We start from the raw sequence: 105,615 nt of genomic DNA, 5'->3' as shown, positions 1-105,615 counted from the left end.
CTATAGCCCTCTATGTCTACTGCCCAGTCAAAAGTTTCAGCCCACCATGTCTCCACTAGGCCAACCAGGTCGATTTTACTACTTGCAAGCAGGAGAACAAGCTTCTCCTGCTTGTTCCCCATGCTTCTTGCATTAGTGAAGAGACACCTTAATCCCCCTGAGAGAGCCCTGGGCACCCCCCACTTCCTGAGAGACAACTGTTCCCTTAGTATATACCTGAGCTCTTACCTGGGCAGGTCCTACACCTGGTTGAGTTTTCTCTTGCTCCTGTGGATCCTCATCCCCCAACAAACTTAGTTTAAAGCCAGCCAGAGGAGGTCAACTAGCCTGTAAGAAAACAAACTCTTACCTTTAGGGGACAGATGGAGACCATCACGCCCCAGGACACCCTGTGCTCTGACGTGTGGGTCGTGGTCCAGGAAGCCAAATCCAGTGTCACAACACCAACTCCGGAGGTGCCAGTTCACCTCACGGATGCAGGCGCTCTGCCACGGATGGTCTCCACTAACCAGGAGGAGGGATGAAAAGACCACTGGGGCCCCCAACTCTCTAAGCTTGGCCCCCAGAACCACGTAGTCATCCATGGTTTGGATGGCTGGTCCGGACTACTTAAAAGTCGAATTATCACCTTCTACTTTGAATTCATCCCTTTTGTACAGTGTAATAGCTCTTCCCCATCTTCCAGAAATGATCCAGTATCCTCCACTGAGATGCTGTATAGACCCACCAAACCAACTGCTTGTCTCAGTAAGTTAGGTATTGGTGCTTTCTACTAGGGGTGTGCGAAATGGACCATATTTGATTCAGATTTGTCCCAATCAGCGATAGTGATTCAATTTGTTGATTTGGATCATTGTCCTGATTTGATTCGGCCAAATCCGAATCTGAAGACGCCCCCCCCCCACACCGCACTCCCATGGGACGTTCCATCCGCCCCACCAGCTCAGCATTCATGAGCTGCCTGGTACCTCAGGGTATATAGAAAAAACACAAAGCTGTGTCTACGTCCAAATCATCAAATCTTTCCAAATCTGTCTGAATCGATCTGGAGGGTTCTGATACGATTCAGAGAGAAATCTGATTTGATTCAGATTTGGAGATTTGGCCGCCGAATTGGGTCATATCTCCACTGAATCGAATCAGTGACCGAAGCTTCGCACAGCCCTCCTTGCTGCTACCCTGTTGGGAAACGCTACCAGTCCGCTGTTCTTTTGCCAGTGCTGAGATCTGAGCTCAACATAGAGAAAAGAGTGAGAGATATTTCAAATGAAAATCTACCTAGTTCAGGGGCCAGCCTAATAACTATGCACCAGTTATAATCCTAAAATAAACTCTGTGTGTGTTAAGAAATATTCTTGGGACTAAAATAGTAGTTCCTTATGTAGGCTCTACAGTTTCTGATTTCTCACAGGCGTTCCTGTAAGACAGACTTCCCATGCTAATGGCTCAATATTTTTTATGTAAATACATGCATGCGTTGGTTTTTTTAGTTGCAACACATTCAAGAGTATAATTAAGTGGTAATTTATTAATTCTTGTTCAGGCATTTAGATAGCATATTTTATGCCACATAGGAAGCATTCAGAGAAATGTTAAAGTAAAGGATGTGAAAGCAAATAGTGTAGATTTAATAAACTGGGCTAGCTTACATCGATGTTTTACAGATGAGCACTTGTGGAATGTGTTCCTTTTTTGTTAAATACTCCATAAAACCAAGGGAAGCAACAGCAAAGGAAATTAAATGCCAGTCTACCCATTTACCTCTAGAGGCAAATATTTAAGAGAACTTTACCAAACTGTCAGTTTGGTGTGCAGTGTCATTTAGACTAAAACAATCTGGGATGAGATATCAGCATAAGCCTAGAAAGTGAATATAAATGCTGGCATTTATCCTGGGACACTTTTCCAGCAAACTTTCTGGTTCATGAACCTTCCTATCTGTACACTTCAGATCTTTTCCCTTCAGAAACCAATTTTTTTTACCTGTTCAGGAGAATGCTTTTTTCTTTCCTTCGAGACTGCTGTAAAATGTCATGGTTCCCTGATCATGAACAAATTACATTTTCCACTAACGTGCTTAGGGCCATGAAAATTGAATAAAAACAAGGATATCTGACAATGATAGAAACATTTTGCAATCCTATTGTTGAATGAAAACAGCACAAAGGTATTTTAAATAGCAATAACCTTCATGCTTTAGTACCTTGCAGTACCTTCCCCAAGTAGCCTGAAGCTGGGCACCCAACAAATGGAACTGTACATGTCCCTAGCTTATGCTGGGCCAGATAGCTGTTTAAGGGACTGATCCTTCCCACAATGGAGTTAACAGGAACCTCTTTTTTTCCACCCTTCCCACCACCTGCTGTCACCTTTGTCAGTGAAAGTGGAACTGGGACATAAGTAAAATTTTCACTGGTGGAAAGAAGGTTGGAGTGGGGAGGGAATGGAGGATGTTTGAGCTTAGGCATCTTAGAGAAGGTGAGAAGAGCTTCTGAAGGAGTCAGTACTGAAACTGCATTTCTGAATGTTGCCAACTGGAATATGATGCTGTTGAAAAAGTGGTATTTAGGAGTGTCAGCACTGGCTAACTGCTTGCTGACATCAGGGAACAAAAGGAATCCAGCTTCAGAGGAGCTACTGGAGAAAATCAGGAGCATAAGCAAGAAGTCTGTTTCTGAGAGCTTATTCTATGTGAACTGAACTGTCTTACCTAGAAGTGACTGCTCTATTTGCCTCATTGTTGCTCGGCTACTTTCCACCCTTTCATCACCCCAAACTGTGGATGGACAATTAAGATATGAGGGGGAGGGGAGGCTGTAAAATATAAAGTTATATGCAGGACCATGGTCCTTACCTTGTTTTTCTGTGTCTGTTACTCATTTTGCAAAGCCCACATCACAAGTGTACGTCTGTAGCCTAGTCTACCTCTGGGATTGCTTAAGCACTTCGCATTCAGGAGTTGGTGGGAAAAAACACACTTGAACAACATCAGAGAAAAGGACAGAACTCTTACCTCCCTGTTCCCAAGGAGGTCTGTCCTCACAGGGCCACAGAGAGCCACTCCTTTTTGCTTCTTGTTTTTCTGGTCCCATGAATCTTATATTCCTTTCTGGACAATACACCAGGTTCAGCAAGGAAGATAAGAGGGCTTGGGTAAGTGTGTTAAGTCCCAGGCAACCAGACAAAATGTATTTTCTGCTCTGTTCTCAAATTCCGCCTAATGTGCAATTTAGGGACCCCAGTCCCTTCTTGGACCAGGACTTCTTAATGACCTGGGAAGACTATTTCCTCCTTCCCAACCTCTGTTTTGCTTTTTAGACAGTAAGTTTATTGGGGTAGGCCTTCTACTCTGTTCAGTGCCTAGAGCAACAGGGAAGCATTGCTTGGTATGTAGCTGCTTCTGCAATAAAAATGATGCCAACAATTTATCTTAACTAGGAAAAGCCAAGCCCCTACACAACTAGACAGAGTTGTAGTACTTTCATGTTAAATACAATACTTGACAACAACAGTTTGCAAAGTAATCAGGGATGCCTTTTATTAACAGGATTCAGCAGCATTCAATCCACAACTTTCCAAGAAATGAATTAGAATATTCAGATTATTTGTGAAGAATAGTACCTCCCAAGGGCCACTGGAACTAATTATTGGTTAAGCATACAGATACTAATCTTTAATAATAGAACTTTCACTTAAAAAAGTATTTATGATACAATTAAAATGACAAAGGAATTGACACGTGAGAGGTGCTAAGAGTATTAGCAACTTGCGAAGCACAGGTTTTAGTCCAAGGGGTGTCACCTCTGCTTTAACAAAGACTGTTCTCCAGAAGAAAAGCATGTGACACACTTCTCTTGTCAGCACAGGATGAAATATCAGTTGTGCACTGCCTTTAGTAATACTGCTGAGCCCTCCCAGCTTGCTGTAGGGTGACAAAATGGTTCACTAGAGCAGTCTTGCTCAATGGTTTCCAACAGGCTGCTGATTTTGCAAAGGCCCTTATTATCTATTGAAGAAAGTTTCATCCACAAAATAGTGTCCATATGGACCTAGAGCCATCCTAGGTTGCAGTGCAGGGCAGTTGAAGTTACACAATGCCTTCGCTCTTTTTGCTTCTCCACACCACTAGTACTGTCATGAGCAGGGTAACAAGAATGGGTATCACAATGAATGGATACAGGATGTTATTTGGTGGGTCTTTCAGAGACCTCCCAGAGAGGGAGCAGTTTTTGAAATAATGCTTGTGAATGGCTATGAAGAACTCGTCCACCAGCTTGTTCGGCCAATAGCAGTCTAGTTTCCCAGCTATTAGTAACGTACAGTTGGTGAGCTCACCGTAGGTGCTAGAAAAGAAAAGTACATTGGTTAGCAAGCTAGACAAATTCCAGAGCAATTGCTCATGAAATAGAAAGTAACACCTTGGGTTTGATCTTCAGAGATACTCTGCATTGAAAACTCCATTTGATGGCAAAGGAACCCATGGGTGTTTGAACATCTTTGAATATCAAGGCCATACGTTTTAGTTATGCTAGACACTTTTGGCCAAGTATCTGAGGGTTTGATAAATCTTGGGAGGTGGCAAGGACCCTATGATACCCTTGGTCTCATGAGCACCTAACAAGCCCAAGATCTGAAACTGCTGAGCTTGTGAGATCAGAAGCATTCATAATTTGGAGCAACTGAGCTATTTTTTGTTTAGAGATCATGGATTTTTCAGGAAATAAAATAGTGCTTAGAGAAGTACTGGACAGAGAAAACATCACAATTGGTGACTGAGAAGAACTCAGGAGAAAACCATCTGGGATAGCTGAACTGCCTTCACTGTACACTTACAGCGTTCTGATATATATATGAGAGAAATTGCAATCACAACCCCTGACCTACTGCTGGCTAATGAACAGCTGAAACTACAATTCTTTATATTGGAAGCAGACAGGATTTCACATTCACAGGAGATCCAGACTGTGAACACAAAGCTTTTGGTCCTTTTCAGGTTTCACCACTATCAGTCTAGCAAATCAATTTATTCATTCAGTTTGTTATATGAAATTTGGATGGATCGGTGTGGAGGCAGCTGCCTAGCTTCGTTATTTTAGTCTTCCAAATTTGTTGCCAAATCAGATCACCATCTCTGCTATTAGTTCTTTCTTATTAAGGTATGCCACAGGTTTGACATAATGGGACATGCCTAAAAATTAAGCTGTTATTTATATTTCATGACAGTGTACTTTAGTAGCTCTTTGATATACTTGCAAATGAAATGTATGTACATTATCTAAATAGCAACTGATAACTCAGTACTATGCTGTACAGTACAATAGAACTGTTTCTCTACACAAATTGCTTGTTCCCTCACCGACAAGCCAACAGAAATCCATGGTCTATATTTTCATTTTCTGCAGAGCCTAGGAATAATACTATGTTAAATGAATGTTAGATATTTGTAATATTTTGACAAATTAAACAGTTGCCAGAAACCGTGGCAATGCAGTAACCAGCATGTAATTTTATTACCTAAATTTAATCAGCATAGCAAATATGATAAGGCTTTCTGGACTGAGTCTTCTGAGTGTCAGTAATTGCTTTCCCCTAGAGCCACTCCCACACATACTCATCTTGCTTAGAAACTGAGACTCCAATCACTCGCCCTACTGACACAAGCACCAACAGATTCTAGAAAAAAATCTTCAGAAGTCCCCTAAAAGTCAATGGGAGCTGGGTGCTTCTGTGAACTTTACCATCTACTGAAGCCCAGAAAACAGCAGATGTAGAGCATCCACAATATGGTACCACCAGGGCAAAAGAGAAGGGTCATCACTTCTGCGTCATATAAAGTATGATATATGAGAAACTATTTCATTCTCTCTACCACATGGATTTGGGTGGAGCACTCTCCACTTTGCTAGATATTCAGCATCGCCACTGTGCACACCCTGGGGGGAAGCATGGAGGACACGTTCCCCCAAGATTTGTGCACGGGGCAGGGTTGGGCTGCTCAGGGCCAGGGGCTGCACTGGCCTCTTCCCAGCAGGGAGGCTGAGCTGGGGCTGTGCTGGGGGTGGGTGGTGGCAGCACTGTCAGGGGGAGCACAGTGGGGCTATGGTGAATTTTGGTATGGCCGCAGCCCACCCCATAGTCCCCCCTCCCAGGACCATTGCTGCCCACTGCACCCTTGCCCACCCTGAGCACGGCCCTAGTCCAGTGGGAAGAGACCTATGCAGCCCCTGGCCCCGAGCAGCCCGCCTTCCCCCCATGCACAAATCTGGGGGGCACAAGCCCCTCATGCCTCCTTTGGGGGTGTGCACAGCAGTGGGAGCCACCTCCCCCACCCCCTGGATGAGCCACCCATGGCTCTGTCCTGTGCCCTGCCTGGGCAGCACCTGCCCCTCTCCAGGCTGATTTCCCAGGGACTTCACGAGTCCTATACTAATTCCCTACCTGTTGATGGCGTATGGGTAAAAGGGGTGTGCTCAATATGTGTGGTTGTCATTTTGGCTTGCTTGAGTTCACTAGCAGCCACTGAGCTGCTTTAACTCGGTACAGAACCAGCCTTGGACAGGGTCAGGGAAGGTTAAATCCTTAAGCTGTCTTTACGCTGCCCACAAGTGAATAGTCAGCCTTAGACAAGGATACGGGCTGGGAGTAACACACATCCAAGACACTGTGATGGGAAAAGCATCTGGGTAAAACACCATTTATTTCTTCCCATTATGTGTAGAAGTCAGATACGGCTACATTTTTAAAACACCCAGAAGGAAGAATCTCAACAGCAACAGAGCTGTCATGATAATTACAGTCATGACAGCTGAAAAAAAAGCTCACATTACAGGGTTTAAGGATGGCTATTCAGATGAAATTGTTCAGGGTAAAACAGAAAGTTACCTGGAACTTACTCAACTAGCAAACCAAGGCTGACTTAGTCTTTTCTTTGTGAGCATAAAAAAAAGTTAGAAAACTGTTTGTCTCTCTGTTTTCTCCAGTCTGCACTTTCCAGTCACTGGAAGCAGAAAAACTCCTAGAAGATACAGGCTCTCCAGCCAAAATTCAGCAGGAGGCATTGGGAATTCAAAGCCACCTGCTCCAGTAACGCTGCAGTTCTACATTGCAAGGAGACCCAGGAGAGCCTCCAAACTCCTGTCTGTTTTTACCTCACCCCTTTTTGAGGTTTACTCATCACCAGTTATGGCATAATCCCTCAAACCATGACATGGGATTGTTGCACACTCACCAAACACATCAATCAGGAAGATCTGCAAAATGACCAGAGGCTAGAAGAGATTTGAAATGTGAAAATTGAGTCCTGGCCTGTGTTTGTGAGGGACTTGAACCAATTCCAACTGTATAACTTCAGAGTAAAGTACACATTTCTCAAATCCTGATCAACCTCACCTTGGACAACAGTTGTGGCAATGCTTGCTTGTTTTACCCACTCATGATCTAGTGCTTATACCTTGAGGTCCCGTGGGCCTTTGCTGGAGTTGTACTTATCCCCTACTGCTGTGAAGTCAATCGTCAATGTGCCTTTTGTAGTGAAACTAGCCTGTAGGTGTTCTGTTCTTTGATGGAGCATGTGGAGAACTGCCATCCTGGAGAATGGATGAATGAAACGATATCTGAGTCAGAGGGCAACAATCAATCCTGAGAATTGTTGTGCGGTTCCTGTTGCTTGGAAACCATTTCCTTTCCTTTGTTGGCCCATGTTCTTAACAGCTGACACATTTAGAGTCTAGCTGTGAGGCAGTTCAAAAAGGAAGAAACGCTGGAAAAACCTCCAAAAAGAGGAAAATGCAATGATTGCTTAGAAACTAACAGACTGATTTGATTTCTTCTGTACTCTTATGTATTTAAGTATTTAGGGATTTTCTGTACGTAGGTTGGTACAGGTTGCCATTTGTAAGGGATCTCTTTTGGTGCACTTACCCCTAAGACCGGACACATCTCTATCAGAAAGTCTTTCAGTTGAAAACAAGTGGAACACAGGTCTACTGGGGGCAAGAATTACCATATATGGATACATTTACCAATCAGGCTTTTGGTATATTAGTAATTTGCTAAGCCTGCTAATATATCTATTTGCCAATATGCTGCATTAATACCTGGTTTACCTTTTTATATGTCCCTGGAAATAGCTATTTTTCTGCTATTCTCCTCAGCTTTTCCATTTACCATTCTTTCTTATCTATGGTATGTACAGTTATTTGTTTTCCCAGTCTGGGAAGCTCTGTGGGTTTGCTCAGCCCACCTCCATGCTACTCCTTTGCAAAGAAAGTGTGGGAGACTGCAAGAGAGAGCTCTCTTACAATGCACACTTCACAGCATGAAGGCTGACCCAAATGCTTCACCAGACCTGCAGTAACAATGACTGAAACACTGCTTTGGGGGTACTGTTCTTCCAGCTCTTCCATTCAGAGCTTGAAGACTGAGTAAGAACAGAACATCTCTTCCATCAGGATGTAGCAGATACCCTTAGCAGCTACCTTCTCCTGTTCCTAAGCCAAGCGGTGTCTCCCAAACATGTGTGTGCATCATCTTCAAGGCAGAGATGTGCTATTATCCCTTCTTGACAAAATGGGGATGGAGGCACAGAGTCTAAGGGCCACTTTTTAAAGCTGATGCCTATGCAAGTTGGATGCCTAAATATCTTTAGAAGTCTGGCTCTATGTGTATGTTTACACAGGGACAGCAGCATGTCCCAGCTGGGATGCTGCACCCACCCATTTCTAGTTACATGCTCTAAACCTGGAAATAGTCCAACGAGGTCACTCCAGGCATCTCTCTGTGACCACTACTAAGACCTCAGTCACCAGTGTGGATTTGCAGTGTGTGAGCAGGGCATGCTCAGGAATGTCCCAGCAGAGATATGCTGTTGCTGCTACAGTGTAGTCATGTCCTAAGTGACTTGTCGAAGGTCACAAACTAAGCCTGTAGAAGAGGTTGGAACTGATCCCAGATTTAGAGCCTTAAAATGCAAGACTATCCAACTATAAGTTAATAGGGGTAGGCAACGTTTTTTGGCCAGAATGCCAAAAAAACCCACAATGTCTATCTACCTTGGAAGGTGTCGGAGTGCCCGGAGCAACTGTTTGCAGCCCCCCGGCTGCAGCTGGCCCAAGGAGCCCAGTCTGCTTGCAGCAGGGCTTGCAGCCTCCCAGCCACCTGCTGGGAGCAGCCTGGGCTCTGTCACTGCCAGCAGCTACTTAGAGCTTGAGCTGGCAGTGGTGCACCGAGTAAAATAGCTTTACATGCCTTGCCTTGCACATGTGCCGGGAGTTGCTGATGCCTGAGTTATAACAACACTTCTTCCCTGGAAAGGCTGCCATGTTTTGGGAAGGTCTTTGGTCTTCATTTTGTGGTTGGCTGGACCTCACTGCTCTGTGTGAGTCCCCAAGTTTTGTTTGGTTGTGATCAGGGGCAGATCCAGTCAGGAAGGGTGCAATTGTGCAATTCGTGTTCCACCCAAAGTTTAAACCAACTGCCTGGCAGCAGAATTTCTATTCAGACAGCAGTGAGGGAGTCCCTTGACTTCATGGCTTACTGTAATCTATCTGATTCCTTCTACGTCGGGGCGGGCAAAACATGGGCCATGGGCCAAATTTGGCCTTCCAGGTCATTGTATCTGGCCCGCAGGGCCCCTAAAAAAGTTAGAAAATTAATATATCTGCCCCTGGCTACCTGTTGAAGTTGACGGGAGCTAGAGGCAGTAGGACCTGGAGAAGCCGCTGTCAGATTCAAGTGGTTGCAGAAGCAAGGCCTGGCAGCTTTGCCTTGCTCCCTGCCATCCAGAAGCCCTGTGGAGAGCAGAGGCTTCTGGCCTGAGCCCCTGGGGCTGTTCCTGCCTCCCTGCGCCAGAAGGAAATTCATATAAGAAGGGGGATCGGGAAGGCAGGGGAGGACTGTGGGTGATCACCCCAGTCCTCAGGGTTAAGCTGAGCTGGCTGCTGCAGTCCCAGTGCTGAAGCCAGGAGCCACGTGGTGCCAGAGCAGCCAGGGGTGGGGAGTGGAGAGGAGCAGTGGCAGCTACAGGCAGGGAAGCTGTGAAAGTGGCAGCAGGTTGGGGGAAGGGGCAGCAAGTGGGCACATGGAGCTCTACGACACCTGGGTGGGAGTGCAGGGTGCTCGCTGGTGCACCAGGGCCAGGACCAGCAGGGGTCCAGAGAAGGCCAGCAGGAGCATGGGGCTGGGCTGGCAGGGGCCCTGGAGCCAGGCTGGCTCCCTCCTCTCCCTGGTGTCACCAGCTGGCCAGGGTCCATAGAGCCCTACCAGTCCCCATCCCATGCTCCTGGCACCCCACTTTGGGTGCCGCAAGTGCTGGCCCCAGCGCACCGTGTGGGCCCCATGCTCCCGCCCAGATGTTGCTCGCTCTGCACATCCGCTTGCTGCCACTTTCCCCCACTTGCTGCAGCCATTTACTCACTGCAGGCACTACTCCCCTCCACCCTCTGCTGGTTGCTCTGGCACCACATGGTTTCCAGGTGCAGTGCCAGGCCGCAGGATGCAGCAGGAGTCAGCCCAGCCCCTGCAGTTTTCAGCTGGCTTCGTGTAGTCCCGGCTGGACCTGTCCAGTTCCTGGTGCAACCTGCAGTCTTGGCTGTGCAGCTGGGATGTGGTGCTGAAGAAGTGAGCTGGGAGGGGGTGGGGGAAGAAACAGGGAAGTGGCAGAAGGACAGTGGCGGTAGATGAGGAAAAGTGGCTGCAAGGGGGAGTGCAGGACTGCTTTAGTGTAGAAGCGCAGAGCCTTGGCTTGGAGGAGCACTGAGGGGAGCTCTGTCTGCTGGGGGGGGGAGGGGGCTGTGGGCAAATCCTCCCCATCTGCACATGCCACAACCTTTCCTAGCCACCCTCCCCCCACACACTCACAGCCTTTTACAAACCCCGTACCTACCCACATCCTACATAGCCACACACAGACGCAGATGCTCCTCCCCACACTCCCCCCCCACACCACCACACCCACACCCACACCCACACCCCCCAGAAGATAAAAGATTAAGAGTTCATTTTAAGCTATTGTGAAATCACCTCTATGTACACTACACAAACACATGTAAATCAAGACATGGGTGTGCAAAACAGGTCATATTCAATTTGAATTTTGCCTGAATCAGGGACAGTGATTCGATCTGTTGACTCCATGTGGCTGAATCTGACGATTCAATGCTGATTTGGCAAATCAGCGATTCAGACACAGGCACAGCTTTAAAATACCTTGAGGTAGCAGGCCTGGCTCATGATTGCTGCGATGCTGGGGCGGATGGAGTGTCCCACAGCAGTGCACGGGGCTCTCCAGCGATTTGGCAGTGAACCTAGAAGTGGACCGGAAACTACTTCCAGTCCACTTCTGGGTCTGCCAGGGAGTGCACTGAGGGCCCCCCCCATACCCCTCTGGCTTGGCAATCAGCCACAGGGGGACCCCAGGTGCTCCCCCAGACCCAGGATGTACCAGTCGCTGAGCCGGGGAGTGTGTGGGGGCCCCTCAGCATGCTCCTCGGTGGACCCGGAAGTGCTTCTGGTCCACTTCTGGGTCTGCTGCCAAGCACGGGGGGGACCCCATGCTTCTGTGCTGCATCTGCCCCAGCACCACAGTGTTCAGAGCCCCTGCTACCTAAGGGTATGTAGAAAAATAATTTAAAGCTGTATCTACGTCTGAATCACTGAATTTGTCCGAATCTCTCCGAATCAATTCGGAGAGATTAAAGGGTCCTCTGATTCAATTTGGATTCGGCGATTCGGCCACTGAATCAGGCTGAATCTCCGCCAAATCAAATCATGTACTGAAGCTTCGCACAGCCCTATTAATTGCCACAACTCTGGGATCCATGACAATTAACACTGCTACTGCTCCAAACCTGTGGGGAGCCCCTTTTCCAAATGATGTGCCCCCATGCACCAGTTCAAGCTAGGGCACAGGGGCAGGGCTACATGGTGATGCCTTGTGAGAGAAGGTACGTTTTACTTTGAGGAAAAACATCTCGCCCTGGAAGCAGAAAAATGGCAAAAATGGAAGGAAAGGAAACAAAACTAAGGAATCTGCGGTTTGACCCTCCCCTTAACCACCACCTGTGGCATCTGCCAGAGAGTCTGCGGCTCTAGGATGGCCCTCCTGAGCCATCAATGGACTCATCTACAAACCTTTACTTGACCTGTGGGACTAATCATCCTTGACCGCTGACAATGACAATATGCTATGCTATGCTATGACAATAACCTAACAAGGCCAAAGTAACGTTCTATGCACGGCTTGAAAGACTGAGCCAACCTGCCTTTTTCAGCAGATTTTTAACACTTGCTTCTTTTATTTAGTTTTAAATTGGCTTTGTTTCATTTTTCAGTGGGAATGAAGAATCCAGAAAGTTAAGGCCATTTATCTTTAGCTAGAAGCCAGAAGATGACTAACATGTGCTGGGTATGAGTCTCTGAAATGGATGCTGCTGATTGTGGGTAAAATGCTTTGAGTTTCTGTGCAATTCTGACATCAGCACGTGCGCGTGCGCGCACACACACACACTATCTCACTCACTGAATTTGCTTTGCTTTGCTACCCACTGCACTGAAGTTCAGTCAGGCTGCAAGGGCTGAACATAAATCCCGAGGCTGAACATAAATTAAGGTGGTTGTTCTTATTGGTTGTTCTAGTGACATGTTTAGACTACTTGAACTTTGCTCTTGTGGTTTTATAATGTCACTAGAGTCTAAAAATAAAACCTCATAGGCTGGGGCTGGCTTTACACATCATTCCATATCTCATCTTGTATTTATACTGCTGCAGCAGCTGAAAATCTCAGTATATCTTGTAAAATGCAGCTCACAGGAAATAATATGGTAATGCAGGTTTTCCAAATCTCAGAATCCCCTGTGTTTTTCAGTGCTCTCTTTGTTACTGTGCACACATATACATAAATGCATACTTGTGCCTCTGAAAACAATGATAAAAAGCTTCAAGAGGACAAAATCAGGCTCTCTATGCTACAATTGCAAGAAACAGTTTTTCAAATATGTGCCATCCTGCAGTTTGTGGGAATGATTTTCATTTTTGGCTTGATTGAAAACCTAGTGACTTCAAGGGAAAGAGTCCCACAGACTTCAGTGGGCACTGGGTCAGGCTTCTGGACTCATGTACAAATCCATTAAAAATACCTCTCTTCACATTGTTCAGAACTGTTTTTCTTCTGCAGCTAAAAAACTCAAAACCTCAGAATCCTTTTTACTTTTTATCGGTTTCCATTGTAGTGCACTAGAGTCTTGACTTTTTGACAAAACTTGCCAGCAGACTGCTGGCCTACAGTAATTTTCACAGCAGTTCCTTTCATTTTACAAATCCAGCAATTTACACCATCAAATTTAACCACGTGGTCCTGTGTCTCACATACAAGAGTTTCCCTCTCAGGCCCTGGCTCACAATATGATGAGAGCTGATCAAACTCCATTCCTCAGGCTTTTTGATAAACACTGTACAGCAGGGGTGGATCCAGGATTTCTGAAAGGGGTGTGTGGAAGCAGCAACCTGCATGGCAGGGGTGGTTGCTCCCCCCGCTCCTGGACTCCTCCACCCCCACCAGTATGGGGCTGCAGGAATCTCTAAGGACATTTTAAAGTCCCTAAGGCAATTGAAAATCCTCCCTCCTTTCCCCTTCCTACTCAGATACAGCCCCTCCACTCCTCATCCCCCTCCCCCTGCCCCAATCTCCCTGCCTGCCACTGCTGCTTTGTCTGCTGTTCAGGAGCTGGACTCAGCTGGAGAGGGGTCAGAAGTAGCAATGTGGTGGGAAAATAGTTCCCTCCACCCTGCCTGGGCCTCAGGGAGCAGGCATAGCAAAGGGGAACCATTCCCTTTCCTGCTGCCACTGTCCCCTTCTCAGCTGAGCCCAGCCCCCTGCTTCCAAACCCCCTCAGCAGGAATAGCTCCCCTGCCTCCAGGACAGTGGGAAAAGCAGCAGGGGAGGGGGGAGAATAGGGGAGGGATGTGCCTCTGAGCAAGAAGGGGAAGGGAGACGGGGATTTTTACCTGCTTTAGGGACTTTGGCTCCTGTGGTGCAGTGCAATGCAGAAACAGGGGTGCAGATGTGCCACTGCACTGCTTCTGGGTCCGCCCCTGCTGTACAACCAGAGAAACATATACATAGAGAAACAATACATTTTGTACCAAATGTATTTTTACAAGTTTTAAGCAATTTTTTAAAGCAACCAGGGATTTATTCCAAAAACTGGGTGAATTCAAGTGATAGCCCCAACTGCACAGGTATTCCTGTAACTTGGAAAACGAAAACAAATAGTGGAGACCCTCCTCAAAGAGATGAATCCATAATAGTTACAACAAGTGCTTTGGCAGAGAGTTAACATCTCTTGGAATACACGGTCCTTAACAACTTAATGTGAATTCACTTAATGTGTATTGCAAAGCCTGTTGAAAGGAAGATACCATGCAGAGCTGGACAGTCTGGTTTTGTGAAACACTGCAGGGCACCAAAGTAGCTGTATACAAATGCTGAAACGTCCTGTACTTCACATCTTGTAGAAAACAAAAAGTTTGTCTGCCTTCCTCACATACCCAAGTAGTAAAACAAAATCCTGCATCTGATCCTGCTGATGAGTTTAACTGTACATAGTAGGATGCAGAGGCTCCCAAATGATTTAGTGCCTGTTATATTAAACTGGTTTTCAAATAAATGCCATCCTACATCTTGTAGAAAAGATGCACAGTGCTGCAAACATGAAGCATGGCACTTGGCCCTTGGGTATTTGGCTGAAGAATGAGAGACACTGTAATCACTGTGCTCCTTTTTTCCTGGTGAAGCCAATTAGTAAATTGATTCTGCCCTACTATTTGCTGCAACTTGTGATCCGTATGTTTTTATTTACATGTTGTACCAGCTGACCCTTGGAGGAGATGCAGCTCTATGTTTGCAAATAGGTAGCATGTATATATTCATGCAGTTTGTATAAATGGAATAATAAAAATGTATTATTAATGCCAAGAGCTAAGAAATTCTGAACCCCTTCACTGCTCATTACAATGAACAAAAGTTTGCAACCACCACTGCTCAATGCTAATAGGCAAGTAGGTCTATTGATTCAAAACCTATTGAAACCTGACTGGAATCTCACCAAGATAAATCCATATGGTACTGATTAACACACACACCCATTAGAATCAACAGAAGTTTTATCTAGATAAGGGACTGAGTAAAAACTTCAGGATGGGCCTTTAAAAATACATATTTATGTAAGAATAACAAGCAGCATATGAGACATTTATAACCTAACCTTCTTTGGTAAACTAGTTGTACTGCTACTGAATTGGTCTATAAATACAAAGACTAAGTGTCCCAATGGACATGGTTAACATCTGCATATTTTTCTAAGCATACGTCCATATTGTTTTCAGGTGTCGATTTAGTGAGAGCTTGGTGTTCACCTTCAGAATATATCCCACCATCTGTGCCAGCCAGGAATCACAACTCAGTTACCAACTTACTTACAGTGGAATGACAGAAAGAAAATGTGCCTATTTGGATCTACAGGTTTTCAGTGGCAAGATATATTATATTAACTGCTACCATCACTAATATTAATCCTTTGGTCTCATTCCCATTTAAACAAGTGGTTAGGACAAGTGTAAGATCCATTTGCCAGCCAGTCCAGAACCAATCATCCTGACCCCTTCCTCTGTCATGACTCTTCTGGATGAAGATGGCAGATGATATTCTGCTAGTTTCCTTTTACTGGAAAATTTGGCACTGGCACCCCAGCCAAGAAAATGAAAATTTTCCCAGCTCGTTGTTGGCAAGGCAGCAAGCACTGGTGACTGATTTCCAGCCTTTTGTAAGCAAGAGCTGTAAACTTTCCAAAGTGTAAACTTTTTCACAAATAAGAGCTCTCCTCCAAGAGAACCATGTGATGGGCTAATTCTTCTGGGACAATAAACACTGGCAGAAAGGCAGGGCAGCTTCTTCGCTTGCCTAGTATTTTGCCAACACAGAACCCAGTGGCTTTCAGTAAGGTAAAAGTCTGCCTCAGCCAAAATGCTGCGGTGTGACGGTCTTTGCCATGGATCTTCTTTGCAGCTCTGAGTAAACTTAGAAGTCAGAAATAAAGAGCTATATTTTGGAAGCAACATTTTCATATCTGAGTATTTCATAATACCACCAACTTTGTAAACCTTCTGCCAGCTGCTATTCATAGTTAAAGACTGATTCAATTACCTACATGTATCTGACCACCCACAACACCTAACATAATACATATGTCCCCAGAATCCTCATCACAAAGGGCACATTGCTGCAAAGAGCCCCTGTCCTCCTTTCTCCTCTTTTATGTCTTGCCCAGGGATCTTCACACAACTGCCCCAGAGCACAGTTCTCTTGACATTCATTATTCATGGGAATCCTAGGGAGGTTTTGTTACCACCAGAATCAGCAGTACCATTGTATTTTAACAAAAAATACTCAAAACTGTCACAGCACTGAAATGCAGAAAAAGCCTACTTAGTCATTTCCCCTGTTTCCTCCCTGATGGGGCTTGGGGCCATCTGGAGTTCTCAGACAGCTCTGAGTCACTCTTCTCCTTGTTTCCTACCAAGTGCCAACAGTGAGCCTCCCTACGCTTTTAGGGATTCAGGTCCTATGTCCTCCAAATCATTTTGCAAAACCCATATTATGCTCCCCTATCTCAGGAGGACAGTAAAACACTGCAGGAAATGGGCAGTACTCCCACATCAAGTACGTTTCTAAACTTTGGTATTATGGAACAACCATACACTTGGACCTGAGAGAATTTTCTGTGTGTAATAAATGTCCTAGCATGTACTATTGTTAACAAAAAGTGTGGTTCCAGTATTGCCAGCCTAAAGTATTGAAGACATGATTTTGGGAACAAATAAAAAAAATCATGAAATTAGATACTAAAAAAACCTCCAGAAGATTAAAAAGTAATAATAATAATATACACTGGATTCTTCATATTTTCCTTCTGGTTTTAAGGCTTAGGGTACACTGGGTCATGTTTTAAGTTTTCCTGTGCAATCATGAGAGCTAGAAAATTACTTTCTTAAAAAAAGATAGTAAAAAATGTGGTCCTGATATGATTTCATGCTTCCCTGGGTTGGGCCTGTAGCAAAATATCAAATATCTTGAGATGTACATCTTGAGATACAAGATAAAAATCTTGAAAACTGGAGATGCTATCTTAGAATGGTTCTGTACAGTGTGGTAGCTCTTTCCGGTCCTCTACTGCAGAAACTATATTTTGTGTTTCTTGGTACTGAAAAATGTTTCAGTTTAATTTAAGATCACAAATTCAGGTCACCTCAGGATCTCGGTGAGCATTTTGTGACAGCAAAGGCTTATTTCATTACGTAAGGCAAATAACATGTTGTAAAATATTACATGTAACCACTGTATTACTCACATATATGGCATGTGTTTGCACTTGACAGTGTAAAGTTTTTATTAGCATGGTTTTGGAATATCTCTACTCATTACCAACAGAACTTCTACTTATTTTATTCATTCCCCCCACACATATTGAGTATGTATGGTACAACCCCTGCCCCCACCCCACCCTCCAAAAGCGTATTTTAGCAATGCTCATTTAAAAGATTAATTTTGATCCCTTGATCTGTCTTTAAAGCAAGCTGGCTTCACTTCTATATTTTCAGCTGTGTGTGGCTCAGAGAGAGAAAAATGAATCAAATTAATTTAAAATACCGCGTTAAACTACTTAAGTGTTTTTTTTATATATATAACCATATTTTAGCTTTAAGGCAGATAGTGCAGGACTTTGCACAGGTGAAAGCAAATCAGTGTATCCCCTTTCAAGCTTCCCAGTCCCACTTCCAAATGTTTCTGTTTCTTTCCAGGGCCACAAACTACTTTATCTGGAGCTTGTCATTGGGACAGAAGAAAATGTTGCCCATTCTGGACTCTGGTAGTTGTAAAATTTCCCTAGCATGTTGGTTTTTAAAAATGGGGAAATGAGGAATGTTAGGAACAGTCCTATGGCAATGGGATTAATGGGAAAATTACAAGTGAGGAGGTGAAAGGAATTTGTGTGGCAGGCTGAAGCTTAAACGTTTCATAGATACCTAGTTGTATGATGGGATAAAAAGTTACTTCCCACTTCAATCATACTTCTCTTGCTTTGTATGTCTCATGTCATAGGTCTCTCCATTACCTCCATGATGCAGATAAACATAATTAGCTCTATTTTACAGGTGAAACGACTGAGGGTCAGAAAGACTAATGGATTTTCCTAAGAGCATAAAGTAACCATTGCTGAAATGGACTGTAGAATTCAAGAGGAATTAAACAAAGAGGGTGACTATAGCAATTTCAATAGTGTTTCTACAGCAATTACTGGCAATACAGAATGAAAAGAAAGATCCCTTTTTCACAGAAACTGGTATTCAGTATCAGAGCCAGGAATACCACTTGCCTGCACCATAAACCCATGCATAATCCACTAATGTTTTGCTCTTCACAGGCAGACAAGGTTCTTTGGGTTGCTCCTTGCAATAAACTTCCATGTCTCTCATTTTCTCCATTTGTACAAGGGAGATACTACCTTATTTACAAGGATTCTGTTTGTACAGTATTAGAGGAACCCACTGTAATACTGTCATCTCTAGGAGCTATGCCATTGGCTTCATTTTCTTCATTTTGTGAAACTGATCTGGAACCCATACAGGCCTGGAATGATATTCTTTAGGATATTCCCAAAGTATTGGCTCACCTTGCCTGGTTGTCCCACCTTCGTACCAGAGTTAAACTAGTGTGTGCATGTATTTATATATCAATGCTCATTTTACCAGTGATTTTAGTGGGAATATGATTTAGAACACAGGCCAGGGATTTACCATTGTCCATTAACAATGGCAGAAACATACTGTCCCATTCATATGTCCCAAATAAGATTGCCAACAAAATCCCGTCTGTTTTCATTAAAGATTTATCATAGAAAATGTAAAAAAGTGATCTGCTATTTACCTTCTACTTTCTCAAGCAGATGCACTGATGTAATTAACCTGGATAACACCTTTGGTCTATAGAGAGCTGATCTTCACACATAAGTAAAGCCACCCTTAAAGGCCCTCCCCATCTCATTTTTTCAGTTGTCATTGTTACTGTTGTTTTGAAGGGCAAGAAGGGCACTCAACTGGTTGGATAATCCACAAGACACTTAAGTATCTGAAAAATTATTAAGGAACTTGGACTCATTCCACAATAGACTGTGCTGTGCTACTTGTTAATACGGCCATTAAAAAAAGAGCAAACAAACAAACAAAAACACCCCCATACCAGCAATGAAAATGTCTCAGATGGAAAATAAATGCACCCAATAAGCCTAAAACTGTTTTGAGCGAGATTAGGAAGTATGCAGTGTTAACATTCCCTTTGCAAAAAAACAATTCAAAGGCATATTAGAGTGCTAAGGTAAAGTAACACACTTCACTGACCAGGCAGCTTTCCACCAAGCACACTTTTATTATGAATTATTCACCAAATTAGGCTATTCTCATCTGTGAAATTCTGGAGCTAATTTATTATTTAAATTTCCCTGAAAATTCCTTGAGTAACTCTTTCTGCTCTGTGGGTCCTTCGCAAAATTCTTGAGGTGAACAACTGCAATCTATGCTGCATTTGCTTGTTTTGTGTATGGGTCTACAAATGCTCACAAGGCAACAGAGGACACTATTTCACTGCATGTTAAACGCAGTAACAGCCCTGGTGTACTCACTATCTTACCCTGTGGTCACTGCAAGTCAAACTATGCGACTTACCTTGCTTTCACTGAGAGCTAGGCTACCGCAAGTTAGTTATTCTCTAGCATGGAGTAATGATTGTGCACATGGGTAATTACTGTTGCCATGTGGTAAAGTGCCAACCCTTTGCCCTGCAATTGGTATAAATTGTTCCTAGGTCCGTAAACTTGGTATCATGTTGTTGCTGATTCTGTATGTTTTATAACACACTGGGTGTGGCTACACAAGATGCTTAATGTGCAGTAGCCTAATCACACTGTGCAATAGTGCATCACCACACGGACAGTGCTAATATGCTACTGCACATTATTAGGCTACTAGTATTATTAGGCTACTGCGCAGTAGCATCACTAAAAAGGCGTTCACTGGCACTTCTGTGCAGTAACTGTGCATCTAGTTAGTACTTCACTAAGCAAGTACTAAATGAAATGTGCAGTAACTGCTGCTCATTAATGAATATACAGATGTGCTCACTGAAACGTTAGGTACAGCCTGAAAATACCATAATCAAATAAATATTTAAAAAACTGCTTTCATTGAATATTTGTGCATTCAAACCTAATGTTTTATTTTTGTGAGTAACCATACTAGCCCTTGAGTGATCAAATATTTGAAGAAACTGAATTTATACAGTCTTGTTTTGACCTTTGTATGTACAGTTTTTTAAATCTGAATGGACAAGTTTGCACTTTTGGCTAACCTCTTCTTTAAATCAAGCTTTACATATCAGTAAGAGCCTTATACTGTATAAACCTATTCTGTGTGAAGGTGTTCAGGCTGATTTAGAAAATAGCATGTTAGCAAGTGGGTGGATAAATAATAATTAAAATTTATGCAGCACTTTTTATCCAGGTGCCCAACCATTTAAAAGCATTAACTATTTAAACATCACATTTTTCAAAAGCATCCTTCATGGCATTGAGTAAAGCGTAGCACAGAAGGGTTAAGTAACTCACCCAGAAACCTCACAACAAGTCGCTTGCTGAGTCAGGAAGAGACTCCAGGAGTCCAGGTGCCCCAAACTATGCTGCTTTCATTTAACAAAACAGAGATTTTGAGTGGTGAGAATGGGAGGAGTGCCAACTATGGCATGAGAAGAAGCAGAATCTCAGCTGGATGTCTGGGAATCTGTGTGAATCAATTGTAATTCTTTGTGTCTAACCATGAAGTTCAAGTCTAACTTGTAACCATTCCAAAACGTTATTCATTACATTTCATGGGACAACCGGCAAACTCTTAGAGCCTTTACAAAATTTGAACCACAAACATTCAATACAAAAATAAAAGTAAGTTAAAATAGTAAGACTAGTTGCTGCTTGGCTGAAGGCATATAATGCATCTAATGAAGGTTGAGCCAAAGTGAACACACTCTGCAGTTCTTACAGTACACTAGAACAGTGATTCTCAAAGTATCTGATGTGGCGGACCGGCAATTTTTTTTCCAGTGGGCCAGGGACCAGGGCCTGGTTCAGCCGGTGGCAACAACTCCGTGTAACAACGCTACACAAATGCGTGACCGGCTGTTTCTTTCTCTTACCTCACCTCACATGACGTGACGTCACCTGGAGTATTGGAACATACGAACTGTGGCATTATGACATATCAATGTTATGCTTCTGAAAATATATTTCTTTCTTTCCTGGCAATTCGGTGCAGACTGATGAATATATTTCTTTCTTTCCCGGCAACTCTCTGCGGACCAGTGACCAGTGGCTTGTGGACCGGCAGTGGTCCGTGGACCACCACTTTGAGAAGCACTGCACTAGAAGATGAGGCTTTCAAAATTCCTCTTTCCGGAGCCAGTACTGCTTGAAATGCTACCTCTGGGTTAATTAATGAATGTCTTAGACAAGACAGTCAAGTAAATAAATATCCAGACCAGCACTAACATGTAATAGGCCTTAAAGCGTGGTCTAACTCATTGGAACACAGAAGGCTGAATAGCCAAAACACCATACCTGAGTAACTTATGACACAATCTTGTGTTCAAAGGTCAAGCCCATCTCTCTGGCCCAGCCTCAGAAGCAGTCCCAACAATGTGTCAAATTTGAGACCGTAAATTCATGACCAACTAAAATAGAAGAGAACATTTCTGAACAGATGTATTTCTTGGACGTTCAGCTGAGATGTAATCTTCCACCCACCCATTCACTCAGCAAAACCTGCTTGTCTTCAGCAGATCTTCAGAGATTGACTTATGCAAACTACTTCAGTAGAAGGTATCTCCTACACTTGCTTTCAAGGTCTTTACCAACTTGCTTGATTCTCAATTCTTTCTTTCCTCAGCAGAAGCCAACCAATCCTCCAGCTCACTGCTTACAACACATTTGCTTTCATTGCGATGTCTTAACTTAAGCTGCCATTAATTAAAAAAAAACCCTTAACCTTCTCAGGCAGGCTCCAGTAAATTCACAGATTGAAGTCACTGAACACATTGGAATTCAATTGAAGAGACTCTTTATGGATGATATTATGGGATGCTTCTGTTTATGACACATATTTGCTTATTGCATGAGCTTTGTATAAGCACACATACTCAGAAGCAAAGGAGTACTTTCTTCACATTCACCATCATCTCTGTCCTCAGGTCCCCAAACCAGGTCTGCTTCTGCTGGTCCAGCTACCAGATAGCTGCTTTGTGGTTGACACTGGATATGGAATCAAGGACCTCCAGAGCAAAGGGTGTTTATAAATATGCTCTGGGAGTGCGTGTGTACCGGGGGGGGACGGGACACTTTAATTAGAGTGGGTCCAAGAGCCGCTCTAAATAAAACACCTGGAGTGTCCCGTGTATCAGCGTCCCCATGCTTAAAAATGGCAATGGAGTGCTTTAACTAAAGCTCATCAAGAGCTTGGGGTCTGCTGGAGCACAATTACCATGGTCCAGCAGACTCGATTAATTGAACCTGCTCTGACATGCTGTAATTAGAGTGTGCCAGAGCAGCCTTGCTGCTCCTCTATAGGCACCCTAAAAAAGTACAAGTCTCTGTAGCTTTAGCAGTGTACATATACAGCAACTAGCCTTCTCTAATTTCATTTTAGGCTTCTAGTTGCTACCATGACATGAATACAAAATGAAATAGAAATTACAGCTGCAGGTACAAAGCCCGGTTAGCTCTGACCTGACCTGAACATTGAATGGGTTCTTACTTCTGATGGTGTCCTTTGCTTGTTTCCATTCTCTAAAATATATTTTTGGCTCTGATGTTATGCAACTCCCCTGCAGAATGACAAATATGCATCACATTGAAAGCTGCAGTAATTAGCTTATTTTTTCTTTTAAAGAACTCACATTCTCATAATAACCAAGTGGAGTTTTTCTTTCCAATGCCATTCCTAGAGTGCCTCTGGCAATGGTCCTGCCTGAGAAGACACCCGTAACATTACAATCCACATTCTGATGTATTAGTTCCTGTCCTGCATCTGAATTAACCCTGGTTAGAATATTAACACAGAACGGTAGGCAAAACAGATTCCAAGCCCCAGAATACAATGACAGTCAAGCAAGTTATATTTTTCATGGGGAACAATAAACTTTATGTGGTTTTCCTTTTCCTACACACGTCTTTCAAACAGATCGCTCCCAGATGAACACCTTCAATGGATAAAAGTAGGAATTTTTCCCACAGCTTGAATTCCACAATCATTCCTCCAAGAAGGATTTTTTAACCCACCTGGAAAAAGATCTTGTTCAAAAAGCATTCCCTACATTCCACTCAGTCTAATATGCTGAATAGATATTTTTAAAAATAGTATTCACTTTCTGGGTGCCTGGGAAATGCCAGTCTTAAGCCTAGCTGTTCTCCCTTTACATGCACAAAGTTCCTTGTGAAAGGCAATAGGTAGGGCTACTTGTGCTGGAGAAACTGTTTATAAAAGAAACCCCTGATATGACAGATGGATTTTTCCACAAGAGATTTCACAGACTTCCTTTCTGCTTCCCCAGGGGGTTCAAAAAGGTCCGATGTAATATACCACAGGTAGTGAAGCATATCTGAAGAGTAAAACAGATTTTTATACCCCTTTGAGAGAAGAAGTATAACCTAGTGTCCTTGGTGTAGGAGACAGAATATATTGTGCATTTTTAATCTTAGGAGGTGTTCATATATTACAGTGAATAAATAACCTTCTAAGATTGCTTTATTTGGTAGAGACAATTGCTTTATCCAGACAGAGCTGGGCCTGAATCATTCCCAAAATCTAACAGTACTCAGTTCTAGGAATGTTAATATCTGGGTCTGACCTTTGCAGCTAATCTTTATCTCTATTATAGTGTCTCTGTTATAACATATATATTAACCTTTATCTCTGTTCTTCCAGTTCCCTGACTGATGTGCTATGAGGCAATTCAGATCTGTGTACAAATGTGGTGGTCTGGGTGTATAGGTAAAGTCAAACATGACTGTGGAACCCCCCTGAATAAAACTGAAGTCACTCTCTGTATTTAAGATTCATGTAGTTATAGCTGATCAAAGTATAGCACACATTGACACTACTAGATTGATAAAGCTATCATATCAGTTGTTTAATCAAAGGCGCATTTGTTACAGACCTCACTGATGACCCCTTAAACCTTTTGGCTCCCTCATTCTTCTTCTTTTTTCTATCCCAATTAAACAAAAACACCACCTAATAGAGTGAGACTTCAATTCTGGAATCAGTCTTTGGGCAAAACAGATGCAATGCAACAACAAGTCCTACCTGAGCTCCTTTGATAGGTAACCTAGACCACAGTCCATTAGTGGAGCAGGTGTCATTCATTGTACAGTGAAATAAAGGAAGCAAATCCCAATACCATGCCTAAAAAAAATTACTAATACAAAATTTAGTATCAAAGCCACAGACAAACATACTATAAAAGACTGTCATAATTATAACTTAAATCATTAACCCACTCTGTTGAGCTAATGAATCATATTCAGAGCTGCTGAACATTAACCTAATCTTTTTCCTCTTGAAGCCAAGAGTAGTTTTGCAGTTGACTTAACTGAGACCAGGATCTGGTCTGAATTGGTGTAATGTTAATGGCATAAACATTAACCCTTTTGGGTTTAAATACTTTATTAGAAGAAAATGGAATAAGGTCTAAGTTATGCTACCTTAGCTTCTCTTCATCTCTTTATTGAGTTTGGTGCAATGTCTATTCTGTCTTTGAACTTTCTCTGAAAAAGAACTAAAAGGGAATGTTTAGGAAAAATAAAATCTTTTTGAGGTTTAAATGAACCAGAATATGTCCTCTTTAATCAAATTGGCAAAGTAAAATACCAAGGTGGGGTTCTGGAACTAGGAACAGAGAGAACTGCTCTTAACTAGAACCAAATCAAACACTGACACTTTTATGCAGAGTAGCTGCCATTCCTCATTTCAAGCAAACTCTTTACAGTTTCCTAAAAATCTTGGTTGAAAAATTGTGTTTGAGTTAAGGATAATCTCATAATTGTTTCTGTTCTTTTGGGTGCTTGGTTAAGGCAGATTCCAGTGTGATGTGATTCTTTTTTCATTTTGGGGATTTTTTTATTCAACACCAAATCAGTGAAGGAGGTGGTTATATACAACAAATAGATGATATTATGGGGCACACTACATAACAATGAGGAGGGAACTTCCATTCGGCTCATACAGCATTGTTATTCTTATAAAATGTCTTCAGTTCTCTACAGTGATTGAGCTTGAACCTGGACCTGAAGTCAACAAAAGCAGGGGCAGAGCCCTTTTTAAAAAAAATGTTTCAGTGCCTACAAGCTGGTTACAAGAATCAGTCCTGAAATTCTACCTCCCTCATGCTGATAATAAATCTCCCGTTATGGTGATTTCAGAATATTAATACATAATAATGAGGCAAGTTCTGTATATGAGGAGCTGATACTGCATGATACAAGCAGCCCTCTGAAAAAGCTGATGGCATTATTAATCTTTATTTTCCAAAGACGACAATATCTATATTTATTTTTATTAATACAGGGATTTCTGTATGAAAGAGGTCAACTTTGCAAGTCATAATAAGTCTTCTTTTCAACTGTTAGTACTACAGGATTCAGTCTGGGGTATAGCTAAATGACATCAAGCTAAGCACTTATTGCTCCATTATTCTGTACATTATCACCCAGAGGAGAGATCCTGATAGTAGCATAACTACAGCTAGGTGAGCTCTGGTTACATCCCTTTGAGAGTGGTGCACCCCTTTGGGAGAGGTGAGAAGGGCACCTGCACGAGCCCCCAAGTCAGGAGGGGCACCAGAATCATCCTCTGCCCCAGAAGGGTCCATGCCCTGGCAGTACAAACATGCCAGGAGCGCCAAAGCAGTCCCCAACTGCTGCCGCTGTTGCTACTTGATGAGCAACAGCCAGGGCAGGCAGAGAATGTGGCAGCAGCTGCAGCTGCTCAGCTGGGGCTGTTTAGGAGTTCTTGGCATAGGTAAAACTTCCTCCTCCCCACTCCCTCACTCTTGGAGCTCACAAACTCTCCATCCCCCACCCCATCAGTGCCTCCCAATAGGGTTTGACCCAAGTGCCAACTCTGCTTGTTATGCCACTGCTGATAGCTGTCAGTTTTCTTTAAGTCTGAGGCAAAAGAGCCCACCGCATCTATTCCTAGATATAGTGCCCCTGTCATCCTGGCTGCAGGGAACTCTTTTTTCATTATGACTCAAAATACATACCTAGTTCACATAAATGCACTCGTTTGGCACAGAGGCAGAATCATTTAGATTGTTCCAACCACGCACAATTGCTATTTTCCCCTTTCAGAAAGCAGAAAATGTGTTATTGGCGCAGCATTAGTCCATTTTTACCAGCTTCACCATTCACTGCCATTAAAGTCTTGATTTTGTTCATTTTTTTCTTCCTGATTGTCCTAGAGCAGCTGGATGAATTAATTTCTGGGGATGGTTACTACTTTGCTATTGCTGATGCAAATGTTTTAATATTGAAAGTAATTAGCACCTGGAATGGATTACCAAAGGTTATACTAAATGTATTATCTCTGGCAGACTTACATCAAGACTGGCTTTTTTTCTGAGATCATGTGCTCTAAATAAACCATTTATTTGACCTCATGCAGGAATCATTGGATTCTTATGAAAATGCTTAAACAGATTCTTATGAATAAGGGAGAGAGATCAGTTCCCTTTTATAGCCTAAGCATGCTCCAGCTTGAAGATGATTTTCAAAAATATTATTTGTGTCTTTCTGCCCTCTTTATTTTTAACTCAGGCATCTACATCTTACTGCTGGCTCCTGTTCTTTGTTAGGGCAGGCTGTAGAGGAGTGATTTATGCATACAGATTGTTTTTTCCACATTTCCTATTTTGTTCCAATTCTGCTATGTATTTGGAATTAGATTTATAGAAAAGTTGCCATTACATATGCTGCCAAATGGGGCTAAAAGGGCATTCATGTCTTCTTTGTCCCTTGACCCCTTTGGGATGCCAGAGGTCATTTGCATCAGTGTTTCTCAAATTTGATACTTGGGGCACAATTTTTCTCTGGATTAAAATTAGTGATGCACATCACTCTTACACCTAAAAGGCATTGTATATCTATTTCAACATGTATTCATATATACATTTCAACATTATATATATGTATAATATAACATTCCATTCCCCTGCCAAAGGAAATCATATCAGTGCTAAGATGTATTGTAAAAACAAAACAGAAAAATGACACCAGATGCATCTTTCTTTAAGCAAAGGATTAGTCTCTATTCCAGTAATTCTCATCCTTTCTAGCCTCAAGGCTGCCTCCATAACATTTCTGAATTTTTGAATTTCAGTTTCCAATTGAAAATCACTCAGCTAAGTCTAAAGTCAGAAACGATCTTGAGGGGGGCAACACTAAAAAAGTTGAAAATCACCAGTTTAGCTGCTGCCACTTAAGGCAGCAGGGCCAGGACCTCACATTACTGTGCCCTCTCCTTTCCACTATCTGCCCCCTCTTGACCTCTGGTCTGTACCTCGGGGGCAATGACTACCTCTCCGGCCCATTCTGCCAGCCCTGGGAGCATGGGAAGAATGGAGGGGATGCAATCCCCTGGTTCTACCTGTGAGTCTACTTCTGGGAGTGCCAGGGCAGGGAGACACAAAGGCTGCTTGCAGGTGGGGAAGGCAGCATCAGCCACCCCAAAAGAAGCAGCTGCAGGTGCCATGGGAATAGCTGGGGCAGGCACAGAGTGCTGGAGCAGAGAGGAGAGCATTTACCTCCTCACATGGGGATCTCACGGCACACTTTCATGACTCCTGTGGCACAGTAGTGTGCTTCAGCACACCCTTTCGAAATCACTGTTCTAGCCAGTTCTTTAGAAGAGGAAGTGCTTCCCCTTTAGGATTTCCCAGGAGTACCCAAGGAAAACAAAAATGGGAAATTAACACTGTAGCAGGGCACTAAGGTGCCTGCTACTTTTGGAGCAGTGAGGAAGGAGCCCAGATGCAGGTTGCTAGGGCAATCAGAGGGAGCCAATGACCCACACCTGTTAGTGGTCAGCTGACTGGAAGGGGCGGGGCCTGGCTTCCATTTAAACTCCAGGGCTGAGGTCAGGTGGGACATTCCCTGCTGGCAGCCAAGGGGGAAGGAGTTCTGCCTGACCAAGAAGAGGCTTGAATGCACAAGCAGCTTGATCCTGGTGAGAGATGGGGCACCTTGAATGATGTTTTACCTGAGCAACATGAATTTGTTATAGCCCAGGGGCTTGTGTTTTGTTTGCTGTTTGACCAGAGGTTTGGGTGAAGCTATTAGGGGTTAGAGGAGGCCTCCTCATAGGGGACCCACAGCAGCATGGGAACCCCAGCCCCAGAGAGAGGGGCGGTGAGACAGGGCTGCGGAGAGCCTGAGCGCCAGTGAGCCACAGTGTGAGACAGGGCAATGTCAGTTACATCTCTGAAGCTTGGGGTGTGGTAAAGGGGTGGTTGGAACCATGCATAGCCCATAAGGCTGGGGTATACAGAAACACCCATTACAGAACTGGGCCAGTGTACAACAGGATACCCGTGTCCAAGAGGAAGGAAAGGCAGCCTCCCTATTATACATTAACATCAAAGACGTGGCAGGTGAGACTTGAAAGTGCTTTTAGGCTAACTTGGCACGGTAAAGGAGGTGTTAGGGGAGAGCACGGTGACTCCTAGGATGCCCTCCTGTTACAAACACGAAAGCAGGAAGACCTGTAGCCTGAGAGCCCCCTATTCGCTGATCATAGTGACTGCAGATAAAAGGGAGTGAAGTACCCAAGTCATCTCCCAGTTAGGGGATAGTAGGGATATAGGCATGTTTAAGAACAGGCACTGCCTACAGAGCACTGGTCTGCTGTTGGTGCAGCTGCCAGTCACCCCCAATATAGGGCAGCCACTCTGGATCAGTACCGAGGGGCCACATCTCAGTTTGCTATCAGCTCCCTAGGATGCCCCATTGCATTACAGATTATCACACTGGTCATAGTGACTAGTATGATAAACTAAATGATCTTAGTCTTCATGTTTTTAAGCAGGTTACATTCAAGCTTCTGCATGTTTTTGTGTTACTGGTTTGGGGAAGGTAGAAGAGAGGATGGTGATCTGATCCTTACTTTGTGTTCCTTCTGTGCTTGCCCCAGTACAGCTGAAGGGAAGCTTAATCACAGTCCAATAACCCTGTGCAAGAGAGGCTTCTGCATTTTAGAACTGTGTGAGTCAAAGGCCTAAGGCAGGGGTGGGTAAAATATGGCTCATGGGCCAGATTTGGCCCACCAAGGAATTTTTTTTAGCCTGTGGCGGGTCCCTTGGCCTTCCCTGACCCAGGCATAGGGGGCAGCCTGAGCCATAGTGTATGCAGCTGGTTCTGCTACCCCTGTGTACTCAGCAGGGCTAGGGCAGTGTGGCAGCTAGACTCCACTTCTGGGCAGCCCCAGCAGCAGTGGTGGCCCCTTCCAGCTACCACTGTCAGTGTTGCTGCTGCCAGCCCCGCTGCCCAGGCACCCCAGCCTGTCTGCCCTGCACCCATCACTGAGCGTCCCAGATGGAGCAGGTGGGTTGGGTCTCTGTGGAGACTGACCCAGGACCCATGCAGGCAGGGTGCTCTTGGCTGGGTGGATGGGATAGGGCCCCATCTGTCCAGCAAAGTGTGCCCTGCCTGCATGGGTCCTGGACCAGTCTCCATGGAATCCCCAGGGCCGGAGCCAGGATTGCCGGCAGTGGCAGTATGGGGCTGAGCCCTAGGACACTCATTAGCTGGCAAAAACCATGAGAGCTTTTTACTCTTGAACTCGAGAATGTAAGTAAATCAATATGAAAGTTATGACACATGGCCCTTAAATGTACTTACACATTACTATTTCTATTCTTGCCAGAGTCCTAGTTTAGTAGAAGATATTTCAAACACTAATAACATACAATTACATCTTCTTCAGCTCAAGTAAAGAATCAAAGCCAGGAAATTATGGAAATACCAAAGGTTAATAAACATCTATTTTTTTTATTCTCATTCTCTCTCCATTCATGAGGTTTTGTTTTCCTGATGACTGAGCCTGCCGATATAGATTTAATTATTGTGCGCATACTATCAAAAGATTTTCAGTTTGAGTTAATAATTACAGCTGGAACAGGCACTAAAGCCTGCATAGTGGGGCAAGTTAATGAAGATACAGAGAAAGACAGATTTCTCTCATTTTAAAGGATTTTCACTTTATTTATATAGTGAACATTTGCAATTGCTCTCCAAGAATCCTTAGGATTCAGAGGCATAAAAATGCACTTTTATTCCTGGTCTACAAATAGCTCAACCAGGAAATGCAGGCCCAAACAGCTTAAAGAAATCTATTGTCTATTAACCTTCTGACAAACAGGAGACCTGATTCTTAAATATTTCACTGTCCTTTAATACCATACTGAGCCACTGATTTAAAGGGAACAGGGGCACAGTCATTTCTGTGACGTTGTTTAGTACTTGTATAAACAAGTACTAAATGACTGCAGTATCCTGAGTTACTGCACAGTAGTGCCAACAAATGCCTTTTTTTGACGCTACTGCACAGTAGCCTAACATTACTGTGCAGTAGCACTGAGTCATGGGTTTTGCGTAGATGTGACCAGTAGGGCTATGTGAAGCTTCACATGCTGATTTTGATTTGGAGGAGATTTGGCCCGACTCGGCGGTCGAATCTCCAAATCCAAATCGAATTGGGAGACCAATAAAATGGTACGAATCAATTTGAAGCTCTCCAAATTGATTTGGAAAAGACTTGGAGATCTTTGGAAAGATTTGGGCAGTCCTGGCCCACTGCCGCAGGGAGCTGGACCCGGACTTTGTGCTGGTAGGTAGGAGGCCGGGGGGGAGGGCTGGCGGAGGAGAGGACCATGGGACCCTGCAAGGCCCCATCCCCTGACTGCTGCCCCAGTCCCCCTGAATGCTCCTCAACCTGTGCCTCTTTCGCAGCCCCATCAATGGCTGCCACACCCAGCCCCAGCATCTCAGTTCTTTAAAAAAAAAAAAAAAAAAAGCCCCACACTCACTGGCTCCTGCCAGGTGGAGGGCTATCCCTGCTGCCCCCACCTTGGGGAGGTTCTGCCACAAGCCCCCATCCCCCACCCGCTCTCCCAGCCCCATCAATGGCTGCTCTGCTCAGCCCTAGCATCCCAGCACTTAAAAAAAGCAACAACAAAAAAAAGCTCTGCTTTCACTGGCTACTGCAGTGAACTGTTGGGGCTTCTGGGGGCTCATGGCAGAGCCTCCCCATGCAGCATGGAGCAGTGGGGGGCAGGGGGGATCACCCCTCCACTTGGTAGCAGCTGGTGAATACAGACTTTAAAAAAAAAAAATTTTAAAGTATCGGGATGCTGGAGCCAGGTGGGGCAGCCATTGACGGGGCTGGGAGAGCAGGCAGGGGATGGGGCCTGTTTGAGTCAGATTCTGCCGATTTCAGTGGTGGGTGAATCTCTGAATCAGATTCAGCCGAATCAATTCAGGACAGCGATTCAAATCACTGAATCGAATCACTGTCCCTTGAATCGGCTGAATCTGAATCCAAAGCAAATACTAGCTGCTTTGCACAGGCCTAGTGACCAGGGCTACCTACAGTACTCTCAACACATTTTCTAGCATCAGCTATAAAATCCCCCTCTCAAACCCCATCCAAACACTGATTGGGCCCAATGCTAAAAGAACTCCTATACAAGAGCTAAACTAGAACTAATTCTAGTTCTTACTTGGTGCATCTACACCTGTGCTTTACTGAGGAGCTGACTAATTAGTTCCTCAGTAAAATATCACCATCTACATGTGTGCCTATATTAAGGCACAGCAAATTAATCAACTCTGCTGCATGTGGAGTAGTTGCATACACTGAAATGCATGTGTAGACAGTGACCAGGTGCTGCATGCCAGCTAGCCCTGCAATATAGTACCTTTGTGCCACAGCCAGCCCCTCCACAGCATGTTGAGCTTCTGGGCTGGCAGGATGACCCCCAGGGCTGGCAGCTGGGGATGCTCCATTCTGGCTCAATGTGCTGCAGTCCTGGGTGCACATGTAAATGCCGTGCCCAGGAGCAATAAACTCCAGCTTGAACTGCACAGGAGTTCATTTCTTCACCCTAATACCATGTGTAGATAAGTCTCCACTCCTTTCCTTTCTCTTTCAGGTTTACATTTCTGTGAATGCTGTAAAGAGCTATCTTGGGCTCTGTTGGGGAAAGAATGCTTCATGCCATTTAACACTGATCCTGCTGGCCAGTCCAGGAATTGTGCATTTACATGGGTTTGTATGGATGGCACTAAAATGAATTTCTAAAACAACTGCTCTGACCTCAGGTCTTTTATTAGAAGAATCAGTTTAGCTTCAAAGGTTCCTTGACTGCCTCTGAGATCTAAAATATATGACAACAGATATGTAACTAAACGATTGCCTCTTACACCACTTACTTTTCAGAAATACTCTACTTAAATCAGTGATTCTCAGCAGAACCTTTGAAGGATGTCTGAGATGTGAAGAGATAAGGAGATGAGCTATGCAGATAAACACAGAGTTAGGCTCGTTCCTGCCTGGATGATCCTCTACTCCCACTGCCCAGCCCCTCTGCAAGAAAGCAAGCACTGTAATATGGGGCATCACAGATGGGATTCCTGAGTCCAGAGTTGAACCACATGCTGCATGTGGCACGTGCTGGACTAGCTGTGTACCATACCTGGCACTTGTCCCAGCCACTGTGGATCACATGGAGCACCCACTCCAGTTAATCTGGGACCCATGCTGCATGCAGCACCCTCCTTCAGGGAAGGTGTCACATGCAGCATGGGTTCTGGACTGGCCAGAGTAGACACTACATGTGGCATGCATCCTGGACCAGCCCCACACTGGTGCACCATGTAGCACAGTCCCAACCCGGCTCTTGTAAGTGCTGTGTGTGCTGGATCTGGCACACAGGGGAAGAGGGGTGGGTAGGTCTTTGGATCTGATCTAGCTGGCAGGGCCATCCACATATCATTCATCTGGCTATGGACCGGCCCACTACTTATAGCCTGTGGGCCCAGATGATTTTGACACCTTTGCTGTAATATACACATTCATTTTGGAAACTAAGTGCCACTCAGTTCACAAAACCTATGGGGGGCTGCCTTAAGTCCAATGAGGGGCATCTTGAGTCTGAAAAGGTTGAGAATCACTGCCTTCAATAAGACAAGAGATTTCTCCCTATGTCAAAAGACTAAACAGTTGGGGCAAAGTTGAAACAGTTGTGGGTTTTCAGTCTCCCAAGAGCAGTGAGAACATGTTTGTTGTTACTGTATAAGCAACCTCTGTCAGCATTAACTCTGGAGTAAAATGTTATCTGACACTTTAGTGCCTAGTTGGTGTTTTCTTGTATTCATCTTGACAGTATTACTACTTATGAGTGTAAGTGTATGAGTGTTACTACTTATGAGATTTCCTCTGGGCAGCTCTTCTCATCCTCAAGAAACTTCACAGAGGGCCTGTGATTTTTTTTTTTTTCCAGGGAGGATTACAGATAGCATGACATCATTCTGAAAAACAACAATTAAATTAACACTGTGGTTCCCTTACTCATCTCCTCTCCATGACTGCATGTGAAATATGCTCACAGATCATAAGGAATAAAAGTGGTTTTCTCTTAACTATCAGCCCTAAAATAACCTTGTCTTGGAATCTGACAGTCAAGCTGGGCTCTTTCCTGCATACATAACTCCACCAGTGATAAAAGCTCTGGTGCACAAATTCTGCATTGATGACATCTGTCCAATCCTACTGCTGTTTCCATATGCAGTCAAGTAACCCTGTAACTGGATCTCATTAAACAAATCTGTTGATAAAAACAAACAGCCTACTTCCCTTCATCCAGAGCTGTGTGGCAAAAAGCTGTTCAAAACTTATTTTGGTCACTAAAATCAGCAGCTGGAAGCACTCTGTTATACACATGCTGCTTTTTGCAAATTACTCAGAGTAGATACATCGTTAGCAAGCTACTTGAGTCCACAGTTTAAAAGAATGCTGTCCAAAAAGCCATTCATTGTATTCTTTTACCTTACACAAGACTGCAGTGGCACAAGGACCAACCCACAGACAGGCTGATTCCAGGAAATGTGGGAGCAGGAAGAATGAAGGTACCCAATCTCTTTGACCCCACAGTGCCTCAAATTTCCTAGAGAAAAGGACCCCAGCATCCTTCCTCCAAATTTCTTACAAAACCCTAGCAAATTTCTACTCTTTCAGCCCTTCTTCCCTTTCACCCTGTTATAGGCAGTAACTTTGCTTATCACTTGCCTCCCTGCCTATGATTTCTTCCTTCTCTGCACTTCACCAGTGTCCTATTCTTAAATCTTTGTTGTGAATATTTCAGAAAAGAGATTTAGAGATCCTGTACCCCCTCTCCTGCCCCCAAGTATCCCTGGACCTTTGGGCTCCAGTCAAAGAAGTGTTCTGGAGAAATATAGAGGGAATATCCATTTGTGGGTGGAAAACCTATTAAAAATCTCTGTTCCAATGCATAACCACACAGGCCTTGCCTACAGGGATGATTCTTCCATTGCCGCTCTAGCAAAAAAAGTAGTTCTACCAGTGAAGGCGGCATAGACCGGACACAGGCACTTTCTATCAGTGTGTCCTTTATATGTGGCCAAATATCTCTCCGGGGCAAGGGAAAACCAAATGTTCCATTTGAAAGAGAGCCCTGGAGCAGTCAGCCTCGAAGGACAGCAAGCTGGCAGGGAGAAACATGTACCTATTAATAACGAGACAAGAGTAAAAATAGACAACTGTGTCTCATTGCGTGGTTTATGTTGCTTGGGCTGTGAATCACAGCATTTTATCACTGCTGTCTGAGATGTGAAGGTTTCTGGGAGTCCTGTACTGTTGGGCCTGTCATTTAGAGATCAAAAAAATGAAAGTGGGACACTGTCTGGCAGAACCCTAGAGGCATGAGAAGGTCATCATGAAAATAAGATAAATGTCTAATGTAATAGCGGAAACCAAAGTCATTAGTGTCACAGGAATGTTCAGGAGGCCTCTGCAGGCAGCTATTAAAGTGTAACTATTAACACCTCCACAGCTAAATGACAGCTGCATTCTTTGGCATAATGGCTCAGTAAGCACAGGGCATTTTTATAACAGTAACTCTCATCCCCCTCCCACTATTTTACAAAATACTGCAAATCTCTGCTTCCTGTCTGAGGCCTGCCTATTGGGCTCTGACCTTATGGGAATGTGGAGTGAGGGATCTACAGCAGAAGACTCGATGGGATGGCCTCATCCTGGAGGGCCATCTCCAGTGGTGTCCCCTAGGGATTAGTGCTTGGACCTGTGCTTTTTAACATATTTATTAATTACTTAGATGAGGTGGTGGAAAGCTCAATGATTAAATCTGTGGATGATACCAAGCTGTGGGGAAACACAGGCACAACAAAGGATAGGGTAAGGATCCAGGATGACCTTGACAGACTGGTTTTATGGGTGGAATGGAATCAGATGAGGTTTAACAGGGAGTTCTTCATCTGGCTAGGAAGAACCTTCACCACCACTACATATGTGGTGTCCACTGGCGGGCACGGCATCTGAATGGGACCTGGGGGTCACAATCAACCAGAAGATGAACATGAGTGAATACTGTGATGAAGTAGCCAGCAGGGCAAAAAGAACTGTGATGTGCGCCAGCCAATGTGATGCCAATAGATCCAGGGAGGTGCTTCTCCCTCTCTGCTCAGCGTTGGTGAGGCCACAGCTGGATACTGTGTCCAGTTCTGGGCTCCGCACTTCAGGAAGGATGTGGATAAGCTCGAGAGAGTACAAAGAAGGGCCACCCATATGATCAGGGGTCTGGAGGATAGGCCCTATGAGGAGAGACTCTGGGAACTGGGCCTGTTCAGTCTGGGTAAGAGAAGACTGAGAGGTGACTTGATAGCTGCCTACAAGTACATCAGGGGTGAGCACCAAGATCTGGGGCACCAACTCTTCAGGAAGGTACCTGAAGGGAGGATGAGAACCAGTGGGCACAAGCTAATAGAGGGAAAATGTAGGCTGGACATAAGAAAAAACTTATTTTCCATAAGGGCAACTAGAACCTAGAACACACTCCCAGCAAAGGTGGTGTAGTCGCATCCTTGGAGGTGTTCAAGAGGCTGGATAAGCACCTCGCTGAGCTTGTTTGAGCCCAATAACCTCCTGCCCATGGCAGGGGGCTGGACTTGATTATCTCGTAGGTCCCTTCTAGTCCTTTGATTCTATGTGGCAGGCTGTGCACTGTGCTCCATAGATTTGCTTTAAGCAAGAGCAGATAATAACCATGTTAAACTCCATAGTAAGACTTCACAGTGCAGACCACACCTGAGAAGGCAAAAAAAAAAAAAAAAAAAAAAAAATCACTTTACATTAATGCTGCAGTTGGAAGCCTGAGGAGAGGGATGCACTAGGAAATGCCTGTGCAGCACACAGTCCACACACTCCCCTCACTTAACCCAGAAAAAGGAACACATGTTCATCTGTAAATATAAAACTGAAGTGGCAATCTTAAGAGAGCTGTTGAATCCAGCACCTTCAATATGATTAACTGCCTGGTACATTCTTCGCTGAGCTTCCATTACAGATCATTTCTGTCACCTTTACAAAGAAGTGTTGGGAGAGCAGTTAATGAACTATCTGAACCACTGTGCAAACTAGGTCAACCATTTTTGAGGTTGAAATGCCCAATTAATAGTTAATCTCTTTCCCATCATTTTTGCACACCAGCCAGACTTAGAGGCAGAAATGCTGAAGTACCTTGAAAAAGGTCATTGTATTTCCAACCTGACCAGAAAGAAGCAAGAGGTAACCTAATCAGTTGGTGTTTGAATATCATCTGATACATTATGGGCCAAAATTAACAGGCACAACATAGCAGTGTGAATAGTATTGCAGTATTTAGTCATGCATCCAGTATCATTTCAAAATAGTTTTATATTTGTGTTTTACTTGCAAGTAGTTTACAAATACCTGGGTAGACATGGAGTTGAAGCCGTTATTCAAAATTAAAGTCAATTAACTAAAAATACAGCAAAGACGGCTTTTCACCAGGTATTTCTGGCCTATGCAGAAAGTATTTGACATTTCCCAAAGCATCTACTTCTGCAAGATTCTTCAACTTAGTTTTACAGACCATGGACATATAGAAAAGTCTGAATAAGGAGTCATTATCTCATCTCAGACATCCAAATCTGCTGAACCTCAGCTAGCTTTACATGAAATTAAGCCTAGTTATAACAGGAGACTGAACATGGTATCCTGTTAGTGAGACAAAACCTGAGATTCGTGTTTCAGTAGGCTCCACTCTAGGAACTTCTTGTGTCTTCAGAAAGCCTGAAACCTGTAAAAGCTCAAAACCCAAAAGTAAACAAAAATACCCAATATTTTCTTTAAATTCATTATTCAAAATTTTCAGAAAAGTTTGGGTGGACTGAGACTAGGGATCCACAGGGCAGGAGATAACAAAGGCATGGATAATACAGGAGCTGTCCCATTCTGTATGACCAGGGTGCCTTGGCCCTGATCTAAGTGGCTGGAAGGACAATCCATTTTCTACTGTCCCATCCTGCAAGCCGACCTGGGCACAACCAGGCAGCCTCCCAGGGACCAGATGAAAAGGGGGCCTGTGGCAGGATGGCCCCTAGGGGCGCCGTGACCTCCCCTAGTGCCCTTGCCTACCGTGCCAAGTCTGGGTCCTTAATGCATCCTCTGTCTCGTCCACCACGTCTTTGATCTTATTGGTTCAATTAAGGAGGCTGCCTTCCTGCCCTTCTTGGCACGGGGCCGGTCTTACTATACCGGGATTTTCTCTGAGTCCCGGTGCTGGTCCTTTCCCAGGCCAACTCAATACACGCGCCCCCCTCCCAGGGCAGCTCTCTCACTGTGCCCCTTTGGTTCTAGTCCCCGTGCTGGTCCTCTCTCGGGGCCTACTCAATATACGCGCCCCCTTCTGGGGCATCTCTCTGACTGCGCCCCTTCTCACCCAGCCCGGACTTCCCAATGGGCTTATTCCCCTCTTGGGGCTTCGCATCTCACAGACAGTGCCCCACTCGGGCCTGCCTCCCTTATGTTCTGTGGCCACTCGCATACTGGCCTGCGCCCCATGCTCCCCGCAGTCTCTATGCCCACACTCGGGCCTGTGGTTGCGCCTCTCAAGCTCCGCGCCCACACTCGGGCCTGTAATCGCGCCTCTTGTGCTCCGCTGCCCGGCCCTGGGGCCCTTACTTACGCTCCTTGCGCTCGCTCGCCCACACTGGAGTCTTCTATGCCCCCACTGGGGCCCTTGCTCACGCTCCTTGCGCTCGCTGCCCACACTCGGGCCTGTGGTCGCGCCCCTTGCACTCCCTGCCTGCACTCGGGCCTGTCTATGCCCGCTGGGGCCTTTACTCGCGCTCCCCATGCGCCCACCCGCACTGGGGCCTTCACTCACGCTCCTCGTGCCCACCCGCACTGGGGCCTTCTGTGCCCAACTCGGGCTTCCCAGGGTTGGGGCTCAGGCAGCCTTAGCCTTACCTGGCCCCCAGACCCGCCTCTTCGGGCCTATGTCGCACCTCTCGCCCTTGAGCTCAGGTGGCCTGTAGCCATGCTTGGCCCCTGACCTTTTTTCTGGGTCCTACACCCGGTTGGGGATCAGGTGGCCACAGCTGTGCCTGGCCCCCTGGACCACCATCTGGGTCACTTGCCCTACTAGGGCAGGGTCAACACCCCCCAACATGCACTCCACTGGCACCAACAGCTGCACCCACTGTACCGCTCACTGTGCCCCACTGGGCACTGGGAGCCCCCAAGCTACTGGGGAGCCCCTGTGAGGCCTCTTCACACCCCTACAGCCTCACCTGGTCCTCCAGTGTAATAATCACAACTCCACAAAACTATAAGCCAGCCGGCTATAACACATCATAAGCCCCCAAGCTTATAATACCAACTCCGCTCTATGCTGGCTCTCTCTCATACCTCTGCCAGGGTTCTCTCTACCCCTACATCATTGCAGCCAGTCAGAGTGGTCAGGCTGCAACCAGCAACCCAGGCTGCTCAGCTCACCTGCAGAGCTCCTGCTCCTGTAGCTGCCAGAGGGGGGACTGTCTCTGGCCTCAGCCTTCCCTCCTTATGAAGGCCAAGCCTCGCCCCCTGACAGTCAGCTGATCTAATCAGCTCCCATAACAACTGGCACCTGCTGCCTTAATAAGTGGCCACTAAGCCATTTTCTATCTTCAGTAGCAGGCACCCTAGTGCTCTGCTACAGGGCCCAAAAATGGTAATTTTTTTTTCCATTGTCCAATTATTATTATCATTATCTCTGGCAAAGTGGGGCCCAATATGAAAAGTTTGCCCAGGGCTGCCAGGAGTCTAGGTACAGTACTGCCTGCAAGGGGGTGAATTCTTTCTTTGGGGTGTTCGGCATCTCACCAGAATGAGCCCTACTTGCAAACACAATGTAAACCTACTCTTGGACACAAGATATTTAACCTGGTCTGAAGGGGGAGATCTGAAGGTCTGAAGGCCCAGTGTGTACATTTATTTATTTTTTTTGAGAGTATGCTTAAAAAACCTGGTGTCAATAGAAAGGCTGCCATGATTGCGAGATGGGCACAGCACTTTGATCCCTTCAACTGGAGAGTGGGGTACCACTTGGAGTACCACCCTGTTTACAGTTGTTTTTCTGATTTCTGTGGAAACAGGTTTGTCATCACCAACTTAAGCCATCTCCAGCTGTGCTGGGAAAACCAACACACAACTGCACTGTGCTTGGACATGACAACCCAAATGTGAAGCAGACTATGGCATCAATTCAACAAGTACTGACCACATAACCTTTTTACATAGGTGAGTAGCTTCATAGAACTGAACAACTCACTGGCATAAAGTTACTCGTGGACATCGGTGTCTGCAACACTGGAATTCTGTTGGAATGGTAAGTGGCCACGTTTTGTGCACTATCCAAATGCAGTGAAGTATAAAAAGAGGTCATAGGGCCTAAACAGTATATTTCACAGAAAACACTATGGGTTTAATACTGGATGGTGTTAGTAGTCACACCAATAAAGAACTGGTTTTTAGTATGGCTAAAAACTTGGTTTTAATTGTACGGATGTGTAAGGTTTGGTTGCTTTCTTCAAGGAAGCCATGTACAGAGATTACTATGGGCATTGGGGGCTGCCAATATTCAGGCTGTTTTAGAATTAAATGCAATGTTTTGAACATCCAAGAAAGATATTTCACTTGTGCACCAGGCTTTACCAGAGTTCATTCAAAATATTCAAGTGCAACCACCAACATTTTCTTAAGTAGCCTGTTCCTTTAGCCTCTCATATTTTATGATCCACAGACCTTGGCTTTAAATGGATCCTGTGTACCACCTGACATGCACAGTGTGCAAAATCATTTATTTCAAGTTTCTTTAAGCTCTGGTAACAGCTGAAGAACAAAATTCCCTTTTACTAATAAACACAGGAGCTGGTGGTGCTGCTGATATCTGAAGACAAAGGCTAGGTGTAGAAAGGTGGGGGGAAAGCAAGGAACAGCTAACACCCCCCCCCCGCAAATAATAAATGCTTAATCATCACCATAAAGTACAAATTCTAGTCATGCAGACAAAGAGGCAAAGGAGTAGGGGTAGGGGTAGAGGGTGCAATGGTGACATGATCCTTTTTGAATACCAACATTTATCCTCTACATCTGCTAGTCCCGAATTTAAATCCCAGCACAGCTCTTAATCAGGTATCATTTCAGTCAGCTGGCTCTTCACTTTACAGTTCAGAGCCAGTGTACATAGGAGAGAAGAGAAATAGAGCTTGAAGGAGCATTGAAGGGTATGAAATTTAAGGTATAACCATCTGCCTAAGTGCTGGTGCCTTACCAACCTTGTATGCCAATCATCTGACAAACTCTTAATCTCTCCAGTTGCAGCTTTTATTAGCCACCTTCCCAAATGATATTTAAGAGATAATGGCTGAGGGTGAAGAGTAGACAAAGCAATAAACAGTTTTCCAAGAATCTTTTTTCTACCAAAGTGATATATTGGTCAGATATTTCAACTTCATTATTCCCATCTTCAGGCAAGGCACAAGGAGATTCAAGACAGCAGAAGGGTGTCTCCCTCACCCTTTACATTTTAAAAGTGTGCTGTTGCAGCTGCCTTTTATGGCTTTTCAGTAGTTAGGGCATGGGACCAAAGCGACCACTGATTCTAACTTTGAAGGTAGGTTTATAAAGGGAGGAAGATGGTTAAGGGTATGACCTGGACAGACTGGATGCATTAAGGGCAATTTCCCAAATTTGCCAATTTCCAGAGTACATGTCTCCTGAATAATCAAAAGAAAAAAAAAGGTGCACTACTGCATGTCAACATGTAAGTTGCATGTAAGGATAGGGATATTGGGCAAGATGAACATACGGTCTCACCCACTGAATGGCAGTTTTTATGTTCTTATGAAGAATTGCTGAATATTTGCAGGTATTTGAAGTATTGCTAATCCACCCATCCCCCATGTTTAGAAATCATGAGCCAAGCTACAACATATCATGTGACTGGCTCAGAAATTATGATAGAGAGAAAGAAAGTTAGTTCTTTTTATGTGTCCTCTGACCTTTGACCCATTTAGGGTACACTTTTTATATCTTTTCCAGACATTTCTGACAAAGGAGAGCTAGAAGTTTTGTTTAACAAAAACTGATAGTCTATCTTGAAAAAACTTGATCCCAGTGGCTGGACGTTTAAGACTCCAGCAGGCTCCAGATTTAAGTCTCCATGTTTACAGCTCAACCATAAGATCAATACTGATTTAGGCTAACTGAATATCCAACTTGGATGGATATTTGTGAATGTATTTTTGTGTGTGTAATTGCTCATATTTCTGTTTCTTAAAAGAAATCAGCACCCTTTTATTTCACCAACCATAGCCAAGTGATTGCAAGTTTTCCCCACTCACAATTCCACAGTCATGTGTTTCGGCTTGATGTGAGCCACTTTGTTTAGTTCTCTTGACATGTACCTTCCACAAAAGCGTTGTATTATCCTGTATGCTAGTAGTGTTTATGGAATCAGGGTCTTAAGGACATGAAGTACATAGCTAAATTTTAGGGTGAGTTGACAGTCTGCATTTCTCTAATGCATCCCAATCATTGAATCACCTATCTTAAATTACTGTGTGCCAATCTTGTGGCACCCAGGGCAAACCACACTGCCATTCCAATAGAGAACAGATAAATTCTACAAGTCTCTGGGGCCTTTTTAAGGCATTTGCAGGTAACAGCTGTTGATTTGTTGCTAGGTTTTGTGCTGTTGTTTCTGCCTGCATTGTAGAGTACATTAGAAACACCTCAGATATTGCTGTACTGCTGGGAAGGACCTAGAGGCAAACCATCAAGGACTGCTGGCTCATCAGCTCTCTAAGGCTTAGCTGAGCCAGCACCTGAGGGGCGAAGCTGCCTGGGAAAACTTAAGTGCTGTAACAGGAGGAACTAGAGATTCTGTAGCTGTTGCTTTTCTCTCCAGGTCATAAATTGACATCTCAGGGCACCCATGTTGTCAGTGCTGTTGGGGGCATTATCTCTGGACAAGAAATAGCCCTGCAGTTCTGAGCTGCTGTAGTCATAAAACAAGAAAAAACAAGAACCCCTGTGCCCTTTTTGCTGTGGTTCTGTGAGCTTTGTGAACAGGGAATGCATGCCAGGGAAACCAGCTGCAAAGAGTAAAAAGTTCTTTTTAATTTTAGTCCCTCTGGCAAAGATTGAACCCTGCAAGATGCAAGCAACTATGAGCTCACCCTGGGAAATGGAAACTTGCATTATCTGTTTAATAATAAAGGGCCAAATTCACTGCTAGGGTTTCACCAGGTATAAATTTAAACCGTTACAGTCCAATTCAAAGCCTGCTGCAGTGAATGGAAAGACTCCTGCTTCTTTCAGTAGCACATAGTTGCCTGGATCTCCAAGGCCTTGAAACATACCTAGCATGATGTTTAACTGTCGTCTTGGATAAATTAAAAACCAATGACATGCTCCTTGTGGCTTTGGTTGTCAAAATCGTCCATCATGCACACTATGCTTGTGCTGCAGTGTTGCTGGATGTTGTTAGACAGAGGTAGCATCCCACCTCATCTCCAGCTGCACAGCAGCAATGGGCAGAGTGAATTATTGTCCTTAGTATATAAATCTGTTTATAAAGAGCTTTGGACTCCTGGTGGAAGAAAGACTCTATCCACTACTATCTTTCTGTAATTCAATCTGTTCCAATTGAGCCAGTTCCCCTTAAAGAGGCAGGAGGCTTACACTGAAAGCAGCCTTTTGTACCTTTTAGGTCTCATGGCAGGTGAGCATGTCTGGGTTTAGAAAGGACACTGATGAGCAAATGACCAAACAAAGCTACTGCTGTAGTACTTTAATAAAGAGCATGGTAAGATATGTGAATGACTGGAGTCTCTGGATGTCTGTCTCTCTTTCCAAAGCTGTCAATGCATGTGTCTATCTGTATTGAGCCTTCAGAAACAAAGAGGCATTGCAAAACGGTTATGAAAAACTACCAGTCCAACACAAACTTTATCATCATAATACACAAAATGTAACATGAACCCTAATGATATTTTATTAAATAGTTATTTTTTTCTCTTCCATATGCAGAATCTGACACTGCTGACTGTGTGTGTGCTCCCACTGAGAAAATTCATTCTGTGGCCTCGGTCGAAAGCCAGTGCTCCAGTCACCTTTCTCTACTCCTCCCTCACCATGAGGGTTCAGCGCTCTCACAGCAGGCTGGTAAATGCTTAGCTTCCCCAAAATAGCAACTCAGGGAACAGACCACAGCTAATCCTTTCAGATTAATCATCATGTTGATGAATTTTAAAATGGGATTGAAATAGCCATGTTGGTCTTTGGGACAATTAGTCATGCACAGCTGAGTTCCCATTTTAAATGGTTGTCACACTACTCCAGTACTGAGCAGAATAATGGAGCACTCATTTAAATGAACTGATATGTTTTAAAACAAAAGTGCACTGGAAAAACACCCCCACAAGTATGAAGGGGCTTTAAGTAAATAACAGTATGCCTCAGAATTACATGTATAGACAGTGAAAACCTAACGTCATTATAAATAGCTGAAGCAGTAGTGGCTCTTGGTCACTTCCTGAAGTTTGTACCAATTCTGGAGAACCTCTTGATTCCTAACAAAGCCTGGAAGCTGACACTGGCCCAGCAGAACTGGGATAGGACAGGAGCACTAGCTCTCCAGGTTCTCAGAGGCACTGCCATCCTGGTTTGGCATATTGAGCATCTTGTGAATGTAGCAGTAACCACCTGCCCCAGAGTTCCTGCCCCAGAGTTTCAGTATCCTGACCAGATGGCAACAGCATACCAAATATCTTTGTGCCACATAAGACACCACCTGAAAGGAAATTAAGTTTGATAGAAGACATTTAAAGCACTAAGGTAAACTAAGGTAACTTGACATCTCATGTGCCACAACAAGTACTGTACAGGATTGCTTTCTGCACTGCTCCAGGCTGGGACTTGCAAAACAGCTCAGCATTGACCCAGCCCTGCTCTTATTGAAATAACCGGGAGCTTTACAAGTGACTTCTGTGGGAACAAGGTTAGGCCGGTATGGAAAGGTTTTGATGATCCTCCTCTTGGGGTTTAGTAGCTAGTTCCGGCTGTTTAGCCCAGTGATTGACCCCATCAATTCTGCCCTAGCTGACCAGTTATGCAGGGTTCCCTTGGGATATTGCCAATCATAAGTGGCTGAAATCAAATTTTGAGTTCTTTTCCTTTGCCTTTCTAAAGATGTCTGAGTAGGTAACACTTGGGTCATTCTGTCATTTTTTTTCTCCTTAACCAGGATGGCTAGAATTTTTTAATTAAAACTGTGAATCTCATTGAAATTTCTTGCCTCCAGCAGCAGGGGCTTTCAGCAAAATGCCAGATATCACATGACTCAAGATAAAGCACAAAGGTGGGCAGTATGCATGACACCCTCAGGATTTTCCTCGTAGAAACTTAGGAAGTTGCTTTGGGCTGCTTCCTCTCCTGCCAGTCTTCTGTGGGCTTGAGGCCCATCCGTACATGTTAACCGGCACTGGTTTATATGGGAGATGATATTCAGAAAGATATTATGTCCTTAGCTTTTCTATGCAGTTCTGGGGCATGTGTCTGGTTGGGAAGTCCCATTGCTGAGGTTTACTTCTAGGCTGTAGGGATGGTTTCTGTATGCTTTGCATTTGTCCTCTAGCATCAAAAATTGGGACAGCTTTTGGGACAAGGGGCAGGACACCTGCACCTGGAACAAGTCATTTTCCCATCCCCACTGACATATCTGTGACAGCAGTGACTTCATGGGGCATGATACACAGCAGACAAATGGTGGGTGGAAAGCAGCCACTTGATAAGTTAGACTTGTCTTTGGGAAGCTAACTACTAATTACAGGCCTAATTTTGCTAACAGCCCTTATCTGTTTTCTATTACAGGTCTCCAAGAGCAGCTGCCAGGTTGGTGAAGGGACAGGTATTTTCACATGCAGTCCCTCTACAGCTCAGGCCTGGGGTTGATAAAGGCTGCTGGAAGGAATAAATAATCCACCACAGCACCCTCTAATGAGCTAATGGAAGGTGGGTTTTTAAGGTGGAGAAGTGAGTTTCAGTGGCTGGTTTGATGAAAGTTGGTATTGACTGAGTAGGCAGGCTGAGTGGGCACCAGCTGATCACTGCTTCAGCTGTTCTCCAGCCTACATACCATAAGTGGGAGGGTTGGGCAGGTGGCACAGCCAGTGCATTGGGCTGTCATGAAGGTGGCCAGAAGCCACTGTGGGACAGGCCCAATTGTACTGTTGCAGCCATTATGCTAGTGCTCACTGCCTGCCTAAGCACTGCCCAACGCCTGAAGATGTGGCAGGAGAAAGCATAGGGGTGAGCTGCACTCACAGTAGCATGTGTGTGTCTGCATTCACATGCATACACAACCCCGAGTGTCTGAGTTCTTGGGAGCAACATTATATGTGGACATTCAGTGCAATTGTGGCATGCTAGGGGCCTACAGAAACAGTGATGGGTGAAGGGTAGCCAAGGTTCAAGAGTCCACAACATTACACATGCTGAGGCAGGGTAATGAAGGCAGCACCTCCCTCAGCTCTAGACAGCAGCATTTAAAGGGGCCGCATAGACAGGTTCAAAACTACCACTACCTAGCCTGCTTGAGCCCAGCCTTTTTTTCTGTGCCCACTCATGCCAGCTGCCTGCTGCCTTCTCAGTTTCAGCTTTTCCTGCTATGGCTGAACATTTCCCCTGCTCAGCACAGCTTGTGGGGGAAGAAGGTAGCAGTCAACTCCCCCACACCTGTACACGAGTACTGTAGGTGACCATCAGTAGAACATCAGAGCTAGCTGTATGCAAACAGTGCCATCAAATACACAAGGCAAGCAAACCAGAAAGGGAACATTTTATTCTCCCCAGTCCAACATAAGCAGATAGGCATGGACCTCACCCTGAGACAGGGATAAAAGCACCACAATCTTCATTGCTTCAGTGTGATGAGATTCATTTCCCCACCTTCAGAACAAAGCTGAGGGAGGTTTTCCACATGGAAACACCTAGTCTTGGCTTGGATCAGTGGTGCTCAAGCTTTTGGCCACATGAGTGATGTAGGGCCAATCCAAAAGCTGGATTGATCCCTGCATGCCAGGATTGGGCTCTGGGAGCCTGATGCCACCCCTTCCCACCCCTGTGTGCCAGGATTGGCCCTGGCAGCCTAGTGCCACCATTTTTCCAGCCCCCAACATCAGAATTGGGCAAGGGGCCCAGTGCTGTCTCCGGGTGCTGGGATTAGGTCTCAGGGCTCAGTGCCTACCCTGCTCGGCCCTGTGTGCTGGGACTAGGCACACAGGGCTCCCCATGGGTCTGGAAATTTGTAGCAAGGGAGCAGTGCACGACTTCACCGCCAAATTTCTGGACCTGTGGGAAGCCCCATAAGCCAGATAAAACAGCACCAGGGGCTGGATTTAGTTCAAAGGCTGTGGTTTTTGAGCACCCCAGCTTGGATTGTTTAAATTACTGGGGGATACAAAAAAAGAGGAACAACGTGTAAAGTCTCCAAGTCTGAGAAGAGCAGCACAGTGTGGGTCACCTACACTACAGCAACAGATATGCTGAACACTTACCCATATAGGTACTGGGAACTGCTATTTTCTTAAAAGCACTGTGCTCAGAAGTTGGCCATGTAACACAAGGATAGTGACCAATACCTAAGCAAAGGGGACTGTGCTATTCACTACTCCAATTCATCGCTGCCCTTTAAGTTTTAGATTAAAAATTTTAATGTATTTATCTCAACTTCAAAATGGATATAATGCAGTGAATAAACACGGCCTGATTTTTTTAAGGATAGAATAAATATATTTATACTAGCCAACTGCCTGTCGAGAATGATTGGGGGGGGTGGAGTGCCACCACCCACCACCCCATGCTGCTGTCACCCCCCAAGAAGGGGTGGGGAGGAGCTTGCCCCGCTGTCCCCTCTCTCCCCCTTTGCCAGCAACCTGTGCTACCGCTGCTCGCAGAACCCCCCGGCCCTGCTCCTTGGTGGCGGCGCAGCGCTGCCATGACAGCAGGGTCGGAGTGAGGGGGGGCAAGGCCAGCGGCGCTCCATCTCCACCATCATGGCAGGGCTCCGCACTGATTGGTTGTTTCACTAACCAGAGCGCTCCAAGAGCGTTACAGACAGACAGACAGACGGACTAAGCCCTTTATTATATAAGATATTAGGTTTTATAGATTAGATATATAAAACCTAGAAGACATAGCAGAGGACTGGGGCAAATGTAACCTAAAGACCTGTTTCCATTGCTAACATACATTCCTTTCCCTGGAGACCAAAACTGCATCCATTTTCTACTACAGAAATATTATAAAAGCAAAATGCTATCCCTATACTCCAAGGACAGTTATACAGGCCAGTTCACACACATTCCTATATCAGATTCCCCATCTAGCTTGTTCTATGTTTCATGGATGAAACTTTGTCAATGTTGAAAAACACCACCACAAGCACTGCTGTACCTATAATACCAAGATTAAAACAAGAAGTGGAGCTGTTTGGTATTGCACAAACTTGCTTGCATAGTACAACACCAAGTAGTTCTGAATGAATATAACATTTGCTTATTAGAGGTCAGCTTCTCATGAGAACCCCTGGTGTCATATGGAAACATGCCAGATATAAATACCCCATAAGGCTCTGGAATGCATCTATTCAGAAAGAAAAACAACATCCGCAGAAGGTAACAAAGTCATCCCTGAAAGCTGCATTCAAAGCCAGAAAGCTAAGGGATAGAAAGTATTGATGGAGCTCTAGAATTACCCCAGAAGTTTCTCTCTGTCTCTAGTCACTGAGAGTGTTTTCATTTTAGTTTCCCAATTTTCTAAAATATCTTCTTACACTTAGGTGGTAAGATTTTTGGGGAAGAACCCTTTTTTTGTTCTATAATTGTACGATCGTGCAATGATTATATGATTGAATATAGGCAATAACCAAAAAAGAGAACAATAGACAGAACTCTGGCAGTAGTTCAGTTATGCTCTCCCTGGCTTTTTGCAGTAGATTGGCCCAGAGAAGAACAATGAATGATGTCTATGTAACGTAATGTAGTAATATTACAGATACAAATCTCAGGACAAATTTTGAGTCCAATGTCGAAGTAAACTTTGCAACCTAAAAATAAAACATCTCATACCAGATAAAAGTAAAATAGAGTCAATTAATCTACCCTGCCAAGCCAGATGTTATCAGCCCAGTGACAAATAACTAGGTCAGCTGGTATTTCACACTTGGGTGCTCAGACCTGAAACCAAAAACCTGGAGACATTGCTCCAGTCCCAGGCATAACAGTGACATACTTCTCCTTCTCATTTGTATTTTAAATAGGCTTCAGACTGCAATATTCCCTAATTCCCTATTCAAAGCCTGGGCTAGAGGAAGAAATACTACAGAGAGACTTTTCTATTCATCTCAATATGGATAGAAATTGATGCCTCATTTCCAAATGCCATGCTGTAACTGAGAACGGAATTGAATTCCCACCTTAATCTACCTGTCTCTTGATGAGATGGTACAACATGGGATGACAGATTTAGTATAAATCTGAGTCTGAAGATTTAGATGTTGATCTTGGAAGCACTTACATGCATGCCTGGCTCACATGATATAATTTCTTCACCTGATACAGGTCACTATAGCTTTACTGATGTCAACAAACCTGCACTGATTGATACCCATGGACAATTTGGCACACTGACTTCAAAAGTCAAAAAGAGCGTGACACAAGGGCCCAGAACACTGGAAGAGAAGGTGTTTATTTTTCAGTTATAGTAAATTACAGCTCCAGGGCTAGACAGACCCAGATGGGACATTTTGTCTATTTAAATGAAGTTAGTGTGGCTGACAAGCTCAGTCTGATGCTGATACACATCTACGTCCTCTCCAACTTACTCCTGTCACTCAGCATGGATGGGAGATCCGTGCAATGCATCCATCCCACAGGAAATGGGAATGTCCCTTCCTATAAACACTTGCTCTTGCCCCTGCATATCATATGATAGCATCTGATAAGGTAGGTTGTCAGCTATCAAAGCTCATGCCTCTCTGAACCAGTGAGTCTTTAAGGTGCCACTCTGAATTGCCCTCTGATTGACTTTGATATCAGTGTCCCTTGGCTGCTTGGCAGATTAAAAATCATTTTTGTAGATTACAGACTCTGCCAATAAACAGGTCAGATTTTAGATATAAGTATTCATTATATAAGGTTTAAATTCAGCCAGCAGAAAGTAACATGCAGCTGAATATAAAAGCTAGCTATATGCTCTCCAGTCACACAAACAAGTCTGCTCAGTGTTGACAGGTACACCTTAAAAAATATCTCATTTGCATTAAAGGGGATTTAGAATTTACAGGCAAGAATGGACAGATATTTCAAGTTCATACTCCTGCACAGAGTTGTAGGACTCTGTTAAACATTTGCCATACCTTACACCATTCAACAGGGCATGGTTGTAGTTCCAGCTGAGGTAGTTGAGTGCCAGAGTCATAGTTTCATAGTTGTTAGGGACTGGAAGGGACCTTACATGCTGGAACTTGGGAAAGAGAAAGCTGGATGGTATCTTACCTGCAAAAGACATCCTGCCACCAGGGCCATGTCGGGAACAACTGCCATTCCTCCATATCAGGGGCAGGGAATGTGCTTTCTCAGCACTATTTAGGGCTGCTACTCAGGTATGGAGCTAGGATCCTGCTTTGTTCATGTTCTGAGGTCAAAGACAGCTGTTGCCAAACTATGAGTCTCCGCTCCATTTGGGGTCATGGTAGTTTACAAGTGGGTTGTGGGCTGCACAAAAGTCCATCACCACAGCTACGTTTTATTCAGAAGCAGGTCATGGTTATTGAGCCAGAAACTGAGTCATGCATGAGCCTGGAATTGGGGGGACAGCTCAAAGAAAATAAAGGATGTTGTTGAATCAGATTTTACTAGACCTTTAATGCTGGAGGCTGCAAATAAGAAAGGAACAGTGGAAAAAACCCTGGTCATACACTGTTCATTCTCCCTTTCAACATCCTCTCTCTCTGCCACTGTGTGACACAGGATACTGGGCAAGATGATCCAGTAAATGGCAGTTCTTATGTAAGAATTACTGGCATAGGATTACTTATGTACTGTCATTCTACCCTGCAGCTGTACTTGGGCAGTGTAAGCACCAGGATTCAAGCTGTCCACTCATCCTTGTGGGTTCACAGAAACGGAAAAAATGGGTCCCCAGCACCTTTCCTCCTCTTGTGCAGCTTGCTAGAAGGCTGCCCCTGTATTTTTAAGCACACAAAGACCATTCCCAGTGGAAGGCAATATGAAATAAAAGGTTGTTGCTATCTGCCAAATCTCTCCTGTGTTTAACCAGTCAGTAATGAAGTTCTTTTTGATTAAATATATTTAAGTTTCTCTTCAGTCTGTCATGCTTCTGACTGCTGCAAGGAACTATGTTTAGAAACACACATTAATACCCACCAGCTGCTACTACAAGATTCCTTCAGCTGCAGATTAATAAATTCCAGGACTGCTCCAGTTACTTCTTTTTAAGTGTGTTTGTCCAACATATTCACATCTACTGCACGTATTTTAAATAAATATTTAAAAATACTGTCTAAACTGAACCCTAAAAGAGATGCTATTGGTACTCTGCTCCACAGAAGCCTGAAAAATCACTGTATCTGTATTTGGTAGTCCAGCAGGGGAGCTACAATCCCTCAAGCCACAATGCCTTTCTTGAGAAGCACAGCCCAGGAAAGTCTGTGAAATACAGTCTGTCAGTCACCCCAGCCATAACATGAACATTCGCTTAGCTTGTGCTATTTTACCTTTGCTAATACTGGTTTGTGTTAAGAGCTCCTCACTTTCTCTGCAGTTTCCCCCACTCTCCTAAGTACCCTTAGCCTGACTTAGCAGCTGCTTCTACAGAGAGGTTTCACAAATCTCATCTCCTCAGCTACGTGATGCCCCTGCCCTGACTTTTTTGTCCCCCTCTCCTTTCACCAGTCCTACCACTATATGACTTCCCTCACTTCTCCACTGGTTCCCCCACCTCCAGCAGCTCACTCTTTTTTTCACTCATGTATATCAACTCTCTTTGCCACTTCCAGTCTCTGATGCTGACCTGTAGCAAACCCGGGAAATTGGAAGAGTGAGGTATTAACAAGCAACTGCCGTGGTACAATACGCCCATCATGCATAGACTGAGGTATGCTCAGGAAGCCCGTACTCTGAAATCAGTGTCCCAGCTGTAGCATCAATTTCTTGCAGAACAATTTCTTTAGATCAATTACTAAGCTTTTAACTCTGATTTGCTCACAGCCTCCAAGTGCATGTGAGGACTTAAGGATTCTCTTGATTCAGGAATTAAATAATCCTGTCAACTGCTGAGCACTTAAAGAAGTTGAATTCTGTGCTTATCCTGACTGAATGGACTCATGCCATCCAAATAAGCACTCAAAATTACCAATATTTGTTTGCTAGGGACTCAGACTTAACAAGCCTAGTAAAAATTATCTAGAAGAAAAAAATGAAGGCTCAAAAAAGAGCAGTTCCATAGGACAAGTCATAAAGTCACTAAGAACATTTAGACAAGGCTCCAATGTTTTGTCCTAAACTTATTTTTGATCAAAATAAAAATGATTATAAATAATAATTAAACCATTTAATTTTTGTTTTGAAATGTTCTCTTATTTTGGCAAAGACACTCCAACACTAAAAATCCTTAGTATTTTCTTTTTCTGTTGCTTTTTTTCCCATTTTCCCCACCAAAGAAGGGGAAAGGGAGTAAAAATAAAAGGGGAAGAAAAAAAAATCTAAAAACAAAACAGGTTTTAAAAGCCTAACACTTAAAATTTTTGTGAGGGAAGAAAAAATTACTTTAACAAGTTTTCTTTGCAACATGTAAAAATACTTAAAACGTTCAAAATGTATTACACAATATATTTGTCTTCAATAAGCAAGAATCTCAACACAGAAAGACTGAATGGTCTTAAAGATAAATGTCATGTTAAGAGTTAGATACTTGCAATGGAGAGAGCTTAGACTAGTGATTTTCAATGAGGGTGCTGTGGCACCCTGCCATGCTGAGAGATCTTTTTAAGGGTGCTACTTAGATACCCATGATTAAAGGAAAGATAAATTCAAGAGATTTCAAGCAAGAATCCATAGTGTCAAAAACATTCTGACCTTCTGTGATTTTTTGAGCTGCATTTAGGTACCATCCCACCTCCACTCTGGATCTCAACCAACCTTAGGCAGAAGCCTAAGTTTAAGGCATCTAGAAATCTTTGCAATCCATGTGGACACTACATGAATTTAGACACCTAAGGGATTTGGAGGCCACCAAAGCAGAAGTTTCCTAAATAGCTTTTTGTGCCTATAAATAGATTTGGCCCAGAAGAAAGACTTTTGTCTTAGGATTCTGCAGACATATAAACCCACTGCCCCACTTCAAGTCCCTCTGAAATATACGGGATAAAATATGAAAACACTTTTTCCTGGGATGTGGCTGTGGATCTCTGAAGGTTATTGGCCTTTTTCCTAGTACCATCTGGCCAAGCTGGGATGTAGGAGCAGCAATGCAAGAGTGATGGGTAAATGACTGTACCGTGCCTATTTTGAACTGGGTCAAACCTTGAGACAGTCAGGTCCACATCAAGTGACAGTTTATTTACAGTGTTAGGCACCTATATTTTGCCCAAGTCACATTTAGGAGCTTAATTTACCTGTCTGGATATGTTCCAGATTGATTCTGGAGTCCATTTGAGAACAAGTCTGAAAAGCAGCATAATCCAAATGGGCAGGGCACTGAGCTGGAATTCATGAAACCTGGATTATGGACAACAGACCATCTTACTTCTCTCCTCTCTATCCCAGGCCCTCTCTCTTCCTAGGCTTCGTCTGCCTTGCCTATTTAGATAGCAAGCTGTTCAGAACTGGGCTGAAGACTGTTTCTTTTTTATGTGCATGTCCAGTGCCTAGAACAATGGGGCTCTGGTGCCTCCAAAAGCTATCATTATCCAAATAATAATCAAAATTAAATTGTTTTATATCAAGATGATAAGATGAAAAATATATGAGATTTGAAATGTATACACATTTGTATAGACAGCTATTGAGTTTCCTCCAATTCTTGCTAGTCTGTATATGTATCAAAACCATTTCATTTGCAACGGTTTGTTCATCACTATACTATGAAATTCTGATTAAGAAAGGAAAGAAGTAAAACTAAAGAAATAGCTTATGGTATTTACTGTAAAATAAAGAAGTATGTTATACAGACTCAATGTTCTTAGTCTTTCTATTGATTGATTTCTACCTGAATTAAAGATGTTTATTTTATTATTGACCAAAGGACACAGCAAGATGTTCCAGGAGTGAAACAGATGGCATCTGTTTCTATTATTTTATAAATTAAAATTGATTTACTGGCATCGATAATAAAACAGAAGGCTTACCAGAAAACTCAAATGTAATATAAAAAATATTCCAATGACTCCCATTAATTACTAAAAAAATCATAAATATCATTTTAAAATATTATTTAATATTATTTAACAAGCACTATTGACAGTTTGTAGTTTGGGAAAACACTGCATTTCCATTTTTTGCTCTTAAATCTCTGTCAGCTAATAATGTAACTGAAGTTCTAGGCAATGTCACGATATGTTTCTTCATAAATCACCCTATCAAAAATTACTGGAATGCTAATACAGCTGAATGCTGAAGGACCCAAACTGAGATTGTAGATGGTTTGAGATTCATTGTCTAAATAAATAAACCTTGCTGGAGAAATGCATTGACTTCTCTTTAATGCAGTTTTAAAAATTTGCCAAGTGTATTGTCAGTAATGTTAAACACATAAACACATCATATTTGACAAGTTAAAGGGTGTTACTCGATAATGATACTTTGACAGAGGAAAAATAATGTTGCTAATCCTCCAGCATAAAAATCACACTGTCCCTCTATAGCTGTGAATAGAATGTGTAGGCCTATAGCAACTTTAACTGAATTAATGGGAGACTTCATGAAAATTTGAGCACATGGGATGAAAACAGAGGTGTTTCTCTTGCCATCATAGGTCCCTCCAGCATTATTCACTTCTTCACCACTCTCTCCTGTCTCACGTCTAGGAAGGGAAATGGACATACCCTAAAATGGCCTAGGACTTTTCCCTCTAATCAAATTCAGTGGGTCATTGCACGCAATTGTCCTTCTGTGTGTGAGGCTGCTCCTGGAAGGTTCCTTCCTCTCTCCAAACTTCTTTAATGTATGCAAACAGCTAGAAGGAGTTGGTGGGAGCCCAGAGCTGCTGGGTCAACAAAACAGAGTAAACATGCAGCGGGGTACCTCAAACAGAAGCTTCTCCTAACCTTATCCTTTTCATGGTGGGATCAGCTTTTGGACAGGGCACCTAGCTGAAGCTAAGCTGGGACAAAACTAAGGCAATGCCAGAGGGAAGAGAGCCGATGACTGTTTTGTGACCACAATTACTAAAAGCATCTGCCTTCAAATTAGTTATCAGTCATAAGGATTACTCTCACACTCAGATCCCCAGTTAACCATAGTGGCAAAGGAAAGAATTTTGTGCACAGCTGTCCAGGAGATTGCACTGGCCACTAGTGTGGCAATGGCTATCCATGCAGTTTTAACCCCCAAGCAATTGCTACTGTCTACAGTCAGGGATGATAAATGCTATGAGAAAGTTCTAGTGAGTAGAAAAAGCAGTAGCCCACATGCTCAGTTATATAGATCACAGGAAGAGTAAAACCCCAATAAGCTGCCTTATGTCTTGGTTCCAGATTGAGCAAGACTCCAGTACGAGGCTGCCATCTTGATTTTCAAAGGTAGGCACGCAGTAGGTCCTAGCTATTTGCAAGACCATCTCTCCCTGTGTGACTGTTTTTCAAAAATCAATATACCAGAAAAGCAACAGAAAGCAAGAGTCAGAATCCTCAAAGAAACAGATCAAATATTGCACCAGGATGAGGACTCACCCCTGATCAAAACAAGATAAACTTATCAGATGGAATAAGAACTGACATTGAACTCAGAATTAAGTGTAAACCCACCTCTGACCAAGTTTCCCAACATTAATTCCAGACTCACACATGAGCTATATTATTCTATCTATAAAAACATATAATCAACTGACAAATTGTTATTACTTTAGTGCTTGGAAGTTGCTTAGCTAGTATTCAATGAGGGGTACTAAGTCTGATCAGACATACCTGAGCTGCATCCATTGCATGGCACTGAAGTGATGAACCTCCAAAGTTCAACGTATTGACACGAGTTACACAGAATCACAAAAAATAATTGTTAGCATACCATAGTGCTCTGCTGTCTCCCATGAGGCAACTCAGAAGCGCTGTTCTGAACAACAGCATAAAATACTATTAAGTTACACTGTTTCGCTCAATGCTGTGACATAATGACCCAAGGATCTCACATAGTTCAGTTTATAAATGCTGTGCTGGATCACAATGCAGCACGATCCAGCCAAATCACCCAGACCTGCACATATGGGATTCAGATATTCTAGTGATAGGATTAGTACAAAATCCTAAAATAGGCTGAACATAGGATCTCACAAGTAGCTTAGGAAGTCTGAGAAAGGACCAGAGAGAACAGCAACGAGATACTTACTCTACTGTCTCATCCCAGTCACACCACAGTTTCTGCCCTATTGCTTCCATATCCAACTTAAATTGCCCAAGGCAATACTGCTGGATCAGCTGGCTGTAGGTTGCTTCATGGCATGCGGTGACTACAATAAAGTGATGGGCTGAAACAGAGAAAAGGAACAAGGTAAGGTAGGGTTAGGTTATTTTTGGATTTTTGTTTTACACATAACTTTGTTATCAAAATCCTTTCTTCTTCTTCCCTCCATTACAGCATTTGCTTTTCTACACGGGATATAACACCACAGCCTAATGATCACCCTGTGTAAAGGTTAGGCTTATTCAAAAAAACTTTTTTGTGTCCATTTTTCTGTGGAGTGCTGCTAACCCTACAGTTCTCAGAGGGATCCTCCTGTATCACAGCCATTGCAGAAGAGGAGTGTCCTCTACCACCATGCAATACTCTTTAGAAAATAATGCCAAAATTTGCTCTGAACAAATGAGAGTTTTAGTTGTATCTCCTGTCCAAGAAAACTAGTAAGAGGAGGAGCCAAGTTTTGGAAGACAAGAGCTCCACTTGTACATGCATGCTAAGTAGTTATAGTCTATCATTAGGTTGGAAAGAGAAGCTTTGCAGCACCATATTTCTTATGTTAGGAGATGAGATATAGAAGCAGTTCTTTAGGTCTACAAAAGCATGCAACAGAACATAAATAATTATCAAACAAGAGTAGATGAGTACTTCACCTAGCCCACTGATCTTTTCCTGGCACTAAACCAGTGGTGCTCAACCTTCTGGCTACACAGTCTATAGGCTGGATCCAGCCTGGGGGTCGGCCCAGGGATGGGACACAGATGCAAACTAGTACATTGAGATGACTCTGCATGCTACATCCAGCCATGGAGCAACCCCATTCACTGATCTGACCCTGCACATTGGATCTAGCCACAGAGCAATCCTGAAGAATGGCACCATGTAGCACATGGGACTATGTTATCCAAACTGCTGGGCTCTCTGCCGGTCTGGAAATTTAGTGATTTGGGAGTGGCAGCAGCTTTAGTTGCTGCAGGTCTGGAAGCCATGGCAATTAATACTGCTACTGCTACTCCACCACCAAATTTCCAGACCCAGGGGAAGTTCTGCGGAATGGATGACACAGTCCTGTGGACCACGGGGTGAGCAGCACTGCACTGAACTATTCAAAGAAAGGTCTGATTATCTCCTGTAAGGTAGTCAGTGTTGCAATAGTATACTATTGTGGTAAAAGTCCAGCTGGGGAGGAATGTATGCAACAACACATCAGTACCAATACCCCTTGGAAAGTTTATCCTGCTCATTTTATAACAGCAACAGAAGACATTATAACTCATATTGGTATGTCTCATTCCATTTAAAACCTGGCCATGTTTGCAGTTTGCCTCCAGAATAGCATGCAGCAGGGAGGACTCAGGCAATGCATACAGTAGTTCTTTAAATCAATGTGAACGTGACAATTATGGTGAAGGAACCTTGTTTTATCTTTTGAAGGACACCCTGGATTCATGCCTTGTGGAAAGGGTTGCTGGCTATGAAAGCTTGGACAGAGTCTCTTGCACAAAAATGCAAGACAGTGAATAGGGCAAGACTGGGTTGTGGTAACAAGCCTGTCACAAAAAATATCAAACTCCACTAATGGCTTGCAACCCATTAGATGCAAGAGAGGAGCCTGCGGTACCCAACACCATACGCATACCATAAAATAATGTGATGGCTAAAATTGTTGGCAGAGACCTGACACACTCATCATGTGCATCCTCAAGCTAAGAAAGCCAGCAAAAAAGGCTAATCCGATGTAACTAAAGAAGGTAAGGAAACTGCATATACATTTCAATTGAACTAGCAACTAAAGAAGATGGAAGACTAAATATACATTTCAAGCAAAACCTGTAAAAGGTGCACTGAATAGAGGAACAATGTCCTGTACGCAATAACCTCACATTTTTCAAAACAGGCATCCAATATCGAAAGTGTTAAAAATGTCTCTATCATTCAATGTATGTCTGGAGTTTTGTAAACAGGCCATCACTGATACAAACTATTGCAAATTTGCCCCATTGATAAACAAATACCCAAAGACAGGTCCGGTAACCAATGCCTCCAAGCAATCTGTTTGACCACTCAAGTCTCATCACATTTAATTGACCAAAAACTTCAGGGCTACAAGAAACACAAGTCTTCACACCTAAACAAATCCAGAAACAGGAGCCAGGCAATTTAACAACTGTAATATAATAGTCACCCTTTTCCTCCCTGTTTTGTTTGAACTTTAACTGTCCAGCCATCAAGGAAAAATGCTTTAAAGCTATACAATTAAATAGTATAAGAAGCAAGACAGAACTGCCAGCAAAGTGTGCAGTCCAAGAAAGATCAAGAAGCCATACTGCACAGAGCCCATTAGCAGAGGCTGCTTCCCTGCCTGCATTGGTGAGAAAACACTACTGCAGCGAAATATGTACTGGGACTTTCTGTAATAGCTGATTCTATACTGAAAAAGAGTGTTTTTCTGTCACTTAGTTTTGTAGTTTGGTGGTAATTATTAAAGCAAGCCTTTCTGTTATTAATCAACTGAGTGTTGTGTCAATTCTTAGTGCTAGCTTTAAAAATCTGTTTTTAAGTGCAACAGGGTTGTCTACACTGCAGTGACTGCAGCTAGTGAGAGATTTAGACTAGCTAGCTCAGGTCCTGCTTGCAATGTAGCCACAGTCTCGTGGAGCTCAGCACAGACTAGCTACCTCTGGATATACAGTTTCTTAGTAGGTTGTGCAGGACTCTCAATGCCACCCATGGCTAAGCTACCAACAGTATTCAAGCAAACAGGGCACATGGTAGAGGTGATATCTTTTATTAGACCAACAAGATTTTTGCAAAAAAATTTCTTTACTTGCAAGCTTTCAGGCACAAACACCCTTCATCAGGCATCAGAGAAAAGATTGTGAAAGTTCTGGGTAGAAAAGAATATTTCATAGGATTAGAATTTTTTTTTTGCAAAAATCTTGTTGGTTTAATAAAAGATAATCATCTCTACCACGATCCCCGACTGCTTTTTCCTCTAGACCAGAGGTTCTCAAACTTTTTTTTTTGTGGACCACTTGAAAATTGCTGAAGGTCTAGTAGACCACTTAATAAACTTTGGTTGTTCTACAAATCAACTCATGTTTTAATATTAGTCTTACCTTTCTAATGCGATGGACTTGTTTTTTTAAGCAAAGTTCTGGGAAGTCAGGTGTAATGTTTGTCAGCTTTAGCCTTAGGTCACCTTTCTGCGGACCACCTGAATGGAGCTTGTGGACCAGTTGTGGTCTGTGGACCACAGTTTGAGAACCTCTACTCTTAGACAAATATGGCTACAACCTGGATACCTGACACATGGAAAGTATCACATTTTAGCCGATTTTTAAAATTAACTCTTCATAATTTCCCAAGGAGCAACTTTGACCACCTGAAACCTGAGATGCTGCTCCTGCCTTTGTTCAAGGTAATTTGTATCATCACAGAGCCTCACAGGAGAGCTGAGAGACACCTTACCAAGTAAGAACTGCCTGCCCAGAGGAGTATTCCATCTATCGACTCCTCTATGCAGTCTTATGAAATATGAACATTAATTCTCATGACCCCGGAGAACTTTTACAATCTTTTCTCCAATGGCAAATGAAAGGTGTTTGTGCCTGAAAGCTTGCAATTAAAGATTTTTTTTTGCAAACTCTTGTTCAGCTAATAAAAACTACCACCTCCACCACAAATCCCAATTGCTTTTTCCTCTAAACCAATACGGCTACAACCTGGACATGTAAGCTAGCTATTATAAAGCTAGCTCAGGTATGTCTGTGTGAGCTGCAGTGCTGCTTGCATGTAGCATAAACATACTTACAGAAGTTAGCTTTAAAAATAGACTGACTTGGTTAACTCCCATATAAAAGAGATGCATTTAATCAGTGGTACGCTGACACACGCAGGCTTTGTCTATCGTACAGTACAGACAGCAGTCACATTTTTCCTGGCTTTATGATCAAATGATACTGCGCACCCCTCCCCGACTGCAAGCTGGGGTCTGCCTAGCTAGGGAGGTCCACACAGTGGGGGTTTTCAACTGTGCCTACCGGCTGGGCTGGCTAACCAGCTGGCCAGCTAGGCTGCATAGTCCCCCCCACCACTCAGAGACAGCGACTCATGGTGGGGGGGTGGGAACAGCATGGGGGAAAGGCCTCCATCACACAGCCCCCCCCAGCTGGGCAGGCCCCATTTTGGGGGGGGTAGTCTGGGCCTGTGGTGTGGGGCTCCATTCACCTCCTACCTCTACTAGAAGGCAGTGAGCCAATCTAGGCAGCCAATCACAGATAGCTCCCACTCAGCTAGGCTCGGCTGCCCTCAGCAATGTCCGGCAAGCTGGGTGGCATGTGGGAGCGCCTCCCACCTTCTGGCTTCAGCCACTGCAGGCAAATGCCTGCCTCCCCCAACTGAAGGGTGAACGCAAGTCCCGCTCGCATTCAATCTACAGAGCTTACAGAAAGTCATGTAGATTGGATCTATTCTGCCTCGGGCTTTTTGAATGTCTGTACTTATCCCGAGTGTTTTTCAGTAGACAAGTCCTGAGCCCTCCCCAAAGAAAATTAAGCAGTAGCAATGGCGGCAGCAAAGCTGTTTTCAGGAAAGAGTGATGCCGATAAAGATATAAAGCTCTTTTTCATTGTCACATGCTAGGATGTAACAACGGATGTGGAAGATTAGTAGAAATCATATTCCACAAGGGAAATGGTGCAAAGTCCATAGAAATACAAGAAAAGGCTCCCGCTGACTTCAGCACCCATGCTCTGATTGCCCTTCCATATATATGCATTTGTAAAAAGCTGCATACTCACAACAATGATTTTTAATGGCTGTGGGAGCCTACCATTATTTACTGTGGGCCTGAATAACAGCACTATCATGAGACCCTGAACTGATAGAGGCCTCCGAGCACCACTGAAATATAAATACTAAGTACTAGCAGCAGTAGAATAATATTGTGTATCTGAATTTTTGGAAGAGTTAGTCAGTGTTACATGTGAAATTTCCTGCAGTGTTACAGCACATAGGGCACAAGCACATGGATTTAGCTCCACAATATGCTGAATAATGGATATCAGTGAGGTTTAATGGAGGCTGGAGCCACACAGGAAGAAAAGCACAGGGGCACTGGAATACAGCTTTCATGGGGACTGAGGAGAAACGTCAGATGGAAAAGGGTGATGTAATGAAGTTCCAAGTGGACACAGGTTGGTAACACTCAGAAGTACTGTAACTTGGTGAATAAAGAGGTGGCATTACGGCTGGAGAATGAACAGAGTAAAGGAATGGGGGAGGAAATGAAGGGTACAGGGTGAACCTGACTTTGCCACATGGTGCTGACCCTTTTTAAACTCACCGAGTATGCTTGGAGATGAAAGAGGCTCCTGGGATCTTCCTACCACAGGCTGAATAGAGAAAGAACACATCACAGACCACCACTTTGGTTATTCTCTAAAAAGGTGGAGCTGCATGTCTCCGAGCCAGGCAATCGGGGTGGGACTGCACAATAACCCATGACATCCCACGAATCAAGATTTAGTGCTGCTATGTAGACAAACCCCAACAGGTATGGGTGATAAAAACATTTTAAAATCAAAATACCTCCTGTTTGGAGTAATTCAGTGCCAGCTGAAGTTACCTGAGGGGAAAAAATGGAGCTGCTACTGCTGGTTTGGGAGCATTCAATAAACAGCTGTAGTTATTCCTTTATTCTGAAAACACTGAAACAATAATATATTTGCCATGTGCAACCACAAGGTGATAGCCCTTGAGATAAACTCATCTTCCCATAAAACATTTCTGAGGCCATTGCATTTCAGCTTTCTCTAGTAGCTGCATGAAAAATGCAGATAGGTTGCATGGACAGAGATGAATTTAGCCTGTCCATTAACAAAAGCATCAGTCACGGCTGTCAATGTAATATGGTAAAAACATACCGCGTACATCAGCACTTCTTGCACAGGCAGAGGGCAACACAAAATCTTCAGGCTAAGGGGAAGGGAGGCAAGCTGGGAAGAAAGAGAATTTGTTTCGTGGGAAGCTGTAAAGGAAAGGCATGTAAGAAGAGTGACAAGGGCAGCAGGAGAAGAGGAATAAGACAAGGAGATTGGAAAATAGCTGGATGAGCAAGAAAAGGGGAACAAAAGAAGGAAGAAATAAAGAGATAAAAAGAAGAAACAAGTGATAGCACCATGTATAATTCAAAAAGAAAGTGAGGAAGATGACTCAGCTTCATAATTTAGGAAATACTGTGCAAGAACAATACAACAAGGAAGACTAGACAGGAAGCAGAAGTAAGCTAAAACACAGGCAGTGAGGTCAATGTAAATAAAAGACTGGTGTGAATAATTGTAAAAAATAAATGTTTATCAGTGTAAAAAGGTAGAGGTTTAGTACACCATAAAATGCCCCAGAAAACCATCAGGGAAAGACAAGTTTTTTCAGGGTGGTTTAATGCTAGTTACTGCAGCTGGGGAGCACTAGATATTTGGTTCTCCTAGAGCAGCGTGCTTGTAAAGCAACCTCTGCCTTGGGGGAAAGGTGGAGAAAGGAAGAATGAGAAAAACTAGAAAGAAAATAATGTTGGGACAGACTGGAAGAACACTGAGAGCCAGAAGCATAAAACCAACAAGGAAAAAATGCATCTTAGATTCTGGTATTGACAAAAATGTGCATCTTGTCTTCAGTTAGGAGAATTTGTAACATTTAACTAGTAGGTTGTTATACATCATTAGAAACAAATCTATTTATAGTACACGACTGAATACAGCAGTTGCCAGATTGACAAAAATATACAGCATATATGTAACTGTACAGATTCTACAGCCCAACAGTTCTCTACATTTTTAGACTCAAGGCATTCCTTAGAAAGTGCCACTTCTTCATTTTTCTGTACTAAAATAAAAATGAGTAACAACAACAGAGCAATTTTTCTGCTGCAAAGAACTTAGAAAACGCACAACAGGTCACAGTGTTTTTCACGCTGTGGTTTCCTATTTGAAAACCTCTGGGTTTATGAACCATGTTTGCACACCTAACAGTGCTAACATTGTGCAGCACCAGTGAAAGGATCTCAAGGCACCCTGAGGGGCCGGGGCGCTCTGGTTGAGAATCACCGTGTTTGTCGCACCCAAGTTTGTAAGTAAACAACATTGCTCTCATGTAGAGGACTTCAAAGTATCATATTCTGCAGATCCACTACCCAGGACAGCAAGTTTTGTTTTTTTCACCGCTTTTGCACTATTATCAACCTTTGACCATTTTTTCCCCTCCCAAAGGTTGCACTTTTAGCTCCAGAAAATGTATGACTGTTACCACTGCAGCAGCCAACATGCTACTTGCTGGAGCTTGTTTTTGTAACCCTAACAAATAGTTGCTAGCCTATTGTAACTGTGGTTCTCCGAGATGCTTTGTTCAATGTTTTCCATTTCTGGTGCGGGGGGATGAACCTAAATCTTTGTGAACAGCAGTGCATGAGGCCTGAATGCCCTCTGGTGCCTCACAGCCAAGAGCATGAAGGGCAGGGCAGCTGTTACTTGTCTCTTGTTTCTTTAATAGACTCTAGAAGCGCAGAAGGAGAGCAGGTCATGGATTACAGGCAGAAGGACAGTGATCTTTCAAAGTCCTGGTCACTGACAGGGTGGCAGGGGGAACAAATATATTCTTACTTGACAGGACTCTCCTCAAATAGCTGCTGCTGCTGCTGTGGCTGCTCCCATAGCAGTGCAGGTTTGGGCTGCTGAAGCTAAGAAACAGGCAGTGGTACAGGCTTCCTGGGAGCCCTTCCTGGGGCCCCATTCTCTTCCCACCCCCATGGGCCCCTCCCATGGCAAAACTTTTGCTGGAAGGCACCTTCCACTTCCCGCATCAACAGACACACTGCTGGGAGCAGGGGCTGAGCAGCACAGAGCTGCACCTGCCATGACAAAGACTTCTGGTGGGAGGGGGCCTTTTATATCAGTACCTGTGTCCCACTTGTTCTCCCTAGTTACAGACTAACTACTAGTGGAAAATAAGCCTCTAAACCTCAATTACTGCTGAGTAACCAACCATTCTTTCTTCTTCCAACATCTGTCCATGTATTCTCCTTTCCCACTTCTGTGAATCTGTGTTACCCACAAGTGGTAAATCATGCCCTGGGGGTTGCAGCTCAGTATCTAGTGAAACAGTGATTGCAGGAGAACTGTACAGAAGTTGGCATCGGAACTGGAGCTCTCTACCAATGAGTAACACTGGCTTAAGGTGTGAACTCATCTCCTGGGAGCTGCTGTACAAATGTTCTCCTCTCGACATAAGTCGTCAATGTGATGAAGTGATCAGTAAATCTAACCACACTCTATCATGCATTAGCAGATGTATGATGAACAGGTCCAGGGAGGCGATACTTCCCCTCTATGGGGCACTGGTCAGGCTGCAGTTGGAGTACTGTGTCCAGTTTTGGGTGCCGTACCTCAAGAGGGATGTGGACAACCTAAAGAGAGTTCAGAGGAGGGCCACTTGTATGGTTAAGGGCCTGCAGGCAAAGCCCTACAAGGAGAGATTCAGGGACCTGGATCTCTTCAGCCACAAGAGAAGGCTGAGAGGTGATACAAATTAATCGGGGGGGGGGGGACAGAGAGGGATGTGGAAGCAGAAGCCACAGGTGCGGTGGTATCATGCAGAATACTGATCACAAGTGTTTCTGTGCCTTCTCCTGGGGAGCAGTCTCCTCATTCAAGAATCAGGGCTCATATACCAGTGAGTGAAGTAGGTATACTAGCAACATCAAATTCCACTGGAAGACTGTTTTACATGTATATTGATATATATTTTTAAATGAAGATAACTAGCTATTGCAATGTTACTGGCATTCCTTTCAGCAAGACATACAGTATAAAGGTTCCATGTGCACTTTTGATTGGCAGAGCTTTTATTTCATCCCCATTTAGATTCAGATGAAAATGAAAGGCAAAACTCACCAAAACCTCACTTTGCTTCATTTTGGGAGGCAGGCTGAAGCTATAGGCATCTGATATCTTTTCACATAAGAGATTCATGGTTTCAGGTAGGGAGGGAAGTTCATAAACTGTGACAAACTTTAAGAACTTGTGATAGAGTTAAGTCTTGCAACAAGATGAGAACCTAAGTGAGTTTTTTTCTGCTGTTGGATTTCATTGCAGAAAGCATCACACAGCTCCATCCAGCTGACACACAAGTCTCACGGCACATATAAAAGTCAGCTGGGCAAATCTGCAAATACTAGAAAGGCATGGCAGTACCTTTCTACTTAAAAGGATCAGTTTGTGGAGGCTATAAGGAGCTACAGTGAATAAGTAAGCCTAGTAACCTATCTTGAGCTTGACCCATGCAAGGATGTGTGAACTTTCTATAAAAAGTCTTCCTACTGCTGGCTACTGAAAAGCTCAGTTCACTCTAGCTGCAGCCTACATGGAACCTAGTTCATTTAAGCACTTCAGGATCCTTCAAAATTGGAAGTGGAAATCACTTAAAGTTTGCACTGCAAGAACTGGATGCTTTACTATTTTCAGGATTTGAACATAAGCCAAGGGTCTGAAGCAATGGGAACCTTTGCCAAGAAAGTGCACAAAAGCATTTATGAATGTATGAATATTTTATACAAAAGCGTGGTGGTCAGATTATTTCTTAATAACTTGCTCTAACCTGCTAGGGACAAATCTAGCTTTTAAAACAACCATGTTTGTGTATCAGTACATTCTTTTTCCAAGGAGAAAGAAGGCAAACAATGACTTTACTTGGCTCAGAACTTTATAAAACATATAGTCAACCATGTTTTAAAGCAATCATGATGGTCATGCAGTCATCCAGCAGTTCCGACATCTAGCCCATAAGAGCTGGTTATGCTACAGATGCCATTTTAGGAAAGCACTTAGTCTTGATTTGAATACTTTTACATTTAAATTAATATCCAACTCTGACTTCAAATTGCTCTAGTGGAACATTGAACTTTCTTACTGATATTGTGCACATCTTGGAACAAAGGATAAACTCTGCTAGTGAAGTGGAGAGACATAGCCCCTAATTATGCCCATTCTTTTGCAGTTTACTAAGTCCTACAAAGTGAAAAGTAAACATTATTTTCCATATATTTGTGGCTATAAAATAACATTTTAACAAGCTAAAGGGAAACGCCCACGGGAACCCCTTGTAAAATTATACAATCTCACTGATCAAATGAACAGTTTTGGCTCTTTGTTGGGAATGAAGCAATACTAACACCGCACAGCTCTGATTTAAGGATTATAGGCAAGTTCCTTCTACCGCTCACATCCAAGCTATTCCAAAAAAATCAGGTCTGAATTTTGAAGGTGCTAAACAACTGTTGCTCCCTTTATCTTAACTGGGATTTAGGGGAGCTGAGCCCAGCACTCATGAAATTCAGGCCATTAAGGAGTTTCCCAGACATCATTCGGAGATCCTACAGCAAACAATGGGAGAGATGCTTTGTTTTGTGCAGAGAACAGCAGAGATGGCCCTATGCTACATAATTTGAACCTAGTCTTTTAAATCGCAATATCATTCTAGCTAGTGTTTTGGGTTGGCTCACTGTAACAATGAAAGCTCCTTTGTAAATTCATACCCAAACTCAGCTTCTGAAGCCTCACCCCAAATTTCCAGGTGGTTACAGAATGAGATTCTTGTTCAGATCCTTTTCCAGTAACAAAATGACAATTTTTCCTAAGCTCAGATTGAATTACAGGACACAGTACACAGATTCAGTCTTTTGCTTATTTCTAACAGAACTCTGCATCCTTTAGCCTGGGACCATGAAGAAGACTCTGCACTGTGTCCCCAACAAGCACGCAGAAGCTGGCCAGGTGCAAGTGGTATTAAATGAGCCTCCTCCTTCATCCTATGGTGGTCTAATAGCAGTCTCTCCACTGATTTTACTGGGCTTTGAATCAGGCCATCAGTGCCCTCAGAATGGCCCTTTAAGCTGTTTGCTTTCTACTTTGATAAAACAGACATTGCCAGCTTGAACCTTTCACATCCCAGCTGAACATCAAATCCTTGAACCTTATTCTGTAGGCAAAATGCACAATAGATCAGTCCCTTTTATGAGGTCCTGGTGAAGCCACGTGAGGAAAGGTCTGAGAGGACTTATTTTCACTGGTGTATTTGGAACTGATGACTTACCCTGCTAGGGTTGTCTCTATGAGAAGATTTAGTCTCCTAGTCTGAGCTTTGAGAGATCTGAGGTGCTTCAGCAATTACTCCGAGTCAGCTGTATCTAGGATTCAAATCCTCTTGACTACCAGAAAAATCAGTCTGCTGAAAGCTCAAAGTAGACATTGGACCCAAAAGCATATGTTATATCATTATCTAAGCCAGGCATGTCAAACTCATCCAGCCCTGCAACTGGAAGAGGGGCACTGGGTTGGTCTGTGCCTGGGGTGCCAGGTCCAGCCTGCATGCCACAGGCAACAAATGGGGCTGGGACCAGGTTGGTCAGAGACCCATGAGCTGTTTGGTCGAAAACCGTGATTTAAGTTAAGAGGCTTTGTCTAAATAAGAAAACTGCACAGATTTAATGTAGCTAAACTGATAGAAGTTCATGTAGATACATGCTCTTATTCCACTGCACAAGTGGCTTGTTTCTATTTAGATTCAACTTGTTCCAAGGTGATTTAAGGTAAACCTAAAAGCCACTCAAACTGACAAAAATGTCAGTAGAGGCCTGTTCCAGTCAGAACAAGCTGGTTTCAATTTGTACCTTTGGTTAAAACCCACGCACCTTTCCCAAGTAGAAAAGGTCTGATTGGCAGCACTTGAGCCATTTTCTTTCTTTCCCTGCTTTAACTGGCTGATAAACTGCTAATAAACATTTCTCATGTACTTGCAATCCGTGCAGAAAGCTGGATCTAGCTAAGAGTCCCAAAGCCTGCTGATGCCAATCGAAGCCTTCAGACCAAGGTATTATTGATGATCATCCTAGTTAAATAGTGCCAACTGTGCAAGCCTCACATTTTTTACAGAGCTGGAGCACATTTGGTGTTAAGATTATCACTGCAAACCAAAAATGCCTAATGCTCTCCACAGGCTAAACAGAAATGCCAATGATTTGTCAGTGCAACGCCTTCCATGCCTACTAGTGTTGCCACACAGCTTCAGCTCTGAGCTTGGAAGGAATACCCAGTTTGTTTCTCCAAAAGCCAAGGGAAGCTTCACTATGTGAACCCTGAAGTCCCTGTGGCTTTAGTGAAGCATACTCCATGAATCCAGTAGCTCCCTTCTCATTTCAGCCAGTTAGGTTTCTTAAAACAAAGCCGAACATTCAAGTGTTTGTACCAATATATCGCCTATTGGAATCAATCATTGTCTTTTCACTTGGTACAAAATTACTCTCTGAAGACCATGGTCTTTTTTTGGTAAAAAAATCCCTCACTTTTTACAGTCTGTAACACATGACTGTCCTTCTCAAAGTCAAGATGTGTACAGTTATTGACTGACAGTTTTTCAGGAAAAACCCACCACAGGTTGCAGATTGGAAAAAGGTACAAGACCCCTTGTTTTCTGTTCTCGGTGCTGAGCATATTAAGAGTTTATGTTTAGAAATTGAGTGTGCAAGAGTATTGTGAAAGTATATTTTCTAGACACTCCAGGCTGTTTTGATTGCCTTACTCTTAATGTAACCATGTAGAGCATACTAAAAAAGCTTAGAGCACTGAAGATTTACAACAGAAGTGCAAGAGTGTCCCTCTCAGGTACTAGCAAATATACTGCATGGTACCAAACCATTTTAACTATCTATCTAGAAATATAGATACTACTTTTACCAATTTCACTGATTTGGTTTAGGGCAAAAGGGCCTGTGTTTTTGCATTTTCTTTCAGAGAAGGAATATTATGGACAATTTTCATCCACTAACTGTAAAGCATCACTAGTGGCTAGCTACAGCAATTGTAGCAATTCCCACAGAAGCAACAGTGGGAAAGAATGCAAGAGGTCTTTGGCAGTCTAACACCTGAAGCATTTTGCTTTTCATTTCCCCTACCATCTATTCCTCTTTTTCTTCATGCTCTTCTCTGCACACTTTTTTGCCATCTGCTCCCTTTCTCTTCTTCCCTGCACATGTTCTATTGTCACTTGTTGGTTTCCTTCTTTCTGGTTTTCTTTCTCCCCCGTTTCCATGGATGGTCTGCCACCATTGGTGTCTGGCAATCTCAGTTCCACTGCTTGATCAGCCCTTGTAGGCAACCTCTTCTTATTCTGACCATTGTATAATGTCACCCGCTACAAGAAGCAACCTGGTTGCTTTTCATAGACATCAGGGCTGGAAGGGACCTCGGGAGATCATTGAGTCCAGCCCCCTGCCCAAAGGGCAGGAAGTCAGCTGGGGTCATAGGATCCCAGCAAGATAAGCATCCAATTTGCTCTTTTCATTTGTCAGCTTACCTTTTGTAGCACAGTTCTTTGCAAAGAAGGGATTCAAGAGCAGCTGAAAACAAGGTGGAGAACCAGGGTCATATCAGAGGACCTCCTAGTCCTCAACGGAAAACCAGAGGCCTCTACAGAATACAAAGTGGTCCCTGAGGGGCTAGGGACAGACCTTACACATAAACTGGTTTAAGTCATCAGAAACTGTTTTAAACCTGTAACAAAACAGACATTCAGTGTACATAAACCACTTGCAAAATGGTCGAAACTGGGTTAAGATAAACCTGGTTGAATGCAGTATCAGATTTGGCTCAGACCAATTTATGCAATGTCTGTCCCAGACCCCTTGCTGGTTTAAGATAAACCCAAGACCTCCAGCATCCTGGCATGCTCTCTGGGCTGGGCTCTGCTGTAGCCCAGCCTGGCTGGCCCCATCCCTGTGCTCCCCAGTCAGAGCAGGGACAGGCAGGGGTGGGGGTCTGGCCAGGGTAGGGTTTAATTCTCCCTTCCCTGTCCCACCGGCAGGGACCGAAGCTGGGTCTGCTGGTTGTTCTCCACTCCTGCTGCAGCACCAGGCACCATGGCCCCTGAGGCACAGGGGGCAGGGAGGGGGGTTAGTCTCCCCCCTACCCCTGCTGGCAGCCAGGGTAGAGGGGAGACTGGCTCCCTGTGGCAGAAGAGGCTTCTCCTGTCCCCTCTGCAGAAGGACAGAGGGAAGGGGAATAACCTGTCCCTGCCCCCCAAGGGGCCCTACAGAATGGCTGTGACCCCTCCCCCCCAGCCCGCAGCAGCAGGGGGCAGGGCCCCGGTGGAGGCAGCAGCCCACCATAAGTGTCCAGCAGTGTAAGCTCCTTCCTGGCATGAGGCCCTGCTGCAGGGCCAGCAGAGCTGCAGTGGCCTGCATGCAGCAGTATCAGGGCTCAGAGGGGGCCAGAGCCCACCCCCACAGTGCCACCATTGTGCCCAGTTTCCTTGCCCCGCAGCATACCCCCCACCACCAGGAAGGGGCTGCTGCCCCATCACAGTTGCTCCTCCCTCACCGCTCCAGCAGGTAGCCAGGGGCACAGTCAGACGCGGTGGGCTGGGTTGATCTGGCCTGTGGGGGGGCTCTACCTGGCCCCCAGCGGGTCCCTCAGTCCTGCTGGGCCAAGACACCACTCCCTGGGCTTGCAGCGGGCCTGGGGCTGCCTTTCTCGGTAGCCTGGCTGCAGCAGTTCCTTTGCTGCTGCTATTGCTGGCCCCAGCCCCACGGTACAGGCAGCGACCAGCGCATGCAGCCCTGACCCTGCATGCCCGCTGGCTCTAGGCTTGCCCATCTGAACTGAGCAGTGGCAGCAGGGGAGAAATGGCTGCTCAGAGTGAGGGAAAATACCCTCCCAGTCCCACTGCCAGTGCTTCCAGGTGGACACTGGGAGCCGGCACCAGGATGCCCTGTATCTGCCCTGCTGCCACCACTGTCCCGTGGGGCAGCCCAAAGGCAGCGATGATGTAGTGGAGACACAGGGCACAAGGCAGCAAAGGAGCTGCTGCATCGGGGTTGCCAAGAAAGGTAGTTCCACCATGAAGCAGCCCCAGCCCCGCTGCAAGCCCAGAGAGTGGCACCTCAGCCCAGTGGGACTGAGGGACTGCTGGCGGCCAGGCAAAGCCTCTCTGCCAGCCAGATCCAACCAGCCCACAGTTTCTGGCTGTGCCCCCGGCCAGCTGCTGGAGCGGCAAGGGGGAAACAACTATGGTGGGGCAGGAGCCCATTCCTGGTGTGGGGGAAGAGGCATGATACAGGGTGATGAAAGCATCTGCAGTGGTGCTGCTGGAGAAGGGAGGAGAAGCTCTGGCCCCCCCCAGGCCCCAGTGCTGCCATGCACAGCCTGCCATAGCTCTGCTGGTTGTGCTGAAAGGGGCTCACGCTGCCGGACATTATGATGGGCTGCTGGCCCTCCACTGCAGTGGCCCAGGGAGAGGGGTGGGCACAGCCAGACCCTTGGGGGGCAGGGATGGGGTTATTCCCCTTCCCTCTGTCCTCCCGCAGAGGGGACAGCAGGGGCCTCTTCCACTGCTTGGAGCCAGTCTCCCCTCTACCCCAACTGCCAGTAGGGCTAGAGGACAGACTAACTCCCCTCTCTGCCCCCTGTGCCTCAGAGGCCATGGTGCCCAGTGCTGGAGGAGGAAGAAGGAGCAACTGGCAGACCTGGTTCCTGCCAGTGGGACAGGCAGGGGAGAATTAACCCCTCTCTGGCCAGTTCAGCGTGGGCCGCCCCTCCCTCCCCACCCACAGCTTACCTGCAGCTGAGGACATGGTCTAGCACCCCCTGGTGACTGGTCTGAGCAACTGCAGGCATGTGCCCACATGTCTGTTCTGTTACAAAGCAGTTCATTCTCTGCAGGTTCAAATAACCTGCAAAGGTTAAATCAGTTCAGGCTCTGGCTTTTGGAATGTCTTTCCCTAGCCTGGGTGTCCATTTGGGAGCTACTGCTTTAGGGTGAGAAAAAAAAATGAGACACTATGACTCTCAGCATAGCATGTACTTTCACAGTTCTTTCTGCGAGTCCTTTCAGAGCATGTGTGTTCTTCTGCATTTATCATACCCAAAGCAAGCCAGTCTCTTGGGGTGGGGAGGACACTTAACAGAACAGAGATTTTACTGAAAATGGACAAGAATTAGATTTCATTAGCTGAGCATAAATAGAGGCTAAACAGAAGTCCATGCCATTGTGAGAACGCGTTATTTCAGACTACTTAAAAGTTGGGGTTGTTTTTTCTTTTACAGGTATGTGATAACTGCTGTCCTTTGTCAGATGACCTCTGGATACTATGACACATGAATTCTACAAATGTTTGGACTAACAACAGGTTTGGGGCCATGAGCTTGGCTGTTCTCCTAAAAAGGAAGCCTGATTTGTGGACAACTCCCACAGAGCTTAATCCAAAACTGTAATCTTACTTTTGCTTGGTTCCCATCAGAGTCAGCCAATATTTTAACAAGAGACTTCCACAGACACTTCCCCATTGCCAGTCATAAATCCCAGCTGTAAGAGGTATATGTGCTTACAGGAAAAAGAGAAAAGTGGAGGACTAGGGAAATCACCTGTTTCTCCATTAAAAAAACCTGGTCTGTCAGAACCACAAGACGTATGGGAAGTTATGGCACATGGGCGAAGTAACTTGTTGCGAGTTGCACTTATACAGACGTCAGTGACTTGGTTGTGGCTGTGAAGTGTACTCTGTCCAAGTTTGCAGACGATACAAAATTGTTTGGTGAAGTGCACACTCCGAAGGGTAGGGAACAATTGCAGGCAGACCTGGACAGGTTAGAAAAGTGGGCAGTATCCAGTAGGATGCAGTACAACAAGGACAAGTGCAGAGTGCTGCACCTAGGGCGCAAAAATATCCAGGGTCACACCTACTGGCTGGGAAGTGACCCTCTCAGCAGCACAGAAGCAGAAAGGGATCTTGGAGTCATAGTGGACTCCAAGATGAACATGAGTCGTCAGCATGACGAAATCATCAGCAAAGCTAACTGGACTATGTTGTGCATCAGGAGATGCATGACAAATAGAACCAAGGAGGTGATACTTCCTTTCTATGCAGCACTGGTCAGGCCACAGCTGGAGTACTGCATCCAGTTTTGGGCTCTGTACTTCAAGAAGGATGTTGATAGAGTCGAAAGTGTCCAGAGGAGGGCCACTCATATAGTTAGGGGCTTAAAGGACAAGCCCTATGAGGAGAGACTGAGGGACCTGGACCTCTTCAGTCTCTGCAAGAGAAGACTGAGAGGTGATCTTGTGGCCCCCTACAAATTCATTAGGGGGACACAGCAAGGGACTGGAGATGCTGTGTTCACCAGGGTTGACAAAGGGCTAACAAAGAACAATGGTCACAATTTAGGCTAGATATCAGGAAAAACTTCTTTACGGTACGGGTGGCCAAAATTTGGAATGGGTTTCCAAGGGAGGTGGCACTCCCCCCTACCTTTCAGGTCTTTAAGAGAAGGCTGGATAGGCATCTGGTTGGGGTCATCTGAACCTGGCACTCTTTCCTGCCTAGGCAGGGGGTTGGACTCGATGATCTGTTGAGGTCCCTTCTGACCCTAGCATCTATGAATCTGTGACAGCACAACAGCATAAAACTACTGCAGGAAGATTCGAGAACATACCAGTGCATTGTGCTACTCAGTGCATTCTAAAGGCAAAGAGCTTTCTCTTCAGAAATGTTTGTATAAGCTGAATGGATGTTGCCTGAGATGGTGATAGCTTAGCTGAATTTTCAGAAAGGCAACTGAAACAGAGGCAAGGAAAATACCCAATTAGATAACTGATTTTAGTAAGAGGGAAGGGGATCCCCAGAAAGATCTCAGCTGTTCATCATTTTAACCAAACATTAGTTCTATATACAGGGAAACTTACACAAATGCTGGGCATTTTGCAGATGTGGGAGGAACTGAAATATCACATTCCTGAATGCTCTTCACTTGTTTCACAGAGCCAATAAGCCCCTATCAGAGCCATACAGCTACAGAAACATCTATTTCACCTGTCGAGACTACATGGAGACATCAAAGGTGTTTTGCCTTTCTGTTACTATGGCTAGGGACAGACATTACACATAAACTGATTTAAGTGATCATAAACTGGTTTAGACCTGTAACAGAACAGACGTTCAGTGCACATAAATCAGTCTGAAAATGTCTGAAACTAGTTTGAGATAAACGTGGTTGAATGTAGACTCAGACTTAACGGATTTGGGTCAAATTTGTTTACGCAGTGTCTGTTCCAGACTCTTTCCTGGTTTAACTTAAACCAGAGTCCCCCAGCATCCCAGATACTTTGCAGCCCTGGGCGAGGCTCTCCGCTCCACAGCAGGGCTGGCCCCACCCCTCTGCTCCCTTGCTGGAGCTCCGGCAGAGACAGCAGGTACAGCAGCATTTGCCTGGTTTCCCCTTGCCCCCTCCCTCCACAACCACTCTCTGCTCAAGCAGGGATTCCCCCTCCCTCCCCCATCTCTCACAGCACTGACCATAGGTGGTATGGCTAATGCTGAGAGATATCTGTGTAAAGTAGAAAGGACAAAGGCTGACAGGACAGTGTCTGCTTAGGGCTTTTTGGAGCTAAGGACTAATGAGAAGCTTGGAACTAATGAGAGAGGCTTTTGTTTTCTTGATGGGCTGGTAAACAGTGTTACTCCTTGTATAACTCCCTGCTGTGTAAGTAAATGTTATGTAACTCCCTGCTGGCTCCCTCGCTGGTCAGGAGTAGCAAGGTGAGCAGCAGCTCCCTGATCAGAGCATCCTGCTGGGGCCTGACCACACTCCCCTCAGAGCAGCATTGTAGAAGGGCATGGAGGGCTGCTGCAGCACCCCCCAGTTTCTAGCCTGAGCCACTGCAGGCATGTGCCTGCATTTTTTCTATCCAGGGGAGATGCCTGTATGGTTACAGACCGGTTCAGCCAGCCAGGTTAGACTAACCTGGAAAGATTGAATCAATTTAGGCTTAGGTTTTTTGAGTGTCTGTCCTTAGCCTAAGAGTGTAAGGATTGTTGCCATATAAGGGAGTGGGTCTATAATTGGTGAAAATGCTGTAGGCATTTACAGTATATGGAATTCGGTAGTATTTCTTTAAATAGTTTATGTCCTCTAGTGGCACTCATCATATTGGAGAAAATGTCAAACCCCAACTGGAATAACAATATAAATAGGTTATAAAACCTACCACAGTGCAATATTCATTAAGCATCATTTTCTGAACCCCACTGCTACCCACACCTGAGTTCTTCACACTGTTGTATATTCAGCAAAGATGCAACCAAAACTTTGGCATGGTGACCAGAAGACTACAGCTGCATCAGGTGCATTACCAGGACTACCTTTAAGTATAAATGCATATTGTAGTGTTTCAGATCTTTGGCAATACTATTTTAAATGGAGATCATTTATAGTTCGGTATTTTCTCTATTTAAAGGTGAGCAAAATAAATGTAAAATGTTTGTTCCTGAGTTTTAACAGGAGATAATAACAAACCACAGTAGAGGCAGAAATTAACAAACATTTTTCTAGTGGACAAAAAGAGCAGGCATAACTCAAGGTCCAACACCTAAAAAAGCGATTATTTTTGCTTAATGATTTTTCTGAAGCTTATAAAATTTCATGTTCCCTTGGGATGGGTACTACCTATGACAGCTGGCCACACCAGTAGTACTTTGGGTCAAACCAAATATATGGAGACAGGAACATATGGGTATCTGAACAAAACTCATTGTTTTTACTTTAAATGTTGCCTTTCATGTGGGGAGGAGAGGCCGTGGTTAAGGCATCTTGCTGTGGATCCAGAGGCAGTAGTTTGAACCTGATTCCAAACTCTTCCACAAATTGACCCAACTGTAAATGGGAACTCAGTCATTCAAGGTAAGGAATCAAAGGCAGACAGATGCAGTGCCACCCACATCTGTCTCTTGCACACATGCCACTGACCACAGAATATGGTAGGCCCAACAGGTCATCTCAGCTTGGGATATTCTTTGCCTTTGCCATATTAGCTTCAAATGAACTCAGAACTGAAAGAGAAATTCAAGGAAGCAAACCTGCAAGCTGGCACCAACAGAAGTAGGCTAAAATAAATAAATAAAACTCAGGCAAATTAGGTATTCCACATATCAAAATTTCCTTGTGCTGTCATTAGCAAAAAACTTTGGAAATCATAGGATAGTCATTTCCTTTTAACCAAAAATCTGATTTTGTTGCATTCTCTTAAGGTCTGTTTGCCTCCAGCAATCCTCAGTCTATAGTAACTTCCACTGAAGAAGACAAGCTAGACCCCAAGACCTGCCTCTGGGAATCATCCTTTAGAAGACAGAAGTTTATGGCTATTAATAATAAAAAAAAGTCACGTTGCTCTGTCAAGTTCCAATCAAGGCAAAACAGATGCAGAATAATAATCCAGAGCAGAGAAGGTACAGGAAATAAACACTATATGACAAGAAGAGGATGCATTTCTGAAAGTAGTACATTTTTAAAGAGACAATCTGAAAGAGCAGTGCGGGGGGGGGACTTGACAAATTATTCCCTGTACAACAAAAGGGAAACACCCTCTCCTTCCCACATTTATACTTTTGCTTTGGTTTCAACCTGGACCTGGTAACTACTAAGTCTCATTACCATGGCTAGCCCAGTTGCAAGATATGCAAGTGCTTCCCCCCCAGCTTTTTCCATTCACCCTGTGTACTCAGCCAACTATAGGTCTTTAGCATATCCTTTTATGAGCATTAATTCAAAATAATTAAGCCAAAGGATATTGTTAATAAGAGAGAATGATTAAATGTGTTGTATAGACAGTAGTTGGCTCAAGAATTTTTTATCGTCTTTTCAGAAGAAAACACTTATGTCTGAAGTCATGAGAATGGCCCATGTGACTGTCCTCTTGATAATCCAAAGTTCTCTTATTCTGCAAAGTGCTGTACAGAATTTAATTATAGATCTATTTACCACACTTACCTATCACAAGCAGTTATATGGATGCCATTACCATAGTACCCAAATACTTTACCACACAGGGAAGTGCTATCAAGCACATTTTACAGAAAGGAAACAGATCCAGAAAGAAATCAGAAACAATATCTACAAAAGACCTGGACCAAACTTAAATCTAAGAGCCTGTTCCTCAAAATCCACGTCTAACCCCTTGGGCACCTCCAGTTCACGGACACCTCAAGTTTTACTCCATGATGGTCCCAAAGTGCTTCTGTGATGCTCAGAATCATCTCCCCTGTAACAGCTAAACAGGTTGGCATGTATTTTCTGCCTAAGCCTGACTAGGATCCTCAAACCAGGGATTCTACTGGCTACGCTCCTTAGGAGAAGCCTGACCCAGTAGGTCTGTTCAGAGCATGTTTAATATTGGAGTAAGCTCTGCATACAACAAAGCAACCACAAACACTTTAATCTAAAAATGACAGAAGTCAGAACCAAGGATTAGAAAGCTCATTCAGGATGTGGGAGGAATGGGTTTATTTCCTTCTTCTGCCAGATTCAAACTCACATTTCTCAGAAAAATACACCAGATTAACAGCTGTTTTGAGAAGGCTCCCTAATCCTCCTGTTGAAGCTGTGTCACTGTGCAAAAAAGTATTCAAGAGTCATTGAGCCAGAGAACAGGAGAAGAGCTCTAGACCAGTAGATTAGGGCTCTCACCCAGGAGTCCTGCCTTCCAATCCCTGTTCCTAGGACTGGTTAGTATTTAAGCAGTATTGTAATAAGACACGGAAATGGTTAGACCTACCATCAGACCAAAATCCCCAAAAGGGCAGAATTACAGATACACCACTGTCTTCAGTGCATAACTTAAGGGGCCCCCCTCTCACTTTACTGACTGTCATGAACCCCAGTCGGAGTTCTGTAACTTTTCTGAGGAATAGAGAATTTAGGCACCTCACTCAGGGCTGCAGATTTCATTCTGGAAACTAGGCTTCCAAAAAGTCACAGTACCCAATTCCCTTTGTGGATCTTAATTAAGTGACTTGCCCAAGTGAACTGAACATGGGTCTCAAATCCCAGGCCAGTGCTTTAATAATTTAGCTATCCCCCTCCTATCACTGAAGCAGATATAGGACTCCCAGTGACACCCAGTTTAGAGCAGCAGATCATAACATGGAGTCTAGGCAATATTGGAATTATAAAAAAAATGTGTGTTGAGTTCTGAGAAAGGGTGTGACACTGTACTGACTCCCTTCCATGTTTTAGCTGCTGTACTGAATGAAATTGAAAGCTTCCTGATAAGTGAATTCATGGCAGGAATACTGAACAGTACCGAGTTTCACTTCCTTCTATGGCATCATCTTCATGGATTTAATTCATCCCTTCCCCAAATCACATGTAATCACATGTGCAAAAGCCAAGCTGTTTAACTAAATGGTATAGAAAGGTATATAAACAGAAACAAACTTGTCCAAGAGGGCCCTTATAAAAGCCCAAAACCTGCTCAACACAGAAAATTTCTATGGTCCCGGCATGCCTTACAGGGAATTATCTATATTTAGTCTGTGTAAGATGGAAACTGTCTAATGTGGAAATAGAAGGTCCATTTGCAGAATCACCCTGTGCATCAAAGAAAGTAGCTTACCTATTTTGTATCTACGGGTGCAAAATGTGAGCAGGGTACACAGGGGTGGCCTGAGATGGAAAGAGGCAGTAGAGAAATCTTAGGGACAAGAAGTTGGGAAACACCAGAAAGCATGGGGAAGAGGAGCTGTGAATTTACCCTTTTAAGAAGGAAAACTGCTTAAGACAGAACTTTTTTCTGGTTCCAAGCAATTCCATCTTAGACAGATCTCACTGTATATCTTAATGAAACCATCAACTATTTCACAGGAGGTAAACTGGAGCAATCTGCATGTGGGGTTTTGGCTGGCCATTGGTTTGGGTATGGGGCATGTGTGTGGATGGGAAGCAGCCTGACTGAATGTGGCAAGGGAAAGCAAAGAGACAAGCTGCATGAGAACAGGTAACATAAAAACCATCACCTGTCTCATTCCTTTGGTAGGGTCAGGGCAATTCTGTTTGTTTACAAGTTTCCTCACTCCATCATTCATTTCTTTTTCAGGAACCCCCTGCAAGAGCCTGGTATTTTAGGTAGACAGCTGAATCAAAAGGGATAACAGTATTAAAACAGTATCCCAACTTCTTGTCTCTATGATCTCTCACTCTCTCTCTCTGGCTCTTGAAAGGGCTGCTTTATTTCTGGTATGCCCAGGAGGGTTAGCAACCTCTGAATCATTTACAGAGTTAATAGTGGCCTAAAACCAATCTCCTAGGAATATGTTTTCTACAAACAGACACCAGAACAGCTTAACATAAGTCCAGAAGGGCATTAAATACATTGGACAGGAGAATTACCCACACTGATTATGTTCATTCTGCATCTCTCTAATTGAAATGCGTCAATTTCCTTAGTCCCTTTGGTTTCCTTTTTAAAATCCATCCTTTTTGTTGTCTCCACTGGTTTACACCTCTATGTCTTACTGTGCTGGGGTTTTTGACCTGTCCATAAGTCTTGCCAGATCAAGTCAGACCAAAAGATCTCTGATAGCAGCCTCTACCAGATGTTGCAAGAGATCAAGCATGCTGTAAAAGGCATTACAGAATAGCCTGTCTATGAATAAAGTTTTCTCCTAACTGCATTAGTCACTAATTAACTGGTGTGCTGAAGTATGGAGCACTACATTCTCACCGCAGACACACTCATTTTTAGTTATGTAACTGGTCCTGTCAGATAATGTCAACAACAGCGTGGTCATGTTCTCCAGGCCTGCAAGGGATATATGAGAGCTCCAAAAGAAGTCAGCTCAACTTAGGTAAGAAGGGCCTTAGGTCAGGCAATCAGGCCCATGAAGATTACATCTACACATACAATTAATGCACCTTAAGGTTACTGCATATTAAAATAAAGCACAACGAATTGCACCAGGGAATTCATCTACATGTGCGCCTGCGCCAAAAGCAAATTTGTTCCCAACAGGAGCAGTTGAGTCCAGGGCTGCTCCTATCCCCTGCCCTGCTCTGCCCCACTTCAGCAGCCAGGAGGAGCTCTATCCTCCCCTGGTGCCAGCTCCAGGCTGGCAGGGGACACAGGGCTCAGTCCTGGAGCAGGGGACAGCTCCCAGCCACACGGAGCTTGGGGTCACAACCCAGCTTGGTGGCACTAGCTTGGGAAGATGCCCTGTGGATGAGCAGCAGCAGTGCTGTGAGCTCTCTCCTCACTTTGCTTGCTGAGGGGACAGGAGAGCTCTCTGTCCCTGGTCTTAGTGCTCTAACTCACCCCAAGAGTAGGGAGCTGAGCAGCACCAGGACGGGGGAGCTTTCTGTCCCTACAGTGCCAGGCCAGGAACAGAGAACTTCCCTGTCCCCTCAGCCCTGCTGCTGCCTGTGGAGTGCATGCCCCAGTCAGCTCCTGCTCCCCACCCATGCCTGGGGGGAGCTGGGAGCTGAGCAGTGCCAGGACCGGGGGGAGCTGCAGGGGGAAGTAAAGAACATCAGGACTGGAGAGAGCTGTGGGAGGGAAGTAAGCAACGCTGGGACCAAGGGGAGCTACAGGAGGGTAAGCAGCACCGGGACTAGGGGAGACATGTTTCCTCCCAGTCCTGGTGCTGCTTACCCTGACCCGCAGCTCCCCCAGGTCCTAGCACTGCTTACCCCTCTCCCTCCCCATAATTCCCCACTCATCTTTCCCCACCATTGCCTCCTGCTGCCTAGGCTGACCAGAAGCAATTTGCTCATGGTCAGCATCTCCATGTGCGCTACTGCACAGTAGCTAATGCACAATTAATCTAGCACTAGTATTTCTTGGTACTAGCAAACCATGAATTAGCCTAATTTACTGTGCAGTAAGTCCTATGCATGTGTAGATGGTGAAGCTTTCCTGCACATTCGATTAGTGTAATGTGCAGGGAAGCATCTCATGTAGATGGACCCTGTCCATAGCAGTCAGTGATGTTACTGCAGCTCATGCAGATATACCTAAGCTAGCTTTAACTAGTCAGCACTGGAACTGCTATGTTTGAATATGTCTATATAAACTGTGACTGCAGCAGAGACATGCCCGAAGAACAATGTTTTCTAGGGAGTTCTGACTTAAAAAGAAGGAAGACCCTGGGAGGAAGTTAGCAATAGGGATTCCTGTTGCAGGACATGAGTGACCACTCGCAGAGGTATCTGGGTATGAAATGCAACCCCTCCATTTCTATACAGTGTGTGATTTTCATTTCAGGAAGGGAGACAGATTTCAATTAGTTTCATGCTGAGCAGGGGTTGCCATTTTCCCCTCTCACACCTGTCTCTGTTTTGCAGAGGACTCATTTTAAGCTCCTGAAACATTTTTCAGAAACATGATATTCTGTATCGTGCTGCAGCCGTACCACACATCCTCCTACACCTCAGTGAACAACAAGTTTTCTCTCCTGAATAATGCATATGCAATAAAGTCCTATATATCTGATTTGCATTCTTAAAACACTATGAAAGAGGAAATGCTTTTACTTCCTGGCAGCAGTGGTGTAACTAGGGAGGGTGATAGGGCCAACCACCCCAGGTGCCAACTTGGGGGCAGCGGTGAAAAAATCGGTGATTACATTTCGTGATCATGGTGACAACTGGAGAGTCATCGCTTCTATGTCCCTGGCACCTAGCCATATCTCTACACTGCTGCTTGGAAAACAAGGGCTCCCAATCTCAAGCAACAGCTTTCGGGAGAGACTGAAGTGCCACTTGTGCTTGAGGTCTAGGAATTTAGGAGGTGAGAGATGCTCAGATGGTCCCAGCAGATGAACCGAATCCCATGCTTCAAAAGAAATGGTGGGGATAAAACCTGCTGAGATGCCAGCACACCTGAACTGGGAGAAAATTCCTTCCTCACCACACACCTGATTATTGTTTTGACCCAGAGCAAGACATACCACAAAACATTTGAGAGAGGGTTCACCTCAAAGCACTGGTCCATCCCATCTAATACAGCATCTCCAGTTGAAACTCATTTCTGATATGTTTCAAAGATAGGTCAAAATATAAATAACGTGACAAAACTCCAGAATGTATGCAGGAAAAGTATTTTTCCTGATCCCTGCAGATAATCAGTTGAAGCCGTGAAGCACACAAGTGTTTTAATGTTGAACTGAAAGGATGTGGGCCATCCTGAAGGCAATGCTGGTAATCCTCTTCTCACTACGGCCCATGGGGAAGGGAATGAACAGGAGAACTCAGTTCACAGAATCCAAGGACAGACTGAACCTCCCTGCTTGACCCTTCTACTCCCTCAGGTTACACAATTTCTCACAGCAGTTGGATTATTAAATCATGTCAATGAGAGAGCCGTCTAATCTCACCTTCCAAGCAGTGGTGAGTCTACCCCCTCCTCAGAAAGATGTTCCAATAATGCAAGAAAAATGTAACTCCTTTCAAGGTTAAATTTTTCTAACTTCAGCTTCCAAACACTGGTTCTTGTTTTGCCTTCACCAGCAAGACCAGAAGCCCCTTACAATCAGATTTCTTTTGTAACGAACTACGTAGTGGTCAAGCCATTTCTCAGCTCAAAACTGAATAAAATCAAGCTCCATCAGCCTCACATCCTAAGTCTCAGTCCTTGCACTCCTCAGAAAAGAGGGGCAAAAGTATTTGTCCCCACTGACACTAAACCCATGACAAGTGGCAAAGAAGGCTAGGAAGAGTCAGACCTCATCCTTTGTCCACTAGACTGAGATTGGCATAGTGAAAGAAAGAATTTCAGGGTTATAGAGAACAATTACAAGTTTCCACTGGTGATGGGGATAGGACCAAAAGTAACTGGCTTAAATTGTAACAAGGGAGATTTAGTTTAGAGTCCAAGAGAAGGGAAGCAGCAGGGGAAGGTGGCGGTGGGGGAAATGGTGGTAGCAGCGGGGTAGGGGGCCAGAGTGGTGGTGGCAGCCACAGCACCAGGCAAGGGAAAGTGGCAGCAGCGGTAGGCAGGAGTGAAGCAGCTGTTGAGCAGGAGTGTGGGGCCTGCACTGGTGCCCCAGAGCCACAACTGGCAGGAACCCAGGGTGGGGCAGCAGCCTGGGCCAGCAGGGGCACATGTTCTGCCTGGCTCTATCGTGCAAGGCTCACATGCCGTTCCCATGTTTTCTCCCTGAGCCACATGCCCCAGGAAGGAGTCCTGTGCAATGGAACCAGCAGCCTGGCCCCACTCACTGCTACATGCAGGTCATGGGGAATGCTGGGGAGTGCTGCACTATGAAGCTGGGCCAGCTCCACCCCTCTCCCTGCTGCCCCAGCTGAGCCCCATGATCTGCACTGCTGGCTTCACTGTGTGGGGTCCCACCCTGGTGGCACACGGCATGTGAGCCCTGTGCAATGGAGCTGGCGGCCCAGCCACGTGCAGTTCTGGGGCTTGCCAGGACCATGTGCTGCCACAGAGCTTCACCTGCTGCACACAATGAGAGGGCATGTTTGTAGGGGTGGGCTGGTACACACACCCCACCATACACATGCACCCATAAATCTCCCAGCCACCCTCTCCCTCCGCACAACCCACAACCCCCTACACATCCCCACATACCCTTGCCCACCCTCCACGTCCACACACACCCCAACACCCTCCCCCACATCCCACCCCTACAGCCCCCCAACCTACCCACCTACCCACCCCCATACCCACCTACCCATCCCCCACAAAGCACCTCACAAACCCCATACCCACACCCCCACACAGCCCCCCACAAACCCCATACCCCAGTCCCAAGGTGGCAACCAGGGAGCATGGCACCTGTCAAGGGGCAGAGCTACCCTTGTGGCCCTTGACAGGTCACCAAACCTCATTAAACAACCCTCCAGCCAAAATAATTGCCCACCCCTAGTTTAGACTTCAGGAAAATCTTTCTGTCTGTAAGGCTAGTTAAAAACTAATTGACTGAGTCAGAGAGGTAGAGAAATAGAGCTGGAAGGGACCTCCAGGGGTCATCTAGTCCAAAAGACTACCTATGGAAGTTGTAGAAACTCCAGCATTGAAGATTTTAAAGAATATGTTTGATAAATACTTGGCAAGAATAGTTTTGGTGTAGTTGATCCTGCTGTGCAGGAAGCGGATGGACCTGATGATTTCTCAAGGGCCCTTCCAAACCTATTTTCTATGATTCTGTAAAAAAGGGGCAGGTGCCACACATGAGGCAATACTGCCCCTAGAAGCACTGTGACAATTGTGTTTACCTCCACACTCCACAACTGGGGGTTTGTGCTGTCACAGCAAAATTTTAGGTATGTGCTGCCAGCACAGAAGAGTTGAAACTGACATGCGCGGTTTGGCTCTGTGAGTGGAAAGTTCCAAGGCTCACCCAGCCCTTGCCCCCTGGGTGACCTGCGGACCTGTCAATCATTGTTGACCTACTTTCCCCATAGAGGCATGCTCAGACTGTGTCAGCTTCTGACTGAGAGCATGCTCAGTCAGAACCTGACATGAGGTAATCTGGCTAGAAATTTCTCTGCGGAGAGCGTTCTGATTGGCCACTAAATTCATATAAAAGTTCAGTGCGCCTCTCCCTCAGGGGGGAGATCGCGGTAGCTGGAGACAGAGGCTGGTGCTCCAGGGACTGTCATCCAGTCAGGCTTTAGGGCCTATCTTCCCTTGAGCGACTGGCACTTCGTGTCCCCTGATTTCTGGTGATTGCGGTTCTGATTTATTGGCTTTCAACAGATTTATTTAACCTTTTGACTACGATTCGGATCATCCTAACTGCATTGATTCCCCGGTTACTGGACTGTTTTCGGCTTTGACTTCGACCTCGCTTTCGGATCACCCTTGGTACCTCAACGTGACTCTGCTTACCTGGCTCTCAACCTTGGCTTCCATCATCGACCATGTTTTTGTCCATTGGACTGGCGTCACAACCCCGGTTATCGACCTATGTGTTACAGTTTTGTCTGTTTGATTACTCCCATTTATGAGCTGTTGACCAGCCCTGGGACTAACAACGGGCGGCCACTCGTTGTGAACCTCGTGGGCCAACAGACCCCTCTGTTGTTTATTGTTTACATCTGTTACTGTAACTGAAGATCCTACCTACATCATCAAAGCCTAAGTGTAATAAATCATTAATTTCGAACCATAAGCGTACGTGCCACTCAGACTCAACCGCCACTAATCCCAACCTGTCCGTTTCCAATTTGCCACCACTTGACCAACCAACCGTGACCGAGACCGTGAGCTTGGCTTGCCAGCCACCGCTCCAGATCCTCGCACATGTACTAGTGCCTATGCTTTCCCCAACATACCCCCACAGCCATAATATGGCTCCTGATTTTTATTTTTTTAAACATACCATTCTACTATTCATTGGCTGCTTAGACATGGAAAAAAAAAGAATCCCCAAAAAACAGTGTTTTGCATTAGTTGGACCCAGCTCGCCCAACATCTATGTAGATTGGGTGCTTTTGCCGGTTTTTTGGGTGCTTTTATCTAATAGTTGGTTCAGTCAGTTTTACATAAAAGCACCAAAGAGCCCCGCTAAAGCACCCAATCTATACAGATGCTGTGGAGCTGGGTTCAACTAATGTACTGCCTCTTCTGGTAACGTGCTGTTTTGTTTTGTTTTTTCCATGGCTGTCAGCACCCACTAAGCCTTAATGAATAAGGCAAGCACTGTCACACTTATTTTTGGGACAAAACAGGACAGACCAGGCACATACTGCTTCTGTACCACAATAACTGACAGCAGTATCTGGTAGGCCAGTATTTCTCTGAGGTTCTTTTCATACCCAGCAAGACACTAAAGTTTTTCTTGTCTATGGTGACACTGTCATTATGAGTAAAAAGAATCTGTTACTGTCACTACTGCTCCCTTCTGGGCACTTCTGCTAAAAGCACTGAAAACTCCTCTCTGAAAAATTAAAAGCAACAGCTACTAAAATCCCAACTGCCTCACACTAGACGGCATGTAAAAAAAATGAATGACCAGTACAGACAGACCGCACATGCCTCTGGTCCTGAAATAACAATGAATTGCAAAATACAGTGCAGTTGGAACTATATTTAGGCTGCATAGAGGACCAGATTAAGAGCCCATTGTTGGAGAAATCAGAGAGATTTCTCACATTATGAAAGCGAGCAAGATTTCCTAGGTGCTTTTGTTGGAAAGACCTAGGAAATTTAGCCAAAAACCATCTTTCATGCTTTTGGAAGCAGAGCCCAATGATACAGGGTTTGGGGGAAAAAACAGCAGATACTCTTCTATGAGTCTAAACATTTGTGAGTAAATTATACTAGGAAAACAATACCACAAGTCTCACCATTCATTCTTTCTCTATCAAACCACTAACCTAGACTGAGGTCTATTTAATTTGCAAATCCTTGAAGACCACAGGAAAGTAACATTTATTACACCATTTGAATGTATGAAAGTACTTTGAGGCCCCACCTATTCAGTGAAAGGCATTCTAGCCCCTGCCCCCTCAGGAGATGTCCTTAATGTACAAAGGAGGTGAGCAGAAGACTGCATCTCCAGCTGGAAGAGCAGAATCATCCCCATCCATGTGTACCAGGTGGATAGTTTAGAATTCTGTGCATTTCTTAGCTAGAAAGGGATGGGTAGCTTAGATATAAAAGTGCTGGATGATTCCTGAAAGATGAGTGGTATCTACTATGTAAAGTTTAACAGAAACAATCAGCATGGGACTAAGTCCCTGTGTAATAATATTCCTATCTGCCTGTGACCTTACATTACACCTCAGCAGCCTTGTGGGAAATGCCCAAACTATTTTGAAATCCTCAGCTGGAATCCTTAATGTTGCTTTAGCATCTTTTCCATCTATTTCCTCTTAGGTGCACATACTTCCTCCCTTGCACATATTTCCATGAAAGCTACAAATTGGGATATCTTAGAACCTGTATGTTTTGGACCATGCAGTTAATGAAGGGAAACCTGTCAAAACAGTAGAAGGAAACATTTCAATAGTGGCAACTTTTTCCTCATTGGTCTTTCCCAGAGGAGTATCAGTGAATTGGTAGCATTTTAAAGGCTGTATTAGTATCACATTTTTTAACAAAGATTGCTGAAATATTTGAGGGGACAAATAATGAATTAGAAGATGGAACAAGGAAAGAGACTGCAAGAAACATTAAAAATAAGACTTTCCAAACAGATGATATTCTCTACAGTACTTCTCTTCCCCAGGCCTCTGGGAATGGGTTTACTCTGAAGAACTTTCTCTTTTTTGCCTTTTGGAATTCCTCTGTCATGACCAAGTCAAATCCCTAGTTTTGCCCCTTGATAAAGGGGCTAATTAAACGCTTCTGTAGGACTAAGAAAAGTTGTCACTATTGCAGATAGGCTTTTGGAGACAGCTTTGACCATGCAACTATGAAATACTGCACCTGTGCAGCCACAGCATCACAGCTTTGCTCATACACCAGTGGAGGAAACACACTGTCACTGGCACAGAGCAAGCAGACCCAAAACTCCTCTCCATAAATCTCCTACTGGTTTGAGCCTCTTAGGTGCCCTGCAGAGCAATGCTAGATACATGTACTAAGACAAGAGGGTCATTTTTATACTTCTAGTATATTTTACATTGGTCCTTTATTATACATCCATCACTTGCTTCCATACCAAATAGATGTTGACCCTCTCTATATCCAATAATGGCAAATATGATTGTGATCCCTTGTTCTCAGTAAGGGGGACTGTTAATAAGGAACAGAAGACAATCAGGGATTCTTTTTTTAGTGCAATTCCTTCATGTTGGTATTCAGTACAAAAGCTTCTGCTGTGTTTTTCTTTTCTTTTATTCCATTATATTTAGTTTTCCCTCCTTGCTTCTGGATAAAATCTCTACCTAACTCAGCAGTTCCTATTCCTTTCTATACAAGGGCTTGTGTTACAACAGAAATCCGTGACCCCATCCCATCTAGCTATAAAGGGAGGGCTGTTTGGTACTAAAACTACTTGAATAGGCATCATTTTTTCTCCTTTTTGGAACTGCCAGAAAACTGGAAAAAAGTTTTGAGTTCAATACCCAACACGCCAATTACTTTTCAAGATCTGCGGATTATTTTGTCTAAATGGGAGTTGAGCTTTTTAGAAAATATGGCCCACAAAATCTGAAGCAACAATGCTAAATAACGACCAGCCTACAGCCACAGAGCAGAGATAATCTGGAGAAGCGTTGCTGAAGACCCTCATTACAAACTTTGTTCCAAAGGACAAGGTACCTCTGAGTATCCACCTCAGGAAACAGCACTATCATTCTTCAACAGCTAATAAAAATATTTTGTCCATGAAGTATGCCAGCCTGTGCCAAGCAACTGGCTTTTTTGAGAAATGCTCCAAACAGACAAATCATCAAAGCTTCCAGCCCATCCTCCCACTCCCTAATATTCTCTTAATTTGGAAACTGCGCTATACTGTTAAGAGACTCCATCCACTTTTCAGAAACACAATATTAAGTGCATTTTGCTAGAAATGCTTATTTATTTGTTTCTGCACTAAAGCTGCCTCTCTCCTTAGCAGCAGTTGTAAGAAAGGGTTTTTTTGTGCAAATCATTTTTTCCACCTAGCCAATTTCCTTGTCTGGTAATTCCCAAAATCCTGGTAATGGGGGTGTTATCCCAGGATAAGAAGGAACAACTTAGAGAAACCTCCTCAATAGAATATTGACAGCCTGTCATTGAAACCTAGACAACAGAGAAAACCAATTCAAACAACAAAAACTTTATTTTTCTATGTAAATATAGCAGGACAGACAAAAGCTCTCTCTAGATATATGAAAGATTGTTACTAATTTTATTTTATTTGCCATTCGTGAACAAAAATGAACACACTTCCAGGTGTATTGTTCTTGTTTCAGGGGCATAGGTTGTAGCTGTGTTGGTCTGAGGACATAGGCAGACAAGGTTCTTTGGGTGAATCCGGTATCTTTTATTAGATTGGACTGATGACACATTATCCTGCCTGACATCCGACTTCCCAGGTACCTACCTACTATTTACCTGCTACTTTCATTCCCCTTCTCCCCCACAGGCTTGTCTCTCACCCACTGACTCCTCAATTTACATCTTCACTGACTGCCTGTCTTGCATGCATACCAGACCAGCCTCTGGCTTCTTTACTATTCATCCACTCAGGAAGAGCACCCACCAACTGCAGAGGCTTTCTCAGCCTGACGAAGGGATTTTAAACCCAAAAGCTTGCTAAGAAATTTTTTCCCCCCAACTATTTAAGTTGGTCTAATAAAAGATATCAGATTTGCACAAAGAACCTTGTCTGCCCTTGTTCTTGTTTCAGTACTTATCACCTCCACAGAGTCCACCAGATACCATTAATAAATGTCTCAAGGGATTTTTTTGGCACGAAGATAAACACACAGTGAAATTCAAAATAGTACAATTCATCAAATACTTCTGATTTCAAGACAGTAGTTATATTTGTGTGGCCCCAGGAACAAAATGAGTCTTTGGTGCCTCCTCCACTCATCCCACTGATGGATCCAAGCAAGTAGATCCCTCATTTAGGATTAGGTCCCTCACCTTAGGAAGGATCAACTTTAAAAAACAAAGAGGTCTGTAAGATTATCCCATGGGTGGGCTAAGAAGTCTTCTATCCCGTGTAGCTTCTCAGCTGTGAAAGCCACGGCATTGTTTAGTCAGCAAAGTTAAACAGGCTTCATCTGCAGTGACTGGCAGGAAACATACCATACTTACCTGAACACATGATGACTTTGAATTTAAGATGACTCTCCAATAATTAGATTTATTATTACTGAATTATCTATATATAGAATCAAATTATCAGTCACTTTAAATTCTGACCCCACCCCACACTGCTGCAGTGAGGAAAGCAGTGAGAGGGAGGAAAACAGATCAGAGGGGCAGGGGGGCTGGCCTGACCCTGTGCTGCCTGACTCCACTGCTGCCTGAGCCCCTTGCACCTTGCCCCTCCCTGCTTGCTGCCCCCCTCACCTTGCCCCTGCCCCTGCCCCTTGTTCCCCAGCATCTGCACCCTCTGCTGCTGCTTACTCTGTCACAGCTCCAGCTCCAACTCCAGCCCCCACCCAGGCATAAAGCAATAGTTGTGGCAAAAGCAGATGCCTGCCTGGGTGGGGGCCAAAGCCACCATGTGCCTCGGACACAAGGCAATGCGGGGGGGGGAACGCATCTTCCTCTTTATTTATGTTGGTGGTTAGGTGAAAGACGAAGCAAAAGTATACTTTTAATAGTATTTCTGGCCTTTCTTTGTGGTTTTCTTGCCATATCTGAGCAGAATGGTACAGTAAACAGCTCAGCACAGCGCTGGCTTCAAAGCATGGGCTGATATGCTGTGAGCATGGTATATTTTACCCTTCATTTACAGCTTGCTGCTGTGAAACCACAAAAGTAATCAAGACTTTCAGAAGTTATAGATGTGGGGAAAAATAAATGGCAGGAAAATCCCATAGCATTTGGGATGGTAAAAGGGAAGTCACTACTGTGGTGCTCTCTTAATGGGAACAGCAAAGAAAATAAAATTAGGATATCAAGACAATATTAGTGTGGCTCACCTGTAGAGAAAATTGCTACCCCATTGGACAGGAATCCTGTGTCATGGATGTGAGATAGTGCTTATGCTAAGCAAGGCCTAGCATTAAGAACAATGCACTAAAACTTCCAGAATGCTTCAAGGAGGTTGAGGAGTCAACAATTGACATTCTGGTAATCACTTTCTGACCCTTAGATGAAAATGCTGACCTTCTGGCCCTTGGACAATGATAAAAATTGCAGGCAAGGAGCTTATATTGTTAAAATAGAAAACCGCATGGCTAAACCACAATGATGAAAAACAACCACATATTATGTAAGCCTTGACATTTTAACCCTGCTAAAAACAGCAAAACATATAGATGTAAGAATTAACATAAGAAACATAAAGGTTATTAAGAATTAGCATAAAAAACATAAAGGTCATTAAGAATTAACATAAAAAGCATAAAAATTATAATACAAAGCATATCACCTAATATTATAATATTGATAAGTTAACTAAATAACCAATAGAAGTAAAAATTAGAAATGCATATGTATAAGTGTTATCATATATAATTAATAGTAAAGTTATGTTAGATGCCTCACTGCCAATATGGGGACAGTTTTGTATCTTTTGTCTAAAAAAAGATAAGGGACTCCTTTTAAATGAGCTGTTGACCAGTTCTGAGACTACTGAATCAGGCAGCCACACCTAGCCTCCGGGTTAGAAAGCAAGGGCTTGATTTGGGAACCTCGTGAACCAACAGACCTCCTTTAGTTTATGGCTTTGTGAAACAATAAAAGTTTTAAATTGAACATCCAGGTCTGAGCCTGTGCTTAATTCAGTCCTTATATAATTCGGCATCGAACTCACACAACGGATGCTGTCCTTCTGGTCCTCCTAAAATGTCTTGTAGCATAACAATGGGTTTTACTAACCCAGAGTTCTATTATACCCATTGTTCTTCCCCCTCCATCCACAAAGTCTGTTGTCATCAAAAGAAATCAGTTTAGTTAAACATGACTTTCTCTTAACAACCCCTTGTCGGATGTTACTTATCACCTGGTTTTCCTCTAAATGCTTACAATCAGTTTGACTGATGATACGCTGCAGCATCTTTCCAGGTATTCAAATAATGCAAGGATGGGCTATGACTCCTGGTTTTGTTCTGGCAACCCCCCCCCCCAGAAATATGGTCCTTTCACTAATAGACCTCAACTTGCAAAATAATTATTTTTCTAAAAGCTATATTTCCACAGGGGGTGAGGGGGAAGGGTTGCCTCCATAACAATACCAGCATGGCTTTCCTAACAAACACTTTCTAATGTAGTTTCATTTAATTTCCTGAATTCAGTTTTCTTCCTGGAATCAAAAAGCAGGTTTTTGGCTGATGTAGACTGCAGGGCTCCATTGAAACTGGGGCGTTATCTATCATCCTACATTCACAAATACATGTAGACACAAAGAGCAAAGTAAAATCATCTTCTGGCATAAGATAGAACATATATTGCTCAATGAATGCAACAAAATATGCCAGACAAGGTTCTTTGCGTGAATCTGATATCTTTTATTAGACCAACTTAAATAGTTGGAAAACAATTATTAAAGCAAGCTTTCGGGTTCAAAAACCCTTGGTCAGGCTAAGGAAGTTTCAGCAGCTGGTGTGTGCTCTTCCTGGATGGAATTAAAAGTAAAGAAGCCAGAGGCTGGTCTGGTATGCATACAAGACAGGTAGTCAGTGAAAATGTAGATTGAGGAGTCAATGGGTGAGAGACAGGGTTGGTCTAATAGAAGATATCAGATTCATGCAAAGAACCTTGTTTGCCTATGTCCTTAGACCAACATGGCTACAACCTACACCCACAAAACATGCCAGGAATTCTAGTGGTTACTATTAAAAAAAAGTCAACATTTGCCATCCACTACCTTTTCTGCAGTGGTTTCTTACTTGGAGGAAAAATGTTGTGCTTTTTGTAACCTAATGTGAAGTAGTTACTGCCTAATGCTGGTTTTTAATGATGACCACCATCTCCTGAGACAAATGAAGGGAAAGGCTATTTATTTAGTTTTAACATATATGTACGAGTTAACATTATGCTTTATTACTCTTTTCCAGGAGCAATGACAATGCACTTGGTAGAACTGGGTGAAAATTGGAGTCTGTCCCTCTGAGAAATTTTACTCAGCAAGGAAACAAATAGCTAATGCAAGCAAAATGTCAAAATTGAAAAATTTGAAAAAATAAACACTTCTATTTGGAAATATTTTGATATTTTCCATCAAAATTACACATTTGAAGGCTCTTATGGAAAGCATTTTATTTCAGGCTGACATTACACTGCATCTACACCTATGTCTAGTCACTGTTGCCTGCCTCATTCTCCTAAGTGAGCTGGGTTCCTTGCTTGGATTACATCTCTCATATTTACAGTTGTCATGCGATACCCATGACATACCATGCTGTTTGGTGGATCGTGGGACTGTAGTCCATCCACAGAGCTCAATTCAATGTTGAGAGCAGGAGCATGAAATATAAATGACAACTCCCAGGAAGCTCTTCAGCTCCTCTAGCACATGCAAGGTCAAGTCAAACTAGCTTGAAACAGCATATTTAGTTCAACAAAATCAGAACATTTCAGCAAAAAAATCAAGATTTCCTTTGAAAATTCCAACCTATTTTCCATCCAAGATTAGATTTTTTGTTTTTCCACTTTTTCCCCATGAAAAAGGGAAGAGGAGAATGACCTTTTCTACGCTCTGGCTATAATTTCCTCCATAAATAATGCACCTGATTGAATAAGACATATTTATCATTGGAAGAACTGGATTAACCCAAAGAGTTTACAGTGCTGATGGTCACTTTGGTCAAATAACTCATCAGGATTATTCCTGGATATAAAGTTGGTAACTTCATTTTCCACCTCAGCTCCAAGAGACCACTTGGTAATTATTTAAGTTACAGGTAATTCAAAAGGATATTCAGCTCCTACTTCTGTTTGCTTAAACCACAGTGAACATATGCTGCAGTCCTTCTGAATATAGAGTAGGTAGACTTAATGTAAAATTTGTCTTAACAAAGATCATTCTTGTTACATATGATAATATGATGGGCTCTAATAGCTCACAGGAAAGGACTATTTTTGTCTTGCTTTGGCTGTTTTTTAATTCTTCTTCATAGAGTGAGTTTGGTGTTGAACCAGTTTTAAGAGTCCCTGGATAAAATGACAATATAATCAGCATAGGAGTTGCCTAATAGTAGCTGACTGATAAAGTGCCAATTAGAGTTGAATGAACAATCACACAGAATAAGTTATTCAGTTGATTTGGCCTCTTTTTCATTATTCAGGGCATCTGAGAGAAGATAATTCCCTCAAATGTTTCATACAAATATTTCCAATTTCTTTTTTGTTCTCAGTTCACATGAGTATTCAGAATTGGAGCCATGTTGCTTACATGTGATCAATGAGGCAAGTCATCGAGCACAATGGCTGTTCCTCGGTTAGTGGAGTATACCAACCTGCACTCCTGCAAGCAGTTGCACATGCGAAGTTTCATTTCATTTCATTTCCCCAAAATATTTATGCATCTGACTTTGAAACTCACCTTCTATGAACATTTTTGCTACCACAACACTGAAATGCTTGAATAATTGCAAACAAATAAGAAAAACAGGAAGCACAAACCCAAGTGAAATTAATTATCTGAGTCTGAATCAACTTCCTTAGAAAATGCTTTTAGCTATTCCCTCAGCAATACAGCCAAAAAAATTATCTTTCAGTGCTCTCTCTTTGTCTTGCTGCCTATGGGCTACTTTAAATTTAGGAATCTCTGGAGGGGAGAAATAGTATTCTTGCTGTAACTCTATGAATATAAATTCCTGTCAGACTTTCTACATCAGCTTGATATAAAATGTTTATGATCCTTAGCAGGGGCTAATGTATTTTAAGATTGAAACGAACAAGAAATTTGAGTTATTATCGTTATTTTATGCAACCTTTGAAAAAATCCAGTTGTTGCTGGCTGGTTTTAGCTATTTATGGCAGAAGGGAAAAGCAAATTAAGTTATAGTAATTGTGGGTGTTGACACACAGACACTTGGAGCCCTTTTTAAAGGAGAATGTTTCACAAAGCCAGCAGCTGGTGCATTCTAATTGTTAGGTGTGAAGGAGCTGAGAGGGATTCAAATGTAGCAATATAGCAAACCCGCTCCAAATTTAATCCTGGATGAAGGAGTTTTAGAGCTGGAGCGGGTTTGTTGCATTTCAAACGCTCTCAGCTTTTTCACACATAACAATTAAATGGGCCAGCTGCTGCCTTTGTGAAACATTTCCCTTTTAAAAGGGCTCTAAGGGCTCTGTGTCCACATCCTGTACATAACGGCACCATTTACCATCTCTTGCCAGATATGCTGCCTCAGTTCTAATATCAGATGGACTGCACCTAAGATTCAAGACAGGAGGCTGAAAAATAAAAAGATTTTACACTCCAGTCCTTAATATTAAATATGAGAAGGTAATTTGAATCATTTCCTGAAGTTCTTATATTTTGTTGAAGGATCTAAAATGGAAGAGGATGTTCTGGGCCAATGTGTAGTTTTCAGCCTAGCTACCTGAATACCAAAAAGGGGAGGAAATCCCCCCCACATTTCTCAAGTCTATCAAGTAAGCCCACAGCAAACTCCATTTCTGTGGACACAGAATGAATTCCATTGGTGTATTTTCAGTGTCACTGTCCTTCATATGGAGACAACAGGCAGAAGTAGACATATAATTATGTTATATTATTAATTGGTCTATTCAAGTTAAGAATGTTGCTGCGTAGGTCAAATCTGAACTACTCACATACCACTACATAGGCTTGTTGGAAAATAAACTGGCTACAAAACCTTCATTTATATATTTATTGATATAGAAAAAATAGAATACAGACCAGCTAGAACCAAAAACCAAAAAAATAAATGGACTGCAGAAAGAGGCAGAGAAAGAGAGGGGGAAAACCTAGCATGAAAAATTAAATATGGGGTTTATTTTATCCCTCATACAGGCCATGTCTACACGAGATGCTGACTGTGCAGTCGTTACTGCAGTTATTAAGTCCTTGTATAAACATGAACTAAGTGACTGTGAAGTAACAGGTTTTAGGTGATGCTGACTGCACAGTAGCTCATTACTACTGCACAGTAGCATCACATCACGCTTCCTGCCATGCGCATGCAGTAGTAACAAGCTACTGAGCAGTCAGCATCTTGTGTAGATGCAGCCACAAAAGATTTAAAAAAAAATTATTAGCTTATTCTCTGATTATATTACAGAAAAAAAAAATTATTCTTAAAACTTAACTGTTTGAAAATCAATCCCTGAATTTGTCAAAAAGCTGTATGTTCACTTCCTTCACCCATTCTTAGTTCAAAACAGAGTTGACAGTCACTACTATCAAATCATTGCCCCCTGACCTATGTAACATAAATTATAATATCAGACTAGTTTTTGTGTCCACATTTTGTTCACCAACATCAGAGGTGGTACCAAAAGCTCCAAGTCTGAATTCATACAACTGCCCCTAAAAGGAGTCCATTCAGAACAGGAAGTTCATGTTTTATTGATAAAGGGAGTACTAATTTCTAACACCGTCACTCTGGTCCCTTTGACCAACATTAAATTCATGCTTTAGAGTAATTTTTAAAACAGAAAAAACAAACAGAATCCTGAAACCCCAGAATGATTAGTGTTAGTCACCAAGGTATAGAACTGACAGATGTTGACATACCTGTAGTTTTTAAAGCTGGATTAGTCTTGCAAGGAGTCACACAATTTTTAGGACGTCACAAGCATGTAAATATGTACAATGTGATGACTGTCATAGCAGCACTAAATGGGAAATATATTTTAAACAGCCAATATGTTCCGATATATAGGAATTTTGGGGTGAAAAAAACCCAACATTTTGTGGTCTGATAAATTAGTAAACATGCAAAAACACTACCGTGTGCCATGAGTTGGTCAAGTAGCAGAAAACAATATTAAGTAAATATGCTAGTATATAAATACCACCAGCAGTGGATGAATAATCTGAATCCTCCCCAAGAAGTAAAACATCAGTTAGAGTATTGTTCATGTTCTGTCATCTGTCTACCATTGGCCATTTTTTACATGCCCTCATTATTGTTAGGACACATAAGTTTCCCCTCCCTGTGGTGTGTTCAGATGGATTCCTTCCACCAGTCTCATTTGGGCATTCTCCAAGCTGCCCAATGGCATGTAAGTCGTGGCAGGTGATCCCCCCAACAAGTTTTGGATGGAAACACATGAAAAATTATTTTAAAGCAAGGGTGGGGACCTATCTTGGTGCAGCTGAATTGCTAGTTGGTGCAGCAATTGTTTCATTTGTCTGCTCCTAACCTACATTAAAAGAAGGCATACTACAGTAGTTTACCCTGAATGAAACATAGGGTTAATACTGCAGGCCAAGAACAGACTGGTGAAACAAAAGGTCAGACGATCTGCGATCCCAAGTGGCAAGTCCCCTTAAAAGCGCTGAAATTGTGTCTATTTTTGTTCTGCTTTTTTACCTTTAGCCATCCCATCTGATCAATAGGGACAATGGACTTTGCCAAACCTTAAGACTAATGATTGCAACTCAACTGCCAATTTATGGCCATCACCGTAAGACCATTTTACAGGTTATAAAAATAGCTTGGCCTGAGGTTCATGTGGATTTATTTCGCAAACATTTTTATTTAGTATAGTATACTGTCACAAGAGAAAATAAACTATTTAAGTCAAGTAATCAGACCCCTGAATCAAAAATTAACCTTAAAAAAAGCATGCATAAAAAGAAGGGATAGAAAATATATAAATCCTCAGTAAGGAGAGATGTTCTACAGAACAAATGGCTGCATAATCCTGCTGTTTCTTTCAGCATAGGTTTTGAAGGGCAGCAACATGTTTACATGCTTTCCATACACATACATTTTCAAGCTAATATCTTTTGGCAAGTCATCTGACCAGTATGGGAGCCATTTTTAAAAGTAATTTCCCTCTATTTCATTTTCTTTCCTTACACATGAATAAATGAATAATGCAAACATAGTGTAAACCCCTGGATACATACACAGAAAGCACTGCAGTCTTTCAACAAATGTTATCTGCAAGATATAACTGAGTAGACTGATTATGCTGTAAATTTCGAACAACATCAAAGATGATCATCATTGGATTGATCAGACAATTCCATGGTCTAGAAACAGAATAACCGCTTGTGATACTATTTGCTGCTAAATACAGACTCCTTCACAGGCATTTTTCTTAGTTGGAAACCTCTCTAAACTCAGTTTATGCGGAGGAGACCTGAGACATTTTAGAACTACATATATAATCTACTGAAACTGAAAATTCAAGTTCATCAAATGTCTCACAAAGTACACTGCACAACAGCTCACAAGTCACATGCTGAGCCCAGGAAACATATTCTCCCATTACTGACTAGGGTGAAGGAGAAGTTTGACACACAAAATACTAAGCATTCAGCAGAGAAAAATGCTGAGCCAAATCTTGCATTGCCATCAGAAGAGTGAAAGTAAATTATCTCAGACCTTGGTCCCCAATATCTGCCCCACCAGCTCCAACAGTTTCCACAAGGGCAGAAGCACATTTGGTTCAATTTGAATTGCTATTACCTCTGTGCAATGGGCACAATACAAATGGCTAAACTTTTAAGATCATGGCAAAGCTGCCAACTATCAAACCAGGATTAAGCTTCATAAACCACTTACAGGTCCATTTTGTACATTACAAGGCCTGAGGTTCAGCTCCAAAAATGATTCCACAGTTATATATCTGAATATGCAATTGGACTAATTTTACTCACAAATGACTCTAGCAATGTCAAACAAGCCATCTTGACTAAGTACAGACATTTGGGGGTATTAGGGGGAGGTTAAATCAATGCAAAATAGCTGATAGCAAGTTGGGGGTGGGGTGCGGAAGGGGGCAAGCTGGGGAACTGGAGGGTCCAGTTCATCCCTCTCCCATTGCCCCGGTACTTTAGATGCAACTTTAACCTTAGATTTGAGTTATGCTGGATTATTTCTAGTCTGTCCATCCCCACCAAAACTAATGGTTTCAGCTAGCCAAATTCCACTCCTGGCTATGTTTGTGTAACCCCCTAAATATGAAAGCCAGAGAGAAAACACCCCAAGCCATGTCACCTCTGCAGACAAGCCAGGAGTAAAAATAGTGAAAGGAGATTTCTCTCTCTCTCGTGCAATTAGATCTGAGTGAAAAAGTTGTTGTCTTGAGATGGTCAATATTCCAATTGTTACTGCTTTATAAAGGTGTCACGTAAAAGACACCTGAGCAGTCAACTGCATAGTGCTTAAAAGCATCAGGCACAGGAAAAAAAATAGGGGAGGGGGAGGGGCTATATTGATCCTGCCAGGATTTGAACCAGCAGTTGTGTATACCCCTTTGCACAGCTGGAAAAGCTTACATCATCAAAGTGTAACCTGCATTCAGTATAGCTCTGTCGCTCTCTAGTGGCTGAATCACATTTGAGTCACCTACTGCTTTCAGCTAACAGGTGATTCTTTTAGCTCAGGCAGTAGAGGCACTATGTCTTCAGATACAGAGGTTTCTTTGTTCAACACCTACCACCAAGAACCCATCATGTAACACACGCAGTAAAGGTATTTCAGATCAGAGGTTAAGTTTCTGAGTTCTAATACTGCTGAGGCAGAAAAAGATGATTAGATTAGTATAGATGCAACAAAGGAATCCCAACACATTTGTATCACTTGTGCTGCAACTCTTATTTATGGATGTGTACATTTAAAAAATCACACTGAATATTATCCAACAAGCTCCTTAACATGAAAATAGCTGTGGTTTGCAATGCAAGGCAACTGAATGCAGAGAGGGGTGAAAGGGTAGGAAGGAAGTTTGAGGGACAGAGGCAGGCCAGAGGAAGAAGACTGTATTCCCCGATACATGAACACAGAAACACTTCACTTCATGGAGCTGGGCACTTGCTCAACTGCAATTTATTTAATTTCTGACCTATAAAACATTTGTTAATCTCATTTTTCTCCTCTTTGTTAAGGCTGTTGCATCTATGAGCAATTCTTTATCTATATTTCTACTGCAACCTTTAATTTTTGGGATGGGTGCCCAGAGGACAGGTTGGGTACCTGCAGATGTATTTTACACATTTGAAGAAAAGAACAAAAGCAACAAAAAATACTAGTTTGGGAAAGGGTAAAATAATAAATAATCTTTGGTGCTTTCTGTCCATCAATCTCTCAGCACTTTACAGGGAAAAAAACAGTACCATCATCCACATTTTACAAATGGGGAAACTAAGGCAGAGAAATGTTGAGTGAGATGCCCCAGGCTGCACTTTTACAATTTACAGAGCTTACAAGTTTAGGAAAAAAAAGTGCCTGTGAAAATAGCCACACTATTTGCCATTTTCATTAATTGCTCCACTATGCAACAGCTGCTTCCCAAAGTAACTTTGCAGTGGTGAGTGCTGCTGTTGACATCAATAGAAGTAGCTACTCCAAAACAGGCAGTAAGACCTCCCAGATGACAGAGGTAGTCCCTGTTTGTCTGCCAAATACATGCCCATTCTATTTATGACCCTGCCATGTTTATTCATCCTCTTTGGTAATGATACTGGTGGACGATTTACCTCCTGTGCAAAGAGGCTCCAAAGACTGCAAAGTCACAATCCCAAATTAACCTGTCTCTCTCGATTTTTCAATGGCATTTATAGCATAACCTGAAATGATGGCAGCTATAAATAATATACAGTGCTCTAAATTGGAAAGAAAAAAAAACAGACTGCTCCTTTAATAGTACAGTATGTGGTATGCACAAAAAATAGCACAGGAAAGAGATAGCAAAGGACAAATGTACCCACCAGAATGGAACTCACATACCCCAATTAACTGTTGCCTGTCACAGAGAAATGGTCTACGTGCCTAAAATACATACGCTTCCTATATTGGTATAACTCCTGTACAAGAACCATCACCGTTTTAAGAAAATCTGAACTAACATACTTAGAACTGTGATCCTGCCAAGCCCTTAGGGATTCAGCAAGAATAAACAGACCTAGATTTGAAAATGTTAATTCCTTGTTATCAGCTATTAAATCCATCTGGCTAAATACTTATTGTACAATGGTGGCAGATAATATATTAAAGCACTTAAATAGGGGATACTCAGAAGTTATTTTTAGCACAGACTACTTTTGGTGGTGAGGAGAAAGACTAGTGAAAATAAAAAAGGATGAAGATATTGAGTAGTAAGTGAATGAGATGCTCTTATTTTACAAAGTTACATTAACTGACAACACTCCTGCTACTTACCAGTTAAAATAAAAAAAAATCAGCAGACAAAACTAAAACTAGGGTAACACTCAGGAAACAAGGATGTATTAGAGAAGATAAGAGTGCTCCCACAACTGATTAGCGTATGTGTTGCAAAGCTTTTATTTTCATATGATGTGTTTTTTAATGGCCGATTCATTTTAGTACCGTATTTATATTCCAGTAGTGCAATATAAGCAGTCTATAGGACAATATGTGGAAATAGAACAGATACTGTACTTCAGACAGCCTCAATATAGGTAGAATTTACGTTGTGTTCTTTTGACTTTCCAGAGACATTTGGTTGCACCTTGCTTGCACTGAAAAAGCAATCCTGTGAAGTACTCAAAAAGCAACATTAACGCTAAAAGGATACCAATAAGTATGTGTGAGTCCCAATTGTTAGGGCAGTTTCCAGTGCAGGGGATAGGATTTCAGAGATTTAGCACTTTGTAGGGCTGGGCCTTATACTTGCATAATATAATTATTTATTATTATTCAAACTAATTTGACTTATTTTGGTTTTATTCATATTATTCAATTTAAGAAGATTTTCTAAAATGTAACACAAAGCTAAAGCTCACATGTTATCTATCATTTTCCTAATAGCTGCTTTGATAAAGTCTGACAGGCAGATTTACAATTTAAAAAAAACTGGAAAGAGACATCAGAACGTGTGTTTTAGATAAACGAGAATGACTGTGTATTGGCATTAATACTAGGCTTCCATGTATACTATTTATTGCAAAATGTAACTATTTACTATTTAATCATGGACTGAGAGTCTCTGTTTAAAACTGAACATGGAGAATGGGTTTAGTCTAACTTGTGCCATCTTCTATTTCTTTGTGAATAGTCAAATGCTAAAAAGTGATAAATAGTTAATTACATTGTACAGGTAAGACTATTACATGCAGCACAGCCCAATACATTATTTACTAGGGTTTTGAAGAGGAAAACAGTGTGGAAGAATGAAAGGAAGATAAAAAGGAAATAGAAGCATCCTCAATCTTCAGATTCCAAGACAAACGTTATATTTCAAATCAGTATCGAACAATTTTAATGTGGCTTACCTTTAAAGGTTAATAAAACTCAAATGCATTCACTATTACAAAAGCCACCAATATATGATTCTTCAAAGCCTTATGCTAGAGATACTTACAGTAATGACACGAGTTTCTACCTGTTGCACCTGTAACTCTAGTAATAAAAGCATTAGACAAGATGCCACATGAAAAATATTTAGCAAAACAAAACCAGAAAAAAAATCTTCAGACGCAGACTTAAAGCAACCTTTTATATGCTCTGATACCTCATTTAGCATCAGCAGCATTTCTCAAGACAGGCAGTTCCAGTGATGTCCTCAACATACTGGTTTGTACATTGCAGAAATGGAAAACTAGGGAAAACAACTATATAATTTACTAATGGCTTAGTCTGTATCAATTTGGGTGGTGAGGGGGAAGGAGAGGAAAAGCTGTGAACATAAACCTGCTTCAGAGAGCTGATACTCCTTTAAGCAGACAAGGAAATACAAACAAGACAGATCCAGGTGGCATTTCCAACTGACACAGTCGGTGCCAGGTGAAATATTCATTTTGTATTCTTTACCATTTTAGAATTAAATTCCATCTTAATCTCTACTGGCCTTTGGAAGCAGAACTGAAGATGACAATACAGACACTCTCACATGGGTCAGACGTTAGGGAAAAGGTAAGGACAGGCGACGTTATAGTGAATCACCAAGAATGAGAACAGTAGCAAATGTTAGCCTTTAGGATTTAAAAAAAAAAAAAATCTTTTCAGACACAACCAGAAAATTCATACAGGCTTCTTCTGAACAGCAGCAGTTTCTTTAGTTTGCCAAAGTATTCACAGATGCCATTTGCTCACAGATGAGTTTTCCAGTGGACAGGTTTCCAGGCTAGCAGCCACCAGACCAGTCAGGGGGCAGGGTGGCGTCTAATCACGGGAAGGGCCGGGGCAGCTTGGACATGAAGTGGGCATGTGCCCCACATCTAACCACAGGTGGACCGCGCGCCCCCGCGACACAACCATTACACCGGCCAGTGCCCAAACCGCAGCAGGGCTGGTTCTCGTCTGCCTCCACAAAGCCTGTCGGACTGGTCCCAGTGCCGGCCCCGGTGTTCAACTCCAGAGCGCTCACAGCAGCGCGGGGACGCACTGCCCCCTTCACCGCCCATCAGCGCGGAAAGGGCTTGCTGGTGAAATGTCAGGGGCAAGAAGGTCCCGGGCGGGGGTCGGGGTCCGCGGCACGAGCGAGAGAGAAGCCCCGGGACGAGGGGAAAGGGCAGCTCGGGGGCACCGCCACTTACCCAGCAGGAAGCAGAGGAAGCGCCTGGGGAGCAGAGCCATCGCCGCGGCCCCCCGGGTCACCATCCACGCGGGCGCGGGCGGGAGCGCTTTATCCGCAGCCCGGCGGCGGCGCGGCAGCCCCTCGGCGGGCGGGGGGGGGCGCGGGGGATCCCGCCCCGCGGGGCGACGCACAGCAGCGCGGCGCGGGGTTCCCGCGCGCCGGGCGCGGGACGGGGACGGGCGGCGCGAGCGCGGCAGCCAGCCCGCCCCGCGCAGCCGCCGCGTGTCGCCGCCTTCCCCGAGCCGCCCTCGGCGCTGCCGGGCGCACGGTAACGACCAGCTCCAGCACAAGGGCTCCCGAGGCAGCGTGAGTCTGGAGGCAGCCAGCTGATGCCGCATCCGCCAAGCCCGGGTCACTCAGGGGACACGTCTGCGGGGCATTTACTGCGCCGCAACTCACCGCACGTTCAGCGGCTCTTTAGCCAGGTATCTACACGTGCAGCTGTTAAATGGCAGTAACGCCAGGTCTAAAGTTAGTCCCAAGTCAGTCCACACGCATGCCGCACCACTGCACAGTAAGGCGTCTTCTACACGTTGGTGACTGCACAGTAAGGAATGAGGCGTGAATTTGACGCCTGCATTGTGCAGGTATCAAATGTCTGCCCAAGTCAGCATACATCACCATAGTTACTGCATGGTAGCTGCACACTCAGATGCACTACTTTTTGGTTAAATTTGCCTAAATTACCACGTGGTGTGTGTGCATAGATAGACGCACCCAGGGAGTCTTAATTGACTTTTGAGCTTGTTATCAGCACTTTCTTATGACTACTTGCTTCAAAATAATAAAGGTGTCTAGGGCTGAGCCAGGTACTCTACAGGTTAAACAGACTCACGGCTTGATTTGGGCTTGAGCAAACTACAGACACTGCCATGAGACAGGACCAGCCCCTTGGGCCAATTAGGCAGGGCTGAGGCAGCCCCAGTTAACCTTGCCTTGGAACAATGGCAACTCATTCAGTTCATTACAACCTTCCATGCAAGAAATACGTCTCATATAACGTGAAGCATATCCTGGGCCAGTCAACCCCGGGTTAAACCAGTTGTATGTTGTTAGCCCAGGTCCTTCGGTTAGGACAGTGGATTTGTCCTTCTGCTGGATCCCAGAAAGGCTTTGTTCCAGGCCTAACCTGGTGTGTTGTCTCCTCCCCACCATGCAGTGGTTTTTAAACATCAGTAGTATATAGGCTCTCGCTCTTCAATGCAAATGTGACAGGTGGGCGGGACCGGAAGTCCCGCCCCCTTGCCCCCACCCCTTTCCACCATGTATGGTGTGACGTCACCAGCCCCGCCCCCTGACCCTTGACCCCAGTCGTTAAGCTTCACCTACGCCCCCAGAAGACTTTGAGATTTTAAAATAAGTAAAAGCACGATGGTAATGGTAAAAAACTATGGGGATCCTAATTTGTACAGAAATTATTATAAAGCCCAGGGTGGGTATGGTCTTCCCGGATATCAGGGGGTGCCCGTGATGTACGGGGCTGGAGTGGGTGGCATATTTCGCAGCCTCTTTAGAAAAGCCGTTCCGCTTTTGAGAAGGGGCCTGAAGATTATTAAGCCCCACGCTAAAAATGCGGTGCAAAACATAGCCAAAGATGTGATTGGTCATGTCTCCCGAGCTGTCCTAGATAAGTTGGTCAAACCGGCAAAGCGGAGGGGTCTGGTCTCATGTATATTCAAAGAAAGAGCCTTAAAAGAAAGAGAGACACAAGACTCCAGACGTGCAGGACCTCCTCAACCCCTTAAAAAGAAGAGGGTAAGTTGACGGGGCAGCCAGACACGAAAAACCAAGAAGCAGCCTGGGAGAAAGAAGGGACGCTCTCCTGGAGGAAACAGAAATATATTTTAACCGCCATGGCCTTTGTTCACTGCGGGTCTGAAGAATGTGCCAAATCTGAACTGGATGTGTTTCAAATAGCCCCTACGCAGACCTGCATTGAGAAAAGCCTGTATGTTGAGATCCCCCCGCTCTCAGCTATTA

The 105,615-nt window shown here is 43.8% G+C and overlaps 1 protein-coding gene across 4 annotated transcripts; it reads right to left on the bottom strand.

The window, feature by feature from the left end:
- Positions 1-3,512: 3,512 nt before the first annotated feature.
- Positions 3,513-104,005, bottom strand: RAMP1 (receptor activity modifying protein 1). 4 transcript variants are annotated; one of them, XR_016441999.1, is made up of 4 exons: positions 103,595-104,000; positions 56,434-56,572; positions 21,715-21,827; positions 4,239-4,343 (listed from the first exon to the last, which is right to left on the bottom strand). XR_016441999.1 is itself a non-coding variant. In XM_090045048.1 (3 exons), the coding sequence occupies exons 1-3, from the start codon at positions 103,656-103,658 to the stop codon at positions 4,088-4,090; spliced, it is 459 nt and encodes a 152-aa protein (XP_089901174.1). In that variant the 5' UTR covers positions 103,659-103,930; the 3' UTR covers positions 3,513-4,087. The 4 variants fall into 4 exon arrangements, 2 of the variants coding, with proteins under 2 accessions (XP_089901174.1, XP_089901175.1); XR_016442000.1 differs by lacking the exon at positions 4,239-4,343 and adding an exon at positions 6,322-7,586; XM_090045048.1 differs by lacking the exon at positions 21,715-21,827 and having other exon boundaries at positions 3,513-4,343; positions 103,595-103,930.
- Positions 104,006-105,615: the final 1,610 nt, after the last annotated feature.

The sequence above is a fragment of the Crocodylus siamensis genome, chromosome 4 (genome assembly GCF_052110815.1).
Source record: "Crocodylus siamensis isolate JL-2025a chromosome 4, ASM5211081v1, whole genome shotgun sequence".
NCBI classification, from domain to species: domain Eukaryota; kingdom Metazoa; phylum Chordata; order Crocodylia; family Crocodylidae; genus Crocodylus; species Crocodylus siamensis.
The sequence above is the reverse complement of the archived record's forward strand: the minus strand, read 5'-3'. Positions and strand labels throughout refer to the sequence as shown.

Excerpts from the sequence above, each read along its gene's own strand:
- RAMP1 (XM_090045049.1), bottom strand. The coding sequence starts at position 103,973 with ATGCGGCATCAGCTGGCTGCCTCCAGACTCACGCTGCCTCGGGAGCCC. Across the intron at positions 56,573-103,594 it reads CTTCCTCTGCTTCCTGCTGG|CCCATCACTTTATTGTAGTC; the intron begins GTAAGTGGCGGT and ends TCTCTGTTTCAG. Across the intron at positions 7,587-56,433 it reads GACTGGGATGAGACAGTAGA|GATGGCAGTTCTCCACATGC; the intron begins GTAAGTATCTCG and ends TCCATTCTCCAG.